At 26.1% G+C, this 119,455-nt stretch overlaps 1 protein-coding gene across 2 annotated transcripts; it reads left to right on the forward strand.

Annotated features, from left to right (window-relative positions):
- Positions 1–376: 376 nt before the first annotated feature.
- On the forward strand, positions 377–89,434 carry LOC122499586 (POU domain protein CF1A-like). Of its 2 annotated transcripts, none has more exons than XM_043608033.1 (2): positions 377–2,592; positions 89,003–89,434. In XM_043608033.1, exon 1 carries the CDS (start codon positions 817–819, stop codon positions 2,152–2,154), a length of 1,338 nt encoding a protein of 445 aa, XP_043463968.1. In that variant the 5' UTR covers positions 377–816; the 3' UTR covers positions 2,155–2,592; positions 89,003–89,434. The 2 variants fall into 2 exon arrangements, with proteins under 2 accessions (XP_043463968.1, XP_043463967.1); XM_043608032.1 differs by having other exon boundaries at positions 377–2,794; positions 89,003–89,432.
- The last annotated feature ends 30,021 nt before the right edge of the window (positions 89,435–119,455 follow it).

The raw sequence follows: 119,455 nt of genomic DNA on the forward strand, positions 1-119,455 counted from the left end.
GTGTTAAAAGGAAAAAAATATATATATGTATAGATATGAGTATGAGTGTGTAGTTAAAAACGTCACGGGAGCACGAAACACGACACAGGAGCGTTGTTGACCAAGTTGGTGTGTTGGTTTGGTTTCATTTCTTGGGCTCGGGTATTATACACGAGAGAGAACCGAGTGCACCGAGCAGCAAAGGGATAAAAGGACCGGCGCCTGGGGTGTTTGAAGCCAGTGGTATGGAAGGCGGAGCTGTAAACTGTTCCAACCTCCCGATGACGTAGCTGACGACGGCCACCTTGCTACATGAGCCAATCATTGTTCCCCATTCACATCAAGTAGTGGGGTTACCCTCACCACTAACCTCGCGCATGACGGAACCTTACTCCTGGACCTTAGGAACCTCAGGCGAGCTGCGAGGCGAGGCAGTCAGTCGCTCTCAGCTATGACATGCATAACGCATGAGAGCTAGCCGATCTCTTAACAGTCCGTCTGTCTTTCTCTATTTACTGTCTGTCTGTCCTTCTCTCTCTCTCCCTAGGCAAATTTTTTTTTCCCCTCCGTGGGTGTTTAATTACCGGTTTTTGTTTTTTGAATCGCGAACCGGTAAAAGGAAAATAAAAAAAAAAAGTGCTTCAAAAGGAGTTACAACACTGTGGATGAGTGATAACGTAGTGAGGTGCGTGTTTGGTGTAATTCCGTTTGCGGGAGATGTGCTACGAGGATAGTGTTCTTTGAACTCTAGGGATTTTTTCGGCGAATGCGTGCTGTAGGGCACTTGATAGAAATTACCTCGAGGAGAGGTATTTGGAGTTAGAGTGTTAGGAGTAGATGGCTGCTACCACGTACATGCCGGTTAGTAGTGCAGTTTCTTCTGACCTGGATGGTGGTTCAGGTTCGACGATCGGAATGAACATCGCCGTGGGTGGCTACTCGTCGGGCTCACCCCGGAGTGCAGCCGACGCTGGGGAAATGAAGTACATGCCCGCGCCGCAACATCATCATCATCACCATCATCATCACCAGGTGAACTCGTCGCCATCGCCAAATGGACTATCGCACTCGGCGGCGAGTTTGTCGTCGGCCAATCCATGGGTGCCGGATCCTTGGGCCGCATCGATGGGCATGCACCACACGACCCACCATCCCCATCACCATCCGCATCAGGCGAATCTGGACGTGAAACCCCTAACCGCGGCGGCGACCGCCACAGATCAGGGCATGCACCATAGAGGACCCCATCAGTCGCCAGGAATGGCGTCGCCACATTCCTGGCACGCACCAGTGGTCCCCTCGGCCCACTACAACCCATCCGGGGGCGCAGCGTCGCCAACTACGCTCCAACAGTCCGTGTACCATGCGGCGATGAACGGCATGCTCCACCAGCATCCCCATCAGCACCCCCATCAGCTCCACAATCACCAGGCAGGGCTACCTCACCATCTCCGCGACGCTCACAACCACAGTCCCCCCTCGGGCCATCCTCTGCACGGCGGCCACCCCCTCGACAGGGACCACAGCGCCGGCGAGGAGGACACCCCGACCTCCGACGACCTCGAGGCCTTCGCCAAGCAATTCAAGCAGAGGCGCATCAAGCTCGGCTTCACTCAAGCCGACGTCGGCCTCGCCCTCGGCACCCTCTACGGCAACGTCTTCTCCCAAACCACGATATGCAGGTTCGAGGCTCTCCAACTAAGCTTCAAAAACATGTGCAAACTAAAACCCCTCCTGCAAAAATGGCTCGAAGAGGCAGACTCATCAACCGGCTCCCCAACCAACATCGACAAAATCGCCGCTCAGGGCCGCAAACGAAAAAAGCGCACCTCCATCGAAGTGAGTGTCAAAGGCGCCTTAGAGCAACACTTCCACAAGCAACCAAAACCCTCCGCCCAGGAGATAACCAGCCTCGCCGACAGCCTCCAACTCGAGAAGGAAGTCGTCCGGGTCTGGTTCTGTAACCGGCGGCAAAAGGAGAAGCGAATGACGCCACCAAACACCCTCGGTGACGGCATGATGGAGGGCCTACCACCCGGTCACCAAAGCCAAGGCGGCCTCCACCAAGGCTACCATCCGCAGGATCACCTCCACGGCTCCCCAATGGGCCACAGCCACAGTCCCCCCATGCTAAGTCCTCAGGGTCTCACGGCTCATTCCCTTGCGGCCCACTAGCGTTCGCCTGGGCCTCCCCCACTGGGCCTCGTCACATCCCAACCAAATTCATCCGGAACACCGGAATCCGTGCTACCACCATTCTACCATCACTATCTTCAAGCGCGCACCAGCAGCTACTCCAATTCGTAGCTAGTCCGTCGCTATCAAGCACAATGGGATTAAACGAGGAACCAAAACTACTTCTGCAAGGGAGAGGCTTTCATTAAACTGCAGTAATTCCCCCCCAAAAAAAAAACAAGTGTTTCGGGAATTAGACTATAAACTCTAAAAAAAGGACAAATTCTCCGAAACTGCTCCAAGCAAATTTCCGAGGACATAAAATATATATGTAAAAAGAGAAGTAAATATTGAACTGTAAATAAGATTTAAATTAGTATTTTAAGTGTGAGCGACAATTCCCGCGTCTCTGTTTATTTCTCTCTCGAAAAAAAAATAGTGAGTGTCTCATAATAATTATTTGTCATAAATTCGGTTGTTGTAACAGAAAATTTTGATTTGTAAAATTCACGATTTTTGAAGACTTCGTTTGCATCGAAAATCGAAGTTTAGCAAAAAATTATCCGAATAGATATTTGCAAGAGACGTGTGCGATTCCATCGAGTCCCCCTCATGAAAAATAAGTCCCCGTCTGTATAGAGTAAGTATATATGAAACATATATATACATTACGAACACGAAAAAAAAAATTGCGGAAAGATTTTTAGAATCGTAGATTTATATAAAAAAAAATTTTTCTTCTTCTATATTATTATTATCGTCATTGTCTCTTCTCGTTTTTACACTTTTTCATTCTGGTAATTTGAAAAAACAGACCCCTTAATTTTTGAGAAAAGGGAACAAACAAAATCCCCTTTTGAAAATAAAAGGAAAAAAGAATTTTAAAAAGAATTTACTCGCGAGGGTTTTTAATCTCTTTGGCTAAAATTATGTGTTTTGCAAAGAAACAGAGACTATTGTGCTTTAACAGAAAGAATTTTTAATTTTAGTAAATTTTTTCTTAGGGTGATGAAAATTTTATTTTTACCGAACAGATCGGATAAATAACCGAACTTCGGTCAACCGAACACAAGTTCGGTTATTTAGCCGACGGGGAAAATTGGAATTTATTTTTTGAAAAATAGTTTACCGACGGTAGGAAAATTTTGTTTTTTTTGGAGGGAAAAAATTTTGATAGTAGTGGCAAAAATGAAAGAAAGAGGAAAATTCGAAAAAAGAGAATTACATTGATAATATAGTGTAAATATAGTGATAATATTTACCAAATTTGAAAAAATGTATAGTGACGGTGAATTTTTTTTTCTTTCTTCATTTTTTAGTGGAAAATTTTCTTTATTGCAAATATTGTTTACCGTCGGCAAAATTTTCGTTTTGATAATCAATTCCCGTCGGAAGGAATAAAATTCTTCATCACATAATCAAAATGTCGAGTGTAAATTATAAATTCTTTGAATTAACAAATTATTTTACAGCAAAAACAATATTAAAAAAAATGCAATAAATAATATTCAAATACAAGGAAATAACAAATAACTGAAAAAAATCGAAAATTCGAACGTTTCTGATTCAAATTTGTGTCTTAAAGTGTTTAACTATCAATCGTTTTGACATTACTTCTTTTCTCAAAAGACTTTGTTTGAAAAAATAATTTTTTTGAGTAAAACAATAAATAAAAAAAAAAAAAAAAAAAAAAAAAAAAAAAATCACGAACCTTCTAAAGTTTCTGATTCAAATTTGTGTTTCAAAGTGTTTAAATATCAATCGTTTTGACATTTTTTCTCTTTTCAAAAAATTTTGTTTGAAAAAACAAATTTATGAGCAAAACAAATTTTATGATTGAAATAAAAAAAAAATTGAATCACGAACTTTTGAAAGTTTTTGATTCAAATTTGTGTCTTAAAGTGTTTAAATATCAATCGTTTTGACATTTTTTCTCTTTACAAAAAATTTTGTTTTAAAAAACAAATTTTATGAGTAAAAAAAAATTGAGTCATGGACCTTCGAAAGTTTAGGACTTTTTTCTGAAAAGAAACAAATTTTCTGAGTAAAAACAAAAAAAAAGTAAATTGTAAATTAAAATAGTAAAATTGTAAAGTAAATTTCGGGTGTAGAAAACATCTCTTCGTTTTTTGATTAATTTGATAAATTTCATAAAATAGACAAGAAAAAAAATATTTAAGACGACAAGTATAGTTAATAATTCTCAATAATTCGAATAATAGAAAAAAAATTGACGTTTTCCAAAATTCTAATAATATGAAAAAATTTTTTTTATTAATATTTCATTGTAATTTTTTATGATATTAATATTGTAAATTCTACTATATATTTTTTTTGGTAAACTTTACATTTTTTAATATTGTAATTTTACTGTTTTAATATCTTAAAAACTTTACTATTTTTAATTTTGTAAATTTTACTATTCTAATATTGTAAATTTTACTATTCTAATATTGTATATTTTACTTTTTTAATACTGTAAAATTTACTATATTAATTTTGCAAAGTTTATTCTTTTAATATTTATTTCATTATATATATGTTGTAAATTTAACTTTTTTAATACTGTAAACTTTGTTATATTAATTTTGAAAATTTTACTCTTTTAATATTGTAAAATTTTACTTTTTCTTTAATACTTAAAATACTACGTTAATTTAGCAATATTTAAATTTTTTTACAGCTTCTATAAATAATTTTAAATAAAATACAATTTATACGAATAATTGAGGAAAAATTACTATACTTTGAAAAAAAGCTTCTTCTCTCAGTCAAGTTTAAACTAAACAAAAAATTAAAAATTATTATCGTTCGATAAAATAAAAATTTTTTTTTTTTTTAACTAAAATTCGATCTCTTTGACATATTGGATTTGTTTACTTAGAGCATTTTTTTTTTTTTTTGCTTTCAAACGTTTACACTTTTTACCTATGACTTTTACAATTTTACATTTTGTATAATGAAAAATTTGAGAAAAAATTTAAAAAAATACTTTTTCCTATTTTTTATTTTAAAAGAAAGACGAAAAATAATAATTAACAAAAGTTAAAGAAATTTTGATCAAGAAATGTACAATTTTTTGTTATGAACTTGAAAAATAAGGAAGAAAATAAAGATTCAATTTTATAACTAAAAAAGCACAAATCTCGAGATTGCAACTAGCCAATGGGATTTACATTCACAAAAACTTACAAATATATATTTTTATATATTTATGAATATTTATAAATATTTACAAATATTTTGAATATTTAATATTTAATATTTATATATATTTATATTATATATATATTACATGTATATTTGTATAATATTAGTATTATTTTTTCTCCCGAATTTTTTTTCTCCCCCAACAATTACGGTTCTCCTGAATATTCTGTACATACTAAGATCATTATTGTCGTTGTATATAATGGAAAGCAGGCGTCATTTTAAAAGATAAAAAAAAATAATAAAAAAAGGGACAGGAAAAGTGTGAAACTCGTATCGACGTGGTAGTCAAACTATTCGACGATTAGAAAGAAAAAAAATTAAATTTTTTTCCAAAAATGTTCATCTTTTTTTTTGATAAAGACACGCTTTTTCCATGTACAGTTTGATGACAAAAAAAATTACCTCTTTCTCGCCGTTTGGTATTTCTGATTATCGCGTTTCCATAAAAAAACGAAAACTAAAAATATATACAAATTTTTAAATATTTAGCAATTTTTTTTTTTTTTTATCATTATACAAATAACGAAATCATTTTTTTGACAATAACGGATTAAAAATTATATTTTCATAAATTTATCTTATTTTTTTCATTACTTTTATTTTTGAATTATTTTTTTAGAAAAGAATATTTGTTTATTTTCCCCTACTTCCCCTTTTTTTCACGTTTTTTTAAAATTAATTTCAAAAAAAAATAAAATTGTTCTTAGTGAAAAAAGAAAAAAAAATTGTTAGCCACTGTTTTTTCTCTCTCCTTTTTGGTGGACAAACTCTCTCCCCCTCCCCTCGTTCCCTCCCCCCTGAAAGAATTTGAAAACCGTACCACGTCGAACCTGTCCGCGAAGCGTCCGCTTACCAAAGACTGGTTAAGAGACTACATTCCAGACCAGCTTTACAATTTTTTTTTCCCCAACAGTGGCACACCTGAGTCAAATTCAAAATGAAAAAAAAAAAAAAATTCTCAAATCCGCCGTGAGATAATTTTTTTTTTTGCGTTATTGACGAAAACGCGAAATTTTTTTTTTCAAGTGATTTTTGTTATTGGGAAAGAAGAAGAAAAAAAAGAAGGCATCGCGCTGTACATTCCACTGCAGAAAAAAATTATGTGTTAAAACTGTTATTATAAAAAAAAACAAAGTTTTAGAAAAAAAAAAAAAAAAAAAAAATATGAAAGCAAAATGGAAAATAATGTAATATATAAATATATTATGTATATGTGTATAATTATATAATTTTTTAAGAAATGAAACAGACTGACGAAAATTTGACTCACGTTGCCAGTGTCACGATGGAAGCTCTCACATTCCAAAAGAAAAAAAAAAACACATTGTGATACTGTACCGTTGAGAAAAAATCTTGTTTAATTGTTTTTTTTTTTAATAAAAGTTCTTCGTCAATGACGAACTATTTTCGAATTATAAGAAAAAAAAATTAATTTTTTTAACATAACGGCCTTTCGTCAATAAAAAAAATATCTTTTTTCGTTAGTGAAAAAAAATGTTTTATTTTTCTTTTCAAATAAAGGTCGTTCGTCTATAAAACAACGAAAAATCTACTAAATTTGTAAAAAATTAGTAAAAAAAAGTTGAAAAAGAAGTGAAAAAAAATTATTTAAAAAAAAATAAAATTTCAAATTAAAAATTAATTTTTTTTTCTGTAATTACAAAAAAATAAAAAAATCTAAAAAAACAAGACTTCCATTATGAATAAGATTCTTTCTCAAAAAATTCGGTACCTTTGCGCTGTGAAAAAAATATTTTGCCCCGAAAAATAAAATCGCCTTTAAAATTCTGCGAATATCAGAATTACCCAAACAGGCGTGTTTTTTTTCTTTTAAAGAAAAAATAAAGAAACAAGTTTCACAATAGCGTCGAAAATTTTTTTCAATGGGTAAAAACTACTGCGAGAAAAGGAAAAATGCGAGAGTATCAATCGTTCGTTATTATTATAATTATTATAATTATTATTATTATTATTATTATTATTATTATTATTACTATTATTATTAATATTATTATTATTATTATATTATTATAATATTATTATTATATTATTATTATTATATTATTATTATTATTATTATTATTATTATTATTATTATTATTATTATTATATATTTTGGTTTTTGTTATTTTAATAAAACGTGTGTACAGACAAATTGAGAGAAGAAGCGTGCTGATGTGATTGAATGAATAAAAAAAAAGCGAGGGTTGAATGTTTCTGAAAAAAAAAATTGTCATCGAACACTGTCAACAACCGAATCTATATAGAAAGAAAATTTTTTTGTAAGTTTCAGAGTGTTGAATCTTCATTAAATTGTGAAAAAGAAAAATTTTCTATTGTAAAAAGACCTTTATTTTACATTATAAACAGTTTTGTGTTTATAAGAAAATTTAATTTTCAAAAAATTATAATTTATAAATTATATTATAATAGCAAAATTTTTCATAAACATTTTGTGTACTTTTAAAAAAAAAATTTTTCTGTTTGTGAAAAAAATGATTTTATAGCAAAAAAAACAAAAAAAAATTTTATGTTTGAAATTGAACTCTCTGAATCTTGAATGATGGATAAAATGAAAATAAAAAAAGTTTCTCAATATATATGTACATATAGAACAACGACGAAAAAAATGAAGAGAGAATAAAATATATAATTTAGAGAAACAAGCGACTCCTCTTCCCCCCACCCCCAATCGCCCCACTCACGCGCCACCCACTGTATATTATTATATTAAATATTAATTATTATTAACGTAAAAAACAAAAAAAAATAATGAAATATAAATGAATCTGGCGAGAGTGGTAACGTTTTGTTAGAATGGCAGAAACTAAATTACTACTGAATTTTAATTAATAAACGAGATGAAAGTATACAACAATAATTTGGCCTTAATTTATTTCACGAAAAAAAAAATTCCTAATTTCTTACCTTTTTCATGAATTTTTTTTTTTTAAGAATTTTTTTTTTATTTTTTATCAAAAAAATTATATTTCTTAAATTAATTATTATTTTCTATAATTAAATAACTTAAAAAATTATATTTTGTAATTATATTACAAAATTATATTTCTTAAATTAATCATTATTTTCTATAAAATTAAATAACATAACAAAAATTTATTCTTTTTTATTTTTTTTTTCTTCTTTTTTTTTATTTTTTTTTTAAATTTATTCTTTTTTCTTTACGAATTTTCAACGATTTTATTCGCATTCATTTTAGATTTAATATTATTTTTTGTTTGTGATTTTTTAATTTAAAAATTTAAAAAAAAAATCAAAAATTTATTATATTTATTAACCTTTGTTATTTTAATTATTAATTATTATTACTTTTTTCTCCAAAAATTATTCATTTTGGCGTGTTATTAAATATTTTCTCGAATTTTCATCGATTTTCTTCGTTTAGATTTTAGTTTTTTCATTTAACATAGATTTTTCTAATTAAATTATTTATTATAATAATTATTATTTTCTTTTTATTGAAATATATTTTTTGGTGTTAATAATTTTTTTTCGAATTTAGCATCGATTTTCTTCGTTTTGGTTTTGGTTCTTTCGTTTTTCGAACTTCCATTAATTTTTCTTTCCTTTCTTCTTCGATTTTTTGGTGGATTTTGTTTAAAAAATTAAGTTATTTTTTTTCGTTCTTTTTGCAGTTTTTTCGTAATTTTTAATGAAAAAAATAGTTTATTATTATTATTATTATTAATTATTCTTATTATTATCATTATTATTATAAGTATTTTTATTTTTTTATTTATTTATTATTTGTCTTATTAAAATGTTTTAATTTATTTAAAAAAATTCATTTCGACAGAAAAATGTTCTTGAATTTTCATAGATTTCTTTCTTTTTTATTTTGGTTTTTGTCTTTTTTCTCGAAATTTTTGATTGAAAAAGAAAATTTTTTTTGTTTATTGATTTTTTGTTTACTTATTTATTTATTTAAAAAAAATACTTATTGTAAATAAACTTCGTTTGGAATTTTGCATCGAATTTCGTCGTTTTTCTTTCGATTTATTCGTTTTTCACGTAAATTTTTTATTGATAAAAAAATTCTTTGTCGTTGATAAACTTCATCTTCTCGAGATTCCATCGATTTTCATCGTTTCTATTGGGAATTTTTCGTTTTTCCATTAAGGATTTATTAATAAATAATAAATATTCTTATTTTTAATTTAATATCGAAATAAATTTTCGTCATTAATTTTTTTTTTTTGAATTTTATTGACTTTCTTTTTTTTAGAAAAAGTATGAGCATAAATTATTTTTGCCCCTTTACATTGAAATAAATAAACATAAATTATTTCTTTGATTTTATATACTTTCCTGTAAAAAAATTTATTTATTTGTTTGTTCAATAAATAAAAAAAATCTTGATTTTTAAGTTTTTGCTTTTACATTGAGTTTTTTTTTTTATTTTCTATTTTTTATTTATAAGACATTCATTAATTTTAAAATTTATTAACTATAAATGTTCTAAAAAAATTAATATTTTTGTTGTAAATCTCATTTTGTATATTTTTCGACTTTTTTCATTTTCATTCTTTTGATTTTTAATTTTTATTTTAGAAAATAAACAGTGAAAACGAAAAAGATTTATTTATTTATTCTATATTTAACTTGCTAGAGGCTATTTTTTAATATTTATTTATTGTTATCAGATATTTAAAGCTTTGAAAATATTCTTGTTCCTTTTTTTTATTTTTCGTTTTTTTTTATTTAAATAATTTATTAATAATAAAAAAAATCTCAATTCCTTATTGATTTTCTTTTCATTTCCTTCTGACATAAATTTAATTTTTTTGTACGAAGAAAAAAAGAATCTGATGGTCGTTAACCTCTTCTCGATGTTTTCATCAATTTCTTTCCTTTTTAAAATTCTCTTTTTTTCATATTATCATTCTTATTATTATTATCTTTGAATGCTTCATTTTTGATTCCTGCGTCTCGATATGTGCTGTATTTGCGATCTTTCACGACATTTAATCAGGTGTTCCAGTGTCAACCAATATTCGGGTCATCATCATCAAATCAGGTGGAAATTGAATTCAAATTGACGTTTTATTTTGTCCAAATATTTGAATTGAGAGATAGAGAAATTTTTCTTTCGTTTTTTTTTTTTTATTAAAAATTGATTGAGTTCATTGCTTTTTACACATTTACAGAAACAGAAACAGACACACACATACGTATGTTTTTTTTTGCGAAAAAAGTTTACATATTTTAATATTATATCAAAAAAAATTTTTTTTTTTTTTTGTAAATATGATGTTTTATATTTGTTTTACTGTCGGCAGTGTTTATTCAAGTTTTATGCTAAAGGCCTTTCTATTATTATCATCATCATTTTTTTTTATTATTCAAAGAAAAGGAAAAGATTAGTCGAATTTTATTATTATAATCAATCAATCTGCAATTTACTGGAAATTTTTTTTTCACATCCAAAAGAATGTTTTATTTTCTCTTTTTAAAATTTACCTTATTTCGGATTTATTTATCGAGGAAAAAGAAACAGATTTTTAATTAAAAAAAAAAAAAAAAAAAAAAAAAAAACACTTGCGACAATTACGGCCTGAAATTTTGTTTTAAAATTTATTGCTCGTGTTTCCGTTTGGCCTATTAATTTTGTAATAAATGTAATTTTCAATATTAATTAGACTATTATAGTAATTAACTTAATATAATGATTTATTACTATTATTCACAGTAAATTAATTAGTTTCAATAATTAAATTAGTATAAAAATCATAGTTTTAATTTTTCAATAATAAACATATAAAAGTAAAAAATAATAACAATATTAATTTAATAATAATGATAATAATAATAATAATAATAAGAATAATAATAAAAATAATATAATAATAACAATAATAATAAAGGTAATAATAGAATAATTTAGAACATTATAAAAAAATAAAATTTTGTTTCGTATATTATAATGTTGAGAGATAATTTTTTATATATTTTATTATTTAAAAAAAAGATATTCGTTCATCATTAACAGGAGACAATGCGCGTTATACCTTAGAATGTTTTCAAAACAAAAAAATAAATCGCGAACTACTTTTTCTTCGTTTTTTCTTCTTCTTTTTTTTGCAGGATGACAATAAATTATTGAATTTTATCACTTTTTCTCCATTTGTGTTATTGGCTGTTAACCCCAAAGCTATATTTACCCTCTTTCATCGCCAGAATGGACCATATAGTTGCCCGAATTGTCTCGTAAATCATTTCAAAACGAGTGTCGCCTTTAGCACCCGCACCAAATCTGCTTCTACTCTTTATTTTCTTTTTTTCTTCATGAAGGAAATCAACAAGACACATTGAATACGATTTCAAGACAAATGCATTTAAAAAAAAAAAAAAAAAAAAAAAATTGTCGGGAAAAACTGATTTTTTTTTCTTTTGACTGAAATTATGAAAAATTGTCATATAATAATAGTAAAAATAATACAATCATATAACATAATATCATAATAATTAAATAAAATACCAAGACAAATGCATTTAAAATAAAAAAAAAAAATTGGCGGGAAAAACAGATTTTTTTTTTTTACTAAAATTTAAAAAATTGTTACAATAATAAAAATAGTATAACATTAATATAATTATATAACAAAATATTATAATAATTTAATACGATTCCAAGACGCAGTATGCATTTAAAAAAAATTGTCGGGAAAAACAGATTTTTCTTACTTTTGACTGAAATTTGAAAAATTGTTATAATAATAAAAATAATATAACATTAATATAATTATATAACATAATAATTGAATATGATTCCAAAACACATGCATTAAAAAAAAAAAAAAAAAGTCGGGGAAAACAGATTTTAAAGAGACTTTGTTGATTTATAAAAATTCTTCTGCCATATTGGATAGGCCATTTTGAATTTTTTAATTCTGACAGCAAATATATAATATTATTATATAACACAAAATAGAATTTATTTAATTAAAAAGACATCTTTTTCCCCCTTATTTAATTAAAAATGTATAGATTCTGTTAATTTCTGTGTTATCAAAAAAATGAAAACAAACCACTTTGAAAAACAGGTCCCAAACATATTAAAAAATAATTGTAGCATCCATAACCTTGGTGGATTTATAATAATGATCAAAAGATTATAAAATCACATGCCATTCAATACCGATCATCATCATTACTATATATATATAAGAAAAGGTGCGATCCGGTCTTTACGTGTAATCGCCATAATGCACTTCCGGCACTCACAATAAAAGTAGAGTCGATAAAATGTCAAGTCTTTTTTAAATGCCAATTATAATTATATTTTCTTGTTTTTCGATAAATTTTTTTTTTTTTTAATTAAAAGTCCTTCATGATGAGTCAAGGTACATACAAATATATATATATATATATATATATATATATATATATATATATATATATATATATATATTTAAAAGAGTATAAAAAAGTGTATATATAAAAAAGAGGAGAAAAAGAAAAAAAATCGAAAAAAACAAAAATAAAGTATAGAAAAAATATCGAATTAAATCGCGCGCAATTTAATTTATTTTTCTAAACATGGCTCGCGTTCTAATTGCCTCCGCGACTATTAAAAATAGTCCATGGTTGTTACGACGTAAATGGGAGATTAGCAATATATTTTTCACGTAATACTTTATAGTAGACCTCTTATTCAATTTGTTACGTTCGTCACACTTTGAATCTTTTTTTTTTTCCTTTTCTTCTCCTTATTCTTATTCATCTCTATTAGAAGTCTTGTTTTTGTTTATATTTATGATCCAATTCAATTAAACGATTTATTTTGATTCGATATGTCGATTTATTTGTCACTTAACTAGATATTCACAATTTTTTTTTTTTTTTTTATTCATTGATTATTATTAGTGTTTAATCGATTATTTTTCTATTAGTCGATTATTGTTCGATTAATCGAACAATAACTAATCCAACAATATTTGATCGAATATTTACAATTATTACTCGATTAATCGATTATTACTTATTTAATCGCGATTATTACCCGAGGGATCGATTATTATTCGCGAATAATAAATTTTTGTTCAATTAAACGATTATAGTTCGATTAAACTAATATAATTCGATTAATCGATTATTTCTAGATTATTATTCGATAAGTCGATTCTATTATATTATTATAATTCGATTATTATATTTATTTATATTTTTCGATTTTTGCGATAATTTCGAATATTTTGTTTCTGTTAATTAATTAATTTTCATTTGAGATTTTATTTATTTATTTTTTTTAAATTGAGTTATTTTTTTTTTTGTGAATTGAGTTATTTTATTATATTTGTGAATTGAGTTATTTTAATTTATATCTGTCAATTAAGTTATTTTATTTGTTAATTATTTTATATTTATATTTTATATATAGATAAATGAGTTAATTATTTCGTTTATATATATATATGTATGGTGTCTGCATATAAGACATAATTAAGGAATGCATTATGAAAATCACGAGCTTTTATAAACACGTGTCGGTTCGAACTGAATAATTTCCGGAATCCGAAACGAAATTATAATACTTATCGTGCACGAAATGATTGCTTGATCATTAATGCACGCATAATTGTATAGGGGGGACATACACACACTTTTTTTTCTTGACGGTGATAATTTGAATTTCTTTTTTTTTTCTCTTAATTTAATCTCATATACACCATTAATCACTGTGTGTCCTCTTGAAATATTTTTTTAAAAAGTTTTTTTTAAAAAAAATGGTTTTTAGATAAAGTAATTGTTAATTAACTTTAATTAATTTTTATTAATTTAAGAATTTTCTTTTTTTTTTTTTTTAATTAACATAAAATAAATTTTGTTGAATGGATCATTACGTTACGTCAAATTTTAGGTCAAATTAATTATTATTATTTTTATTATTATTATTAAAATAAATAAAATATTCAAATATTATTTATTCAATTTAGTCAAAATTGGCATTTTTGACCTGTAGGTCAAGGAACGTTACGTTAAATTGTCGGTCAATTTATTTGTTATTATTATTAATATTATTAAAAAAAATAAAATATTCAAACATTCTTTATTCAATTTGGGTCAAAATTGATATTATTGACCTGTAGTTCCAATTTCAGGTCAAATGTGATTCAAATTCGCCTGAATTTTAGTCTTTAGAGTATGATTTACCTTAATTCGTTTATTTATTATTGTATAATAAAAACATTAAAATAATTTTATTGTAAAGAAAATAATTAATAATAACTTATAAAAAACAATTTTATCATTTTTTTAATTATTAATTTCAATAAATTCTATTTTTTCATTTTTTATAAAATAAATATTTATAAAACCCCATATAATTAATTATTTTTCCTATTTCGTCCTATCGAAAAATAAATTCCGCATATATTAAAATCCGATTCGTCAACACGCGCATTTATTTATATAAATAAAATAATATCGTAATAGGGTTTAAAAAGGTTTATTACAAAGGGAGATTTAGGGGGAGGAAAAAAAATTATTTTTTTGGGTAAAATTCCACATATTTCTCGGTTTCAATCATTGTATGTATATATATATATAACATTGTTGAGTAATGAATCAAACATCAACAAGCAGAGGGGGAGAATTGGATCCCTGTCAGATTTTCGACCCAAACATCTGGTATCAAAAATTATGTCCCTTCGACTTAATCGGACGCGTGCCATTCGGCTTCGATCGATTCCTATATATATAGGTATAAATGTGTATAAATATCGAAAAAAAATTTCTTTTCCAAATAACAAGAGAAAATACCGCAGAAAAAAAATACCATTTCATCCCCTCACCCCCTTCAAAAAAAAAAAGAAAAAACAAAATTAGAATTAAAAATATTGTGTATAAACGAAACCAGGTGCCATAGGTTTGAAATTGTTCCTGGGTGTATTTTTTTCCACAAGAAAAAATAAAAAAGAAAAAAAGAAAAAAACTAAAAAGAAAAAAAATAAATAAAAATAAATAAAAAAAAAGAAAAAATTTGGAGAGTAAGACAAGAGAACTATAGATGAAAAGTCGAAACAGAGAGAGAGAGAAGGAAAGAAGAAGGAAAGAGAGGAGAAATAGAAGAAAAGGGTAAGAAGAGAGAGAGATGAGGGAAAATTAAGAATAAGAAAATAAGAAAGAGAGAAAGAAGAAAAAAAGGGAGGAAGAGAATTGGAAAGAAAGAAAAAGGAAAAATTAAGAATAAGAAAATAAGAAAAAGAGAAAGAAGAAAAAAGGAAGAAAGAGAATTAGAAAGAAAGAAAAAGGAATAATTAAAAATAAAAAAATAAGAAAGAGAGAAAGAAGAAAAATCGAGAAAAAAGGGATAAAGAGAGAGAGAGAGAGAGAAGGAAAATTTTGAGGAGAAAAATGGAAAAGAGAAACAGAAAATAAGAAAAGGGAAAAATTAAAAAGAGAAAGGTGAAAGAGAAACTAAAAAAAGGAGAAAAGAGAAAAATTAAGAAGATAAATGGAGAAAAGGCAAAAATTAAGGAGAGAAAGGGGAAAGAGAAACAGAATAAGAGAGAGAGAAGGAAAAAATTAAGGAGAAAAAGGGAAAAGAGAAACAGAATAAGAGAGAGAGAGAGAGAGAGAGAAGGAAAAAAATTAAGGAGAAAAACGGGGTAAAAGGGTATTAGGAGTAGGGGAGGGGAAATAAGAGACTAAGAAAGGAGAAGATAGTAAAATAAAAATGGGGGGGGGGGTAAAAAGAGTCACAGACGTAGAGGGAGTAAAAATAGAGGAAAACGAGAGGAAAATAGAGAGAGAGTAGAAAATATAATAATTTGAGGGAAAAAGGGGTGAAGGGATTCCCACCCTTTTCAAGGAGAGGGAAAAATAAATAAAGAGAGTAAGAGAAAGCGAGAGAGAGAGAGAGAGAGAAAGAAAAAGGGATCGATGGGGGTGGAAAAGAGGTAAAGGAATCGAGTAAAAGTGAAACGACGCTTGCGCCTGTCACAACCCCTTCATTTCTAGACATGCGCTCTTCACTTTCACCGATGCTATTCTTCCTACCCTCCTCCTCCTCCACCCCCCTCTCATTGCTTTCAAAAGCCCTCCCCCCACCCCTTTCCACCCTCAACCAAACAGAAGATATTTCGTTCACACCTACCGAAAATTATTGTTATATAGGCGTCGCAGTGTTTCGCGTCTGCGTATAATTGCCGAACAAACTCTTATACTCTTCTTTTTTTTTTTATTTTGCCTTCAAAATTTATCGACACGTAAAACTTTTTCACTTTATTTTTTCTTTTATTTCAATATTCTTCTTTTTTCACTTATTGACCTTTCTGACCTAAATTTGAGAGAATTTTTTTTTTTCGTCAAGTATAGTGATTTTAAACTGAGTTTTGATATTGACAGTTTTGACCTGTGAGGCTTGACCTAAAGGACCTAAAATTTAAATTATCGTTCTTTTTAATCTACGAGTTTGATTTCCGTTTTGACCTAAATTTGAAGTTTTATCTTGTTTTTTGACCAGCGAGATTGAATTGAATTTACTGCTTTTTGTATGACTGTTGACCTGAGAATTTTGACCTAATTTTAAGGTTTCGTTTATTGCTGACGAGTTTTAGAATTTTAGAATTATAATTCTTTATAATCAACATTTAATAATTTAATTTATGATTAAAAATTCTAAAATTTAGTTCGTTTTTTTTGACCTAATTATAAGGTTTCGTAAGGTGCGTAGGTTGACCTAATTTTTGCGATTATTTTTCGATGAACTCCTAGTTTTGACCTAAATTTTGATGTGTTCTTTTAAATTTAAACGTTTCGAATTTCAAAGGTCGAATAATTTGACCTAATAACTACTTCTGAGTTTTGACCTAAATTATAAGGTTTTTTTAACATTCAAAGTTGACCTAATTTTTGCTATTATTTTTCCATAAATTCTTAATTTTCCCTCACCTCTCTCTCTCTTCTTACCCTTCTCTTCTATTTCTAAGTTTTGACCTAAATTATAAGATTCTGTTTTTTAACCTTCAAATTTGACCTAATTTCTCAGATTATATTGCAATCACTCAAGAGTTCTAATAAAATTTTAGACGTTTCTGATTTTGTCAAATACTTCTGAGTTTAGACCTAAATTGTAAGGTTTCTAAATATAAGAAGTTGACCTAATTTTTGATATTATTTTTCCATAAATTATGAATTCTGACCTGAATTTTGAGTTTTATTTTTAAAAATATTAATTTTGACTTAAATTTGTAATATTATTTTGCAATAGTTTCTGAGTTTTGACCTAAATTGTAAGATTCTGTTTTTAACCCTCAAGTTTGACCTAATTTCTCAGATTATATTGCGATCAATTTTGAGTAGTGACGAAAATTTAGAAATTTCGACATTCAAACGTCGAATAATTTGACCTGATTTTGCGAATACTTTTGGGTTTTGACCTAAATTATAAAGTTTCTTAACATACGAAGCTGACCAAATTTTTGCTTCTTTCATTATTTTTCCATCAATTCTAATAATTATTATAATTCTAATAATTTCCATAAATTCCATAATTTCTACGTTCTGACCTAAATTTCTGAGTTTCCTTTTTTTAAATAATGATTTTGACCCAATTTTAAAGATTATTTCGCAGCTTCTAAATTTTGACCTAAATTATAAGATTTTCTGTTTTTGAACCTCTAAATTTTGACCTAATTTTTGTTAATATCTTAAACTTTTCAGTCTCGCATTGTTTTTTTACTGGATTCGATTTTCGACCAAATTTTTTAAATATATAAACAAACCAGTTTTTTTTTATCACAAATTCCAAATTTGGTCGCTGATTACAAATGTCAGTTTTTAAAAATTCAAAATGGCGGATCCAATATGGCGGACAATAAAATTAAAAATCGTCTGAATTCACTTGAAACTCGTTCCTCGGGGGTTTTTAGGGTCGCTGAATACGAATCCGAAGTCAGTTTTTAAAAATTCAAAATGGTGGATCCAATATGGCGGATATATAATTTTTAACCATTTTTATCATTTTTGGTCGAATATTTTTGCCCATTTAATTTTAAAGAATTAATTTTTCAAGAAAAGGGAGTTTTAGGCTCCGAATTGCAATTTTTTTTTTTAGCACAAATTCCAAATTTGGTCGCTGATTACGAATCTAGGATCAGTTTTTAAAAATTCAAAATGGCGGATCCAAAATGGCAGACATAAAAATTAAAAATCGTCTGAATTTGTTTGAAACTCGTTACTCGGGGGTTTTTGGGGTCGGTGAATTTGAATCTAAAGTTAAAATTTTCAAAATTCAAAATGGCCGATCCAATATGGCGGACATGAAAATTGAGAATCGACTAAATTCGATTAAATTAATTACTCGGGGGTTTTCGGGGTCGCTGATTACGAATCTAGGGTCAGTTTTTAAAAATTCAAAATGGCGGATCCAATATGGCCGACATGAAAATTGAAAATCGACTAAATTCGCTTAAATTAGTTACTCGGGGGTTTTTGGGGTCGCTGATGACGAATCTAGGGTCAGTTTTTAAAAATTCAAAATGGCGGATCCACTATGGCGGTCATGAAAATTGAAAAGCGACTGAATTTGTTTGAAACTCGTTACTCGGCGGTTTTTGGGGTCGCTGAATTTGAATCTAGGGTCAGTTTTAAAAAAATTCAAAATGGCGGATCCAAAATGGCAGACATAAAAATTAAAAATCGTCTGAATTTGTTTGAAACTCGTTACTCGGGGGTTTTTGGGGTCGCTGAATTTGAATCTACGGTTAAAATTGCAAAATTCAAAATGGCGGATCCAATATGGCGGACATGAAAATTGAGAATCGACTAAATTCGATTAAATTAGTTACTCGGGGGTTTTCGGGGTCGCTGATCATGAATCTAGGGTCAGTTTTTAAAAATTCAAAATGGCGGATCCAATATGGCCGACATCAAAATTGAAAATCGACTAAATTCGCTTAAATTAGTTACTCGGGGGTTTTTGGGGTCGCTGATGACGAATCTAGGGTCAGTTTTCAAAAATTGAAAATGGCGGATCCAATATGGCGGACAAGAAAATTGAAAATCGACTGAATTCACTTGAAACTAATTACTCGGGGGTTTTCGGGGTCGCTGAATACGAATCTAAGGTTAGTTTTCAAAAATTTCAAAATGGCGGATCCAATATGGCGGATATGTAATTTTTATAAACATTTTGTCATTTTTGGGCGAATATTCTTCTTATTTAATTGTAAAGGATTTTTTTTCAAATAAAAAGGGGGGAAAGAGAGTGAATTTTCGAGTATGAAAATTTGAATGATGCAGCAATAAGAGCAAGTAGAGATTCGAAACTTATGTATATATAGCAGAAGAGTATAAATGTGAGCACAAGGAGAGTGTATACACAAGAGAATTTAACTCGTAAGTTAAAAAAGAACATATGCAGGTTTCGCTCTCGCAGGTGTAGGTACATGAGCGAATGCGTAGGCTCGTTTACTTAGCCAACGCCATACCTGAGTTATTTATCTGTCTTTTGCCCAGCAGCACACAGGGAATACCTATATATACATGCCACAGCACTCCTAGGATAACTACGCGTGGGTCCGCGCCAACTTGTTCAAGGCCTCATCGCTTTGCCTGCCTGCCTGCTTGCTTGCTTGCTTGACATAAGCCAAGCTGTGTGTATATACGATTGGTTCGCCAAAGACTACGCAATACGTTGGTGCAAAGTGGATAAAATAAAAAAAAAAAAAAAAAAAAAAAAAAAAAAAACAGAAAAGTAAAATAAAAAAAAGGAAACGAGCTGAAAGAGAGAGAAAAAAAACATATCCCGTCGTTGTCGTTGTCGTCGTCAAGACACAACCGAGGACATTTCACGAATATACCATGGCAAACGCAACACCTTCCTTTTCTTTCTCTTTATTATTCTTTTCATTATTTCACGCGCGCACAAAGATTCATCTCACTTTCGAATAAACAAATAATATTCTGTTATATTTTAATAAATATTTTACATATTTGTTTCATATTTGACCACTTTTCAAGAATCTGTCAATTTTCACATAAATATTGTATAAAAGTTATTTTTTTTTGCTAAATAAAATTATTTTTTTTTACTAAATAAAATTTTTTTTTTTACTAAATAAAATTTTTTTTTTTTTAATTTTGACCTATTTTTTTTTTAAATTTATTTTTTATTTCATATACTCTTCAACTTTTTCCATGGACAAAAAAATTCAAATTTATACTTCGAGTTAATATTATTATATTAAAAATTAGTTTGAAAATTATTAATTTTAATCTAATTTTTAAGTTCGTTGATCTCCTTGACCTAAAATCCAGTTTTTTTTTACCAAAAATTACAAATTTATGCTTTGAATTAAAAATTATTTTTGACCAAATTTTTTTTTTGACCTCTTCTCAATTGACCTAAAATAAAATTATTGAATGAATATTTACAGTGTTTGAACCTTTTTATTGGAAAGACAATTTAAAATTTATTCTCTGAAATGGGAGTCATTTTTGACCTAAAATCCATTTAGTGATTTAATATTTTCAGCTTTTGACCTATTTTCTCAACTGAAAATTCTAATTTTAAGCTTCGAAGTAATAATTATTTTTGATCAAATTTTTAAGTATACAAACAAACATTTTTTTTCAATTGACCTAAAATCGATATATTAATATAATATTGTTAGTTTTTGACCTCTTTATTCGACGGACAGTTTAAAATTCATCCTCCGAATAGAAATTATTTTTTGACCTAAAATACAATTACTAATTGAATATTGACAGTTTTTGACCGAAAATTCTAAATTTATCCTCCGAATATGAAATTAATTTTTGACCTAAAATCTAAATATTTACAGATTTTGACCTACTTTCTTAACTGAAAATTCTTATTTTATCCTTCGAATTGGGTATATTGAGAATTGAGAATTTGGAAAACTATATTTAATCTCCGAAATGGAATTAATTTTTGACCTAAAATCCATTTACTGATTAAATATTGTCTGTTTTTGACCTATCTCTTCGACTAATAATTCTAATTTTATGCTTCAGATTGAGAATTATTTTCGACCTTTAAGTAAATTCTCTTAAATTGACCTAAACTCCAATTATTGATTTAATATTGACAGATTTTTACCTATTTTCGACCGAGAATTCTAAATTTATTCTTCCAAATTGAAATTAATTTTTGACCTAAAATCCAAATATTGATTAAATATTGACAGATTTTAATCTTTCTATCAGGCCGAAAATTTTGAAAATATGTTCCGAAATGGAATTTATTTTTGACCTAGAATCCAAATATTGATTAAATATTTATAGATTTTGATCTTTTTATTCGTCTGAAAATTTATATTTTATGCTTAGAATTGAGAGTTATTTTCGACCTTTAAGTACACAATTCTGATAAATTGACCTAAAATTCAATTATCGATTTAATATTGACAGTTTTTGATCTTCTTTTCGACCGAAAATTCTAAATTTGTCATCCAAATTGAAATTAATTTTTGACCTAAAATTTAAATATTGATTAAATATTGACAGATTTTGACCTTTTTATTCGACCGAAAATTTTGAAAATATGTTTCAAAATGGAATTAATTTTTGACCTAAAATCCATTTAGTGTTTAAATATTTTCAGTTTTTGACCTATTTCCTCGAGTGAAGATTCTAATTTTATGCTTTAAATTCAGAATTATTTTTTGACCTTTTTACATAATTTTCTGTTCCCTTGACCTAAAATCCAATTATTATTATTAATCTGATAATAAAGCTTTTTATAATTTTTTTAATCGACCGATAATTTAAAATTTATCCTCAGAATTGAAATTATTTTTTGACCTAAAATACAATTAGTGTTTAAATTTTTTTCAGTTTTTGACCTATTTTCTCAACTGAAAATTTTTATTTTATAAGCTTTGAGTAGAGAATTATTATTTACCTTTAAATACATAATTCTCTGTTCAATTGACCTAAAATTGAGTATATTTACCAAAAATTTCAAATTTATGCTTTGAAGTAATAATTATTTTTGACCGAATTTTTATGTATATTATGAACAATTCAAATCAAAAATTTATTCTCCGAATTGAAACCTCCTCCGAATTTCTTTTTAACTAAAAATTGTGTATTTAGACTTCGATTTAAAATTATTTTGACCTACTTTTAAGGGTATTGAATGGCCCTTAAGGGCCAAGGGGCCGTTACATTACCCTGGAATTTAGGTCAAAATTGACCTATTTTTACCTACTTGTGACTTTTGCGTTTATGTTAAGATCAAAGTTTAGGTCGAATTTGACCTATTTTTGGACCTACTGTTTCGTTTCGTTACAATATAATAATAAACCTTTTTTGTTTATTAATAAAATAAAACTAATGACAGAACTTTAATTAAAAGATTGTGGAATTTATAAAATTTTTTGAAAAAAGAAGTAAAAAGTAGGAAGTTGGGGGGGGGGGGCAAAGCCCGCTAATATATTTAAGGGGGCATTTAAATTGAACTAATTTAAACTAAAAATGAAGAAAAAGGGTTTAATTACTAATATAAATTAAATTATCCTTGAAGATTTTAAATTAAATTTAATTATCATTTAAAATTAATTTGATAAATACATTCATAATTTAATATTATTAATTATTAATTATTATAATTGATAAACCGGACGAAGAAAATTTTTTTTAATTTTTAATATGATATAGGTACACACTGATATATATTTATACATTGTAACAGATAAATATATAATTATATATATTTATATAAATATATTATAAAAGATTTTAATAATCTGATAGGAAATGTATTCTAATTAAAGTAAATTCAGTAGTTCAATCTCTGTGTATGAGTATATGCAGTATATTTATTTCTAAATAGAGATGCTATAATTCGACTTGAGAATAAGTTATTGACGATAATCGTGATAATTTTTTTTTCTCTCTTAATTTTTTTGTTATTTTTCGACGCAATCTTCGATATTCAAATCGTTTGGGAGTGAGCACGATAAATCATTCGCGACAAGCTTCTACATCATTCGATTATTCGTCAGTATATACCTTGTGCGTTTAATGATATGGTGCAATGCGTGCAAAAAAAAAGAAGAGGAAAATAAAAAAAAAAAATATCCGAATGAATTAATTAATCCGGTTTTCTGTGCAGAACGTTTCAACTACGTTAATAAAGATGCCAGGACAGATTGAAAAATTACGTGGATGCGCGCATTTTTATAATATTATTCTTGCGGGGAAAACATATTTTGATTATCGTTTTCAGAATAATTATATTTATAGGTATTCAGAATAATAATTCGTTTCCTTAAATATAATATTCACCAAAAAAATTTTCATTTTAAATCTTTTTTTAATTTGAAAAAATTTACTGCGAGTTTTTTTTTTTTTACTTTTTTTGGTGAAAGTGAAAATATTTTGAGTGAAAGTGAAAATTTTTTGGGTGAAATTAAAAAAGTTTTCATTTTCAAAATCTTTTTTTTTAAACTGAAAAAATTTGCTGCGACATTTTTTTTTTGCTTTTTTGGGTGAAAGTGAAAACATTTTTAGTAAAAGTGAAAATTTTTTGGAGAGAATTAAACGTGAAAATTTTTTTAGTTAAAGTGGACATTTTTTTGGTAAAATTGAGAGTGAAAATAAAAATTTAAGTACATTTTTTTTTAAATTATTAAAAGTGAAAACTTTTTTGTGAAATTTAGAGTGAAAATTCTTTGAGTGAATGTGAAATTTTCTTTTAGTGGAAGTGAGAGTGAAAAGTTTTTTGGTTTTATAAATTATAAAATTATAAAATTATAAAATTTATAACATTTCTAGATTAATTTCTAGATTTATTTATTTATTTGTTTAATATCTAGAGATATTTGTAAATAAACAAAAAAGAAACATTAATTCATTATTAATAAGAGACGGTATTAGCGTGATATTCATATAATATGCTAATTGGCATATATAACAGAAAAGTATAATAATCGTATGCTCATACTATTCGTTTATATCATCGATTAAACACTTATAAATTTTTCATTAACTTCCTCTCGTTTAGAAAAAAAAAAAATAAAAAAAAATCAGAAAAAAATAAAACTCCAGTTTTACTTGATTTTCAATGAAAACGAATCTTTATAATTATGCATTTTTTTTATCATATTATTTTCTTATCTTGGATGTAATATGAAAAAAAATATAAATTGTAACTTGTAAACTGTTACAAAAAAAATTGATAATTAAAAATCAAATTATAATTGCAATTGGAATTTATTATATTTTTTTTGGGTAATTTTTGTTTTATAGAAGAAAAAAATAGTTACATAATATTGTCATTAGTTTTACTTAATGATTAAAAAAATATCGAATTTTTCCCCAATTTAATTGAAATTATAATTTTTTAATTTTTTTTTCGCGTAATTAAATCGAGTCTAAATTAAAGCAATTAATGTTTTTAATTAAATTTTGACCTGTAACTCAAATTTCGATTTAACGTAATAATCCCTAAGGGAGCTGTTTCCTTGAAAATAGATCAAATTCGACCTAAAATTTTACGTTTGTAAAATTTGACCTAAATTAAAATTTGTTAAAAAAATTTTTAACATTAAAAACAGGTCAAATTCGACCTCAAATTTTACGTCAAATTTTACGTCGAAATTTTTTAAATTAAGAAACAAATTTATCTCTAAAAACAGGTCAAGTTTGACCTAAAATTGTACGTTTGTGAAATTTGAGCTAAATTTTTAATTTAAAAAAAAATTTACCCTGAGAACAGATCAAATTCGACCTCAAATTTTACAAACGTTAAATTTGACCTAAATTTTCAATTTTTTACCTTAAAAATAGATCATATTCGACCTCAAATTTTAAGTTTGTAAAATTCGACCTTTTTTAAATTAAAAATAATTTACTTTGAAAATAGGTCAAATGCAACCTCAAATTTTACGAACGTAAAATTTGACTTAAATTTTCAGACTTTTTACCTTACAATAGGTCAATTTTGACCTAAAAATTTTACGTTCGTAAGATTTGACCTAAATTAAAATTTTAAAAAAATTAACCTTGCAAACAGGTCAAATTCGACCTCAAATTTTACGTTTTTAAAGTTTAACGTATTTTTAAAAAAAATTTTACCTCGAAAATCGGTCAACTTGGACCAAAAATTGTACGTTTGTAAAATTTAAGCTAAATTTTTAATTCTTAAAAAATTTTTTACCTTGATAACAGGTCACATTCGACCTCAATTTTTACAAACGTAAAATCTGACCTAATTTTTCAAATTTAAAAAAATTTTGACCTAGAAAACAGATCAAATTCGACCGCAAATTTGTCCTTCTGAAATTAAAAAAAAATGTAATTTTGAAATAGGTCAGAAAGTAGGTCAAATTCGCACTAAAATTTTACGTTTCGCAATAGTAATTCAAGAATTATGTCAAATTTGACCTAAAGTTTGACATAAAGTAACGTCCCCTAGGGAGACGGCACCTTGAATGACATTTGACCTGAAGGTAAAAAAGGTCAAATTTGACGTAAATTTTGACGAAACCTTAAATAGACTTTAAATCAGTTGGTGGGAAAATAGATCAAATTTGACCTAAGGTTTAAAATAAGATAACGGCCCCTAGGGGGCGTTAGAATGAGTTACCTTGAATGACAATTGACCTATAGGTCAAAGAATAGGTCAAATTTATCATAAACTTTAACGTAACGTAACGTACGTTTTATTCTTTAGGGTCGAAATGAAACATTTTCGTCCCTAGGGCAAAAATAATACATTTTCTCCTTCACAAGGATGAAAAATACAAGACCTCTATTTTTACTGGTGGGCATTAAAGGTAAATTTTCCAAAAAATTTTTTCAACTCTACATTTTTTCTCTACTGTATAAAAATAAGTTCTATGTGACTTCTTCGCAGTCATTTTGTCAAGTGACGTCAGCTTCGCCGGAAATGGAATGTAGGTAGCGGTGCTTATTAAGCTTTAGAATGAGAGAGAGAGAGAGAGAGAGAGAGAGAGAGAGAGAGAGAGAGAGAGAGAGAGAGAGAGAGAGAGAGAGAGAGAGAGAGAGATAAAAGAGAGGGTGAGAGAATTAAGAGGGAGATATATAGATATTAAAAGAGAAGAGAGAGAGAGAGATGAATGAAGAACGTTCAATTGTTTCCTCCGCACACGCGTGCCGCAAGTACTACATACGTATCTACGTCCGTTCGTACATCGGAACGACACTCTTGCACTGTAGTTAGGAGAGAAAGAGAGTGAGACAAAGTGGGCATCGATTATTAAATCAAGACTTCTGTGTCGGTTCACTTCACGCCTCACTAATATGGCCATTCTAGGAAACTTAAGAGTCGATGAGTTATATACCGACTCATCAATTGCTACATGAAACATTTATTTAAATATAGCGTCAATAATTATCAACCTTATTATTACCATTTTTATTATCACTTATTATTATTATTATTATTATTATTATTATTATTTATTATTATTATTATTATTATTATTATTGTTATTGTTATTTATATTAATAATTATTAATATTATAATTTTTACAAACGTAAAATTCGACCTAAATTTTCAAATTATCAAAATTTTTTCCCGTTCTATATAGGTCAAATTCGACCTAAATTAAAAATAAAAAAAATTTAACCTTGAAAACGCAGGTCAAATTCGACCTCGAATTTTAGGTTTTTAAAATTTGACCTTTTTTAAAATAAAAAAAAATTTTATGTACCTTGAAAATAAGTCAACTTTGACCTAAAATTATACGTTTGTAAAATTTGAACTTAAGTTTTAATATGAAAGCCCGTTTATACGAATAAATACATTAAATATATTATTATTGATATTATTAATAATTATTATTTTTATTATTAGGATTATTATTACTTTTGAGGTTTAATGCTTCCGTTACAAATATAACCTTAAAAACAGGTTAATAAAAGTTTTGAATATTTAAAATTTAGGTCAACAATAAAACATAACCTTTTAAATTTCGTTAAAAAAATCCACGACCAAAACCGGGAACTAAAGAAATATTAAATATTAGGTCAAGTAAATCTTTTGTTTTATAGATAAAGTTGTAAATATAATCCCATGTTTTAGGTCAAGTTGTAAATATAATTTTCCATTTTAGGTTGAATGGAGAGTATTACCTCTTGTTTCAGGTCAACTTCTGAGTATAATCTCTAGTCTTAAGGTAAAATTTAATTCTAATTTCCTGTTGCAGGTCAAGTTTTGAGTATAAACTATGTTTTAGGTCAAGTTGTAAATATATAATTTCTTATTTTAGGTCAAGTTGTAAATATTATTTTCCGTTTTAGGTCCAATCGAGAGTATTATCTCTCGACAGTTTTAGGTCAACTTCTAAATATAATTTCAAGTTTTGGGTTAACTCTTTTATATAATTTAATAGTGCAGGTCAAGTTTTGAGTATTTTCAACTATTTTAGGTCAATTTGTAAATATAATTTTTTGTCTTAGGTCAAAATTAAAAAGAGAAACAGCTTAAGGGTCAAGATAAAAATGCCTTAAATTGAGGACTACCCCGATACATTTATAATCATATGTTGTAGGTCGAGTTTTTAAAAAAAATTTCTTCTGCTTTAGGTCAAGTTGTAAAAATAATTTCCCATTTTAGGTCTCATCGAGACTGCTATTTTCAGATTAAGGGCAACTTTTAAGTAAAATTTCTAGTCTTAGGTTAAAACAAAAAAAAATTTTTTAAACTTTAATTTTAAACGAATATATAAACTAAAATAATTAAATAGAATTTAATAGACATGAATAGAATAGTTATATTCAATTCTATTCAATTCTATTCAATTCTATTCAATTCTATTCAATTCTATTCAATTCTATTCAATTCTATTCAATTCTATTCAATTCTATTTAATTCTATTCAATTCTATTCAATTCTATTCAATTCTATTCAATTCTATTTAATTCTTTTCAATTATATTCAATTCTATTCAATTCTATTCAATTCTATTCAATTCTATTCAATTCTATTCAATTCTATTCAATTCTATTCAATTCAATAGAGATGAATAGAATTAAATAAAATCAAATAGCAAACTAATATAATCGAAATAATAAATATTTCTATTCGATTCTATACAATTCTATATAATTCTATTCAAATAAAGTCGAATAGAAACTACTAGAATTGAAATAATATAAATATTTATATTTGATTCAATTCAATTTAATTCAATTCAAATATAATTGAATCTTTCTTTTATTTATAATTCTTTTCAATTATATACGATTCTATACAATTCTATTCAAATACATTCGTAAATAATTGAATAAATTTATTTTATCCATTACTATTCGATTCTATTTAATTTAATTCCGTTATAAGCCAAAAATTTTCAGGTCAATTTTAATTCAGGTCAAAATTATGGAAATAACATCGAAATTTAGGTCAAAAATTAAAATTATTTTTAAAAAAAGAAAACAATTAAAAATAGTTAATATAAATAAATTTAAATATTAAGAAAATTAAATTAAAAAAAAAGAAAAATTTGCTTCAACTTAGATATTATCAGTTGTGATTAAAAATGAAAATATAAACGGAATTGAAAATTATCGAAAGGTTTTGCGAATAAATGGATATTATCTCTACATGTGTGTAATAAATGTATGTATATAGAAAGGAAGCTGTTGATCGTGTCAGTATTGTAATGTATACCTGATGCCAACCTTTGGCTGACTTACATTCGTTTGACGCTATTAACAAGCGCGAGTAGGCGCGCACACATCGCACCGGACGAATGAATGGACGAACGAATCGACTGGAAAATCTCAGACACTTGTTCCTCGCGAGATTAGACGCGAGATTATTAGCAACAAGGGGAACGTGTTTCTGTCTCTCATTTTTTTTCTTTTTCGCTTTTCTCTCTTTCTCTCTCTCTCTGTCACATTTATATGTTTATGTACATTTCAATTGCTTTTTTTCAACGTCGACAATTGATTTGTTAGAACTCTTAATATATACGATTCTTACTTTTTCATTATTGATTTGTTAATTATGGTCTTGTTTTATCTGTTTTAAAGCCATTGAGACAAATTTGTATAAAATTTTGTTAGATTCTGTTAGATTTTATTGTTTTCTATTCGATACTATTCGATTCTATTCAATTCTCTTCGATTTTTTCGATTTCACCTGTTTTTATTCTATTCTATTCAATTCTATTCAATTCTATTCAATTCTATTCAATTCAATTTTATTCGACTTTATTTGAATAGAATTGAATTGAATAGAATTGAATAGAATTGAATAGAATTGAATAGAATTGAATAGAATTGAATAGAATTGAATAGAATTGAATTGAATAGAATTGAATAGAATTGAATAGAATTGAATAGAATTGAATAGAATAGAATTGAATAGAATTGAATAGAATTGAATAGAATTGAATAGAATTGAATAGAATTGAATAGAATAGAATTGAATAGAATTGAATAGAATTGAATAGAATTGAATAGAATTGAATAGAATTGAATAGAATTGAATAGAAGTGAATAGAATTGAATAGAATTGAATAGAATTGAATAGAATCGAATAGAATATAATCGAATCAAACTACTTAATTCTATACGATTCGACTCTATTTGAATAGAATTGAATAGAATTAAATAGAATTAATTAGAATTAAATGAAATTAAATAGAATTAAATATTTTAATTTTAATGTAGGAACAATACAATTAAAATCGAAACGAATTGAATCTGTAATTTAATTTCCAATCAATTCTACTACTAATTGATTCGACTATAAAACTTGCAGTCAATTTTCTCGTCTAACATTATATATTGTCAGGTCTGTAAATAATGTAATAAAAAATTAATTGTTATCGGAATTCGTATAGAGTTGTTGTAAATTTAAAAATAAAGAATGCGCTTAACGTAATAATTAACAATTGCGCAGTGACATCAACCTCAGTAGTGACGCCCACATATGGCTCCCACTCGCTTCATTGGCTAACGCTCCATGACCTTCAAAACTATGTCCAATCAAGTGAAGGTGGAGTTCCATGTAGGATTTTTTTTAATCGCGTCCAAAATTATTCATTGCAGTGAAATTTTATTTTTTAGTGATATTTTCATCATTCGAATGGTATTTTTTAATAATATTTTCAACATTCAAATTGTACTTTTTACCAATATGTTCAATATTCAGAGTGTAATTACGAAAACAAGTGTAATTTAAAGTTTAATTAAAAAAAAGAAATTTTTTTTTAAATTTTTTAAATTATTCATTGTGAAATTGAATTTGTTGAACCAATATTTTCAACATTCAAATTGTATTTTTGACTAATATTTTCAACATTCAGATTGTATTTTTTAGTAATATTTTCATCGTTCAAAGTGTAAGTACAAAAAAAAAATTTTTTTTTTTATTTTTTAAAATATTCATTGCAGTGAAATTGTATTTTTTACCAATATTGAAAATATTCCAATTGTATTTTTTACTATTATTTTCAACATTCAAAATGTAATTACAAAAAAGTGTAATTTAAAGTGTAATTAAAAAAAAAATTTTTTTAAATTTAAAAATACAACGTCAAGATAAGTGAAAAAATAATAATAGTTATAATAATAGTAATAAAAAAATAATTATAATATAATATTAATAATTAATAATAATAAGAAAAATAAAAAATAATAATTTTAATAATTACAATAATAATAATTCATTTATTTATTTATAAACATTTATATACTGTTAAAGCCCATAAGAATAATAATTATAGTAAAAATAATAATAATAATTCAACTTCCTCGTAAAAATAATAATAATTTAAAAATAAATTAAAACTATGAAAAATATTGAAAAACATAAATAATTTAATTTTTATTTAATTATTTAATTAATTAATTAATTAATTAAATTAATAAATAAAAAAAATAATTGTTTTTTTTTGTTATTTAGTTTTTTATCGGTAAAATAACAAAAAAATAGTATAATAAAATATAATCAGGCATTAGTGAAAATAAATGTAATTGCAAATAAAAAAGTAAATTGTAATTAATGATATTAAATAGATAATGAAATACAAGTTAAGAAATAAATATATACATAATATCGAGCAGAATATTTGAAAAAAATATATTTAATAGGCGATATATTTGTATTTATTTGTTTATTTATTGAATATATTTTCTTTTGTGCAAAATGAAGCGGAAAATTGAAGTAGGTGTGAATTCGATTATTATCTATTAAATTCCATGGATATAATTTCTCTCTAACAGTAGTTGTAATTATATCAAAGAAATCTGTTATCTTATACTAGAGATCGAGTGTCGATAGGCGTTAAAAGCCACGGCCACGTGTATCCAGAGTCGCATGTAAGGCCAGACAGTTGACCGATCAATTAAATCCATTAATTAGAAACTCAGCCCGTCATAACCAGCATTGTTCCTGCATCCCTCTCTCTCACTCTTTCTCTCTCATTTTTTCACTCAATTTCATTTGAAAAAAAAAATTTGTCCAAAATTCTTTCTTTTTTCACTTCTTTTTTTTATTTTTTTTCATTTCATTCTTTCCCTTCATTCTCTTACTATTTTTTCTTTTTCTTTCCTTTTTCTTCGTCTTTTAATTTTATTTAAAAAAAATTGTTTCTGAATTTTTAAATTGTTTAATTTATTTTTTCATTCTTTCGTTTTTTTTTTTTTTTTTAATGTCAGAAAATGAAAAGATTTTTTATCTTTCTTTTCTGACTCTTTTATTTAGATAATTTCATTAAAAGAAATTCATTACGTCAATCTTAGTCATTTAATATGTAAAATAATAATTTCATTTTAGAAATTTTAATTGATAACAAAAATTTATTTGGCTTTTGAAAAATTTTATCTATTATTTCAGCATTTTTTTTTTATATGTATAACAAAATATATATGTGTATAATATATATTCACCTGTGTCAATACAAATGTTTCTAGACAATCATTTTTTTTTTTTTTAAATGAAATTTAATTTTATTATATAGATAAATTTTCTTCTGCGACAAATTTTTTAAAAGTTTATATAGAATATTTCATGAAAATAAAATTCATAGATGATAAATTTTTCGCAACTAAAATTTTATACAGAAATAAAATTTTACTATTTTGGAATTTTTAAAGCAAAACTGTTCGAAATTTTGAATTCAAAATCTATTTGATAAGTTTCAAACAAAACTGTTTGAAATTTCATTTAAAGAACACTTTTTTAAAAACTATTTTTTTTGAAAATTAATCAATTTTTAATATATTTTTTTGAAAATTAATAAATTTTTAAACTACTTTTTTGAAAATTAATAAATTTCCAAACTACTTTTTTGAAAATTAATAAATTTTCAAAATTGTTTTTCTCTCTTTTTAAATGATGAGAAAAATCTATATTTTTCCTCCAATACAAAAAAAAAGTTTCGTTTTTTGAAAAAAATATTAATCATATGTTCGTGTGATAGAGAGATTTGCCACTTATGTATATATATACATATATATAAATATATTATAGTGCAATAAAAATTACGTAGAGTATTTGTGGGGACTGACTGACAGACGGACAGACAAGCGCACGCCTCCTTACTCACTTATAAAGTTAATTGAGGGCAAACGTCCACCGTGACATTACTGCCTAAACTAAAAACATTCGTTTCAATCTTTCATATCGATGATGATGATGATAATGATGATGATGATGATAATAATAATAATAATCACTTATTAAGGTGGAAACTTGTTTTTTTAATTTTACTATTTTTTGTGTTGTACTAAACCGAACATATAGTAAAAAAACTGCCAGTAATTAATTATATAATAATATTAATAATAATAGTAACAATAATGGTAATAATAATAATAATTATTATTTTTAATTAATTTTATTTAAAATTTTAATAATTTTATTAATTTTATTTATTTATAAACGTAGTAAATCCTTTCGTACAAATAGTACACCTACAATATTATTATTATTATAAATTGTTATTTTAATTATTATTTTTCATATTATCCGTGCAATAATAAAAAAAATAATAATAATAATAATAATAATAACAACAACAACTTATTTAAATAATAAATAATATAAATATTATAATAATATAATATAATATAATATAATATAATATAATATAATATAATATAATATAATATAATATAATATAATATAATATAATATAATATAATATAATATAATATAATATAATATAATATAATATAATATAATATAATATAATATAATATAATATAATATAATATAATATAATATAATATAATATAATATAATATAATATAATATTATATGATATAATATTATATATTATAATATAATACTATAAATTTTAATTATTTTATGCATAATTTTTATTTCTTCATAACAATATTGTTTATAAACTCATTTTTTTTCTTTTGGCAAGAAAAACATTAAATACTCCCGATTCTTAATATTTTTGTAGAAAATTCTCAATTTTCATAAGGAAATAATTTGCATCAATTCTATTTCTTAATTTCAATTGTTTTAATAAAATTCAAAGTTTCTTAAAAACGAAGGAAAAAATTGTATATAAATTATATTTGTCAAATAGAAAAATTTAATTGAAAATGAAACTGAAAATTTTTGAATGATTAGAAAATAAAGGAAAAAAATTTTATTTGAAAAAAATGTAACTTCTTAAAAATTATTTTCATATTCTATTATGTATTATCTGAAATTTTAACTTAAATTCATTTTTAAATCAATATTTTTATTAAAAACTTCTACGAGAATTCAATTATTTAAATACAAAAGTAAATTATTTATTGAATAATTGAATATTTTTTTAAATTTAATTCCTATAAGGAATTTTATTAACAAATTTTTAAATAATACAATTCTTTTGACGAATTTTAAAAAAATTTTTTAGAATAGTTACATATATTTTTCAAGGAATTTGATTAAAATTGTATTAAAAATAATTGAAATTCTGAGATGAGTTATTTTATTATTTCTGAAAATAATTGAATTATTGAGAAGAAACTTATAGAAAAAATTTGTAAATATTTGAATTTCTGTGAAATTTTTATTATTTATGAAAATAATTAAATGTTTGCGTACAATTTTTTTAAAATTGTTTTTGAATAATTCAATTCTTTTGGGTAATTTTATTAAAATAGAAGCTATTGAAAATAATTGAATTTCGAATATTTTCTGAAAATAATTGAAATTTTGCAAAGAACTTTATGAAAATTTTCAAAAATTAATAATTGAATTCTTGCGAAGAATTTTTGTATTTATGAAAATAATTGAATTTTTGCGGAAAATTTTATTAGAACTTTTTAAAATAATTGAATTTCCAAGAAGAAATTTATTAGGTACTTTTAAAAATAATTGTATTTTGCAAAGAATTTTATTCGAATTTTTTTAAATAATTGAATTTTCAAGAAAAAATTCATAACTTTGAAAAATAATTGAATTCTTGTGATAAATATTGTTATATTTATGAAAATAATTGAATTTTGCAAAGAATTTTATTAAAATTTTCAAAAATAATTGAATTCCTTGGAAGAATTTTATTATTTATGAAAATAATTGAATTATTGCGAAAAATTTAATTAAAAAAATGTTTTAAAAAAATTGAATTTCTGTGATGAATTTGTTTTATTTTTGAAAATAATTGAAATCTTGCGAACGATTTTTTGGAATTTTTTCAAATAATTGAATTTCTAAGAAAAAATTTATTACTTTTAAAAATAATTGAATTCTTGTGATGAATATTGTTATTTTTGAGAATAATTGAATTTTGCAAATAATTTTATTAAAACGCCTCTCAAAATAATTGAATTCTTTCGAAGAATTATTTATGTAAATAATTGAATTGTTGGGAAATTTAATTAAAATTGTATTTAAAATAATTGATTTCTGTTGAACAATTTTATTAAGATATTTGAAAATAATTGAATTCCTGTGAAAAATTCTAATATTTTTGTAAATAATTGAATTCTTCAATAGAATTTCAAAAAAATATTTTTTGTAAATAATTGATTTTTTCGATTGAATTGAAATTAAATTTTTAAGAATAATTACACTTTTTGAACAATTTCTGTAAAATTGTATTAATAATAAAATAATTAAATATTTGAGCGTAGAATTTTCTTAAAATTGTTTTTAAATAATTGAATTCTTTTGGGTAATTTTATTAAAATATTAGATCTTGAAAATCGTCGAAATGAGGAAATTTTTTGAAAATAATTGAAATTTTGATAAGAATTTTATTAAAATTTTTGAAAATAATTGAATTTTATATATAAAATTGAAACTACAGTCAGCTTTAAAGTATATATTTATATAAATATCACACTACTGATGAGACAGTTGCTTCTGTTTGATTTTGTAAATTAGACGCACATACATATAACCTCCAATTGTTAAAATTTTTCATGTTCTACTTTTTTTTTATTTCTTTTTTATGCTTTACTATATATATACCATATATATGTAATGTATATATTTAACTCTCGTGTCTATTTTATATTTTAATCAGATATATTCACTTATAATGTATATTGAACATTTTTTTTCCCGAATAAATTCATAAATTATTAATTTCTAATAAATAATTTGTGTTCATTAAAATGTGCATATATTTTTTGATTTATGTATTTTAATTTTTTTAATCAAAAATATACAAAATCAGAATTTTTTTTTTGTAAATTTCATTAGCATATAATGAAAAAAATTTTCTTTTTTTGACAATAACCCGTGTAGAAATGGTGGTCGGGTTCTAGTGGGGACCTCACCAGTTTACCCCATTTGAAAAAGGGCTCCAACTAGAGAAACTGGTGGGGTTCTAGTCGATTTTGTCACGCTCTAGTTGATAGGGCCCCGACTAGAAGTTCTAGTTCACTTCTACCGGTTTTAAAAATTATTATTTTTCAACTTAACTTATTTATAATTGAATTCTCCATTCATATTAACATTATTAATGATTGTTGCACACGAAAAATCTCGTGCCTATGAGGGTTCGAACCTTGGACCTTGGGGACACCAGACGGATACACATACCTCTCGGCCATGATAGGTTGGATGGACTTCCGCTTAAAGTACATCCCGTTTGGAAATTCCGCCATTTGTCCCTATCTCTAGTAGGGCTCTCGCTAGATTCTGACTAGAATCTCTAGTCGAGAAAAACTAGTCGGGTTCCAATCTAATTCTAGTTAGATGATTCTTACAAGCATTATTTATTAAAAAAGTTTGCATATTATTTGATTACTTAATTTTTTAATTATTTAAACAAAATCTTTTATTTATTAAGTAAATTAAAAAAGAATAAACCATAAATAAATATTAATTATGTGGATATAATTAATTTTTATTAACTAAATATTGTAATATATTATTTATTATTATATTATTTATTATTATTATTATTTATTAAAACAATTATAGTAAATATAAAAATATAAAAAGTAATGTAATAAATTAGTTATGTTTAATTTTTCAATAACGTTATAGATATAATTAATTCATAATATTTTGAATTTTAGGGAGTTATTATTCATCACTCTTATTTAACTCTGCATTCCTAATGATAGTTAATAATAATTAATTATGACATTATTGAAAAATTAAACATTACTAATTGCAGTGCTTTTTATATTTACTATAATTATTATAATTATAATATTATAGCATCTTTTTAATTATTATTAAATACTTGCATTAATTGTGAAAAACATTTTAAAGTATAATTGCACATACATATCTTTTTAAAAAAAAATTATTTTTACGAATAATATTACAATATTTAGGTAATAAAAATTAGTCATACCCACATAATTAATATTTATTTATGTTTTATTCTTTTAATTTACATATTAAATAAAAGATTTTTATTTAATAAAATTGCTTTATTGGAATTTTTTGTAAAAATATTCTACAATATTTAAAATTTTGTTTAAAAAATGTTAAAAAATTAAATAATTAAATAATATGCAAAATTTTTTAATAAATAATGCTAGTAAGTTTTTCTATCTATTAATCTGAATTATTTATATCTATAGAAAGATAATTTATGTATGTCATACTTGTACACTAGTTTGTCTAGTTTGAAATCGATAAGGTCCTAGTGAGTTTTTTCCAGTCTGAATTATCTAACTAGAATTTGATTGAAGCCCGACTAGTTTTTCTAGACTAGAGATTCTAGTCAGAATCTAGCGAGGTCCCTACTAGAGATAGGGACAAATGGGGAAATTTCTACACGGGAAGAGCTTTAATTTTATACATATACACATATATATATCCTTATTAATAAAATCAGACTTTTGTCTGTACATTGCATAGAATTCAAAATTTCTATTATATTCCTTCTTTTTACACTCTAAGGAATGCGAAAATACTATTAAGAAAATTATGTGTGTATGTGTATATGTGTGTATGTGTGTATGTGTGTATGTGTGTATGTATGTCCGCAAATTTTCGACCGCGTATCACGGAAAAACGGTTCGATCGTTTGAAGTGAAACTTGGCAGTCTTTTAGGCATTAGCCTAACTTAAAATCCTAGCGATAGTAGATTAAAAAATATTAATATGGACGAAAGTTATGCCATTTTTTCAAAAATTCGAAAATTCGAAATTTTTAGTTTTTTCATATACTTTAGTGAATTGTACTTAAACTTGGTACAGGGTTAATTTTAGTGTTTTTTATGAAGATTTAATCGTCAGAATAATAAAATTTTGAATAACAAATAAAAAGTGTTAGATTTAAATATTGAAAAATTAAAAAGTTTAAAAATTGAAATTTTTTTGTAATTAATTTTTATACGGTTGTATTTCTTTGGTCAACAATAAAAATTTGTTGTTGAAATCATAAGTTTACTTTCTTAAAAGAATTCTATTAGGTCAGAATATTAACAATATCCATATAATTAATATGAGACTTTTGTCAGTATGATGCACAGAATTCAAAATTGCTATTATATTTTATTAATTAATGATCAAAAAATGAAAAACTCAAATTTCATTTTGATGACTAAATTGTAATAAAAAATACTAAAATTAACCCTGTATAAAATTTAAGTAAAATTAATGACAATAATTATTTCAAAAGATAAATTTTGAATTTTAAAAATTTTGAAAATATATAGCACTAGCTGTCATGTCGTACCCGTCTTCGACGGGTTTTAGTTTCTACCAATACATTTAACGATGTTTCTACCAATCTGCGGAAAATCAAAAATACCCGGGATAAATTAATTAATAATTAATAATTAATAATTAATAATTAGTTAATTAATAATAATTAATAATTAGTTAATAATTAATTAATTAATAATTAGTTACCATTAGCTATTTCGGTAGTATAATTATACTATTTGAATAGTCTCCACCCTTTAGCAAAAAATCAAAAATTATCAAAAATTCGAGAAACCGAATTTCTTAAAATTTAACATTTTTTTCTTCTCTTTTATATCATTAAGCTTCATTATTTTTGTACTCTTTAAAAATACTTTACTTATATTTAATAGTCTCCACCCTTTGGTAAAAAATCTAAAATTATGGAAAATTAGCAAAAATTCATAAAACCGAATTTATTAAAATTCAACATTTTTTCTTCTCTTTTATGGCTTTTGGCTTCATTATTTTTGGGCTCTTCAAAAATACTTTACCTAATTTGTTATCTCCACCCTTTGGTAAAAAATCTAAAATTATGGAAAAATAGCAAAAATGCAAAAAAATGAATTTCTTAAAATTAAACATTTTTCCTTCTTTTTATGGCATTTAGCTTTATTATTTTTGTGCTCTTAAAAAATACTTTACTTATTTAATAGTCTCCACCCTTCGGTAAAAAATCTAAAATTATGGAAAATTATCAAAAATTCAAAAAACCGAATTTCTTAAAATTCAACATTTTTCCTTCTTTTTTATAGCATTTAGCTTTATTATTTTTGTGCTCTTAAAAAATACTTTACCTTATTTGTTATCTCCACCCTTCGGTAAAAAATCTAAAATTATGGAAAATTAGCAAAAATTAAAAAACCGAATTTCTTAAAATTCAACATTTTTCCTTCTTTTTTATGGCATTTAGCTAATTATTTTTGTTTAATGTAGCAAATTTTTTACTTTACATACTGATCTTTAAATAAAAAACTTTAATAACTTTTCCTGAAAAGCTTGCTTAAAGATTAAAAATCACTATTTTCTTAGAAAAAAGTTGATCTAAAAAAACGAAAAAAAATTTCAAAATACATCTTTTTTAAAAATTTTATCGTAGAAATGGGTTGTATTTATCTGAAAAAGTTAGCTAAGGATAGTTTTTTCATTCATTTTACAAAAGATAAAAAATTTGCATTTTTTTGTTTTTTTGAATTTTTTGGAAAAATGTCATAACTTTTGTTCAAGTTAATATTTTTCAATCGGATAAGGCTATGATTGTAAGTTACTTTAATACCTAATAGACTGCCAAATTTCACTTTAATTGGTTGAACCGTTTTCAATTGATGCGCGAACAAAGTTTTGCATACAGACAGAGACAGACAGACAGAAATTTTTTTTACATTTTTAGAATTCTAATGTCTCAAAACGAAAAAATATATAAAAATTTTCAAGTTTGGAGTAATGTACAGATAGTAATCTGATTTTATTAATATAGATAATGTTCGTTCACATTAATAACTTTTAGTTTACTATAGCTACACTAAAAAAAGTTATATGATTCAAGTAATTATAATTATTTGAAAAATAATATCTTATTTAAAAAGTTTTTATTTCGATCTAATAAGAATTTATTTCGTTTAAATAATTTTATTTAGTTGAATCAAATAAATCTTAATTGGATTAATTAAATAAATACTTGACTCTAATAAATAAATTTATTTAACACAAATCATTTCTAAATTTTATATTTTTTCATGGATTGCTTCTAAACTTTCTATAGTTGAGTATTACATGTTATTTAGTCACATTTTAGCATAATTTTTCAAAAATACTTTCTTATAACGAAGATGTAAGTATAAAAATGTTTTGAATATCAAAAAATTGAAAAAATTATAATTGATACCAATTGCTATGAAGCTTAATTCAGTAGTATTTGTGGGCTCTCTGATTTAACTTTTAGAGATATCTTGATCAATGTAAAGACAAAAGTTAAACACGGTGTTTATTTTGGTTTAAAACAATTTCCGGCTTTGTCCAAATTTTTCCTGGTTTACTGGACGGGTTTTTTTTAATAATACATTTAACAGGGTGTTTACCAACCAGAAAAGACGTAAAATATCAGGGAATTTAATGTAACCGAGAAAAACTGGATCTACTTGCTATTCAATTAGTTCGAATTAGACTGTACTATAACTCAAAAAACTGGAGGAAATTTTAGATTTATTTTAATACATTATATTGATTGAAGTACTACAAATTGAGAAATATTGTTTTCTGCATTTGAATTAGTTAAAAATAACTAATTTGATAATAAAAAGTCGGTCACTGTTTCAAATGGTATTATTTTCCTAATGAAATAGACAATAGTAACTAATTATTATTTTTTCCCTGTCAAATCAAATTCCCGGCTATTTTCCGGTTTTCTAGGTTGGTAGATACACTGTTAAGTGCATTATCAGAAACTACAACCCGTCGAAGACGGGTACGACAGCTAGTATATATATATATATATATATATATATATATATATATATATATATATATATATATATATATATATATATATATATATATATATATTTGATACACAAAATTTATTAAATTTTGATAAGTTTACTTTTTAAATTAAGGTTGAAATATATTGTTTCTTTTTAATTTTGGTTTCTTTCTTTTACACGTGAATAAAATTTCCGCATCAGGGAATTTTACTGTATTTAAATTTTATGTAACGAGAATAAATCTTTTAAATGAAATGCAAAAGAAAAAGAAGTTTAACAATAGTGGAATTTTTTTTTCTTTTTCGTCATAAATTTATCATTTTTCTTTTAACATTTAGAATAAGAATGTAAATTTTTTTTTGGTCAACATTTGCTGCCGCATTGTAGAATTACCCTAAATGATTGTAGAATTGTAGAATAACCATAAATAATCAAAGGGTTAATTTGATATTGAAATTTTCAGCAATATTTGCCCTAAATTGAATAAAGAATTGCCCTAAATGATTTATTGCAATTGTAGAATCACCATAAATAATCCAAGGGTTAATTTAATATTGAAATTTTTTGTAATTTTTGACGAATTGTAGAATTGCCCTAAATGATTTATAATTGTTTCAAAGTTGACAATATTCCCTGCATTGTAGAATCACCTTAATTGTCTTAAATTTTTAAGGCTATGTTTCGAATAGTTGCAGTTGTAGTATCAGCATAAATAATCCAAGGGTTAATGTATTATTGAATTTTGGTCAATATTTGACATGCCGTATTGAAGAATTACCATAAATGATTGTAGAATTGTAGAATCGCCATAAATAATCAAATTATTATATCAAATTATTATTATAGATAATTTAATATTGAATTTTGGGCAATATTTGGGGCATTGTAGAATTGCCCTAAATGATCTGTTGCAATTGTAGAATCACCATAAATAATCCAACGGTTAATTAATTTCTGTATTTTTGCGTAATATTTGCAGAATTCTAGAATTGCCCTAAATGATCCACAATTTTTAAAGTTGGTAATATTTCCTGCATTGTGGAATCACCTTAATAGCCTTAAATTTTTAATGTTATGTTTCGAATTAAATTAATTTAGTTGCAATTGTAGAATCAGCATAAATAATCCAGGGGTTAATTTAATACTGAATTTTTGTCAATATTTACCACATTGTAGAATTACCCTAAATGATCGATTGTAATTGTAGAATCACCATAAATAATCCAAGAGTTAATTTGACATTGAAATTTTTAGCAATATTTGCCGCATTGTAGAATTGCCCTAAATGATCTATAATTGTTTCAAAAATGATAATATTCCCTGCATTGTAGAATCACCTTAATTATCATAAATTTTTAAGGTTATGTTGCAAATTTCTCGCATAATATGTGTGCTTTATAACAAAAATAGAATATATTTATCTCTTTTCCGTTGTCTTTAGCGCTGACAAATTGACGAATAGAGATGGGGATGCCTTGATAAATTATAGTAATGGCGTGACGAGCTACAAATATTGAATCTAATTATGGTAATACGCCGGCAATCTATTTGCATTGCTGAATAATGAAGACACAGGTGGCACGGAAAGATCCCACCCTGATGCTCGTGTGAGTGACCTAGAGAGACTGGAATTATTATGTGAGAGCGAGAAAGAAAGATGGAGGCTGTGGAAAAAGAGGGAGAGAGAGAGAGAGAGAGAGAGATGAACTTGATGACGAGTGTGTCTGTACCGTTTTAGCACAACGAGAGAGACCTCTCATTCACTCAATGAAACAAATGATCTCCATATGCCTATTACATATTAGACGTCATCTAATAATGGTCCACAAGGACTTGCCACAAGATATTAATCCAAATGGCTCACTAATATATTGCGACCAAAAATTATATAATAAGAGAGAAAAAAATTTCTTTACTGAAAATTTACATAAGGAAATGAAATTTAGGTCAACTTTGGGATACGAAAAAGTAAGAATACGTTTTTTAATGTATTTTTTAACGTTAAATTCGAATTTGTAGTTCGATTTTCTCTAAAACGTCAAATTACAAAATGGCGGATCCAATATGGCGGAAAAAAATTGAAAATCAACAGGATTTGCTTGAAATATGTCACTCGGGGGTTTTCGGGGTCGGGGATTACGAATTCGATGTCAGATGTTGAAAATTCAAAATGGCGGATCCAATATGGCGGACATGAAAATTAAAAACCGACTGAATTCGCTTGAAACTAATTACTCGGGGGTTTTCAGGGTCGGGGATTACGAATTCGATGACAAATTTTGAAAATTCAAAATAGCGGATCCAATATGACGGAAAAAGAATTAAAAATCAATATCTCTTGCTCGAAACTTGTTACTAGGGGGTTTTTAGGGTCGCTGTTGAATTTTAGTTTGATTTTTTATCAACTTAATTTTTATTTTTAAATTTTCATTTCCATTTTCACCTTTACTTTCATTTTAGCTTTTATATTCACTTTCATTTTAGCTTTTATATTCACTTTTACTTTCACTTTGACAAATTTTTGTCACTTACTTTGATGCTGAAAATTCAGTTTCACAAAAATTAGTTAACTAATTTTTTTGGCACTTACACTCAAAATTTCACGAAGTCCAAAATTGATTTTTGTTAAAAGTGAGAGTGAAAGTGAAAAAAAAATTAATTTTAATTTTGGTAAAAGTAAAAGTGAAACTGTATGGGAAAATAATTTTAGTTGATAGTCAGAGTGAAAGTGGGAAAAAATTAATTTGTTTTGGTGAAAGTGTAAGTGAAAAAAAATTCATTTCAGTTTTACTTTCACTTTCACGGATTTTATTTTTCACCCATATTTTTAACTAGAAAGATTTTCCATTTTATATGGATGAATTTTTTTCTATTTTATTTTCAATTTTCAATTTTCTCTTTCATTTTCACTTTCATTTGCACTTTCCATTTTATAAGGGTTTATTTTTATGTTATTTCACTTTCACTTTGATATTTATTTTTTTACTCTCACATTAAAAATAGAAAAAAATTTACTTTTAATTTTAAAGTGAAAAATTAAATATCAAATAATTTTTACATTAAAAGTAGAAAAATAAATATGAAAGTGAAAGTGAAAGTAAAAATAAAATTACAATAAACGTAAAATTCCAAAAGTAAAAAGTGCAAATGAAAGTGAAAATAAAAGTTTAAAGGAAAAATTTAAAAGTGAAAATAAAATAGAAAAAAAACATCTATTTAAGATTTAAAAATCTTTCTAATTAAGAATATGAGTTGGAAAATAAATACTGTGAAAATAAAAATGAAATAATAAACCAAAAACTAAAATGAATTTTTTTCACTTTCATTATCACTTTGAAATAAAGTGAAAATAAAAAACTGTCAAAGTGAAATTGTAAAAGAAGGTGAAGGTGAAGGTGAAGGTGAAGGTGAAGGTGAAGGTGAAGGTGAAGGTGAAGGTGAAGGTGAAGGTGAAGGTGAAGGTGAAGGTGAAGGTGAAGGTGAAGGTGAAGGTGAAGGTGAAGGTGAAGGTGAAGGTGAAGGTGAAGGTGAATGAGAATGAGAATGTGAAGGTGGAAGTAAAGGTGAAAGTGAATTTTGATTCTTAAAAATTATAACCAGCTCTTTCATCAGGACATTGTTATTCTCTAAATATATACTTTACGATAATAAATTTTTTTCTGTACTATACTAAAAGTCCCGTCTATGCTACAATTTTTTTTTCAAAAAAAAAAAAATGTTTCATTACCAATATAGAAAAGTTACAATACTTTTTTGATAACAATAACAATTCCCAACGTTTCCCTAAAAATATGAAATTGGAGGACTATTTATGTTTCTCTGCGGGGAAGATCGAGAGAGAGAGAGAGAGAGAGAGAGAGAGAGAGAGAGAGAGAGAGAGAGAGTCAGGATTCCAGTAAAAAAAAGTATAAATGTATATGTTGCCGAAATTCAATTTCAGTTATTTTAGAACTAGGGGATCTAAAAAGCGAAAAAAAAAGAAACAAAAAAACAAAAAAAAAACTTTGAAGGAATTAGCGGTTGGACGCGTGCAATATGAAAGACTGCATTGTCGTCTAGACGTATTAGCGACTACTATACACAACGGGAGAAAGAATAACCCACCACTCCTCCAGTTTTTTTTTCTTTTTTGGTTTTTTGTTTGTATCCCCCCTCTTATCATTGTATACCCCCCTCTTTTATTGGGGTGCTAGTCGTAGTAAATCTCCTATGTGATTGAGTGCTTTTCTATATTATTTTCCTACTGCATGTAGACAGTGTGCACACACATTTATATCTCCTACCTGCTAAGAAATAATTTTGAAATTGCTGCAAATTTTTAAATTAGGAAAAAGATTTTTTAAAAGATTAAAAATTACAAGGTATTGATAGAATTGTAATTAATTCACATTTTAGTATTTTTTTTATACATATAAATTTCCTTTTTGGGGTTGACTCTTACTTTTTTATAGGTACTTCGATTTGATTGTGATCTAAAGTCGAAATTTTTGCTGTAGATTATGTTAAAAAACCAATTGTGGCCTTTTTTAGCACACTCGGTCATTTGGACCCTAGTGACTTTCTTGTTAAGTGAAAAAAATTTTTGACCTAAAAAAGTAACTAAAAAGTAAATTAGTACAATGGTTAGTTTACTAAACTAACTTTACTGATCCAAGTAACTATATATAGAAACCTTCAGGAGCTTTCAGGAGTTATTAAGTACCTTTAGGGAATTTTCGAAGTCATCAAGAGACTATAGAATTTTTTAGGAATTTTTCGAAGATTTTGGAAGTCTATAGGAGTCTATAAGAATATTTAAAAGTTTTTAGAATTCTTCTTGGATCCTTGGAGCTTTTTTTTTAAGAGACTCTAGAAGTCTTTAGAAGCCTTTATGAGTCTTTAAGAGTGATATAAAGTTTTAGTAGCTTAAAGGAGTCATCAGAAGTCTTTAGGAGTCTTTAGAAGCCTTTGGGAACCTTCAAAAGTCTCTAGAAATTTTTTGGAATTGCTTAGATGTCTTTGGAAGTCTTGAAGAGTTTTTAAAAATTTTGATGAACCTTTGGAAACCTTTAAGAGCTTTTGGAAGTCTCTAGAAGTTTTTACTAAATATTTAGAAATCTTCAGAACACTACTAAAGTCGTTAGGAGTCGTTAAAAATCATTAGGAACCTTTTGGATATCATCAAAAGCATTTAGGAGTCTTTAGAAGTTATTAGAAGTCTTTAGAAGTCTTTAGAAGTCTTTAGAAGTTTTTAGAAGTCTTTTAGGAGCTTTTAGGAACCTTTAGGAGTCTTTGATAATCTTTAGGAACATTTGGAACTCTTACAGAATTTTTGTCAACTTTTAGAAGTTCTTTAGAATTTTCAAGCAATCACAAGAAGATTTTAGGATGTTTCAAAAAGTATCTAGGAGTCTTAAAGAAGTTTTAGAAGTCTTCAGAAGTTTTTTCGGAATTTCTAACAGTTTTTAGAAGATTTCAGGAGTCATCGAAAGTCTTTAGGAGTCTTCAGAAGTTTTTAGAAGCCTTTTGGAATCATTAGACGTCTGTAGGAATCTATTAAAGTTTTTAGGAGTCTCTGAAAGTCTCTGAAAGTCTCTGAAGAGTTTTTAGGAATTTTGATTAACCGTTTGAAAATCTTTAAGAGCTTTTGGAAGACTTTAGAAGTTTTGACTAATCTTTTTTGAAACCTTTAGGATACTTCTTAGGTCTTTAGGAGTCCTTAAGAATCTTTAGGAACCTTTGGAAATCTTCAGAAGCTTTTCGGAGTCTTTGGGAGTTTTTACACGTCTTTAGAAGTCTTTAGAAGTCTTTAGAAGTGTTTCGAGGTCTGTAGAAGTTTTTAGAAGCCATTAGAAGTTTTTAGAAGTCTTTAGAAGTTTTTAGAAGTCTTTAGAAACCTTGAGCAACTTTTAGGAGTCTTTAAGAATCTTTGGAAGTCTTAAAGTGTTTTTGTCAGTCTTTAGAAGTTCTTTAGAATTCTCAATCAGTCACTAGAAGCCTTTAGGAATTTTCAAAAGTCCCTAGGAGTCTTAAAGAAACTTTAGGTGTTTTTACAAGTCTTTAAGAGTCTAGAAAAAACTTTAGGAGTTTAGAAAAGTTTTCTAGAGTTTCTTTAGGTCCAGAATTTTTAGGAACCTTTAAGAGTCTTACAGAGTCTTCAGCAGTCTTTAAGAATCTTTAGGAACCATTGGAAATATTCAGAAGCTTCTCGGAGTCTTTGGGAGTCTTTAGGAGTCTTTGGGGGTATTTAGAAGTCTTTGGGGGTATTTAGAAGTCTTTGGGAGTCTTTAGAAGTCTTTGGGAGTCTTTAGAAGTCTTTAGGAGTCTTTAGAAGTCCTTAGGAGTCTTTAGAAGTCTTTAGGAGTCTTTAGAAGTCTTTAGAAGTTTTTAGAAGTCTTTAGAAGTTTTTTAGAAACCATGAGAACCATTCAGGAGTCTTTAAAGAATAAATACTCAACTTAACATGTTGCGAATGTAATTCTTATTAGCAAACCATTTATTTTTTTTTTGTTGACCACAAAGAAAAAAAAGGAGGCTCTCTACAATCTTCCGTAGGATGAGTAGAATGATTCGCTAATGTGTAGGAAGGAATTTTTTTTCGCCACCACAGTCAATTTCACAATAGAGTGCGCAATGTGAATGTTGAGGTTAGTATATGTATATATATGTATAAAGTTATGCCATTGAGTGAGGTGGCTCTTTGGCGACCTTGACCATCATTAATGTCGGAGTCGTGTATATATTGGAGAGATGCGTGCGCCCTTTGGCGTGTGGAGGAACGCTTGTCTCGTGCCGCGTGCACATTCCGCATGCGGTGGCCCCCGAGTCACTGGTGGAGGCTAGGGCGATAAAGCGTATGCAGATTAAAACATTTTATTTGAATGATAATATAACACTTGTTGATGCAAGAGCGTTGGCCTAGGTTAGCATAATAAACATTATGTAGATCTCTCTGACTCGGCCACATACTATCCTGGAGTCTCCTGGTTATATATATAATGTGCTGGCGGGTTTTAGAGTCTCTCTCTCTTTCTCTCTCTATCTCTCTTTTTCTCTCTCTCTATCTCTCTTTTTCTCTCGAGTGATAGAGAGAGAGAGAGAGAGTTGCCTCAACCTCCCTCCCCTTTTTATCTTTTACTCATCCCGGTTTCCCTTCCATCCAGTAAAGTATTGCCCTCCTCCCCCCCTTCTACTTTTGCAGCACATTCACCAGACGTCGTTCATTCATTAAAAGACCCAAGGAGTAGCGCGTGTGTTGTGTGCATTCTCAATTTTATCGATGCACCGATCGACTTACTTCCCGCATTGCTTATGCAGATTCATACTTTATAGGTGATTCCTCTTCTCTTGATCTTCTTCTTTTTCTTCTTTTCTTTTTCACTTTTATTTTTTTTTTTATTATTTTTCCTTCTCTCACTGAATTGAGAATTGCACACTTTTAATCACTCATCACGCGGACCATTCACGCCAAAAACCAGATTAGAAAAATCAGCGTCAGCGTCACAAATTTCAATAAAATTCTATAATATTTATATTTTTTACACTTTAATAAATGTACAAAAAAAGTCCTCCAGATCAGAATTGTGATTGCCTTCGTAGTTTGCTTTAAAAAAAATTCTCAAAAAACACCTATTTTTTCGACCTCTAGAGTTGCATAAACCCATTAAAGTACAGATTGTTTTGATTTCTAAATAAAATTTAATTATTTCCTCAGTTTGAAAAAAATTATTATATTCTGTTGTATAAGGATAGATTTTTGTTGAGCCAGATAATAATTCAAAAACTATTATATTCTCTTGTATCACGATAGATTTTTGTTGAGCCAGATAATAATTCAGGGATATTGTTTAACAATTCAAAAATTATGAAATTCTGTTGTCCCACAATAGATAGTTTTTAATAATTTTTAGGAAACTTTGGAAGTCTTTAAGATCTTCTGAGGGACTTAAGGACTCTTCTTTGGAAGTCATCAAAAGTCTTTAGGAGTTTTTAGAAGCTCTTTGGAATCTTCAAAAGTCTCTAGCAGGCTCTGGGAATTTTTTGGAATTATTTAGGAGTCTTTGGAAGACTTTAAGAATGCTGAAGAATTTTTTGGGAACCTTTGGCAAGCTTCAAAAACTTTTGAGAGTCTTTAGAAGCCATTAGGAGACTATAAAGAACTCTAGGAGTTTAGAAAAGCTTTTTGGAGCATCTTATAGTCTACAACAATTTTTTAGGGAACTTTAGGAGTCTTGCAAAGTTTTCAGAAACCAATCCATAAATTTTCCTCCTTCTTGTCTTAATTTTATTTATCTTAATGTAATTTGTAAGATAATCTCACATTCATAAATATTGATTTGCATGCGCGACATTTTCCTATCATTACCTCTCGTTTTCTATTTCTGCTGCAAGTGTTTTGCAAGTATGTCTGTTGTGTTTATTTCTCTAACCTCGAACGAAACGACAATATAATTAAACATATTATATTACTTGTGTTCCCTTCACCTTAACGCCAGAAGCAATTAAGCAAGAAATTTGCAACCCACAGCAACAGAAGTCACTTGCGTTGTAAATTGTAAAAGCAATGAGAAGTGGGGTTAAGTTCCCTCTTGTCCCCTCAAATGAATGTAAAAGGTATATATGTATATGTATATAATATACACATAAATGAAACTTAAGGCAATCGTTAGTGCCTCGCGTCTCTTGTTGATGTCATTTTGTGGCTTGTCTATTACTGTATTTCGCATTTATGTCTTTTCCTGGGTGGAAAATGTGTTTTTTGGGTCAAGGTTGTTTTTTTGATCTTTTGTCAGATGAGTTCTGAATCTTTTTGGAGTGTTTAAAAGTTTTTAGAAAAAAAAGAGGATTTTTAAAAAAAGAGGATTATTGAAAAACTGTAGGTATCTTTAGAAAACTTTAGGACTTTTTGGTAGAACTTTGGAAGAGTTTATGATTCTTTAGGAGTCTTTATGATTCTTTGGAAGTCTTTAGCATTTTTTTGGTGGACTTTGGAAGAGTTTATGATTCTATAGGAGTCTTTATGATTCTTTAGAAGTCTTCAAAAGCCTTTCGGAGACTTTCGGAGACTTAGGGAGTCTTTTCGAGTCATCAGGAATTTTTAGGAGACTTTAGAAGTATTCAAGAATTTTTCTAAGCCTTTAACATACTTTAGATACTTTTAGGAGTTTATAGAAGTTTTTTGGAATTGCTTTAGGAGTTTGTAACAATTTTAGGGACCTTCAGGGTATTACGAAATCTTCAGGAGTCCTTAATAAACCTTGGGAATCTTTGGAAGTATTAAAAAGCTTTTGGAAAACATTAGAAGTCTCTAGGAATCTTTTGGAGTCTTTAGAAGTTTTTATAGAAGTCTTACGAAATCTTTCGGAGTGTTTAGAAGTCTTTAAGAGTTTTTAGAAGTCTTACGAAATCTTTCGGAGTCCTTAGAAGTCTTTAAGAGTGTTTAGAAGTCTTTAGGAACCTTTTGGAGTCTTTAGAAATTTTCAGAAGTCTTTAGAAGTCTTAGAAAATCTTTTGGAGTCCTTGGAAGTTTTTAGGAGTCTTTAGAAGTCTTTATAGAAGTCTTACGAAATCTTTCGGAGTCCTTAGAAGTCTTTAAAAGTGTTTAGAAGTCTTTAGGAACCTTTTCGAGTCTTTAGAAATTTTCAGAAGTCTTTAGAAGTCTTAGAAAATCTTTCGGAGTCATTGGAAGTTTTTAAGAGTCTTTAGAAGACTTACGAAATATTTCGGAGTCCATAGAAGTCTTTAAGAGTTTTTTGAAGTCTCTAGGAATCTTTTGGAGTTTTTGGAATTCTTTGAAAGTCTTTAGAAGACTAACGAAATCTTTCGGAGTCCTTAGAAGTCTTTAGGAGTTTTTTGAAGTCTCTAGGAATCTTTCGGAGTTTTTGGAATTCTTTGGAAGTCTTTAGAAGACTAACGAAATCTTTCGGAGTCCTTAGAAGTCTTTAGGAGTTTTTAGAAGTCTCTAGGAATCTTTTGGTGTTTTTAGAAGTCTAACGAAATCTTTCGGAGTCCTTAGAAGTCTTTAGGAGTTTTTAGAAGTCTTTAGGAACCTTTTGGAGTCTTTAGAAGTCTTTAGCAGTCTCCAGGAATCTTTTGGAGTTTTTAGAAGTCTAAGGAAATCTTTCGGAGTCCTTAGAAGTCTTTAGGAGTTTTTAGAAGTCTTCAAAAACCTTTTGGAGTCTTTCGAAGTCTTTAGAAGTCTTGCGAAATCTTTCGGAGTACTTAGATGTCTTTAAGAGTTTTTAGAAGTCTCTAGGAATCTTTTGGTGTTTTTAGAAGTCTAACGAAATCTTTCGGAGTCCTTAGAAGTCTTTAGGAGTTTTTAGAAGTCTTTAGGAACCTTTTGGAGTCTTTAGAAGTTTTTAGCAGTCTCCAGGAATCTTTTGGAGTTTTTAGAAGTCTAAGGAAATCTTTCGGAGTCCTTAGAAGTCTTTAGGAGTTTTTAGAAGTCTTCAAAAACCTTTTGGAGTCTTTCGAAGTCTTTAGAAGTCTTGCGAAATCTTTCGGAGTACTTAGATGTCTTTAAGAGCTTTTAGATGTTTTTTGGTAGACTTTAGGAGTCTTTAATAAACCTTGGGAATCTTAGGAGGTATGAAAAAGTTTTTAGGAGACATTAGAAGTCTCTAGGAAAATTTTGGAGTCTTTAGAAGTCTTTATAGAAGTCTTACGAAATCTTTCGGAGTCCTTAGAAGTCTTTAGCAGTTTTTAGAAGTCTTTTGGAGTCTTTAGGAGTCTAAAAAAATCTTTAGCAGCTTTTAGGAGTCTTAAGAAGTTTTTGTGAATATTTAGCAATCTTTGATGGTTTATGGTAATGTTCATGAGCCTTCAAGTGTCCTAAGACGCCTTATGGAGTCTTTAGACGTATTTAGGAGTCTTTAGACGTCTTTAGAAGTCTTTTGAAGACTTTAGAAGTCTTTTGAAGACTTCAGAAGTAACTTAAGGTACCTTTAGGTATCTCTGGACGACTCCTAAAGCTTATTTTGACTTTTGAAGACTCCGTAGTGACTCCTCAGGACTTCTAATCGCTCCTAAGTGTCTCTAGGCCAACCATTTAATTCAGATGCCACTGAGGAGTCTTTATAACTCCCTCAGGAGTCTAAAACAAAAAATCAAAATTACACAACAAAATTACTTTCAAAACTAACGTAAAAGTAGTGTGAATATCCATTGTTTAGAACTTACGTGTCTGCTTCAATGAACCAAGTGTCTCCCCGCTATTATTTTACTTTTTTTTCTCTTTTTTTTGGCCGTGGCGATTTTTCGATACCAAGGCTTTTGTGTATACATATATACATACATAGAATCCGGGTGACAATGTGGGCATTGTGAGCGTCCCATAGTCTTCGTGTTTTTGTTCACATTTGTTACTCTTGGTGAGCAGCCCTGGCCAAGACAAGCCAAATAGGGGGGATGCGCAAATGGGGTCCACAGGAGCCCAGCTGTCCACAAGTCTCAGCATCGGATTGCCGGTCCGATAGGAGGGGGAGGGGACCATCCAGGTTCCCTGATAAACGAAGGGTGTCGATCTCTCTCTCTCTATCTCTTTTTCTCTCTCTTGTTGATACGAGGACATTGAGGCCCCTTTGAATCTCCGCTTCTGACATTCCGTCTGTCGCTCGTTCATTGACGCAAACATCGCACGCGCTAAACGTTGATTATCTCTTCTTTCGCGTCTTCATCACACACTCCATTTATTTTTCACTTTCTGCTTTGGTATATTACAATAAATTTTTTTTTTCATTAGATTTAAAATTTTCATTAGATTTGATTTAAAATTAGATAAAAAATTTTGTTTTTGACTCAAAGGGAAAATAATTTTTTTTTTATAAATTTCTTCGTAATCATTAAATTATTTTCATAAATATTAAAATTCTTCGCAGGAATTCAATTATTTTCGAAAAGTTTAATAAAATTCTTTGCAAATAATTGAATAAATTAAAAAAATAATTCAAAAATCCTGCGAAGAATTTTATTATTTATGAAAATAATTAAATAAATATATAAATTTCTTCGCAATCATTAAATTATTTTCATAGATGAAAAAAATTCTTCGCAGGATTTCAATTATTTTTAATACAATTTGTAATCGTATTTCTCGAAAAATTTAATTATTCTTAAAAATTTAAATTCAAGAAACATTCAATTATTCATTAAATTATTTATTTTTAAATTTAAACAATTCAATTCTCCTAGAATTTTTTATAAAAATTAGTTTTAAAAATGAATTTCAGTTAAAATTTTAGATTATGATTGAATAAGAAAATTATGAATTTTTGAAAATAATTGAATTTTGATAAAATTTTAAATTAAATTACTTTGAAAATTTCAATTATTCATACTTTTAACTGACAATTCTGAAGAATTATTTTTTTTAAAGTTTATTAATTCGAATTCTTTTGAAATTAGTTAAATTTTTTAAGAGTTATTTAAATAATCATTCAAAATAATGGATTTATAGGTGAATTTTTAGTTAAAAACATTAAAAAAATTGAATTTTTAAGAACTTACTAATAAATGCAGAAATTCAATTATTTTCAAAAGTAATAAAAATTTTTAACAGGAATTCAATTATTTACAAATTTTTATAAATTTTTTTGCAATAATTGAATTATTTTCATAAAATGATAAGATTTTTTACCGAGATTCAATTATTTTCATAAATAAGAAGATTTTTTATAGAGATTTCATTATTTCCATAAAAAATAAAATTTTTTTTTGAAATTCAATTATTTTCATAAATAATAAAAATTTTTTTCAATTATTTTTCATAAATAATAAAATTTTTTTTTGGAATTCAATTATTTTTTATAAAAAATAAACCTCATCCCAGAATTTCAATTATTTTAAATACAATTTTAATCAAATTCCTCGAAAAAAATTTTTTAATTTTTTATTTTTCAAAATTTTTTTTAAAATTCGTCAAGTTTGTTTTGATAAAATTCTTTATGAGAAGAAATTAATTGAAAAAATTCAATTATTTTCAAAAATAATAAAATTCTTCGCAAAAATTCAATTCTTTTCAAAAATTTCAGAAAATTCTCGTCAAAATTTCAATTATCTTTATAAATAATAAAATTCTTCTTCGAAATTCAATTATTTTCAAATATTTTAATTCTTTGCAAAATTCAATTTTTTTTCATAAATAACAATATTTATTATAGAAGAATTCAATTCTTTTTAAAAGTAATACATTTTTTCTTAGAAATTCAATTATTTTCAAAAATTCTAATAATATCGTTCTCAAAAATTCAATTATATTCAAAAATAATAAAGATTTCACAGAGACTCAATTAACCATTTTTTTAAAAATTTCTTCGCAATAATCCAATTATTTTCATAAATAATAAGATTTATTTACAGAGATTCAATTTTTTTTTAAAAATAATTTTTTTTTTGAAATTCAATTATTTTTATATAAACAACAATATTCATCACAAGAATTCAATTATTTTTAAAAGTAATACATGTTTTCTTAGAAATTCAGTTATTTTAAAAAATTCAAATAAAATCGTTCGCAAAAATTCAATTATTTTCAAAAATAATAAAGATTTCACAGATTCAATTAAGAAATATTTTTTTAAATTTCTTAGCAATAATTCAATTATTTTCATAAATAATAAAATTTTTTTACAGAGATTCAATTATTTTTCATAAATAATACAAATTTTTTATTGAAATTCAATTATTTTTATAAAAAATAAAGTTCATCGTAGAATTTCATTTATTTTAAATACAATTTTTTTGATAAAATTCTTTATGAAAATTCAATTTTAAGTAACATTAAATTATTCACTTAATTATTAATTTTTATTATATTTTATTTTAAAATTTGAATTTTTCATACCTTTAACTGACAATTATGTAGAATTTTTTTTTTTTTTAAAGTTTAATTGAATTTTTTTTTGAAATTATTTCAAGTTTTTTATTTTCTAATATATATTTATTTGGAGAATTTACGAATAATCGTAATTTCTAATAAAATTCAATAATTATTGTGTAAACAAATTGATTTGAAAATTCTGAAGGAACATTATCGAAGAATAAATTATTAAAAGTTTTATTTTATTTTTTATTTTATTCTATATTTTATTTTATTTTATTTTTTATTTTATTTTTTATTTTATTTTTTATTTTATTTTTTATTTTATTTTATTTTTTATTTTATTTTTTATTTTATTTTTTTATTTTATTTTTTATTTTATTTTATTTTATTTTTTATTCTATTTTTTATTTTATTTTTTATCAAATTATTAAGATATTATTATTTATTGATTTAAAGAAGAGTTTTAGTTAAAAATTGTAGAAAACAATAATTGAATTGAAATGATGAAAATAATTTTGAAGAACTTACAGTAACAATATTCTATGTACCTAATATAAAATAATGTTTATTTTTTATTTGTTAATGAAAATTTTTTTTTTAAATTTTCTAATTTTTAATATTATTTTATTATAAATCATGAAAAGGTTGAAATTTACCTAATTTTTGTATTTTATTATTTATTTCTTTTTTTACTTCTTTTTTTCTTATTTTTCAATTCATGTTTTTACATATATTTTTTTTATTCATATTTTTTACTTTTGGTTTTTTTTTAACTTGAAAATTACGTTTGCTTAAAAGCATTATATAATCCTGTTTTAAACTATTAGCGTCAATTTAAATGGACCTTTTCAGTCCCTTTTTTATTTCTTTTTTGTATTTTTTGTCTTTTTTTTTTTTTTTTTTTTTTGATGATACGACGCCTTTTTATAATATATAATGAACAGAAAGAGAGTAATTTTTGTCGATTGGCACGCGCGCTACTGTGACTTGGCAGTTTTTAGCTTTAAAAGTATATATATATATAATACTTTATACAGAATCTCATCTCGATTAACTCGTTACTGCGTGAGATTCCATTGTATCGTGATTATTCCCGCTGGAATGGTCAAAAAGTTCCAAAGAAACCGTGACGAATTTCATGAATGATGGCTCGAATCACCAACTGTGAAAAGTTATTTCAACCCTGACGTCTACTAATCTAATTGTAAACGCAAAGCTAAATAATAAATCAATATCTGTCTTATTATAAAGAAAAAAGAAACGTACATTTGAAATAATATATTGAAATTAATTTATTAGAAGGAGAAAAAAGTAATATTTTTCAAAATTAATTAATTCTTGTGTTCACTAGTTTTATTTATCTCACTTTTTTTCCTAATGTAAATAAACCATTTTTCAATTTATAATTTATTTCTCTATTTCTTTTATTTTCTTTGAAATTTAAAAACTTATTTAAATTAATTATTAAATTCAAATTTTATTAAAACTATTATTCTAATCAATTATATTTGTCATTATTTGAGAAAAAATAAATAAACCATAAAATTAAATAATATTCAAACATAGAATTGAATAATAGAAATTAGATATAAATATGAATAAATAAAATTAACATCGAGAAAGCTAAATAAAAATAAAAAAAAAATTGAAATTAAAATTAAAATTAAAAAACAGACATCAAAATTGAAATACATAAATTAAAAAATAAAGTTAAGATTAAGATAAATAAAAATAAAAGGAGTAGTTTTATTTTATGTTTTTTTCATATTTTATTATTATTATTATTATTATTTTTTTTTTCGTTTTGTGAAACATGAATGGAAATGCGATATCAGATTGGCATCAAAAGGAATCCAGGAAAGCAGACATACACACATTGGTCTTAAATCTAGTCACAAAACATATTAGACATGGTTTTCACCTGTTTCGAGATTTAAAGGTTGAGCCCACGCTAAAGGGACACATGCCATATATTTCTCTCTATATTCTGCATAGTGTTCATTAATTACGTCGACCACGAAAGAAAAGGAAACGAGAAATTATGGATCCACTTTTATCCACAAAATCTCATATACGTTCGCTTATATATATTTATAAAATACATGACATCATTTATTTTTTCCATAAATGAAAAACGTGGAAGCAACTATTTTTTAAAATTTGATCACTGTCTAAATATAATAATATAATTATATTAATAATCATAATAATAATAATATTAATTATAATAATAATAAGTTTCTTAAAAGTTAAAAATTATTTTATAATAATAATAAGTTCATTAAAAATTAAAAATTATTTTATAATAATAAATTTTTTTGAAAATAATTGAAATCCTAAAAAAGCACTTTATTATTTATTTTTAATAATTGAATTCTTTCGAAGAATAATTTATGTAAATAATTAAATTCTTGGGAAGAATTTTATTAAAATCTAAAAGAATAATTGGATTATTTCCAAAAAATTTAATTATAATTATGTATTTAAAATAATGGATTTCTTTCGAACAATTTTATAAAAAAATTTAAAAATAATTTGATTCCTGTGAGAAATTCTAATATTTTGTAAATAATTAAATTCTACTAAACTATTTTAAAAAAAATATTTCTTTCAAATAATTGATTCTTTCGTGGAATTGAAATTAAATTTTTATGAAATAATTTCAATTTTTGAGCAATTCCTGTAAAATTGTATTAAAAATAATTGAAATCCTGCGATGAATTTTATTATTTATGAAAATAATTGAGTAGTTTAAAAGAACTTTATTATTCATAAAAATAATTTAATTCCTAAAAAGCATTTTATTATTTATGAAAATAATTGAATTCTTTTGATCGATTTTATTAGAATTTTTTTAAATAATTGAATTTTCAAGAAAAAATTTGTTACTTTTAAAAATAATTTAATTCTTGCGATGAATATTGTTATTTATAAAAATAATTGAATTTTGTAAAGAATTTTATTAAAATGCCTCAAAATAATTGAATTTTCAGGAATAATTTTGTTATTTATCTTTAATAATTGAATTCTTTTAAAGAATTATTTATGTAAATAATTGAATTCTTGGGAAGAATTTTATTGAAATCTAAAAAATAATTGAATTCCTGTGAAAAATTCTAATTTTTTTGTAAATAATTAAATTCTTCCAAAGAAGAATGAATGATGAATTTTATTATTTATGAAAATAATTGAATAGTTTCAATAGTTTTATTAAAATTTTGAAAATAATTGAATTCCTAAAAAGCATTTTATCATTTATAAAAATATTTGAATTCTTTTGATCGATTTTATTAGAATTTTTTAAAATAATTGAATTTCCAAGAAGAAATTTATTACTTTTAAAAATAATTGAATTCTTGTGATGAATATTGTTATTTATGAAAATAATTGAATTTGGCAAAGAATTTTATTAAAATGCCTCAAAAATAATTGAATTTTCGGAAATAGTTTTGTTATTTATCTTTAATAATTGAATTCTTTCGAAGAATAATTTATGTAAATAATTAAATTCTTGGGAAGAATTTTATTAAAATCTAAAAGAATAATTGGATTATTTCCAAAAAATTTAATTACAATTATGTATTTAAAATAATGGATTTCTTTCGAACAATTTTATAAAAAAAATTTAAAAATAATTTGATTCCTGTGAGAAATTCTAATATTTTGTTTAAATAATTAAATTCTACTAAACTATTTTAAAAAAATATTTCATTCAAATAATAATTGATTCTTTCGTGGAATTGAAATTAAATTTTTAAGAATAATTTCAATTTTTGAGCAATTTCTGTAAAATTGTATTAAAAATAATTGAAGTCCTGCGATGAATTTCATTATTTATGAAAATAATTGAGTAGTTTAAAAGAACTTTATTATTCATAAAAATAATTTAATTCCTAAAAAGCATTTTATTATTTATGAAAATAATTGAATTCTTTTGATCGATTTTATTAGAATTTTTTTAAATAATTGAATTTCCAAGAAAAAATTTTGTTACTTTTAAAAATAATTTAATTCTTGCGATGAATATTGTTATTTATGAAAATAGTTGAATTTTGCAAAGAATTTTAAATAAAATGCCTCAAAATAATTGAATTTTCGGGAATAATTTTGTTATTTATCTTTAATAATTGAATTCTTTGGAAGAATAATTTATGTAAATAATTGAATTCTTGGGAAGAATTTTATTACAATGTAAAAGAATAATTAAATTATTTACAAAAACTTTAATTATAATTGTATTTAAAATAATAGATTTCTGTCTATCAATTTGATTAAAATATTTGAAAATAATTGCATTCTTCCAAAGAATTAAAAAAAAAATTTTTTTTTAAATAATTGATTTTTTCGACGAATAGAAATTAAATTTTTAAGAAAAATTAAATTTTTTTTATCAATTTCAGTAAAATTGTATTAAAAATAATTAAAATCCTGCCATGAATTTTATTGTTTATGAAAATAATTGAATAGTTTCAATAGTTTCATTAAAATTTTCAAATATAATTGAATGTTTGAGGAGAATTTTATTAGTTATCAAAATAATTGAATTCTTGTGAATGATTTTATTAGAATTTTCTTTAATAATTGAATTTCCAAACAAAATTCATTACTTTTTAAAATAATTGAATTCTTGTGATGAATATTTTGTTATTTATGAAAATAATTGAATTTTGCAAAGAATTTTATATTTTTTATTAAAATGCCTCAAAATAATTGAATTTTTCGAAGATAAATTTTGTTTAGCATTTGAAATAATTGATTTTTTTCGAACAATTTTATTGAAATATATTTGAAAATAATTGAATCCCTGTGGAAATTTTATCATTTATGAAAAAAATTGAATTTTGGATGAATTTTATCAATTTTTTTAAAATAATTGAATTCTTTTGCTTTTAATGGAAATACTAGATATTGAAAATTAATTTGGACTATTTTTTTTGAAAATAATTTATTCGTTTTAAAGAATTTTATTTTTAAAAATATATCAATTTTTAAGTTTTTAAACATTTTTGTCGTTCGCCATATTGTTTCCTAAATTGTGACCATAGTTAAATCTTAAAATATAGAAATTTCCATTTTTTATTAGTTTTCCTCTCTTGGCCATGGTATAATATAATAATAATAATAATAATAATAATTATAGTAAAAAAATACAAATTATAATTCCAATAAAATTGCAAAATTCGAACAAGTCTGTTTTGTTGGTAGAAGAAAATGTCGTTAGAAAAAAAATGTTTCAAGAAAATGAATAATATTGATCGTATAATATTATACTAATTTGAAATTAAGATTTTACTTCTTTCTAAAGCACGCTGTTTTTTTTAGAAAATGGAAAAACATTTCTTCTCATAAGACATTATTAATACAAATGCATAAATCGTGGATTTTTTTTTTTTTTTTTGAAGGTTATGTTCGACATCAACGTGAATAATAATTTTTAAAGCTATGTTTTCTTTTTCGCTAAATTGAAGTTTTTATGTAATATTAAAAAAAAACTTATTTCTCCTTTTCTCGCAAACTTCTAATTTTATTTTTCTTTTTCTTTTACATATAATTATGAAATTAGTTCATTTATACCCATTTCTTCTAAATTCAAAATGGCGGATGCAATATGTCGAAGAAAAGAATTAAAAATCATCCACATTTGTAGATTTTTTGATAAATTTCGAAAAAAGTACCTATATTTTAGAAAAACAAGGAATTGTTGGATCAAAACAATTTTTTCACAAAAATTTGTAGTTCATTCCAAGAATAATAATAAAAAAAGACTAAAAATGAATGAAAAAAAAAGAATTTGTTTGAATAGACTGTAAAATGTTGAGAAACCGGTATCGCGCACGTTACTTGTAAGGAAGGAAGGAAGGAAGAAAAAGAGAGAGAGAGAGAGAGAGAGAGAGAGAGAAATACATATTGAAAAAGAAGATTTCTCTCTTTGAGAGTACGTGAAATTTTCACGATCATTAGAATACATCTCGGCGTGAATCTTTCGCAGCATCCAAAAAGAATCGTGCTGGGTAAGAGAGTCGAAGGATTATGTATCCCTCTGACCTCACCTTCGCACGGGTTCCATCTCTCTCTCTCTTTCTTTTTTTCTCTCTCGTACGTGGCGATTCTTTTTTGTTATAAATCCCTTTGCTCCAGTAGACCTTTTCACTGAATACGATAAAAATGAGCGGATTTTCTCTATCACATGGTCGTCTTTCTTTTGAAGCCCCCCTCTCCTCCCTCCTTCCATCCAATTCTTCAAATTTTGATTCTAAACAAAAAAATATTCAAAAAATCCTCTTTAAAATCATTTTTTTTGAAAAAAAGTTTCTATAAATTAAAAAATAAATGAAAATTTGAAAATTCTTCAAAAAGATTCCACTTTTCTCAAAAACTTGACGTGATAGTCAATTTTGAGACTCGGGATCGTGTTCAGCGTACGAAAATACATTGAAAACGAGTACAATGTAAACAAATGCAAAAAAAAAAAATTTTTGAGTCGTACCCCCACTTTTTTCGAAATCTTGACATTCTAGTCAATTTTGAGACTCGGGATCGTGTTCAGAGTACAAAAATATATTGAAAACGACTACAATGTAAGAAATAGAAAAAAATTCTTTTTTTTTGGTCTTTACCCCCACTTTTCTCAAAATTTATTTATTTTCAAAAATTTCATAAAATAATAAGATTTTTTTACCGGGATTCAAGTATTTTCATAAATGTAATGTAATTATTCTTAAAAATTTAATTAAAATAAAATAAAATAATTTTTTTAGTCCAGATTTTTGAAAAAAAAATAATAAGTAAATTTTTTATGAAAATTGGAACGTATAATTGTAGTAGTAGTAGTAAGTATATTGTACGTTTATTGATAAATTGACTCTTATTCTGTTAATGAAGTATTTTCACTTTGGAATTGTGCTTGCGAGTAAAATGCAATCTTAATTATCAAGAGCGCAATTTTATTCGAATAATATATAAAAACAGTGGTAATTGAAATTCCACGAGTTTATATCTGTAGACAAAGTTGTTATTTCTCTCGCGTGGTTAAAACGAGAAGAGATTTTACTCTTACTTGTAGTTATATATATATATATATATATATATTGGATCGCATGAGCGATAATAATTATACACACAGAGAAAGGTTCCCCAGTCACGGGTCTCTTCTAAATGCGGTTACTAACACGATAATTGCCACTATTACGTTCTCAAACGTCGTATTTAACGGTTAAATGACGTTCTCCTAACTAATCCTGTATATTAGAAGGGATTCAAAAACGATCGATCACAGTCAATCACAATAGTGGTCTCGTGTGTCGCATATGATTAATTTTTATTTTTAAAAAAAACAACATATATAACGTTTCCTTAAATATTGGGAAAAAAAAATGTTCTCTCTATAAATATCCAGTTTGCCAAAAAATACAAAATTCTCATAAGTTTGCAAAAGGACATTTGTCTAATTGATATGAAATTAAAATAAGTTAAAAATTATAAAAAAAAACTTTTTTTAATATATTAATTTCCATTCGACTAGAAAAAAATTTTTTTTTCCTCCTAATTTTTTTTTCAATTATACGTATATGTCACATTGACATTATTCGTTATTTTCTTTCTTTTTTATCTCCATAGACAAACATTTATCTAATAGACAAATTTCTATTCACTGTATATAATATTCATCAATTATCAAAATCACCGGGTTAATATCCTAAGTTTAAACACACAATATTTATTCAATTGTTCTTTTAAAATTTTCGATTAAAAAAAAAGAGAAAAATTAATCACTATAATAGTATAAGTTGAAAGTATTAAAAAGTAATAAATATTTTTTAATAAAAAATTCTCGTCAAAATTTCAATTATCTTTTCAAATAATAAAATTATTCTCCAAAATTCAATTATCTTTTCAAATAATAAAATTATTCTCCAAAATTCAATTATCTTTTCAAATAATAAAATTATTCTCCAAAATTCAATTTATGTCAAAAATATTTAAAAAAATTCTTTTATAAATTTCAATTTTATTTTTAATACAATTTTAATCGAATTTTTTAAATCAAATTCGTCGAATGGATTCAATCATTCCATTATTTTTCAATTATTTTAAAATTTGTTGCTAAAGTTCTTTATGAAAATTCAATTTTAACAAAGATTCAATTATATTTTTAATAAATTATTTATTTTTCTGTTTAAATAATTGAATTCTCGTAGAATTTTTACATAAAAATTTATTTAAAAATTGAATTTCAATTAAAATTTTAAATAATAATTGAATTTTAAAATCATTAGAGCGTAAATTTTTAGAAATAATTGAATTTTGAAAAAGGTTTCAGATGAAAATCGTTGAAAATTTGAATTTTTCTTATTTTTAAGTAATAATTCTGGGGAATTAATTTTTTTTTTGAGAAACTTTAATTGCGGATTTTTTTTTTAAATTATTTAAAGTTTTTAATTTTTAATATAAATAATTGAAGAATTTACGAATAATTGAAATTTTTTAAAATTGAATTGTAAAAAAATTTGATAATATTCTTAAAGAACTTTTTCAAAAATTATTAAAAATAATGGATTTATAGAAGATTTTTGGTCAAAAAAAGGAAAAAAAAATTTAATTTTGTAAAAATTAGGGATTCAATTATTTTCAAAAATAATCAAACTCAGCGGAGAATTTCAATTATTTTTAATACAATTTTAATCGAATTCCTCGAAAAATGTAATTATTCTTAAAAATTTTGTTTACAATTTGTCAAAAGAATTGAATTATTTTAAAATTTGTTGATAAAATTCTTTATGAGAATTCAATTTAATAAAATTTCCCAAAATAATTCAATTGTTTAAAAACAATTTTGACAAAATTCTACACGAATATTCAATTATATTTTTTAAAATAATGAAAATTTCACAATTCAATGATTAAAAATAGAATTTTAACCAATTTTTCCGAAGAAAAATCAATTGTTTAAAAATTTTTTATAAAATTTTTCCGCAATAATTCAATTATTTTCGTAAATAATAAGACTCATGGCAAGAATTCAATTATTTTCCAGACTTTTAATAAAATTCCTTGCAGAAATTCAATTATTTGCAAAAAATAATAAAATTATTCACAGGAATTCAATTATTTGAAGAAAATAATAAAATTCTTAGCAGGGAAACAATTATTTTTAAAAATTGATAAAATTCTTAGTAAGAATTCAATTAATATTTAAAAATTATTAATTTTTCTTATCTGGAATTCAATTATTTTAGAGACATTTCAAAAATTCTTCACAAGAATTGAATTATTCACCAAAAATTAATTGAATTCTTTACAGAAATTCAATTATTTTAGAGACATTTCAAAAAATTCTTCACAAGAATTGAATTATTTACCAAAATTAATTGAATTCTTTACAGGAATTGAATTATTTTTGCAAATAATAATAAAAAAATAATAGTATTAATAAAAAGTAAAAATTAGGTCAAAAAGAGGAAAAAAAAGGTAAAAATTTTAGGTCAAAATTGAAAGTTGATGATAATGTAATAGTATTAAGGATTTATACATAAATATGTTTATAGAGATAAAAGTCTCTTGAATTTAGTGTTTATTATATACAAAAGGTTCTCACACGAAGTAATATACGAAAGCCATTAGGGGTCCTAGTCAATCGAATTTCAGGTAATATCTGAAAATCGTTTACCTTCCTTCAATATATAATATGTGTAATCCTGTAAACGCCCCTTATTACGCTCTGCAGGATCCATTGTCGTTGGTTCTTAACTTTTTGGGATTATAAACTGTTTTTCTATTTGGTATTAGTGTTTCACTTTCGGCATTTTTATACGCACAGTGTCGACATATCTGCCAGGAGTCTCTCTTTAGTTTTTTTTATTAGCTTTTTTTTTTTTTTTTTTTTGAAAAATTTTTTCGTGATCGCTCTCCCGCTGCGTGAGCACCATCGGCCTTCATCCATTCTTGCTATACATATATATATGTACCTATAATGTTGGTAGCCGATCCTAATATAACGTTCTCGATCGATCCTCAGCCGCTCGTAAAAACTTTCGTTCCTACACTCTCACAATTGTTTCTTTCAGTCATCGAAAATGCCGAAACAAAAGCGAACCCAAGTAGCCAAGTATATAATATTCCTGGTAGTATTGCTGCTGTCGGAGTTAAATTACAGTAATATTAGTTTATTTTTATATTTATTATTATTTTTATGTAATTGACTACTTTTTTTTCTTTTTTTTATTAAGGATATTATTGGACAACCTTCTGAACTTTTTTCATAACTTTCATTTTTTAAAAGCAACGATTTTTAGATAAATTTAGTCGAAAGGATTCTTTTTTCTTAACCCCTTAACTGCGGATGACGAAGATTCAATTATTTTTCAAAAAATATTCGAAATTCAATTATTTTCAAAAAAATATTCGAAATTCAATTATTTTCAACAAAATATTCGAAATTCAATTATTTTCAACAAAATATTCGAAATTCAATTATTTTTCAAAACAATATTCGAAATTCAATTATTTTCAACAAAATATTCGAAATTCAATTATTTTTCAAAAAAATATTCGAAATTCAATTATTTTTCAAAAAAATATTCGAAATTCAATTATTTTCAACAAAATATTCGAAATTCAATTATTTTCAACAAAATATTCGAAATTCAATTATTTTTCAAAAAAAATATTCGAAATTCAATTATTTTTCAAAAAAATATTCGAAATTCAATTATTTTCAACAAAATATTCGAAATTCAATTATTTTCAACAAAATATTCGAAATTCAATTATTTTTCAAAAAAATATTCGAAATTCAATTATTTTTCAAAAAAATATTCGAAATTCAATTATTTTCAAAAAATATTCGAAATTCAATTATTTTTCAAAAAAATATTCGAAATTCAATTATTTTTCAAAAAAATATTCGAAATTCAATTATTTTCAACAAAATATTCGAAATTCAATTATTTTCAACAAAATATTCGAAATTCAATTATTTTTCAAAAAAAATATTCGAAATTCAATTATTTTTCAAAAAAATATTCGAAATTCAATTATTTTCAACAAAATATTCGAAATTCAATTATTTTCAACAAAATATTCGAAATTCAATTATTTTTCAAAAAAAATATTCGAAATTCAATTATTTTCGACAAAATATTCGAAATTCAATTATTTTTCAACAAAACATTCGAAATTCAATTATTTTCAACAAAATATTCGAAATTCAATTATTTTTCAAAACAATATTCGAAATTCAATTATTTTTCAAAACAATATTCGAAATTCAATTATTTTTCAAAAAAATATTCGAAATTCAATTATTTTCAACAAAATATTTAAAATTCAATTATTTTCAATGTCTAGTATTTTCATCAAAAGCAAAAGAATTGAATTATTTAAAAAAAAATTGATAAAATTCATCTAAAATTCAATTATTTTCATAAATAATAAAATTCCCACAGAAATTCAATTATTTTCAAATATATTTCAATAAAAATGTTCGAAACAAATCAATTATTTCAAATAGTGAACAAAATTATTCTCGAAAAATTCAATTATTTTGAGGCATTTTAATAAAAAATATAAAATTCCTTACAAAATTCAATTATTTTCATAAATAACAATATTTATCGGAAGAATTCAATTATTTTTAAAAATTCAAATAAAATCGTTCGCAAGAATTCAATTATTTTCATAAATAATAAGATTCATCGACAAATTTCAATTATTTTTAATACTATTTTAAATTAATTAATCGAAAAATTCAATTATTTTCACAAATACAGTTTTCGACAAGAATTCAATTATTTAAAATAAAATTTTCATAATAAACATAATAAAACAATGTTTATAAAATTCTCATGAAGAATTCAATCTCAAAAAATGTATATAGTTATTCTTAAACATTTAATTTAAATTCTTTGAAAACAAACAATGATTTAATAAAATGTTTTCTTAAAATTTTTTGGAAGAATTGAATTATTTACATAAATAATTCTTCAAAAGAATTCAATTATGTGGATTAATAACAAAATTATTCCTGAAAATTCAATTATTTTTGAGGCATTTTAATAAAATATTCTTTGCCAAATTCAATTATTTTCATAAATAACAATTATTCATCAGAAGAATTCAATTATTTTAAAAAGTAATGAATTTTTTTTTAAATTCAATTATTTATGAAAATTCTAATAAAATCATTCACAAGAATTCAATTATTTTCATAAATAATAAAATTCTTTTCTAAAATTGAATTATTTTTGAAAATTTTAATAAAACTATAGTTTAAGTTAGTTTTAGTTAACTATTCAATTATTTTTATGGATAATAAAATTCATCGCAGGATTTCCATTATTTTTAATACAATTTTACAGAAATTGCTCGAAAAATGTAATTTTTCTAAAAAATTTAATTTCAATTCTTCGAAAAAATCTATTATGTAAAAAAAATGTTTTTTCAAATTCTATATGGAAGAATTCAATTATTTACAAAAATATTATTATTTTTCACAGGAATTCAATTATTTTCAAAAATATGAATAAAATTGTTCGAAAGAAATCAATTAATTTAAATACAATTTTAATTAAATTTTTAAATAATTCAATTATCTTTTCAGATTTTAATAAAATTCTTCCCAAGAATTCAATGATTTACATAAAGAATTCTTCGAACGAATTCAATTATTCAAGATAAATAACAAAATTATTTCGGAAAATTCAATTATTTTGAGGCATTTTAATAAAATTCTTTGCAAAATTCAATTATTTTTTAAAGTAATAAATTTCTTCTTAGAAATTTAATTATTTAAAAAAATTCTAAGAAAATCGTTAGCAACAATTCAATTATTTATATGAATAATAAAATTTTTCTCAAGAATTTAATTATTATTAAAAATTTTAATAATATTTTTTGCAACTATTCAATTATTTCCATAAATCATCTCAGAATTTCAATTATTTATAATACAATTCTACAGGAATTGCTCAAAAAATGTAATTATTCTTGAAAATTTAATTTCAATTACACGAAAAAGTCAATTATTTTAAAAAATATTGTTTCTAAATTCATTGGAAGAATATAATTTTTTGCAAAAATTTTAGAATTTCTCACAGGAATTCAATTATTTTCAAATATATTAATAAAATTCTTCGAAAGAAATCAATTATTTTAAATGCAATTTTAATTAATTTTTTTAAAGGAATTAAATTATTCTTTTAGATTTTAATAAAATTCTTTACAAAAATTCAATTATTTACATAAATAATAAAATTCTTCGTAGAAATTCAATTATTTTTCAAAATTTTAATAAAACTCTTTGCAAAATTCAATTATTTTTATAATTAACAATATTTATCACAAGAATTCAATTATTTTTAAAAGTAAGCAATTTTTTCTTGAAATCTCAATTATTTTAAAAAATTCTAATAAAATCGTTGACAAGAATTCAATTATTTTCATAGATAATAAAATTTATCGCAGGATTTTAGTTATTTTTAATACAATTTTACAGAAACAAATCAAAAAATGTAATTATTTTTAAAAATTTCAATTTCAATTGCTCGAAAAAATCAATTATATTTAAAAAATATGTTTTTTTTTTAAATTCTTCGGAAGAATTCAATTATTTACAAAAATATAAGAATTTTTTACAAGAATTCAATTATTTTCAAATATTTTAATAAAATTGTTCGAAAGAAATCTATTTATTTGAAATACAATTTTCATTAATTTTTTTTGATATAATTCAATTATTCTTTTAGATTTTATTAAAATTCTTTACTATTCAATTATTTACATTTAATAATTGCTTCGAAAGAATTCAATTATTTTCATAAATAATAAAACTCTTCTCAGAAATTCAATAATTGAATTTTAATAAAATCTTTGCAAAATTTAATTATTTTCATAAATAACAATATTCATCACAAGAATTCAATTATTTTTAAAAAGTAAGGAATTTTTTCTTTGAATTTCAATTATTTTAGAAACTTCTAATAAAAACGTTCGCAAAAATTCAATTCTTTTCGCATGAATTAAAAATATCTCACGAATTCAATTATTTAAATTAGAATTTGTTTAAAATTAATCGAAAGAAATGAAATACAGAATCATTGATGAATTTAGAAAAAAAAACGTAGTTTCCCAATGGGAAATTTACAACTGGCGTAGTACTGCGCCAGCACTGGCAGCACTGGCGGCAAGGCTGAGAGCCAGCACTGGCATGGCACTGGGATGATAACGCCGTCTGGCGCTGCCGAAGTACTGTCTGTCAGTGCTGCTAGACAGCGCTGGCGCAGCACTGGACCAGTGCTGGCTGAGAATATTGCCGCTATAAATGCCGTATTGTTATTAATTAGTCGTAAATTCATAATTATAAATAATTTAACAACAAAATGGTAAATAATATTAATAAATAGTTATTATTTATAAAATATTTCTCTTCTTAAAGAAATTGTATTAAAGATGGAGACTAACAATGGATATAGTAAATGAAGTAGAAAAAAATTGTTTATAACATTTAAAAATTAAATAATAAACAATTACAGTCAGTGTGCATTAGATTTTCATATTTTAGTACCTATAACGATTGGAATCTAGAAATATCGCAAACCTATGAAAATAAACAAAATTGCTGACGAGGGGAATCGAACCTACGATCTACGGACTAACAGACTAACGCTCTAACCACTATGCTAACGACACATGTGTACAGTAAAGTATTAATATCTCACTATCATTCAGACATACAATTATTGAGTCAAAGATGAGAAAAAAATAGGGATACGTTAGAAATAATAAATTGAAATAAAATAAATTGAACTAAATTTTTAATAATTAAATTACTTTACTTATTGCATTTAACATTTTACGTAATTCTTAAATTACGTGGTAATTTTTTAATAATTTTTTATTCATAGTAAGAAGTATAATAGTATTTTAATAGGAACCAAATTATTATTGAGATTAAAGTTTAAATTTTGTTTATAATTTTAATTTGTTTAAATAATTTATTATTTACAAAATTAGACAATTGTGTTAAATTGTTATTATTAAATTTAATAAGAATAAAAAATGAACAACCAAAAAGTAAAATATTAATTTTTTGAATAAATTTATATTTATAAACATTCATAAACTTTTTTTATAATTTTTTTCAAGTTTATGTCAAAAAAGCAATGTTGGCAAAGAGCGTCGTGAACAATTTTTTTATACTCAGCCAGCACTTGCCGCCGTGGCTTGTCCAAGCTTTGGCGAAACAAAAATTCTGTACTGCGCCAGCACTAATTGTCGAGGCTCGGCTATAATACACCGAACAATCGTCTGAGTACTAAACCAGTGGTGAACATCGGCACTACACTGGCATTTCCCATTGGGTTTAAACCTAGTTTAGGATCGAATGTTAGGGTCAGAGGTCACTATTTGTAAATTGTCTTCAGGTCTATATACATAACATATAGTACAATAATATAAATAATAATAATAATACATAAAAGTACGTATAGTCGTATATATATAATATATAATATATATTTATGTTGAGGGAAGAAAGCGTATAATGATATTAATCAGGGCGGCGTTCGGCTTCCTTAAAATTGCCAGCAGGCTCAATTTCTCACTTAAAATCTAATTAGACCTTCCCTGTGTTGTGGAGAATTGCCTTCAAGCATCCATATACATATATATATATGCATCTTGAGACTATACACGTTGCACCATAACATTCATTCTGATCTCAAACAGTTAAGGTTAAAGTCGAAGCAAAATCTGACCCCGGGATGAAAAAAGGAAGACCTCCCCCATATAAGACCCACTTTACCAAATTGCAGTTTCCTCGCTCCTCGCATGTATCAGCTTTTATATACATGCAACAAAACTTTTGCACGAAAATTCGTTCACTTTCTATATATATATATATATATATATATATATATATATATGTATATAATAGTTTCTCGGAGATGGATGCGAATCAGACACGATAAAATTCAAGGTCTATCTCACAGATATTATAAGTATTAGGATTTTTTAGATCTTTCAAATATTTTTTCAAAAATTCTTTCTTCGCTTCTTCTTTTACCGCGCAAATAATGAGAAGACTGTGAATTTAAAACAAAATGCGAGAAAGTTATTTTTATACTTTTGCAATTTAGTTAATTCATTATAGTTATTGTAAAATATTAATTTTAGAATAATTTCAAAAAAGGTCCGTAAAGTCCATTAAACATTATAAAAAAAAAAAAAAAAAAAAAAAAAAAAAAAAAAAAAAAAAAAAAAAATTTCTCTGCGAAAAAGGAAATAAAACATAAAGATGATGAGTGACAATATGAGAAGAAACACACATTTATACATATACCTGTTCAAAGAAGAAAATTAGCATTTGTAAATATAATTTGTGAGTATAATTATCAGACGATTGACCAGATTATTAATTCAAAGGTCAATTTATTTACAATTTACAGCTGTGTGAATAAAGAGAGAAGTAGAGAGTGGGAGGGAGAGAAAGATGTAATTTTTTTTCTCAATGTGCAACATTATATTATTAATATGTTCATCCTTTTCGAAAAAAATTGACTTTGTAAAAGTTAAATGATGACTCGTGCGTAGAGAAACGCGGTTGTTGGGTCATATTTAATATATAGAAAGAGAGCGAGAGAGAGAGAGAGAGAAAGAGAGAAAAAGAAAAATGACGTATTGCCAACAGATGAGAAGGCGTTAACCGTTTTCATAAACCAACAGTTGCAGAAGATGACGATTACGACGACGACGACAATCGGTAATCGACGTTGCAACAATCAATCCTATAATCGATCTGTCACCATTATATCAACTCAAAAGGATTTCTATTTTATTACCTTCCCTCGACCTAAATTATTGTTCAGCAGTAGCTGTTGCAATTTCGCATTATTTTTTTATTATTTTCTTCTTGATGAAAAAAAAAAAATTTTAATGAAAAAGAAAAAAAATTGAGAAGAAAATTTAGGTCAAAATAAACAGGTCAACACCTGTATATTTTGACATTTTTCTTCTCAATTTCTTTTTCTTTTCCTTTTAAAAATGATATTTAAAATGAAAAGAAAAAAAAATTGAGAAAAAAATTTAGGTCAAAATATACAAGAGTCGACCTGTGTATTTTGACCTAAATTTTCTTCTCAATTTTTTTTCTTTGACCTATAAATTTTTAACACGCAATCTTTTGTATTGTTTTGTCAAAACTTATCGTATCTTCAAATTGACCTGAAATCTACGGTATGTTTTGCTAATTACGACCTAATTTTTGTTCTTTCCTTCAATTATTGACCTAAAAATTCCTACCCAACATTTTTCACATATATTTCTGGTGACCTAAAATTTCTAGGTTCAAATAGTAATGTCTTTAATTTGACCTAAATTTTAGTCTCGAGTTTGAATTTTGACCTACGAATTTTAAACAGAAAATTGTTTTGGCCTAAAATTTTGTAATACTTTTTATATTAAAAGTTGTCACCTATTTCTGGTTCCCTAAAATTTATAGTAAGGTGCAAACAGTGTTTAATTTGTCCTAAATTTTAGTCACAAGTTTGAATTTTGACCGACGAATTTCGTAGCAAAAAGTTTTTTGGACCTAAAATTTTATATTATATTAAAACTAACAAGTTTTTTTATCTTTGATGACCTTAAATTTATAGATAGGTTCAAAACTTTACGTGATTAATTTGACCTAAATTTTATCCTCACATTTAAATTTTGACCTACGAATTTCGAAGCAAAAATTTGTTTGACCTAAAATTTTGTAATAATTTTTATATTAAAACTTGTCATCTTATTCCGGTGACCTAAAATTTTTAGAATTATTCAAAAAGTGATGTGTTTTAATTTAATTTGACCTAAATTTCAGTCTCACGTTTGAATTTTGACCGACGAATTTCGAAGCAAAAATTTGTTTGACCTAAATTTTTATAATAATTTTTATATTAAAACTTGGCATGAATTTCTTTTGACCTAAAATTTATAGAAAGGTTTAAACTGTGTTTGATTTGACCTAAATTTTAGTCTCACATTGAAATTTTGACCATTAAATTTCGAAGCAAAAATTTTTTTAACCTAAAATTTTGAAATACTTTTTATATTAAAACTTGTCATCTTTTTCTTTTGACCTAAAATTTTTAGAAATTCAATCAGTGATGTTTTTTAATTTAATTTGACCTAAATTTCAGTCTCACGTTTGAATTTTGACCTACGAATTTTGAAGCAAAAAATTGTAAGACCTAAAATTTTATATAATAATTTTTATAAAAACTTGTCAGCAATTTCTTTGGACCTAAAATTTATAGAAAGGTTCTGACTGCATTTAATTTGACCTAAATTTTAGTCTCGAGTTTGAATTTCGACCTACGAATTTCGAAATTACTTTGACCTAAAATTTTATAATAACTATTTTTTATATTAAAACTTATCACCTGCTTTCCATCGACTTAAAATTTATAGAAAGGTTCAAACCGTGTTTAATTTGACCTAAACTTTAGTCTAGCGTTTGAATTTTGACCTAAGAATTTTGAAGCAAAAATTTTTAAGACCTAGAATTCTATAATACTTTTTTATATTAAAACATATCACCTACTTCTGATGACCTAAAATTTATAGAAAGGTTAAAACAGTGTTTAATTTGTTCAAAATTTTAGTCTCACGTTTGAATTTTGACCTACGAATTTCGAAATTTTTGTGACCTAAAATTTTATAATACCTACTTTTTATATTAAAACTTGTAACCTATTTTCTAGTGTCCTAAAATTTATAGAAAGATTCTGACAGTGTTTAATTTGACCTAAATTTTAGTCCCACGTTTGTATTTTGACCTACAAATTTCGAAGAACAAATTTTGTTGACCTAAAATTTTATAATTTTTATTATATTAAAACTTGTCACCTACTTCAGGTGACCTAATTTTTTTTAGAAAGGTTCAAACAGTGATGTGTTTTAATTTAATTTGACCTAAATTTCAGTCTCACGTTTGAATTTTGACCTACGAATTTCTAAGCCAAAATTTTTAAGACCTAAAATTTTATAATACTTTTTATATTAAATTTCTTTTGACCTAAAATTTATAAATAGTGATATTTAATTTGACCTAAAGTTTAGTTTCACCTTTGAATTTTGACATACGAATTTTGAAGCAAAAAATTTTTTGACCTAAATTTTAATAATACTTTTTATATTAAAACTTGTCATGATTTTCAATTGACCTAAAATTTTTAGATAGGTTTAAACAGTGATGTGTTTAATTTGACCTAAATTTTATTCTCAGATTTGAATTTTGACCTACGAATTTCAGTTTTTCTTATTCTCAAGTCTAATTATTATTTTTGCTGCTTTAGGTGAAGTTTAAGTGCTTTGGTCAGGGTTAGGATTTTATTTTCTTTATAGAAATTGATATTGGGGTAAGTTATGCCATTCGTAGGGGGTGAAAAGTAACTATAGAATCTTCTACGCTTACTGTTTTTTTTCGTTTGTAATTCCAAACATTTTGTTTTATGCTGCCTGCAAGGTTTAAATACAATTTTTTACCAGAAGTCGATAATGGGGTAACTTATGCCATACGTCATGGGATAAAATGGAACACACAAACTCCTTTGGGTTTATCAAAACTTTTTTAATTTTTCAATTTTAAATATATAGTACTTATTACTTTCGGAGTAATTTTCGATGTAAATATTCGCAATATTCATCGATACTGGGGTAAGTTATACTTTTGGAAAAGAAACGGAAATAATTTTTAAACTGTACTATTAAAACTTTGATTTAAATATACAATTTTAGAGAATAATTCCCAAATTATTCAGAATATATTTCTTAATTTAAAATTTTAAATAGTTAAAAATTTTTAAAAAGGGCAAAATGCGGGATCATATGGCATATTTACCAGGTGGGGTAATATGGCACTTTTCAACTTTAATTTACTTTTTAATTAAATTTTTCCTTTCTTTTTAATTTCCTTAGTTTAAACACTTGGAAGTTTGTAAAAAGGCGGGGTAATATGGCATATTTACTAGGTGGGGTAATATGACACATTTTTTTTAATTTGCTTTTTAATTACATTTTTCCTTTCTTTTAATTTTTCTTAGTTTAAACACTTAGAAATTTGTAAAAAAAACGGGATAATATGGCATATTTACCAGGTGGGGTAATATGGCACTTTTCAATTTTAATTTACTTTTTAATTAAATTTTTCCTTTCTTTCTAATTTCCTTAGTTTAAACACTTAGAAGTTTGTAAAATGGCCGGATAATATGGCATATTTACAAGGTGGGGTAATATGACGCATTTTATTTTTAAACATAAATGCAATTGTACGGTTGTAAAAAGTGGGGTAAAAGGGAAATTTTCATAAGTAGACTAAAATATCGTTTTTGAAAGCCAAAAAAAAAAATTATAAATTAATTCTTGAAAAAAAACACCAAAAAATAATAAAAAATCAGTAAATTAAATAACGTGGAAAATAATGAATATTTGTGAGTGAGAGATAAAGTCAGTTTGGAATTGCGGTTCGGGTTTTTTGGAACGTGAAGAGGAGAAAAGAATGAAAGAAGGAAGCTTGTGAAGAGCGACCAGGTAGAAAATAGTCGAGCAAGAGAAGTCGACTTTGGCCAGCGGGTGCGCGCTTTCGATCTTGACTCGACCGGTTTCGCACAGATTCCCTAGGAGTTCTAGCCTTCGGGAGTTAGGGAGTTTATAGTTCGATCTCTCTTTCTCTCTTTTTTTCTCCTTCTCTCTTTCTTCATTCCCCCTTTAAAAAAAAAAAAAAAAAAAAAATGAAAAAAAACAGATTCTTCTTCGTCCCCCCTTTCTCGCTCCCTCTCCCCCCCCCTGCTCACTCTCTGTGGATACCGGTCAGTTCAAAACTTTTAAGACCGGACCTCGACCTCGACTCTCCTCACCTTGCACATCCCTCTGCCAGCAGGAAGTATCACGCTCTCTATCGTGACGCCAGGAATTATCTGGACCCTCCAAACGTTTTCAGCGAATCATTTATCATTAATCACCATTTTATAGAGATCTACTTGAATTAAGAATTTAACTGCGTTCACTCGTAAATCTCACAAAACGGAATTCACTTTTTTTTTCTTCTTCTAAACTGCTATTTTTGATGGAGGAAAAAAAGGTCATGATTACTATAAAGGAAACAAATTCTAATCGTGATTTTTTATAACTGAGGAAAAGTAATATCTCTCAATCAAATTGGAGATTATCTCGTGGTCACTTTTACCCCTTTTCGCATATTACCCCTTATAGGTACTATTTAATATATTTCATCTCGTGGTCACTTTTACCCCTTTTCGCATATTACCCCTTATTGGTACTATTTTACCCCGTATATTGTAAAATATAGATTACAAATTATTTTATTCTACATTGGAAATTTATTATTTCTATAGGTATTTTTTTTTAATGTACTTAAGTTCGAAATTTAAAAAATTTAAAAATATAATGGTACTTTGACCCTTTTGTGCCCTATTACCCCATTGTATTATTCTTATTCTATTTCAAACCACGTTCTTTTTGTTACGAGAAATATATATAAAACAGTAGATAAGCAAATTCTTCTCACTTATCCTGACTGTACCCCTTTACCCATGTTGATTATTAGGATGTTGCTTTTACCCCTATATTCTTATTTTACCAATTACTACTATACTACTAGGTATAAAAAATGTTCAAAAAGTGAAAAAAATATTTTTTGTTTCATTTTATCCTTTTTGTTCAATTTCATACAGTACGGTTGTCTCGAATGTGTCGCTTTTACCCCATTTTTGTTGTTTCAACCATATTGTGTCACATGTTCTTTAATTTAGACTTAATTACGAGAAGCAAATACAAATTTCTATTAATTGTATACCTAAATATTCCAAAGTTGATTAAAAAAAATTTCATTATCACCCCAAATGTGTCATTTTACCCCAATTGTGTAATGAAGTTCGATCTAAAACTCCATAATTAATTTTTAAAAATTTTATTATTTATGAAAAAATTGAATTGTTACGAAGATTATTACAAATTATTTTTAAATAATTGAATTCTGTTTGGAAATTTTATGAAAATAGTAGATATTAAAAATCATTAAATTCCAAAAAATATAAAAAATTTTTAAATTTTACAAAAAATTCTATTAAAATTTTACAGAATAATTGAATGTCTGGTGTGGAATTTTATTAAATTTTTTTTTTGAAAATAATTGAATTCGTAAAAAGCATTTTATTATTTATGAAAATAATTGAATTCTTGCGAAAGGTTTTATTATTCATGAAAAGAATTAAATTCTTACGAAGATTTTGACAACAAATTTTTTTACTAATTGAATTCTATTTGGAAATTTTATGAAAATTGTAGATATTGAAAATCATTGAGATGAGAAAAGTTTTTTAAAATAATTAAATTTTACAAAGAATTCTATTAAAATTTTTGAGAATAATTGAATGTCTGTGTGGAATTTTATTAAATTTTTTTTTTTGAAAATAATTGAATTCGTAAAAAGCATTTTATTATTTATGAAAATAATTGAATTCTTGCGAACGATTTTATTAGAATTTTCTAAAATAATTGAATTTCCAAGAAAAAATTTAATACTTTTTAAAAATAATTAAATTATTGCGATGAATATTGATATTTATGAAAATAATTGAATTTTGCAAAGAATTTTATTAAAATCCGTGAAAATAATTGAATTTTTCGGGAATAATTTTGTTATTTGTCTTTAATAATTGAATTCTTTCGAAGAATTATTTATGTAAATATAATTGAATTCTTGGGAAGAATTTTATTAAAATTTAAAATAATAATTGAATTATTTGAAACAAATTAATTACTATTGTATTTAAATTAATAGATTTCTTTTTGAACAATTTTACTAAAATAATTGAAAGTAATTGAATTTCTGTAAGAAATTTTAAAATTTTTGTAAATAATTGAATTCTTCCAAGGAATTTAAAAAAAACAATTTATTTAATAATATTAATATGTATAAGAAGTTATCAATCCTCCAAGTCAATCATGATTGACTTGGAGGATTGATAACTTCTTATACATATTAATATAATTTCACCAAGTGATAAATTCAATAATATTAAATTTATTTAATAATTGATTTTTTCGAGGAATTGAAATTAAATTTTTAAGAATAATTACTTTTTTGAGCAATCCCTGTAAAGTTAAAATAATAATAAAATAAAATAATAATAAAATAATAATAATAAAATTAAAATAATTGAAATCCTGAGATGTATTTTATTATTTATGAACATAATTGAATAGTTTCAAAGAATTTTATTATTTTTGAAAATAATTGAATTACTGAGAAGAATTTTATTTTTAATGAAAATAATTGAATTCTTGTGAAACATTTTATTAGAATTTTTTAAATTAATTAAATTTCCAAGAAGAAATTTATTACTTTTAAAAATAATTGAATTCTTGTGATGAATATTGTTATTTATGAAAATAATTAATACTAAATTTTGCGCCTACAGAGCGACTTGAAAATTTGAAAATAATTGAATTCCTGTGGAAATTTGATTATTTATAAAAATAATAATTGAATTTTGGATTAATTTTAGCAATTTTTTTTCAAAATAATTGAATTTTGGATGAATTGTATCAATTTTTTGTTAAATAATCAATTTCTTTTGCTTTTAATGAAAATACTAGATATTGAAAATGAATTTCGAATATTTTTTGAAAATAATTATTGAATCATTTTAAAGAATCTGAATATAATTTTTGAGAATAGTTTTTTGATTTCTAGTATTAGCGATTTTAAAGTAAATTCTTAAAAAAAATCAGAAATAGCAGCTTTTAGTGGCTAAAATCTAAAAATGTACCCAAATAGTAGCATAACGTAAAAAAGTAGTAAATAGTAGGTTTTATTAGATGAGTGCGAAGCTTGATAATGATAATGGGGTAAGTTACGCCATGCGTTTGGGGTAAAACGGTACATATCCTCTAATTTGCATTTATTGCTATTTTTTATTTTGATTTCGAAATGTTATCACAATTTAATGTTTTTTTTTGTCTCAATTTGATATTCTTAGGAAAATTGTGATGCTTATTTCTGTCCCCTTGGTTTTGAAAAAAAAACATTTTTTACCCGTTATAAGAAGGACACTCGTTGGAAAATCCAGTTTGATTGTGGTCAATAATGTGTTTCATATACAGTTTCTTTTGCGCAGAATATATGTGCGTATATATATATATGTATATGTAATTTTTAAGTTTCTATGTGTTTATGTGTGTGTGTGTGTGTGGTATAAAATTGAACGCATCGTTCCGACACTTGCACTACATTCAATCGAGTTTTACAGGCGCCCCTGGCATAAGTAGAAATTATTACTCGCTTCCTCCATCTTCTCCATATTGCTTTTAATTCTCATTTATACACAAGTTCCTAATCGACTTCTTCAAAATGGACTATAGGCTTCATATATCATTCATTGAAATAAAGTACAATCATTTTACTCTCTCTCGCTCTTATATATACTTGGCTACCTAAAGCCAATTAACTTTTAATATTTCCATTAAAGAGAAGTAGCAATATTTGTTGCTGATAATAATCTCTCTCCCCCTCTCTTTTTCTCTCTTTCTACATATATTTTAACAGTACATTACTTACTGTCTTACAACTGTTAAGTACAATTATTGTCCTCTCGATATTTTTCTATAGTAAAAATTTTTTCTAAATAAGATAAATTAAAATAATTACCATATTACCCCACCTATATGCATAAATTACTCCATTATCGATTTCTATTAAAAATTATATTTTCTAACCTCTATTAAAGCAATTGACCTTCATATAAGTATGATATTTGGAATTAAAAATAAAAAAGCAAACTGAAAGGCATGTTCCATTTTACCCCCAGACGTATTGCATAAGTTACCCCATTATCGACTTCTGCTCAAAAATTGCATTTAAACCACGACGGTAGCATGAAACAAAATGTTTGGAATTCTAAAAAGCTAAGATTGTAAAGAAAGTCAAATATGGGGTAATATGTCAATTGTCAAATAAGGGGTAATATGTCAAATATGGGGCAATAAAGACACAGGGGGGTAAAATAAGTTTCTATTTTTGTATTTAATTTTACATTGAACGCATTTTCGTTAAAATACTGAATTCTATTAAATTGATGATTCGAGATGAAAATCGTTTTTGTTCCCACAGGTCAGCATCCGGAAGAATTTTTCTGTTCCATATACATATATATTTTGTTATACATGTATATATATATATATATATATATATATATATATATATATATATATATATATATATATATATATATATATATTATATATGTATACTCTCCAGAAATGATATTCTTTTTGCTGGTAACCCTTTATCTGTTACGAGGCAAAACCTCAGGTGTCCAGTAGTTTGACGAGACAAACAAGACAAAATCCCCCCCGTGACCGTTGGTTAGCAACCGAATATTTATCGACAAACTCTCATACAACTGCCGTTTCTGGACCGTTTTGTGGAAGCTGCACCATCTCACTCTGTCTTATTGTATATTATACATATACATGTAGTAAAAACTTGATTCTAAAACAGGATTTCCGCCTCTCTCGTCAAGAGGGAGTAAAGAAATTGGAAATTTATAAACGCTGACGAAATTTCTTTTTATTTAGGTATACATTTAAATATAATATATATATAGAAGCGCAAGGATAATTGCACTGAAAAACACCCTATTGGTTTATTTAGAAAATGTGTCTTTTTTAATAATACTGGGGTAAAATGACACATAGGGGGTAATTTTAGAATTTTACTTTAAATTCGCTAATACTAGAAATCAAAAAACTATTCTAAACAATTATAGTCTCAAATTCTTTAAAACAATTCAATTATTGTCAAAAAATATTCGAAATTCATTTTCAATATCCAGTATTTTCATTAAAAGCAAAAGAATTCGATTATTTAAAACAAAAATTGATAAACATCCAAAATTAAATTATTTTCATAAATAATAAAATTTTCACAGGAATTCAATTATTTTTAAATATATTTCAATAAAATTGTTCGAAAGAAATCAATTATTTCAAATACTAAACAAAATTATTCCCAAAATATTCAATTATTTTGAGGCATTTTAATAAAAAATATAAAATTCCTTCCAAACTTCAAATATTTTCATAAATAACAAAATATTCATCACAAGAATTCAATTATTTTAAAAAATTCTAATAAAATTATTCGCAAGAATTTAATTACTTTCATTATTAATAAAACTCATCGAAAAATTTTAATTATTTTTAATACTATTTCAAATTAATTAAATGAACAATAATTCAATTATTTTTACAAATAAAGTTTTCGCCAAGATCCAAGAATTCAATTATTTTAAATGAAAATTTTCATAATAAACATAATAAACAATATTTATAAAATTCTTATGAAGAATTTCATTATTTTCAAAAAAATAATTAAATTATTCACAGAAATTCAATTCTTTTCAAAAATTTTAATAAAATTTTTCGCAATAATTCAAATACTTTCGAAAATAATAAAATTATTTGCATGAATTCAATTATTTAAATTTTTTCTTGGAAATTCAATTATTTTGGAAAATTCTAATAAAACCTTTCGCAAGAATTCGATTATTTTCATTAATAATAAAACTGATTGAAAAAATTTAAATTATTTTTAATACTATTTCAAATTAGTTAGTCAAGAAATTAAATTATTTTCATAAATAAAGTTTTCGACAAGAATTTAATTATTTAAAATAAAATAAAATTTGTTACATTTCCAAAAAACTTATTATTTAATACAATGTTTATAAAATTCTTATGAAGAATTCAATTATTTTTAAAAAAAACAAAATTTTTCACACAAAATTCAATTCTTTATAAACATTTTAATAAAACTTTTTGCAATAATTTAATTATTTTTGAAAATTTGAATATAATTTTGTGCAACTAATATTCAATTATTTCCAAAAATAATCAAATTCATCTCAGGATTTTAATTATTTTTAATACAATTTACAGAAATTTGCTAAAAAAAATGCAATTATTCTTAATAATTGAATTTCAATTCCTCGAAAAAATCAATTATTTAAAAAAATTTTTTTTTTTAAATTTCTTTAAAAGAATTCAATTATTTACAAAAATATGTGAATTTTTCACGAGAATTCAATTATTTTCAAAAATTTTAATAAAACTGTTCGAAAGAAAACAATTATTTTAAATACAATTTTATTTGAATTTTTTTTGTAATAATTTAATTATTCTTTTAGATTTTAATAAAATTCTTCCGAAGAATTCAATTTTGTCGATAAATAACAAAACTATTCCCGAAAATTCAATTATGTTTTGAGGTTATTCAATAAAATTCTTGTCAAAATTCAATTATTTTCATAAATAACAATATTTATCAGAAGAATTCAATTATTTTTAAAAATAATAAATTTTTTCTTAGAAATTCAATTATTTTAAGAAAATTCTAATAAAATCGTTCACAAGAATTAAATTATTTTCATAAATTATAAAATGCTTTTTAGGAATTCAATTATTTTTTAAAAAAATTTAATAAAATGCCACATAGTCATTCAATTATTCTCAAAAAATTTACAATTCTTTGTGAAATTTAAGAATTTTTGAAAACTTTTCGCAATTCAATGATTTTCAATATCTACTGTTTTCATAAAATTTCCAAACAGAATTCAATTATTTAAAAAAATTTTTATAAAAATCTTCGTAAAAAATCCATTTTTTTAATGAATAATAAAAATTTCTTAGGAATTGAATTATTTAAATTAGAATTTTCATAAAATTAGTCGGAAGAAATCACTTAATTAAAAAATCTTCATAAAAATGTTCGCAAAAATTAAATTATTTTTATAAATATTTTTTTTCAGTTTGAAAGTTACTTTTGGCTATTTTTTAAAAAATTAATTATCGAGTGCGAAGTCTGCATTACTGATTTACATCCAAATCTCGATGAAACCTATAAATATTAGATTTAGAATCTACAAGTGAAAAAATTAATTCAATATTCCATTTTGCCCCCAACAGATGACACAATTTACCCCGTATTATTATTTTATCGAGAATCTGAACCGAAATTCGAACGATACCGCAGTGAACATAGAATTAAAAATTTAAAAGAAAAGAATAAATTGAAACGAGACTATGTACCCCCTACATATGGTTCAATTTACCCCACTACCGATTTAATATTGATTCAATATTGATTTCTACTAAAAAATTATTGAAATATCTCGAAATGTTTGGAACTAAAAATTTATCTCATGTTTTTTTAAATTGATCGTAATTTTTTCTATAGAAATTATAAAAAAGACTCGAAATTAAATAGTAATTTTCAAATAAAAGATTGGAAAAATTTACCATATTACCCCACCGTCTTCTTTTTTTTATAATTAGTTTTAAAAATAGAGGTAAGAAAGAAAGAAAGGGGAAAAATAAAAAAAAAGGAAAGCTCTTAGTTCTAGTTTGATAAGTGTTCACTTTTACCCCATGTGTGTCTATTTACCCCAAAAGTGTAATTTTTTCCACTATTCGAATTATATCCTAAATAAATATGTACATATAATATACATATATGTATACGGCAAGTTGAAGAAAAGTGGGAATGAAGACGCAAGTGGATAATAAAGTTAGTTGTGGGCAATAATAAAGAGCTTTCGGAAACAGGAATTTTCGTGTTAAATGGGCAAGGGATTAACACTTTATTTGGGAAAATAAGTGTGTTGAGTGTCCGCGATTGGGATTTTTGCTTTTGTGTATAGTGCACTATATGTATATATGTATATGTATACGTATCGTATATATGTAGAAGAGAAAAGATGTTATACAAAAAGCGCCGTCAATCGTTAGCAAGGTACAAATTTCGCCATTTGCCGCAATAAACCTTCGAACCCGCTTGTAACTTCTTCTTATGGGAGGCATGAGTAATCGCCTTGTTAGCCCTTATGGCCTATAGCGCGTACTCATACTCTCGGCAAAGATAAAAAAAAAGAAAAAAACACTGCACGACACTATATATATATACATACATGTGCAGATCCTACACTTATATATGTGTACAAATACAAAATTTACAAAAAAAAAAAAAAATAAATTTCAAAACAAACTTTTTGTCTCGCTTTTTATAAAAAAATTATTTTCTATTTATTTTGTATTTTTTCTAGTTCATAATTTTTCGTATTCTGTATTTTTTCTATAGCTACTCTATTTTTTTAAAAATATGTTGTATTTTTTATAAATTAATTCGAAGAAAATAGTGTTTTTTGGGGTAAATTGACACATAGTGGGGTAAATTGGACCAGGGGATAATTACCAATGCTTTTTATCTACTTAAAATAGAATTAGTTTTAATATGTACTTTTTTTTATAAATATTGTATATTTTTTATAAATTAATTCGAAGAAAATAGTGTTTTTTGGGGTAAATTGACACATAGTGGGGTAAAGTGGACCAAGGGATAATTACCAACGGTTTCTATCTAATTACAATAGGATTAATTTTAATATGTACTTTTTTATAAATATTGTATATTTTTTTATAAATTAATTTGAAGAAAATAGTGTTTTCTGAGGTAAATTGACACATAGTGGGGTAAAGTGGACCAGGGGATAGTTTCCAACGGTTTCTATTTAATTACAATAGGATTAATTTTAATAAGTAGAATAAAGATGGAAAATAAATAAGGAAACCGATATTTTTGGGGTAAGTTGATACATAGTGGGGTAAAGTGAACCAGGGGGTAATTTACAACCCTCTTTGTCAAATTCCAATGCGACTAATTTTACTATATAGAACCTAGATATAGAAAATAAATAAATAAAATTAATAATAAAATAAATCGTTATTTTTGGGGTAAATTGATACATAGTGGGGTAAAGTGTGAATTTACTATATTTAAATTACATTTATAAATCATTTTATAAACAAATTAAGAATTGACGACAATTAAAGCTGAAAAATAGTGTCTCCTTCCACCGACATCTTTGCTGTTCTCCTAATGAATCTTTGAGATAAAAATTCTTGACCACAATTATTTAACAACTTTATAAACAATTGTTATAAACAATTGTTATAAACAATTGTTATAAAAAATTGTTATAAACAATTGTTATAAACAATTGTTATAAACAAATTCCAAATTAGCAACAAAGTGTAAAGCTTTCGTTTTTTCTTTCACTATTTTCTTTTCTATATAGAATTAACGAATCTTGAAACTTTAATTTACTTATTAATATTTTTCAATATAGTTATAAACAATTGTTATAAACAAAGTATCTATTAACAACAATTGAGTATAAAAAAAATGTTTCCTTTTCCAATATTCTTCTTTATAAGGTTAATATATCTTGAAACTTAAATTTAAATCTTAATATTACATTCTCATTTTTCAACAAAGTTATAAACAATTCTTGTGAACAAATTATTTATTTATAATAACTTAATGTAAAGTGCTAAGTTCGGTGTTAAAAATTAAAATTTAAGATTCAAAATACACATTATAACCGCGCCTATAAAAAAAGAATATTGGAAGAAAAACAATTTTTTATATTCAATTGTTGTTAATATGTAATTTATATTTACAATATTTACAACAATTGTTTATTATACTTTATTAAAAAATATTAATTGGTAAATTAAAGTTTCAAGATTAATTAATTCTAAAGAAAATGAATAGTGAAAGAAAAAACGAAATCTTTACGCCTTTACTTGTTGCTAATTTTCGAATTTGTTTATAACAATTTATTACAACAATTGTTTATAAAGTTGTTAAATAATTGTGGTTAGTAATTTTTATCTTAAAGATTCATTAAGAGTAAATCTTTTTCATTTCTCTTAAAAAATCTTTGTGAAAAAAATAATTGATTACAATTATTTAACAACTTTTTAAATAATTGTTATAAACAATGTTCATAAACAAATTCCAAATTAGCAACAAGTAAAGGCGTAAAGATTTCGTTTTCTCTTTCACTATTTTCTTTTCTATATAGGATTAATAAATCTTGAAACTTTAATTTACCTATTAATATTTTTCAATAAAGTTATAAACAATTGTTGTAAACAAAGCATATATTAACAACAATTGAATATAACAAAAAGTTTACACTAATAAAATCCTTTTTGTAGAAGGGAACTTAATTTGTACTTAGTTTGTATTCATTAAAAGAAAATAAAGAAATAGTGAAAATAGAAAATAGTGAAATTTGTTTATAACAATTGTTTATAACGTTGTTAAATTATTGTTGTTAATTAATTCATTAGGAGAAATAAAAAAATTTTACTCTTAATGAACCGTTAGGATCAAAATTATTGATCACAATTATTTAGCAACTTTATAAACAATTGTTAGAAACAATTATTATAAACAATTGTTATAAACAAATTTTAAAATTTGCAACAAGAAAAGGCTTAATGATTCCACTTTTTGATGATTAAAAAAGTTGGTAAAAGAAGACACTATATTTCAGTTTCAATTGTTTATTCTTAATTTGTTTATAATAATTGTTTATAACATTGTTAAATAATTTTTGTTAATTAATTCATTAAGAGAAAAAAAAAGTTTTACTGCTAATGTATATCTATGAGATAAAAATTATTGACCACAGTTATTTAACAACTTTATAAACACTTGTTATAAACAATCGTTATAACAAATTGTTATAAACAAATTCAAAAATTAGCAACGAGTAAATGCGTAAAGATTTGTTTTTTTTTATGCATAAGAAAGTCGGTGTAAGAAGACACACTATTTTTCAGTTTCAATTGTTGTTAATTTTTAATTTGTTTATAACAATTGTTTATAACATTGTTAAATAATTGTTGTTAATTAATTCATTAAGAGAAATAAAAAAGTTTTACTCTCAATGAATATTTGAGATGAATAAATTATTGACCACAGTTATTTAATAATTGTTATAAACAATTGTTATACACAATAATTATAAACAATTGCTATAAACAATTGTTATAAATAATTGTTATTAACAAATTCCAAAATTAGCAGCAAGTAAAGGCGTAAATTTTTTATTTTTTGATGAATAAAATGATGGAAGAAGACACAATTTTTAAGCTTCAATTGTTGTAAATTCTTAATTTGTTTATAACAATTGTTTATAACAATTGTTAAATAATAATGTTAAACAATTTTAATCCTCCAAATTCATTGCAATTATAGAAATAAGAGCCATATATGGAAACAAACTTTTTTCTCTCAATATTTCTTTGTTGAAAAAAAAAACAATTTGTTTATAAAAATTCTAGGAAACATTTAGTTTTCAAATTTAATTTTTCTGATTATTTGAAATTATTTTTCTTTTCATCCATTCTCTTCTGTCCCTCAAAAAAATTTATTTCTTATTCACAAACAAAAATAATAATGAAAAAAAAAAAAAAAAAAAAAAATACCGACACTCACCCGCAGTAACGTATAGAGAAATGTTGGCACGCACACAAGCGCGTGCCGCCTCCATAAATAAGCTTCGTTAAAAGAAGTCGAAACTTGCGATGGCTCCTCGCTTGAATTTCTTCTGTCGAAGTTATCTTCCACGAAGGAACTTCAGGTCCTTATCCTGTTTCAATTTTTTTTTTTGCATTTTATTTTTTTTTCTTGTTTAGCCTCTCTCTCTCTCTCTCTCTCTCTCTCTCTCTCTCTCTCTCTCTCTCTCTCAAATCCTTTTTCTCTTTTCCTGTAATCGAGAATCACGCAAACGCGTTTTGCGAGTACACGTGTATTATACTGACCAACAGCAAAGGTCGTATCTGAGAGGGGAGGGGGGTGGGGTGGGGGCAAAGGGAGGGGGGAGATAATAAAAAAAGAAGGGAGAAGTCGCGTGGCCCCATATCTTTAAGGAGAGAAAACCAAGGGGGGTCTTTAGACGGACAATGAATGGAGACTAACACTGTTTTATCATGTAGCCAATTAATAACTATCTTCCTTCCCTCCCCCCTCCTCTTACCCTTGTCCCCCCACCCTTACTCCTCCCCCTTAACCAACTTTGCTTCAATGTTCTTCGTTTTCCAAGATATCGTCTCTTTGCGAATAGATCTTACCATGTAGATAATACACTATGTACGTGCTGATATCAAGCCAAGAATATATGTAAACAAAGTATCTTGGTTGTACAAAAAGAGAGAGGGAGAGAGACACTGTTGACATATTTTATGCAATTAAATTTAATCTTCCGTATTTAATATGAAAATTTCCCAAAAGTTTGCTTCTATACTTATATTTTTAATGTAGCTGAAAATATTTTATTTTAAATGGGGGACATTTTACCCCGTTATGTGTCATATTACCCCGGTATTCTTATTTTTCTTTTCTTCATGATAATCTCTCATCGTATTTAATAAGAAAATTTCCCAAAAGTTTGCTTCTATACTTTTTTTTTAATGTTCCTGAAAATTTAATTTTAAATGCGAATGACATTTTACCCCGTCATGTGTCATATTACCCCAGTATTCTAAATTATATTTTTTCTTCATAACAATCTCTCGTATTCAATAACAAAATTCCCCCTAAAGTTTGCTTCTACTTGAAAATTTAGTATCCTGGTGCGAATGTCATTTTACCCCGACGCCATGTGTCATATTACCCCAGAATTCTTAATTATAGTTTTTCTTCATAGTAATCTCCCGTATTCAATAACGAAATCCCCCCTAAAGTTTGCTTCTACTTGAAAATCGTAGTACTCTAATGCGAATGTCATTTTACCCCGACGTCATGTGTCATATTACCCCAGAATTCTTATTTATAGTTTTTCGTCATGGTAATCTCTCGTATTTAATAATAAAATTCCCCAAAAAGTTTGCTTCCACTTATTTTTAATGTATAGTTGGAAATATTTATTTTTAATTGCGAATGACATTTTACCCCGTTGCCATGTGTCATATTACCCCAGTATTCTTATAAATTTAGGTGAATATTCACGAGATATGAGACAATTATGAGACTATAAAAAATATAAATAATATAAAAATAGCAATAAATTCGAAATTTTGATCGAAAATGTTCATGTACACTATTACCCCATCATTGGGGTATTATTACACTTTTACCCTAAAAATAAGTTTTTTCAATCTACAACTCTTATTATTATCTGTCAATACAAAAAATTAAATTTACGAATTATTCAAATCTAAAAATTGTAATTATTATTTTTGAAATATTTCTTAAAGAAAAATTAATTCCTTAAAAAAAATATTTTTAAAGAAAAAATCCATTTTTTAAAAGAAAAATTGATTTTCTAAAAAAAATTATCTTTTTTCTGTTACAGTTGGACCTTGCTAGGAAAATTCTTGGGACCTTTCTCACACAAATCGAGAGGAGATATATTCGGCAGCTGCGCCAATACCGTCATCCCGCGTGTGAATTGTGCATATTAATACTTAGAACTAACATTTACTATATATATATACATAAATATATATACATGTTAAATCTACTATTAAAGGCTGTAGCAAGTGGGTTATTATGATTAAGACACTATTTTATGTAACTTCGATTTTTGTTATTTCACTAATAATCTCTCCCCAAAAATTTCCTCTCAGATATCAAAAATATTTTTTTAACCATTTTTTTTTCAATATCTTTGTCCATAATTTTCCATATCTTTCTACTTTTTAAAATAATTGTAGTTTTCTGAGAGTTTTTTTGGTTATGTGACACATTACCCCAATTCTTTATTTTTTGGCCTAAAACTCCTTTTTATTTATAAAATAATATTTAAAAACATTAAAATCAGAATTTCTAGTTCAAAAAAACAGTTTTTTATTTTTTATACATGTCATATTACCCCGTATCCATTATTTTCGATTACTCTGAATTCGTACTAATTTGAATGTCCTAAAAAACGAAAATTTATAATTATAACATTGAAATTAATAATTTGAATTCAATAAATAAAATTAATAGGAGAAAAAAAAATATATTTTACTTTTATCCCATGTGACACTTTACCCCAATTTTTCTTTTTCTAATCAAGAATTTAATTTTGAAAACTACTTGTTATTTGGAAAATAGTCTTTACATTCAATTCTTCTCTTTCTAATCAAGAATATAATTTTGAAAACTACTTATTATTTCGAAAACAGTCTTTAAATTCAAGAAAAAAATTTCAATTTTTGTTGTGTCATATTACCCCGAATTTATATTTTTTCGAATTTCTAAGCTTCATTGAAAAATTATTTTTAGCCTAATGTTCCTGTTAATTTAAAATAATTGAAATTTATGATTTATTGTGTTAATAAAGATTTTCAATTCCATTTCAATATTACCCCGTGTTCACTTTTACCCCCAACGGCACTATTTTCGATTTTCTTATAAAATATATCGAGTATTTTTTTATCGATAAATAAATGTTAATGCGAAAAAATGTAAAATCTTCCAATTTACCCCACGATTGTATTTTTACCCCCTATGTACACTTTTACCCCAATAGGACAATTTCTTTCGGATTTTCTTTTCGTCGTTTTCTACTAAATGTAAAGTATTCAAAAATTTAGTTAACACATGTTTTAATTTACCCTAATAATTTTGTGCTTTATCTCGTATTCACTTTTACCCCCAATATCAATAGAGCTATTAGGGGCAAAAGTGAATACGAGATTTTTTTATCGAATATACCAAAAAAAATTTCGAATATTTTCTCAACGATTAATAAATCTTAACTACAAAAAAAATTGAGAAGTGTTCAATTTTTATATTTATCCTACTTTTGTATTTTTATTTAATATCAATTTTGCCCCGTAATTCTTGTCGCCTTTTCCCACTTGAATGTAAATTACAAAAGTATAATAGTAAAATGATTACATGTTTCAATTTACGCCAACTTTTTATTTTTTCTTCTGCTTTTACCCTCAACAGCACTATTTTTCAACTTTACACATTGCACAGTGTGACACTTTACCCCAATGTGTCACTTTACCCTGATTATTTCTTCTCAATGAAGAATTTAATTTTTATAATTGTAAATAAGAAAAATTAATTAATAAATTGAAGTCAAAACTTTAAAACTCTATGATTTAAATTGTGTGTCATATTACCCCGAATTTTCCAATTTCGCTGTTTTAACATTTATTTTTATATTATTTCTCTATTTTATAAAATATATAAAATTAAATTTACGATTTTTACCCTCATCCCTATTTTTACCCTATTTTTCAACTTTACACGATGTGACACTTTACCCCATGTGTCACTTTACCCTGATTATTTCTTCCTAATCAAGAATTTAATTTTTATAATTATAAATTATACCTATAAAAGAAATTAGTTAATAAATTGAAGTAAAAAAAATTAAATACTCGATGATTTAAATTATGTGTCATATTACCCCAGATTTTCAAGTTTCGCTATTTAAAAATTCATTTTCACATTATTTCTCTATTTCAAATTATATAAAAATTAAAATTTACGATTTATTTATTACTGGGTGTTATAAAAAAGTTTTTCAATTTGATATTCACGTAAACGAGTTTGACTATGGGTCGTCGTCGCTTTAAAACAATAAATTTAAAATACGACTCACACGACACAGCGCGAAAAGGATTTATAAAAGTTTCAAGAGTTTAAAAAAAAAAGTTTGTGTATAAGGTGGGAGAGATGATTGCTCGTAAAGTCGTCGACAATATGCACCATCTGCTATGCGAAATTAACGAAAGGGTTTTCTTTTCCAACTCATTTGTCCCCCTTATTATTATTATTTATTTTTTCTTCTTTTCATTTTATTTTAAAACAGATCTTGTCGACCAACTTAATTTATAGACACGTTTCTTCCTTCTTTCTCTTGTAATAAAGTTTTTAAATTAAAAATTCTTTTTCTCTTATTCGTTTTTTAATTTTCATATATATATATAACATCTTTCATCAAGTAGAGAGAAGAAAAAAAAATGACTAATGAAAAAGATATTTTTTTTATGATTCTTCGCCTGCTGAGCCAATGAAGACATACGTAAGTATTAATATTAAATTTTTATAAAAATTTTTATTCCCCATAATGATGAGTCAATATATGAGAAAAGTAATAAAACATTTTTGAAAAGGTTTAAAAAAAGTCGAAAATGAAAGAAATTGGTAAAAATTAGAGATTATGTTCCAATTTACCCCGTTTGTTCATTTTTGCCCCTTGTGAAAATTTACCACTAAAATCTCCCTCCCCCTCCTATAACTAGTTTAAAAAAAATCGTAAATGGAAAAAAATTGGTGAAAATTACATCGTGTTCCATTTTACCCCATTTGTCCACTTTTACCCCTAACGTCTCCCCCGCCCCTAATTTTTTTGGGGAAATTAATAACAAAAAACATAAACGAACAAATTGATTAAAATAAATATTAAAAATGAAATAATTATTTCATGTACCAGTTTACCCCACTATTTCAATTTTAATCCTTTATGATAAAATTTACTCAAAATTTATTAGATTTGATGTCATTTTTGAAATTTACTAATTCGTTTTTAATGCCTTATTGAAAAAAAAAATTTTAATTTCGATACTAACGTTACCTGATTCACCCCGTGTGTACTTTTACTCTTTAAAATTAGACTTTTTCAGAAAAAAGATTTTCTTTTTCTCTTTTGCCTAAATTAAATGCTGTTAAAAGTAGAATTAATAAAATTCAAAACAATCAAAATTTCAAAAATTCCAAAAATCTTAACACTTGAGGGGTAAAGTGGTACTTTTCAGCAATATATTTTTCGAATCAAATATTAATTCCTCACAATTTATTTATTGTTTTTGTTCACTTTGTTCTACAATAAAAAATAGAAATTTCAATGAAATTCCATTCCAGAAAAGCAAAATCTTTATACGTGGGGTAAAGTGGTATTTTTCAGCAATATTTTTCTCAAATTAAGAAAATCATTCAAGAACAATGGAAATTTTTACACTTTGTAGAATATAATGATACTTTTCAGCAATGTACATTCTCGAATTAAGAATAGATTTTTTTAGAAAATTTTATAATTAAGTTTCATGTCAGAAAAATAAAAATCTTTACCTTTGGGGTAAAGTGGTACTATAAAAAAATATATTTTTCAAATTAACAACTAGTTTACTAAAATTTATTCACATTTATTTACAACTTTTTTACACAAAAACTTTTTTTCAGAAAGAATAAAATTTTTTTTTGGAATATTCTACTACTTGCCATTTGCGGGGTAAAGTGGTATTTTACAGAAAATAAAGTTCTGGAATCAAAAATAAATTACTTGCAATTTGTTTTCTTGACATCTTTGTTCTACAATGAATAAAAAATTACAATAAAATTCCATTTCAGAGAAGTGAAAATCTTTACCCTTGGGGTAAAGTGGTATTCTCAAATTAGAAAACTGATTCTAGAACAATTTAAATCTTAACACTTGCAGGAAAAAATTATCCTTTTCAGCAATTTTTGGAATTAAAAATGAATTCCTTAGGAAAATAATAAAATTTTATTTCAGGAAAATGAAAATCTTTACTTTTGGGGTAAAATGGTACTTTATGGAAATATAATTTTCGAATTAAAAACTAGGTAACTTAGTAAAATTTATTCGTATATTATTTACAACTTTTATCCTGAAAGAAGAAAATTATTTTTACAGAAAAATTGAAAATCTTTACCCTTTGGGGTAAAGTGGTACTTAGCAGCAATATATTTCTCGATTTAAGAACTAGTTTACTAAACTTTATTCACAACTTTTTTCCAAAAACTTTTCTTTGCAGAAAGAATAAAATTATTTTCCAAAATATTTGAAAATCTTGCCACTTGCGGGGTAAAGTGGTACTTTTCAGAAAATATAGTTCTGGAATCCAAAATCAATTTCTTGCAATTTGTTTTTGTCATCTTTGTTCTACAACGAAAAACATAAATTACAGTCAAATTTCATTTTAGAAAAATGAAAATCTTTACACTTGGGGTAAAGTGGTAATTTTCGAATTTTAATTTAGTAAATTTTTAATTTTTTCCTGGGTTTTTTTTGCATCATTCGTTTTTCTTTTTGGTGTTTAGCGATTGGATGGATTTCAAACATGAGTGTTGGGAATGTTTCGAAGCGTGATTCTCGTCTCGTTGTCACCCTCGTATTCGGAGCTTTGGTAACCGAACCTCGTCCTCACACCCTCGTTGTATGTGGATGTGTGCCCAGGTCGTTCTCTCTCTCTCCCTCTCTCTCTCTCTCTACGTTATACCCCTTTGCGCAATCTAAACCAAGCCTCTGATCTACCATAAAGTCATTTCATAACCCATCCCGAGGGTTAACTATCCTCCCCCCTTTACCCCTCCTTGACTACCCCCCAAGTACCAAATCCCGAGTTAAACGTGACTCGACCGGTCTCGCAAACTCGTCACGGTAAATCCCTCTAACTCACCCTCTCTCTCTCTCTCATATTCCATGAAAACTGCATTCAAGAAATCGATAATATTTCACTACTTTCAATTTATTCAGGGTCAAACTGAATTTTCTTTTTCATTCCGAAAAAAAAGAATTTTCTTTTGTTGATTCTACTTTTAATGGCAGTTAAATTAGGGAAAGACGGCAAAAAAAATTTTTTTTTATGAAAAAGTCGAATTTTAGGGGTAAAAGTACATATGGGGTAAAATAAGTAATATCATAGGTGGGGTAATATGACACTTTTGTTAATTCTTTCTTTTAACAACAATTAATCGAGGTAACAGAAAAAAAACAATTAAAAAAAACTTTTTTCTGAAAAAGTCACAATTTTAGGGGTAAATTTTAACACCACGGGGTAAAATGACACAAGAGGAGTAATTTGAATCTTTTGTTAATTCTACTTTTAACAGCAATTAATTTAGACAAAAGTGTGAAAAAGCAATTTAGAAAAAAAATTTTCTGAAAAAGTAACAATTTTTGGGGTAAAAGTACACACTGGGTAAAACAGACCGGTGGGGGTAATGCGACACTTTTGTCAATTCTACTTTTAACATTTGGCAGCAATTAATTTAAACAACAGTGTAAAAAAGCAATTTAAAAAAAACTTTTTTCTGAAAAAGTCACAATTTTCGGGGTAAATTTTAACACCACGGGGTAAAATAACACAAGTAGGGTAATTTGAAACTTATTTTAATTCCACTTTAAACAGCAATTAATTTAGACAACGGTGCAAAAAATTAGATTTTCTATTTAAAAATAGAATTTTTAGGCGTAAAAGTACCCATGACGTTCTGATTTTGATTGTTCTGGAAAGTTTTTTTTCTAATTTGAGAAAAATATTGTTGAAAAATACCACTTTACCCCAAGTGTAAAGATTTTCATTTTTCTAAAGAATGGAATTTTATGGGAATTATTATTATTCATTGTCGAACAAAGTAATCAATAAAAAATAAAGTATAAGGAATTAATTTCTGCTTCTAAAACTACAGTCTCTGAAAAGTACCACTTCACCCCGCAAGTGGCAAGATTTTCAAATATTTCGGAAAATAATTTTATTCTTTCTGAAAAAAAGTTTTTGTTAAAAAAAAGTGGTGAATAAATGTGAATAAATATGAGTAAACTAGCTGTGAATTCGAGAAATGTTTTGCTGAAAAGTACCACTTTACCCCAAAGGTAGAGAATTTGATTTTCCTGAAGTGAAATTTTATTTTAAATGCTCTTAGGAATCTATTTTTAATTCGAGAAAAAAATTACTGAAAAGTATCACTTTATTCTAAAGTGTAAAAATTTTGATTGTTCTGGAATGATTTTTTTAATTTGAGAAAAATATTGCTGAAAAATACCACTTTACCCCAAGTATAAAGATTTTCATTTTTCTGGAATGGAATTTCATTGAAATTTTTATTATTCATTGTAGAACAAAGTTGTTAAAAAAAATAAATTGTGAGCAATTAATTTTTGACTCGAAAAATATATTGCTGAAAAGTACCACTTTACCCCTAAAGTGTAAAGCTAATCGACCAAGGGTAAAGATTTTTATTTTTTTGTTGAGTGGAATTTTATTCAAATTATTATTATTCATTGTCGAACAAAGTTGTCAATAGAAAATAAAGCGTATAAGGAATTAATTTTTGATTCGGGACATATAATACTGAAAAGTACCACTTTACCCCACAAGTGTCAAGATTTTCCATTATTCTAGAAATTAAATTTTATTCAAATCTGTGTTTATTCCCTGTCGAAGAAAGTTAGCAACAAATATAAACAATGCACAAGGATTTAATTTTCGATTCGAGAAATATATTATAAAGTTCCACTTTACCCCTAATTATCAAGATTTTCATGTTATTCTGGTATTTCGAATGAAATTTGCTTTCATTATTTTTGGATCAGTGTTTTTAAAACAAGAAAAACAATTTTTAAGACCTCAATTTCTAATTCGAGAAAAATAAATCAAAAATACCACTTTACCCCAAGCGAATAAATTGTCATTTTTCGAACAAATTTTTCCCCTCTACGTGCCAAACTTGCATTTTAAATTTTCAGAATATGACCAAAATTCGTAAATCAGTTTTTAATTTAAAAAAAAAATTACTAAAAAAATACCACTTTACCCCATCACAAGGAAAAACAAAATTTTTTTTCTCTAAATTTCATATATACTTTATTATGGAACACAGTTGCCCCGATTTGAGCACCTCTTTTGTAATTCCAAAAGGCAAAAGGGAGACGGGAGAGTAAATGGGGGAGGGGTGGGGGGAGAGAAGGGCGCGGATGAAGCTGACGCAGTGTGTGTGGGGTAGGTGGTCGGTGGTATGCCCAGTAGCCAATTCCCGGCTCTGGGCTCAACTCGGCGGGTCCATTCATCGCGGAGCTCTACGTGACCGGTTTACCAATCCACCTCTTCCTCTGCACCACATCGTTCGCGTATCTATCTATAAACCGTTCTCCTCCTACCCCTTCTTTCCCATCCTCTTCCATACCTACTACCTACCCACCCTCACATTCCCTCTCACCGGTTACTACGACTTCTGTATCCGTGCACCAAACAACCCCCTAGGAGTCATATCGACCCAGTGTATAGTTGGAAAACCCACTGGTACTGCTTTTTCTGACTCTCACTCCCACCCCCCACCCTCACTACTCTTTCCTTCCAAAAAATACTTATTATTTGTCTGGTAACGTGAAAAAGAAAAAAAAATTAATTGTGATATTTTAGAGTTGAAATTTTTGCACTAGTGGGGTAATATTGAAATATTACTATTTTTTGGTTATTTATTTTGTTTTTTGGGGTTATTACGTTACCAGAGGCACTTGTGGGGTAATATAGTAATATTCCTACTGAATCTAGTGGGGGAATAGTACAATACTACTTTCGGTACTAGTGAGGTAACAGTGCAATACTAATTTTTGAACTAGTGGGGTAATATTGACATATTACTATTTTTTGGTTATTTATTTTGTTTTTTTTGGGTTATTACGTTACCAGAGGCACTTGTGGGGTAATATAGTAATATTCCTACTGAATCTAGTGGGGTAATAGTACAATACTACTCTCGGTACTAGTGAGGTAACAGTGCAATACTACTTTTTGAACTAGTGGGGTAATATTGACATATTATTATTATTTTTTTATATAATGTTAGTAAAGGCACTTGTGGGGTAATATTGTAATATCCCTACTGAAACTAGTGAGGTAATAGTACAATCCTACTGCAATACTACTACTAGTAGAACTAATGAAGGTGATGTCTAACGTTACTAGAGGAACTAGTGGGGCAATATTGGAACATTACTACTATACCTAGTGGGGTAATACTACAATAGTACTATTTGAAATAGTGGCGTAATATTCCTATAGGAACTAGTGGGGTAATACAGCACTATTAGTGGTACAACTAATAGAATTGGATTAAAACGTTACTAGAGGCACTTGTGGGGTAATATTGTAATATTCCTACTGAAAGTAGTGGGGTAATAGAACAATCTCACTTTTTGGAACTAGTGTGGTAATAATGCAATACTACTTTTGGAACTAGTGGGGTAATACTGCAATACTACTATACTAGTAGAACTAATGGATTTGATGTGAAACATTACTAGAGGCACTAATGGGGTAATATTGTAAAATTCCTACTGAAACTAGTGAGGTAATACTACAACAGAACTATTTGAACTACTGGGGTAATATTCCTATTGGAACTTGTGGGGTAATACTGCAATATTAGTAGTAGAACTAATAGAATTGGATTTTAACGTTACTAGAGGCACTTGTGGGGTAATATTGTAATATTCCTACTGAAACTAGTGAGTTAATACTACAACAGTACTATTTAAACTACTGGGGTAATATTCCTATTGGAACTAGTGGGGAAATACTGCAATATTAGTAGTAGAACTAATAGAATTTAATTATAACGTTACTAGAGGCACTTGTGGGGTAATATTGTAATATTTTTACTGAAACTAGTGGGGTAATAGTACAATCCTACTCTTTGGAACTAGTGGGGTAATACTGCAATACTACTACTAGTAGAACTAATGGAGTTGGTGTGTAACGTTACTAGAGGCACTAGTGGGGTAATATTGTAAAATTACTGGAGAGAAAATTAATTAAAGTGGAATCGAAAGTGGAAAGGGAAGTGGAAGTTAATTTAAGTGTTTTTAAAAGTGGAAATAAGGGATTCGAAGGTAGATGTGGAACTGGAAACAGAAGTGAAAATTATTTAAAGTGGATGTGAAAGTGGAAATTAATTAAAGTGGATGAGAAAGTGAAAAGGGAAGTAAAAATTAGTTAAAGCGAATTCAAAAGTGGAAATGAGAGAGGAAAGGTAAATGGAAATTAACTAAAATGGAATCGAAAGTGGATGTAAAAGTGGAAATGAATTAAAGAGGAATTGAGGGTAGAAGTGAAAGTGGAAAGGGAAGCGGAAATTAAAAAAAGTGGATGTGAAAGTGGAAATTAATTGAAGCGAATTCAAAAGTGGAAATGAGAGAGGAAAGGAAAATGGAAATTAATTAAACTGGATTCAAAAGTGGATGTGAAAGTGGAAATGGAAGTAAAAATTATTGAAGTGGATTAAAAAGTGGAAATGGAAGTGGAAACAGAAGTGAAAATTGATTAAAGTGGAAGTGGAAAGGGAAGTGGAAATTAATGAAAGTGGATTCAAAAGTGGAAACTAATTAAAGTCGAAGTGGATTCGAAAGTGGAAATGCATGTGGAAACAGAAGTGAAAATTAATTAAAGTGTAAGTGGAAAGAAAAGTGGAAATTAATAAAAGTGAAAGTGAAAGTGCAAAGGAAGTGAAAACCAGTTAAAGTCGAAAGTGAAAGTCAAAGAGAAAAGTGGAATTAAATACATCCATTCGCAATTTTCCAAAAATTATGATATCGCAGCGAAATAATTTTGAATCTTGATTTTTTTTCCGAGTAATGTCATATGGGAATCAAATAATGTTGTCGTCGGTACTAAAACACATTTTGATATATCTTTGTGTATACAAATATATCTGTATATATCTGGGAAAATTGCCATAGGTGGTCATGACGATGAAACGGCTTATTCCTCAACAATAATCACAATATGTTCCCCTCCCCCACCTTTCCTCTCTCTCTCACTGCGTGTGTACGTGTTTGTGGAAGAGGGCCGTATTGTTTTATAGCTATGACGATAACTTGACTGCACCAAAACTAAAGGGAGAGTGTGTGTACTCTTGAAGGGTGGGGTGGGGGGGGGGGGGGGGTTGTGTGGAGATAGAAGGAGAAAGGGGGTGGGGGGAGATGGCTCAGAATTAAATGAAACAATGGCTCAGGGTGCAGTTAATGCATATTTCGTATATCCTCTATATAGATATATGAATGTATAACCGCAAGGACCTCAAAAGTGTAACGGTAAATTTCAACTCCTTCCCCATATAATATATATATATAAACTATAAACATTTTGTGAGATAATATATTTAAAGTAATAATAACGCAAAAACATTGTCTATTTTCTCTGGGATTAACAATTTTATTTTCTGAAAATATATTATATTTATAATTATATTATTTAATTAACTGGACGAAAAAAACCAATTTTCATAGAAAACATATTAATTTTTTTAAATTTTAGCTAAAATTTTGCTTCTTTTATTTTTTATTTTGAAAAACTGATGTTAAATTCATGACCGCAGTGACCCTAAAAACCCCCGAAATAACAAGTTTCATAAGAAATTAATGAATGTGAAAAAAGTTCGTCGCCATATTGGATCCGCCATTTTGTATTTTTAAAAACTGATGTTAAATTCGTGATCAGCGACCCCAAAAACCCCCAAGTAACAAGTTTCATACGAATTTGAAGAATTTTAAAAAATTTTGTCCGCCATATTGGATCCGCCATTTTGTATTCTGAAAACCTCATGCCAAATTCGAAATCAGCTCTGAGTGTCATTTTCGAGCGTATCCAAGAATTTTTTTTTAAAAAATTGAAAGAGTGAAAGGAAAATTAGTTAAATTTTTTTCTGCTTGGAATTTTGTTCCTGCTCCATGACGTCACTAAATTTACAATCTTATCCTGGACCAAAAATGGTTATGCAGTGGAAAAAAAAAATAGGTGGGGAAAGGGGAAATGGAAATGTGAGGTTTCTCTTTCGATAATTTTAATGGGCGGCTACAAATATTAATTTCTCGAATGATATGGTGTCTTTTGCATTGTATGCAGATGAAGAAGGCTGGGCGACAATGACTCTATATATACATATATATCTCTATACACACAAATATATATAATATGATGGGTTTCTCTCCTCAGAGGCAACGGGGCCAAAGTTGCGTGTTTCTTTGGCTCGTGTCATTCCTTGACAAAAAAAAAAATCACTTTCCAGACACTTAGGCACACACACCAGGCATATCCATATATTAACATCTCATCAAATACAATCTATAAATTGTCGCCAATTGACACTTTTTGTTTCACTTCTTTTTTTTCATTCTTTTTCATATACTCTTTCATATACTTTCTTTCGTATTTTTCTTCTTTCGGTTTTTTTTCCTTTTTTTCGTTGTTTCTGCATTTTTTTATTACTTTTAATTTTTGAATATAAAAACTGTTTTTTTAAATATGTAAAAATACAAATTGAAAAATAAAAATAAATTTATTATGTATTCGATGGCAGATTTTAAAAATTCAAAATGGCGGATCCAATATGATGGACGACTTTTTAAAAAACTTGACGAATTTGCTTGAAACTCGTTACTCGGGGGTTTTTGGCGTCGCTGATTACGAATCTGCTGTTAGATTTACAAAATTCAAAATGGCGGATCCAATATGGCGGATGAATTTTCGAAAACTTGAAGATTTCGCTTGAAACTCGTTGCTCGGGGGTTTTCGGTGTCGCTGATTACGAATTCGATACCAGATTTTAAAAATCGAAGATGGCGAATCCAATATGGCGGACGACTTTTTAGAAAACTTAACAAATTCGCTGGAAACTCGTTACTCGGGGTTTTCGGTGTCGCTGATGAAGAATTCGATGCCAGATTTTAAAAATCCAAGATGGCGGATCCAATATGGCGGACGACTTTTTAAAAACTTGACGATTTCGCTTGAAACTCGTTACTCGGGGGTTTTTGGCATCGCTGATTATGAATTCAATGTCAGATTTTAAAAATTCAAAATGGCGGACGACTTTTTTTAAAAAATTAACCTGATTTACTTTAATTTATTCGATTTCAAGTTAAGTTTCGAAGGAGGAAATTTATTTTCATTACTTTGAAGTTAAGTTTGATTTTTCTTCTATAGTTTAAAAAAAATAACGTGAAAAAAATGAAGAGAAAAAGTATAAGAGGGAGAGAGTGGAAAGTATATAAGAAAGTAGAAAGAATATTGAGAGAAGAAGAAAGAGAGAGAGAAAAAAAGATAAAGAGGGTTAAGGGGGGGGGGGAGAACGAAGATAAAATGATATTTTCGCTGATTATTATTCCACGCGGTGAATTTGAAAGAAAAGCCGTAAAACGCGAACAATGTTCACGGTTCGCGGAAAAAATGGAGTTTTGCAATGGGGTTTGGTGTGTATACATATAAAATGGGTGGGGGAGTGGGTTGCGGATATGTACGCAGACGATATCAAATTTCTTGGTTAGACTTATTCTCTCTCTCTCCCTCCCTCTTTCTCTTACTGTTTTATTTTTTATTTTTCAAATGCGTTCCTCTATTTCTTTTCTTGATTCGCCTACCTACCACCCTCCCCCCCACTCACAACACCATGGAGTGTTAGGCGAATGGGTTCAAAACCTATTTCAGAATCTCTCCCCGAGAGAGGTTCGTGGATACGACACGGGGTGTCTCGCGATTTATGCAAAATGGTACCGTAACTCCCGAGGGAGCTTCACTGCAAAGTCACCCCTCTTCTATTCTATTCTATATATACACATGCACAGGAATTTTGCATTTTTATATTATAAACTCAACTAAATTCAAAGAATATTTAAAAATTGAAAAAAATGATTTTATTCAATTAATTGGAATTATTTGGAAAATATTTATTTTTCATTAACTGGAACTCGATTGGAACTTGCTTCAAACTAGGAAGGAACTAGATTGAAATTTCTTTCAAAATAAATTGGAATTTTCTTCAAACCAGACTGTAACCAGATTGGAACTTCCTTTAAACTAGACTGGAACTAGATTTGAACTGCCTTCAAAACTTGCCTGCAACTAGATTGAAACTTCTTTTTGATCTAGTCTGGGACTAGATTGAAACTTTCTTTAAACCTTGCAAATAGATTATAACTTTCTTCAAACCAGACTGGAACTAGATTGGAAATACTCTCAAACTAGTCTGGAACTAGATCAAAACTTTCTTTAAACCAGACTGGGACTAGATTGAAATTCTCTTCAAACTAAAAAGGAACTAGATTGTAATTTCCTTCAAATTAAAGGACCACGCACAAAATACATATTGGAACCCAGTCGATTTTTTTTAAACTGAGTAGAAAAGTAGGTTTTTTTGTCAGGAAAAAGATCCCCTATTGAAAAATAAAAAAAACTTGAACTGGGATCTAATTTGTATGTGATTTGTGCGTGGTCCTTTTAACTAGATTAGAACTAGAATAAAAGTTTCTATAAACCAGACCTAAACTAACTTGGAATTTCCTTCAATCTTGATTGGAACTTTCTTTAAACTAGACTAGAACTAAATTAAAACTTTCTTCAAAATAGACTGAAACTAGATTTGAACTGCCTGTAAAACTTGACTAGAACTAGATTGGAACTTCTTTTAAACTACTCTGGGACTAGATTGAAACTTTTCTTTAAACCTTGGAAATAGATAATGACTTTCTTTAAACCAGACTAAAACTAGATTGAAACTTTCTTCAAACCAGACTCGAACTCGATTGAAACTTCCTTCAAATTAAATTGGAACTAGATTAAAATTCTCTTCAAACTAGAAAGGAACTAGATTGGAATTTCTGTCAAATTAAATTGGATCTAGATTGGAACTACACTATAACTTTGTTCAAACCAAACTGAAACTAGATTGGAAATCCCCTCAAACTAGACTGGAACTAGATTAAAACTTTCTTCAAACCACATTCGAACTAAATTGGAATTCCCCTCAAACTAGACTGGAACTAGATTAAGACTTCCTGAAAACAAGATTGGAACTAGATTGGAATTCCCTTTAAACTAGACTGAAACTAGATTGGGACTTTCTTTAAAATAGACTGGAACTAGATTGTAACCTTCAACAAACCATATTGGATCTACAGTATAACTTTGTTCAAACCCAACTGGAACTAGATTGGAAATCCCCTCAAACTAGACTGGAACTAGATTAGGACTTCCTGAAAACAAGATTGGAACTAGATTGGAAATCCCCTCAAACTAGACTGGAACTAGATTAAGACTTCCTGAAAATAAGATTGGAACTAGATTGGAATTCCCTTTAAACTAGACTGGAACTTTCTTCAAACTAGACTGAAACTAGATTGAAACTCTTTTTGACCTAATTTTAACCTAAAATTAGGCTAGTTTTCAATCAATCCGGTGTCAAGACGTAAATGTTTTCAGTCTCTGTTTTTTCTCTCTATAAAATAGTCGTGTGCGGTTAAGAAAGAGTGAGAGAGAGAGAAAGAACTTGGAATGAAGTTTTGCTCGGGCGCAAAAGGGCGACGGAATAAATAGGTACTTACGGGGGCCCGCAATGCCGGCAGATGATTGAGAGCCCGTGGATCATTTAATTTAATTACCTCGTGGGGTTAATAGAAGAGATAAAAGTCGCCGCGCGCTCGTGCTGGATATTATACACGCTCTTCACATACACATTCACATTACATATATACGTATAGCTCATTGCAAAAAATACCTCAAAAATGATACATTTTTATTATTTTGTAAAAAAAAAGAATTATTTAAATATTACAACTGTTCTAGGTGAGGGGCCGTTCATAAACTACGTCGCGCCTTAGATGAGGGGTGGATTAATTAATTAATTTACTTTAAATATTTATTTATATTTTTAATTAATTAATTAAGTTCCAATTTTCTGTAGAAAAAATGGCCTTAGAGGGGGGGGGGGTGGATTAATTAATTTACTTTAAATATTTATTTATATTTTTAATTAATTAAGTTCCAATTTTCTGTAGAAAAAATGGCGGCAAAGTATGTAAAATTAGTGAGAAGGGGGGGCGGGGGGTGGAAAATTATATGCAAAATAGTGTGACGTAGTTTATGAACGACCCCTAATATATGTTTTACTTCTAGAAACCAAAATTTAAATAAAAAATACTAATGGTGAATTTGAAAAAAAAACCCTAGGGTTTTTTTTAAATCTATACTATATTGAAGATATAAATAATAAATATTATATATTTTGGCTACGATTTTAAGTATAAAACGTGGGAGGTGTAGGGGGGGGGAGGGTTTGAAGAAGGGAACATGTCGCTCGTTTTGGTCGTCGTGGCTGACTTAATTTCATAAACCGCAACTGTTGCCTCTATTCAGTTGGAAATGTTGCAGCACTAACAGTTATGATCCGCGCTTGCCTTTCTATAATCGGCTATTTAAACCCCCCCCCACCCCTACCCCCCTCTTTTCCCCTCAAATCCCCCTACCCAATGTATATAACCAAACCATGGCCATTTGCCACCCTTGGAAATTTAAAGACCTTAAACTGTGACGAACTAGCGGTTTATCCTTGTGTCTCCTGATTTACGTCGCTATTAATGACGATTAGCCGCAGATATTGCAGTCTGATGATAGACAGAGAGGGAGCGCGATGTGGGAGCAAATTATTATCTCAAGATTGATAATCATTCTTTATCGACGCAATGAAGGGGGAACTTTAAATATATATCATTTATTACAGATTTGTTATATTGATTAAATTTCAAAAATTAGAATTGAGTCAGAATTCCAATTGGGGAGAATTACAATTATTCATTCAATTTTTCACGCAGAGTTCAATGAAATCTGTAATAGTTAAAATAAATTAAACAAACATAAATTATTTTATATCGTTAATAATTCTGGGAAAAATTCAAATAAATTATTTTGTAGAAGTTTAGAGTGCTGGACTTATTAAAGAAAAATTAGAGAAAGTCCTTTAAATTGATCACATTCACACACTGAATTAATTTCACGCAAATTTTACGATAATCAGATTTTTACATTCATTCATATTTTTCACAAATTTTAATTAAATCTGTATTTAAAATATAATATAATGAAACGAACTGAAAATATTCATTTTTGTATAGGACTTCAGTAGTGGAATTTTTAAAGAAAATTTAAGACAAATAATATTGATAATACTAATAATGACAATAAGGGACTTCGCACTCGATAATTAATTTTAAAACAGTAGCAAAAAGTAGCTTTCAAACTAAAAATAATTGGTAAAAAAGTATAGCTATTATCGAAAAATTAAACTCGACGACAAAAAAAAAAACTCTTTTTAGACACTTCACAAAACTGACAAAAATTTTATTATTTATGAAATTAATTGAATTCTTGCGAACAAATTGAATTTTCAAAGGAAAAAATTTATTACTTTAAAAAATAAATTGATTTCTTGTGATGAATATTGTTATTTAGAAATATAATTGAATTTTGCAAAGAATTTAATTAAAATGCCTCAAAAGTCAAAATAATTGAATACTAGATAATTGAATTCTTTCGAAGAATTATTTATGTAAAATTGTATTAAAATTAATTGAAATCTTGCGATGAATTTTATTATTTATGAAAATAATTGATTTCTTCATAAGAATTTCAGAAACATTATGTTTTAAACAATTTATTTTTACGTAACATAAAAAATTTTCTTAAAATTGTCAAAAATAATTGAATTCCTAAGATGAATTTTATTATTTATGAATAATAATTGAATTCTAGCGAACGTTTTTATTAAAATTTTCCTAAATAATTGAATTTCCAAGAAAAAATTATTTACTTTTTAAAAATAATTGAATTTTGCAAAGAATTTTATTAAAATGCCTCAAAATAATTGAATTTTCGGGAATAATTTTGTTATTTATCTTTAATAATTGAATGCTTTCAAAAAAAATTTAATTAAAATTGTATTTAAAATAATTGATTTTATTTGAACAATTTTATTTAAATGTTTGAAAATAATTGAATTCCTGTGAAGAATTCTATTATTTTTGTAAAAAACTGAATTCTAAAGAATTTAAAAAAAACAAAAATAATTGATTTTTTCGAGAAATTGAAATTAAATCTTTAAGAATATAATTACATTATTTTCTTGAGAAATTCCTGTAAAATTGTATTAATAAAAAATGAAAACCTACTACGATGAATTTTATTATTTACAAAAATAATTAAATAGTTGCAAAGAATTTTATTAAAATTTTCAAAAATAATTGAATTCCTGAGAAGAATTTATTACTTATGAAAAGAATTGAATTATTGTGAAAAAATATATTAAAAATTTAAAAATTAAAATATTTTAAAAGAATTGAATTTCTGTGAAAAATTTTGTTATATATTTTTGAAAATAATTGAATTCTTCAATTAATAAGAATTTTATAAACATTGTTTTAAATAATTAATTTTTTCTAAATCTAATAAATAAAATTATATTTTAAATAATTAAATTCTTGTGGAAAAATTTATTTGTGAAAATAATTGAATTTTTCGATTAATTAATTTAAAATAGTATTAGAAATAATTGAAATTTTTCGATGAATTTTATTATTAATGAAAATAATTGAATTCTTGCGAACGATTTTATTTGAATTTTTAAAAATAATTGAATTCTTCCGATGAATATTGTTATTTATGAAAATAATTGAACTTTGCGGAAGGAATTTTCTATTTTTTATTAAAATGCCTCAAAATAATTGAATTTTTCGAGAATAATTATTTTGTTTAGTATTTGAAATAATTGATTTCTTTCTCGAACAATTTTATTGAAGTATATTTGAAAATAATTAAATTCTTGTAAAAATGTTATTATTTATGATTCTGTGGAAATTTCATTATTTATGAAAATAATTGAATTTCTGTAGAAATTTAATTATTTTTGAAAATAATTGAATAGTTGCAAATAATTTTTTCAAAATTTTCAAAAATAATTGAATTCCTGAGAAGAATTTCATTATTCATGAAAATAATTGAATTATTGCGAAAATTTTTATTAAAATGTTTAAAAAGAATTGAATAATTTCTGATTGAAAAATTTTGTAATTTTTGAAAATAATTCAATTCTGCATAAGAATTTTATACAAATTTTTTTAAATAATTAAGTTTTTTTTTAAATTTAATAAATATTATGAGCTTTGATTTTAAATAATTAAATTCTTATGTGGAAAACTTTTTATTTGTGAAAACTGAAAATAATTGAACTTTTTGATTAATTAATTTGAAATTATTAAAAATAATTGAAATTCTTCGATGAGTTTTATTACAATTTATGAAAATAATTTATGGTTAGAATTTTATCAAAATTTGTTTTAAAAAATTGAATTTCCATGAAAAATGTTATTATTAGTGAAAGTAATTGAATTTATTGTGAAGAATTGTATAAAAAGTTTGTTAAATAATTGATTTTTTCAATATTTTTTTTGCTATTGTAAATTATAATTGAATTCCTAAGGAAATATTATATTTATGATAAAATAATTGAATTTTTGATGAATTTTATCAATTCTTTTTTAAATAATTGAATTCTTTTGCTTTAATGAAAATACAAGATATTGAAAATAATTGAATTTTGAATATTTTTTGAAAATAATTGAACCTTGAACATTTTTTGAAAATAATTGAATCATCGTTTTAAAGATGAGATATTGATTACAATTTTTGAGAAGTTTTTTATTTTCTATTATTGCCGAATTTAAAGTAAATTCTAAAAAAAACTTCAACAACGTTCTTTATGGTAACTCCTTGTTGATTATAGTTTTAATATTGTTAAGTACTTTGTACAAAAGGGCTATGTGCCCGTAAAAACATTTAAATAAATATCCTAAAAAAGTATTAAATTATAGGTTTTAGTACATGAATGCGAAAATATTAATTTTTGTAGAAGTTCAAGTGCGGAATTTTTCAACAAAATTGAAGACAAATAATATTGATAAACGTAATAATAATAATAATCAATAATATCGATAAAGAAAGTACTCTCCCATCATCTTGTGTGGGCACGTGTGTCTGGATCAAAGAGGTCGGAGCAATAAAGCACGATTGGGCCTCACTGTGCGGCTTCTGGTAAGAAACGTTGCGCTCCGTAACTATATAGAGAGAATCATCCAATCCCTTCGGGGGCCTCTTTCTCTATATGGATATCCCGTGACTTTCCACATGGTCCACTGTATATAAAATTCTTCCCGGTGGTTCAGATAAGTCAACCACGCTTTTATTCTTGTCTCTCTATACGCGGTTTATATTCTTTATGGCGCCGTGTGTCTCTATCTCTATCTCTCTCTCTCTTTCTCTTTTCCTCTCTCTCAAACGTTAATAAACAATGTATACATACAAGAAGAAGCAGGCAACTTACAAGTCCGAACATTCGTGTTTGAATCTTTACTTATTGGACAGTTTACACGCTCGCTTGCTTCCATATCTATAATATCGTTTTGCGTCCCATATTTATTTCCCCAACCAAAAATTGACCGCAAATTTACTCTTCGCATCATCCTCTCTCGTTTTTTATTGCCTGCTCGGTGAAAAATTAAACTCTTATCACCATTTTTTATTAATGGGGCCTTATTTCGTACAATTGGCACATTAATTGCTAAAATTTTGTGTCTATGATGTCAAAAATATAAAATGGCCCTATAATGGCCCAATAATGGCACTTTATACGAAAAAAAACATTTTTTTTATTTTAATTTAGTACAATTGGCACATTAATGGCTAAAATTTTATATCTATTATGCTAAAATATAAAATGGCCCCATAGGCTATAATGGACCAATAATGGCACTTTATAGAAAAGATTCACTTTTTTCGTTTTAATTTCGTACAATTGGCACACTAATGGCTAAAATTTTGTATCGATGATGTCAAAAATATAAAATGGCCCTATAGGCTATAATAACCCAATAATGGCACTTTTTAGAAAAGAAACATTTTTTGGATTTTAATTTCGTACAATTGGCACATTAATGGCTTAAATTTTGTATCTATGATGTCAAAAATATAAAATGGCCCTATAATGGCCCAATAATGGCACTTTATACGAAAAAAAAACATTTTTTTATTTTAATTTCGTACAATTGGCACATTAATGGCTAAAATTTTATATCTATTATGCTAAAATATAAAATGGCCCTATAGGCTATAATGGACCAATAATGGCACTTTATAGAAAAGAATCACTTTTTTCGTTTTAATTTTGTACAATTGGCACACTAATGGCTAAAATTTTGTATCGATGATGTCAAAAATATAAAATGGCCCTATAGGCTATAATAACCCAATAATGGCACTTTTTAGAAAAGAAACATTTTTTTGATTTTAATTTCGTACAATTGGCACATTAATGAATAAAATTCTGTATTTATAATGTCAAAAATATAAAATGGCCCTATAATATTAATGGCCTAATAATGGCACTTTTTAGAAAAGAAACATTTTTTTTATTTTAATTTCGTACAATTGGCACATTAATGAATAAAACTCTGTATTTATAATGTCAAAAATATAAAATCGCCCTATAATATAAATGGCCCAATAATGGCACTTTATAGAAAAGAAACATTTTTTGGATTTTAATTTCGTACAATTGGCAAGAAACACTTTTTTAATTTTAATTTTGTACAATTGGCAAATTAATGGCTAAAATTTTGTATCTATGATGTCAAAAATATAAAATGGCCCTATAGGCTATAATGGCCCAATAATGGCACTTTATAAAAAAGAAACATGTTTTTGATTTTAATTTCGTACAATTGGCACATTAATGGCTAAAATTTTGTATCTATGATGCTAAAATATAAAATGGCACTAAAATGGCCAATTAATGGCACTTTATAGAAAAAAACATTTTTTTGATTTTAATTTCGTACAATTGACACATTAATGGATAAAATTCTGTATTTATGATGTCAAAAATATAAAATGTCCCTATAATGGCCCAATAATGGCACTTTATAGAAAAAAACCTTTTTTTGTTTTTAATTTCGTACAATTGGCAAGAAACACTTTTTTAATTTTAATTTCGTACAATTGGCACATGAATGTCTAAGATTTTGTATCTATGATGTCAAGAATATAAAATGGCACTAAAATGGCCAAATAATGGCACTTTATAGGAAAAAAAACTTTTTTTTTTAAAGAAATACTGAGCAGGAGATGAAAGAACTCAATGGACCATTGACCGAGAGAGGATATGAGAGAGAAAACTGAAAAAGAGAGAAAACTGAAAAAGGGAGAAAGAGAGAGAAATATTCTACCTTTTTGAACCAAGAAAGAGAGAAAACTGACAGTTTGGGCCAAAAGTAAGAGAAGGAAGAAAGTTGAGGATGATGATGATGATGATGCGGCAAGAGAAGAGGAAGGGAAAAGAAGCGACAAGTACGAGGACAGCGTTTTTAGGAAATACAAGTTTTGTGCATCTGTCTCTTTCTCTCTCTCTGACGCTCTCTTTCTATTATATATATATATTTCTCTGATGCTGTCGAGCCTTCTCTCATATGCCTCTTACTTTCCGCCTTTCCAAATCCGTGAACATCAAACTCTTATGTTTATCGCGGATTAACGGTGAACCGACGCCCATTCCCAATGGCATATATAGTGTGGTTATGAAACTACATGGATATACCTTATCTGCAAAATTAAGAGAGAGAGAGAGAGAGAGGAGCACAGGGCCCGGGAAAAAAATATCTCTCTTAATATAAATACCTAAGGCAATGAAAAAAATTTACATTCCTCTCGATCTACTAAATTTCGACGAATATGTTTCAAATTTTATTGCCCCTCTTTCTCTCTTTATAAAAAAAAAAATATTATTAGTATTTCTTTATAATTAATTATAGGATAAGGGGTACGTCCACCCATCTTTTGAACGACTGTAATTCCTAAACGGTATTATAAAATTTAATTAATATAATATATGCCCTGAAACTGTACCTCCTTATCTAACATTATCTGACAAATAAAAATAAATAAATTATCTAACAAATAAAAAAATTTTTTTTTGCTAAGGAAAATAAAACTCAGACTTGGGGCCACTTTTTTTTAAAGCAAAAATTTCAGCTGTTTTTCCAAAGTCGCCTGGACTTTGGAAAAACAGCTGAAATTTTTGCTTTAAAAAAAAGTCGTCTAGACTTTGGAAAAACAGCTGAAATTTTTGCTTTAAAAAAAGTCGTCTAGACTTTGGAAAAACAGCTGAAATTTTTGCTTTAAAAAAGAGTGGCCCCAAGGTGGTAAACAAAATTACCACAAAGTTTAGAATTAAATACCTATTCGACTAAATTTTGAGGTTATGTATTGCCAAAATTTACATTAAAATTTCGGCGCTGCGTCGCGTCGACTTGTTGAATTTTTAGGTTATGTTCGATAATTTCTCAAAAAAAACATTTAATTTTAAGCCGAAAAATCTTGGGGTTAATTTTTACTGGTGACCTTTACCTTGTTTTTTGGATTTTTAGGTTATATGTATATGAATATTTAATATATATTGCGAATTTAGAGTTTTTAGCTGTTTTTTTTTATATTTTGTGACCAAATTGACCTTAAATTTTGTAGGTTATTGTTTATACGTCAATATTTAACAACAAATTTTGGATAATTTTTTTTTTATTTTTTAAATCTTGATTCTATGAATGATAACTTGATAATTATAATTTTCAGGTTTTATTTTATTCTCTCTTCTTTTAACGTATATATGTAAATGTAAATTTTAAATGAAATTTTACGTTTGTTTCGAACTTTTATAATACATTGACCTACAATTTAGAGGATAATAAACTGCGTTCTCTGATTTTGTAAATTTAAATTAAATTAAACTTTAGATCAATTTAATTGATCTTGAGTTCAATTTAATTTATATCTGATCCGTATATAATTTTTATTTAATATTGGAGCATCAGATCCGTAAAATTTGTGGAAAATTGATTGAGTGCAGGAGAATTTGGTCAATTTGATGGATTTTCTTTTTTTTTTTTAATTTTCTTTTTTTCTTCACTTGAACTTCTATAAAAGTAAATATTTTCGGTTATAGTTTCTTTTATTTTAAATACTGATTTCATTGAATTTTGTAGAAAACTGAATAAATGTGAGAATCTGGTATGATATACTTAAAAATTGTAGAAAATGCGGGAGAATTTGGTCAATTTACAAAATTTTATGAAAATATTTGAAAATAATTGAATTCCTGCGAAAAATTCTAATATTTTAGTAAATAATTGAATTCTTCCAAAGAATTTAAAAAAAAACATTTTTTAAAAATAATTGATTGTTTCGAGGAATGAAAATTAAATTTTTAAGACTAATTACATTTCCTGAGAAATTCCTGTGAATTTTTCTATTAATTAATTTTAATTTCTATTAAAAATAATTGAAATTCTGCGATGAATTTTATTATTTATAAAAATAATTGAATAGTTGCAAAGAATTTTATTAAAATTTTCAAAAATAATTGAATTCCTGAGAAGAATACAATTTTATTACTTATTTATGAAAATAATTGAATTATTGCGAAAAATTTTTTCAAAATGTTTAAAAATAATTGAATTTTTGTGAAAAATTTTGTTATTCTTGAAAATATGTAATTGAATTTTTCATAAGAGTTTTATGAAAATTGTTTTAAATAAGTAATTTTTTCGAAATATAATCAATATTCAGAAAATTTTATTTTAAATAAATTGAATTCTTATGTGGAAAACTTTATTTGAAAAAATAATTGAATTTTTCGATGAATATTATTATTAATGAAAAGAATTGAATTCTTGCAAACGATTTTATTTGAATTTTTAAAAATAATTGAATTCTTCCGATAAATATTGTTATTTATCAAAATTAATTGAATTTTGGAAGGAATTTTATATTTTTTATTAAAATGCCTCAAAATAATTGAATTTTTCGGGAATACTTTTGTTTAGTATTTAAAATAATTGATTTCCTTCGAACAATTTTCTTGAAATATATTTGAAAATAATTGAATTCCTGTGGAAATTTTATTATTTATGAAAATAATTGAATAGTTGCAAAGAATTTTATTAAAATTTTCCAAAATAATTGAATTTCTGAGAAGAATTTTATTAATTAGGAAAATAATTGAATTATTGCGAAGAATTTTATTGAAATGTTTAAAAAGAATTGAATTTCTGTGAAAAATTTTAAAATTTTTGAAAATAATTGAATTTCTTTATAAGAATTTTATTGTTTTAAATAATTAAGTTTTTTGAAATATAATAATAAATATTCTGAAAATTTTATTTTAAATAATTGAAGTCTGCTCGAAAACTTTATTTGAGAAAATAATTCAATTTTTCGATGAGTTTATTATTTATAAAAATAATTGAATTCTAGCGAAAAATTTTATTAGAATTTTTTTAAATAATTGAATTTTTGTGTTTCGAATATTGTTATTTATCAAAATTAATTGAATTTTGGAATGAATTTTATATTTTTTATTAAAATGCCTCAAAATAATTGAATTTTTCGGGAATACTTTTGTTTAGTATTTAAAATAATTGATTTCCTTCGAACAATTTTCTTGAAATATATTTGAAAATAATTGAATTCCTGTGGAAATTTTATTATTTATGAAAATAATTGAATAGTTGCAAAGAATTTTATTAAAATTTTCCAAAATAATTGAATTTCTGAGAAGAATTTTATTAATTAGGAAAATAATTGAATTATTGCGAAGAATTTTATTGAAATGTTTAAAAAGAATTGAATTTCTGTGAAAAATTTTAAAATTTTTGAAAATAATTGAATTTCTTTATAAGAATTTTATTGTTTTAAATAATTAAGTTTTTTGAAATATAATAATAAATATTCTGAAAATTTTATTTTAAATAATTGAAGTCTGCTCGAAAACTTTATTTGAGAAAATAATTCAATTTTTCGATGAGTTTATTATTTATAAAAATAATTGAATTCTAGCGAAAAATTTTATTAGAATTTTTTTAAATAATTGAATTTTTGTGTTTCGAATATTGTTATTTATCAAAATTAATTGAATTTTGGAATGAATTTTATATTTTTTATTAAAATGCCTCAAAATAATTGAATTTTTCGCGAATAATTTTGTTTAGTATTTAAAATAATTGATTTCCTTCGAACAATTTTATTGAAATATATTTGAAAATAATTGAATTCCTGTGGAAATTTTATTATTTATGAAAATAATTGAATAGTTGCAAAGAATTTTATTAAAATTTTCAAAAATAATTGAATTCCTGAGAAGAATTTTATTAATTAGGAAATAATTGAATTATTGCGAAAATTTTTATTAAAATCTTTAAAAAGAATTGAATTTGTGTGAAAAATTTTGTTATTTTTGAAAATAATTGAATTTGTCATAAGAATTTTATAAAAATTGTTTTAAATAATTAAGTTTTTTCACAATATAATAAATATTATGAGCTTTGATTTTAAATAATTGAATTATTATGTGGAAAACTTTATTTGTAAAAATAATTGAATTTTTCAAATAATTATTTTAAAATTATTAAAAATAATTGAAATTCTTGGATGAGTTTTATTATTTATAAAAATAATTGATGCTTAGAATTTTATTAAAAAATTTTTTTTAAAAATTGAATTTTAATGAAAAATGTTATATTATGAGTGAAAGTATTTGAATTATTCCTTACTGTGAAGAATTGTATAAAAATTATGATAAATATTTAATTTTGTCGAAATTTTTTATAATAAATTTGAGAAATCAATTTATGATTGACATACATAGAAGAAAACACAAAACAAATAACAAATTTGATTAATTATTTTTTTTTCGCAGTACCAGGAATCGAAAACACGTCTGTTTTTCCATTCACGAATGATAGATATCTGATCTCTAAAAATTGATTTTTTTCCCACCTTCAATGCACCCATCAGTGCTTCCTAAAATTTCAATGATAATAAATAAATAATAAATGACATCTCATCATGAGAGAAAAAAAATCGAATCACCTGTGGTGGTCCATAACTATCAATATTGAAAAAGAAAACGAGAATAAAAGAATTGGGAAACAATTCCGGTGATATTGAATTTTTTTTTTTTTATTCACCTCTCGCACTATGCGATGGGATTTAAATAATTTTTTGATAACACATAAGACTCTCGTCATAATATTTGTTGACTGAAATTAGCATTTCTAAGGTGTCATACTTTATTCCATTGTAGAAAACTATAAATGATGGACAATGGAGAGTTTAGTGTCTTTGTATGAATAGAAAATTTGTTCGGAAGTCAAGTATCTTTACACAATATTGTGGAAAGGTCATCTCATGGTCTTAACAACTTGAGGATTCTTGTATGTATATATATACATTTATAGGAGAAGAAAAGAAAAAGAAAAGAGGAAAAAAAAGAACAGAAAGAGGCTATTATCCTCGGGTTCTTGGGTATATACCAGTTATCAAGAACCGACATCTCCAGTGTGGGTGTCCAAACGCCCCTTTAAGGACCCCATAAGTCGAAAAGCAACCCTGCCGCGAAGTACCCCACAGAGTATATATATGGATGTCCACTTGACTCTTTAAAAACATTCTTTTTAAATTCCAAATTATTTCCAAAATTTCACTTCTACAATTAAAAGCCAATTAGGAACACGATTTTTTTGTTTTTTGAGAAATTTTACTTTTTTTTTTTTTTTTTTGTTTTTGGCTAAAACAGGGAAGTTTATTTTTATACACGAAAATTCCTGAAGAGAAAGGAGAATCATTCACCATAATCATTCGGATGATGCGATATTAAAAGACTTCTTAGTTTTTAAGGTGGAAAATTTTTTTTGCAAATAACAGATTTTCGGTTTTAGGAAGAGGTTTTAGGTCAAAAGTTTGTTGAAAATGAATTTTCGTAACTTTATACTGTTGAGGAACGCTGAATACGAATCTGAAAAATCTAAGCAATAATTCGGTCAATTTAAATAAGTGCCTTAAATCATCTTTAAAAAGTAAAAAAAGTTTACAAAAAAAATAAAATAATAAAGTTAAAAAAAAATAAATAAAAAAAATAAAATAATAAAGTTAAAAAAAAAATAAATAAAAAAAAAATAAAATAATAAAGTTAAAAAAAATAAATAAAAAAAATAAAATAATAAAGTTAAAAAAAAATAAATAAAAAGTAAATAATTTAGATTATTCAAGAGAAAAAGTATATTTTTACGACGATTTTGTGTAATTTTCCACAAATTAGTAAAATTTTCTACTATAACTTGGGAAAAATTGATATAAAATATTAGTAAATTTTCCACAAAGTGAGGAAAGAAAATTTTTCTTTACAATTTTCTGCAAAATAGTCAAAAATTTCAACAATTTAATAGGGAAATTTGTATAGAAATTTTTAGGGAATTTTAAGATTTTTCCACATAATAGTAAAAAAATGTCATTTTATGAAAGCTTTGTGAAATTTTCCCAAAATTTATGAAAATTTCCAAAAAAAAAAAGTTGAAGAGACATTTTTTTTTAATAAAGGAATTTTACAGTACAAATATCCCAAAGTTTGAAGTGGGAAATTCCTCAATATTTTAAAAGGGAAAATTCCATAAGAATTTAAAAAATAAAATTTCCCAATGTTTCAAAGGTAAATTCCACAAGATTTTAAAAAGGAAATTTCCTAAAGTTTTAAAAGGTAAAATTCCCCAAAGGTTGCAAAGGCAAAATTCCACAAGAATTTTAAAGGAAAATTTCCTCAAGTTTTTTTGGGAAAATTCACCAAGATTTCAAAGTGAAAATTCCACAAGATTTTAAAGGAAAATTTCCTAAAGTTTTTAAGGTGAAACTCCCCAAGATTTCAAAGGGAAAATTCCCCAAGAATTTTAAAGGAAAATTTCCTCAAGTCTTTTGGGAAAATTTTCCAAGATTTTAAAGTGAAAATTCCCCAAGGTTGTAAAGGAAAATTCGACAATATTTTAAAGGGAAATTTCCTAAAGTTTTTAAGGTAAAATTCTCCAAAGATTCAAAGGGAAAATTCCACAAGATTTTAAAGGAAAATTTCTTCAAGTTCTTTGGGAAAATTCTCCAAGATTTGAAAGTGAAAATTCCTCAATGTTTGCAAAGGAAAAATTCCACAAGATTTTAAAGGGATATTTTCTTGAGTTTTCTTGAGAAAATTTCTCCAAGTTTTCTTTTAGTGGAAATTTACCTTTTATTAGTTGAAAATATTCATCACCGCAGAGATTTTGGGAAATTTTCCTCAAAAATTTTTTACATTGTAAAAAGTCCACTTGAACTCCTATACAAAAAAAAATATTTTCGGTTTGTTTCAATTATATTTTAATTACAGATTTTATTGGACTTTGTAAAAAAAATTGAATGATTGTGAGAATCTGGTCCGTAAAATTACGGAATAATTTTTAAAAAAATTCGTCCGCCATATTGGATCCTCCATTTTGAATTTTTGTAAACCGACCTCAGATTCATAATCAGCGACCCCAAAAACCCCCGAGTAACAAGTCTTAAGCAAATTCAGTCGATTTTTAATTTTTGTCCACCATTATGGATCCGCCATTTTGAATTTTTAAAAACTGTCATCAAATTCGTATTCAGCGACCCAAAAAACCCCCGAGTAATTATATATATAGTTTCAAACGAATTCAGTAAAAAGAAAAATGCGTGACTGTAAGGATTATTAAGTTTATAGTTTAAACAAAATTTCTTTGATTCAAATAAATTGATTTCTCAGTGAATTTTTTTAAAAAAATCGTCTGCCATATTGAATCCGCCATTTTGAATTTTTAAAATCTGACTGATTAAATTCATAATCTGAGACCTCAAAATCCCCCAAAGAAAATAATATACATACATATTGATAAACTCAATAAACAAAACGAAAATTTCTAATGATTTTCAATTTTTTAGGTTATAGTGGAGGAAATTTTTTTTTTTTAAATCCTTAATTTAATCCAAAAAAAGAGTATCGAATATTCTTTTGTCTGGTCAATCTCTACGGAATTTACGCGACAATCCTAAACTGTCGAGTCACCTAGAAGAAGATGAAGAAGGAGAATAAGAAGAAGATGAAGAAGGAGAATAAGAAGAAGATAAAGATGGAGAATAAGAAGAAGATAAAGATGGAGAAGAAGAAAGAGAAGAAGAAGCAGAAGAAGAAGAATAAGTAGAAGAAGGAGTAGAAGGTTACCCATTTTAATTCGAAATCAGATTCGAGATCCAAAAACCTGATATCCATTTGGGAAGAGTTAGTGTTTATATAAATGTGTGTGTGAGTGAGTGGGGAGAGAGAGAGAAGCGCGGCAAAAGTACCGCAGTCAAACAAGGCCCAGGGACGAATTGAACGAGGTCTGCATGGTGTCGGAATGCACATAAAATTGTAAGTTTAACCTCCTTGCTTTGGCAGCAAGTTGTGTGCACAAATACCGCAGGTGCACCCTTAAAATCCCCCCACCTTTTAGCCAATTCAAAAAAGAATATATGAGAAAATCGTTGTTCTACGTTGAAACAGTTGCTATGGCAACCATTACGGTAATTGTTACCATAGCAACTGTTTCCATAGCAACGGTTGCTATGGTTATGGTTCCCAAAGCTACTATGATTTCATAGCAACCGTTGCAATGGTAACTGTTACCATAGTAACTGCTTCTATAGCAAACATTGCTATGGTTTTGGTAACCATAGTAACGGTTGCTATGGTTATGGTTCTCATAGCAACCGTTGCTATGAGAATGGTTGCTATTGTTACCATAACAACTGTTGCTGTTGAAAAAGTTCCTATAGTTACCAAAACAATAGCAACGTTTGCTATAGAAGCAGTTACTATGGTAACAGTTATACCATAGCAACGGTTTCCATGAAACCAGTAGCTATGGAACTATAACCATAGCAACCGTTGCTATGGAAACAGTTGCTAGGGTAACCATAACCATAGCAACCGTTGCCAAGAGAGTTGCTATGGTTACCAAAACAATAGCAACGTTTGGTGTAGAAACAGTTGCTACGGTAACAATTACCATAGCAACCGTTGCTATGGTAATGCCTCCTATCGTTACCATAGCAACCGTTGCTATAGTTGTGTCTCCTATCGTTACTATAGCAACCGTTTCAGTTAAACTAGTTGGCATAGTAACTAAAAATCATAGCAACGTTTGATATAGAAACAGTTGCTACGGTAACAATTACCACATCAACGGTTGCTATGAACCTAACGGCCCCTGCTGGGGGTCCGTTAGAAACTACAGTCAGACCCTGCTAAATATATCATCAGGGATCCTACCTTG

Source organism: Leptopilina heterotoma, unplaced genomic scaffold, assembly GCF_015476425.1.
Source record: "Leptopilina heterotoma isolate Lh14 unplaced genomic scaffold, ASM1547642v1 Lhet_17, whole genome shotgun sequence".
NCBI classification, from domain to species: Eukaryota; Metazoa; Arthropoda; class Insecta; order Hymenoptera; family Figitidae; genus Leptopilina; species Leptopilina heterotoma.

What these genes read in the sequence shown, in the direction of transcription:
- LOC122499586 (XM_043608033.1), top strand. Translation starts at nt 817, where the DNA reads ATGGCTGCTACCACGTACATGCCGGTTAGTAGTGCAGTTTCTTCTGAC.